This window comes from Amblyomma maculatum, unplaced genomic scaffold (assembly GCF_055883805.1).
Source record: "Amblyomma maculatum isolate TAMU_Amacu unplaced genomic scaffold, ASM5588380v1 scaffold_27, whole genome shotgun sequence".
Classification (NCBI taxonomy): domain Eukaryota; kingdom Metazoa; phylum Arthropoda; class Arachnida; order Ixodida; family Ixodidae; genus Amblyomma; species Amblyomma maculatum.
Window position 1 is genome coordinate 1518354 of NW_028146752.1, and position 144179 is coordinate 1662532.

Below are 144179 nucleotides of genomic sequence, written 5' to 3' on the forward strand. Positions count from 1 at the left end.
TCGCGTGTATGATTATGGATCTGATGACTCGGTTATAGAAATATTTGAGTTTGCATACGCCCAGGTAGCACAGAATGTTAGGCCCCAGTAGGTCGAATGTAGGCAAGTGGGGCTGGGGCAACCACCATAAAACCTGTATCGGTCCCCGATGGGGCAGATGTGGGCAAGCCCCATTTGGGCTTGCCCATGTTCCTTCTGCATGAGTCCCATAGCGGTGTTGGTCGGGCTAATGCAGAGCACATTCCTGCATCCAGACCGCAAGGGTCCTTTCTCGGTTATTTAAGGGCAATCCAACCTAAATGTGGGCTCTTTATGGGAAAGCCCTCATAGATCCGAAATGAGGCCACCCTCATAAAATCTTTGTGGGACCTACATCGGCCGTAGGGGGGCAAAAGAAACGGACATGCCCACATGCTGCCCCAATCGGACCCTTGTAGGTTACTTGAGGGTATGTGAAATATGAATAAGAGCTCAATTTGGGCAAGCCCTCGTGAAGCCCAAATGAGGCAGCACTAGCTAAACCGCTGTAGGTCCCACGTAGGCTATAATGGGGCTGGAAGGCTGGTGTGCCCGCATGGTAACAATATTGGACCCTTGTGGGACCAATATTTTCTCTGCTTTAAATAATAATGTCCGGTTTCTACTTAACAAGTTTGATGACTTTTCATATTTTGTCTGTAGCACAATTTTGATGCAACTCTGCTAACTGAAACGTGGGCCGTATGCGATGCTGACCTTGTGAAACTGCCCAGATATGGTCCTTGTTTCCTGAATCACCCTTCTTGGGGAGGTGGTGTTGCCGTTTACGTAAAAAACAGTGGCCTTCATAGCGAAGTATTAACTAAGTTGCCTATAATGACCCATGACTGTGAAATTCTCGCGCTGAAGACTGCGGTCAAAATGGTTTCTGTTGTTTACAGGTCGCCGTCAGGTGACCCAGATAAGTTCTTAACACATCTCGACAAATTTCTTGATTTTGCCTCTGAAGTTCAATCCTCTACTATTATTGTTGGTGACCTCAACATCAATACACTTGAACCTTCTAGTACAAATCGCCAGCTGAATTACACAATTGCTTCCAATGGTTTCACAAATTTTATAACTACACCCACAAGGATAACACCGACGTCATTCAGTACAATTGACCTTTTTATCGTAGACATTGCCTCCCCCGTTATTTCTGCTGGCAATATTGCTTCTGACCTTAGTGTCCACTAGGTCATTTTCGTGTCCGTGCCACGTGGCTGCCCACCAAGGTTCGCACAACCAAATAGTTTTGCTTATCAAAGTATAACTGATGTGACACTTGCCCGATTTCGCGAATCTGTACGCGTTGCAGATTGGAACTGTGTTCTTGCTTATTCTTCTATTGGTGAATCTTATGAGCTCTTTTTAAGTACTTTGAAAGACATGTACAATAAGTATTTTCCCTGGAAAACAAAGAAAAATAGGTGACTCCAATGCACGTCAGAATGATGAATCATACGTGTGGACGTTTTATGTCCACTAGGAACCCTGAGCACCTAACAGCTTAGAAAAAATACCACAACAAGTTAACTAACGAAGTGCGAAGATCTAAATCTGCTTGTCCTCACGAGCTGGAAAGGTCTGAACGTATTTTGGAAACCTATGAATGAATCGTTTCTAAACAAGAATAAAAATATGCACTTGGGTCAGCTTGTCATCGATGGCTCGCCCTATTCCCGCTCTTTGATGCAGAAAAATTCAATGACCTCTTTACAAACTTTTGATTGAATGCTTCCACGGTCGAAGATCTTTCGTTTCTCCCAAATACAGGTTTAGAGACTTTTGCTTTTCATTTACCGATCAGTGAGGAAGTTTTTAGAGTTAACCTAAAATCTACAAGACGAGTTTGATGGCTTGCAAATTAAACCAGTTAAATATTTTGCGGATCTCTTAGCACCATGCTTAAGCTGCATCTTTATCTTGCCGCTCACGTCAGGAATATTTCCTGCACGAATTAAATATGGCAACGTGACTGTTATTTTCAAAGGAGGTGATAGAAACAAGATGACAAACTATAGGCCAATTTCTATTCTTCCTGTTTTTTAAAATGTTCTTGAAAAAGTAATGACCAAGAGAATCGAGGGATTCTTTTCTAAACATGCCTTAATAAAGGCCAGTCAGTTTGAATTTCGAAAGGGCAAGTCCGCGGAATTTGCTTCACTCTTGCAAAAGGAAATTATTTTAAATAATGTTTAAGCTAAAAGTTTGCCTCTTGGTATTTTCATCGACTTCACAAAATCTTTCGACCTTCTTAATCATGAAATACTACTCTGTAAACTTTAAATCTATGGTGTCCGTGGTCTTCCCCTCCTACTCTTTCGTTCTTATTTAAACATGCGCCAGCAGGTCTTTTCGGTCGATAATCACAAGTCTAGCTCCCTTTTCATTGAATGTGGTGTACCGCAATGTAGCCTTCTCGGTCCGTTCCTCTTTAATGTCTATTCTAACGACCTTGCGAGCAGCCTATCATGCAAGTGGTATTCAGTACGCTGACGGCACGTTTTTTCTTAGGGGCTCTTTTGCCGATAAACTAATCAATAGTGCAAATCTGGTTCTCTGGCCTCTCCACAAATGGTCCACAGCTAATGGTTTGGTAGTTAACTCTAACAAGACCAAAGCCGTCTTTTTTCGACCCCTTCGCCTGGATATTACTGTAAACAATACTGCGCATCTAGAAAATAACATTATTGAAATTGTACACATGTTCAAATCAATCGGTGTTGTATTCGACTCTCGCATAGGTGGTCTGGCCATATAATGTATATTGAAAGCAAGCTTACTAGATATGTTGGCTTCCTCTCGAGACTTCGAAACGAGTTTTCCCCAAAGCATATGCTCCTTATTTACCATGCTATAATTCAATCACACATAAACTAATGTCACCTCGTTTGAGGTACAACATCCAAAACAAATCTTAACACCGTAATCGGTCTCCAAAAGACTGATCGCCGGTGCATGTTACACTGCCCACACGGAAACATTATTTTCTTAATATAGAATTCATCGTGTACATACCATGTTTGAATATCGTCTACTTCACTGCCTTAAATAGTGACCTCAATGCTTAACCGACTTCTTGAAGAATATTGCTGCACTTAAGCCTTAAGAAAAGCCTTTCACACCAGAAGTAAACAAATATGGGACGTCCCTCGAACGAGGACGTTATACGATAACCAGAGCTTTCGTTTTACTTTACCATGCATACTAAATCATTATAGCATACACAACCGAAACTTGTTTACCGTCTCAATCAAGGATTTTAAGCTATATTTCATCAATTCCGCACTGTCTCTCTGTACTTTCCGTTCCTTGTCGTTAACATTATTATAAGAATAGTCACTTCTTGTTCATTATGTTTTGTCACGTTGCGTGCATACCAAGTGCATACTGTTAGATGATTGTTGGCCGTTAATGTACTGCGCTAGTTTTTAATTTGCTGTTTAGTTTGTATATATATACGCTCACTCTGTGCTTCATAATTTTCATCATATATATGTATATCTTCGCCTTAATGTCACACGTCTTGTTGCTCTGCCTTTACTGGGCCTCGGGCATCTCTCAAGCTATCGTTGTAGCTTTTCGCCCGAGGCCCATTTCCTGTATATTACTGGAAATAATTTTTTTTTTCAATTTTCAATCTTCAACTTACAAAGCGTGTCAGGCTATGAGAGACAGTGCAGTGTAGGGCTTCGGAAATCTCAGCCACCTGGGATTCTGTAACGTGCACTAACATCGCACAGCCCAAAGGCGCTGAGCATTTCGCCTCCATTGAGAAGCGGCCGCCGTGGCCGGGATCCTGGCATCCTTGGGAACAGTAGCCGAACGCCCTAACCACTGCACCTCCACGGCGGGTGCTCACTGAGATGTAGAAACAGGAAGAAAGAGCGGAAGGGAAATTAACCAAATCATTGAAAAAGAGTGCTTTAAAAGGCACCGCTTCAGTTTATTTATTAATTGGGTTCATTTATTCTGGTTGTATTTAATTTATTCTGTTAGAGTTTTATTTTTAAACACACTATTTTTATTTTATTCGTTTTTAATTTCGATTTAGGTAAAGTGAACTTGTTCGGATCTTTGAGGCTACTTATTTAAAAAGTAAGCCGTTGTTGAATTATGTTCCCAAAGAGAAATGTTGTTCTCGCGGCAGATGATTCAAACTCAGGAAATAAAACATGCCCTCGATAAAGGTACTGCGTGAGCGGAAATGTGATCGAGTCTCTCAGCTATGCGCTTCCAAAAAGGATATGACGTAATAGCTGTTTGCTCTCAGCATCGCTTAAAACGCGTCGCGGATGCCAAGGCTGCAGCAGATTCCTTGAACCGTGGAAGTACAACCGCTATGTGCAGTCATGTGTGTGTGCGTGTGTGTGTGTGTGTGCGCATGTGTGTGTGATCCCGTCTTTGTGTATTTTATGGTGCGCTGCTCCTCAATTATGGTAAGCAAAGTAATGTAGAACGCACTGGAAGATCACCCTCGGGCGCAGCCAATGCCTGCTCCGAAAAATAACTTTGAGAATCTCCTAGATGCAGATTTTATTTCCACGCAATTGAAAACGTAGTCTGAGGCGTGAGTGGAAAGTCATTGTGGCCGCTTCCCGACTCCGATCGAACATTCCTGAGTCCTGTGGCATAGCCCGCTGCAGTGGGTCCAGATGAGAACTGCTTCTACCCGTTTGTCATCTGGTGCAATTCAGAGCACGCAGGGTGTGTCCGGTACAGCTGACGGATTCAGCGCTACAACATCAGCGCAAGGCCCCATTGTGCTTCGGGATTGCGCTTTGCAGGCTTCGGGACTTTCGGCGGCTGCGCTCTGCAAGCCCAGAATAGACCGACCTCCGGACCCGAGCGGCGCCCGCTGGGCTGCAGAGGTGCCGAGGAAGAGAGCACTTTTCCCTCCCCGTCAAGGACCCGTAGTGACGCGAGCAGCGCATCTGCGCAGAGCAGTTCACACCTACACCGTGCTACTCCGCGAAGTACACCTCTTCTCTGGCGAACAGCCATTTTCTGTCCAGGCTGTGTGGCAGAGTTTGCCTCCGTTTCGAAGTGCAGTTGGGAGAATGAGCACGTTGTTATTCCGGTTGTTTGAAACATCTTAGGGCTCATAGGGCCAAAAGAAGCATTGGCACAGTTTTGCAGGAGCAGTATGCACACTCGTACGTGCGTTGCTGAATTATTTGCTCAGATATCCCTGAAGGCTCTTTGGAAGAGGTTCTTACATTGAGGAGAGAGAGACGCGCTACACCACTGCATATAACAATTCGCGAGGATGATAAAATCAGCTAAAAGGCAAAAGACTGCACAAAATAGGCAGCTGTAATAATAGTTCAATAAGGTCGCAGTTGAAACTTGGAAGAAAAACATAATACCTGAGAAAGTCTCATAAGAGAAATTTAAAGCTTCTTGGAAATATCTAAAACCTTCGTCTCGCCCTGTACATTCTTCCTCGTGTTTTTTGTATCTGGAATTTGGCAGCTTGAGCACTTGAGCCCACAGACCTCGCACTGTAGGCACGGAATATTTCCGGAAATGTGTCGTCGGGCAAACCACTACGAGCCGGTAAGCTGTGGTGCAAAGGATGAGTGAAGAGTTGAGTGACATGATGGTCGCTTGAATTTGTATGCGTGACCTTGGCGAGCGAACATTTAAAAGGTTATTGAACTTCTCGTGCGAATCAATACGATGATAAAGTTAATGACAAGGGATAGGTGAGCGTGTTTCCGTTGACGTTACAGAGGAACCGATTAGGCGTAACTTTTAAAGCTGTAACTCTAAAGCACACACAAATACTAATAAAAAATGAAATGAGCAACATGCGACTAGGAAATCAATATTACGTCCCAAAAGATTTTGGATAGGGTCCTAATAGCACATGCATAAATAATTTTGAGTCTGATTATGTGATGTTCGCGAGCACTTTATGAGCATGTGGTCTAATTGGTTTTGTGGATGTTTGAGGATCTTTGATGTGGGCTGAGGAGATGCAAGAGCAATGTCAGTGTTAGGATGTGATTTAGGGTTGAACTGGACATTGACTTCTATATACTTTTTCGTAAATTGTAGCGATCTCAACGATATTGATATTATAAAGTATCAGGTTGGAATACACGTGTTTGATGTTTTGTTATCCTCGCCTTCAGGCCATGCAAGGGCTCCAGTAGATTGCTACTGCATAAAATGAATAAACCACAACACACTCGCAGGCAGACTCCGTGATCAGAATCAGCGTGACTGCCACAGTACGAATTATGCCCACTTCACAGATAGAGAATCTCTCCTATCCTGGGTATACTGCCATTATTTTTAGGTGGTAGAAAAGGTAGCAGTGACCAGCTACTAGCTACCAGTTACGACAAGCTACAAGCTACCAGCTACCAAAGACCATTGAGCGAAGTCTGAAAAGAAACACGTAAGTTGCGAACTCACACTGTAAAAGGTATGCAGCACGCAACAAATGAGGAGCCATTAAGAAGCGAATGCATATATGTTAACTCAATGTAGATTGTGCTGTACTGATGTTCTTCGTTTTAACTCGATTTACGAGCTTCTTGCTTCTCTTTTGCTGCCAACTATCAATTAGCCCAGCCATTATTTTGTTGTAATGTAACGAATAAAATATTTTATGCCTTATACAGTAAGCAAAACCATTTTTTATGAACTCGGCTTTTTGAAACAAAAATAATCCCGAAAGCAGGCAGTCATAAAAATTGATTTCAGATTTCGCGCCGATCGTTTTCGGTGCTCAGTAAACATAAATATATAAAAGGCTAGGAATTGCTGCCAACATAAAAGAAAGGATTGAGAGACATTTGCAGCTAAAGGAATAGATAAAGCAGAAACTATATCCTGCGAAACTTTGTCAGAAGAAATCCCTTTCCCGCAGAAATTGAATTTGTTTGTTGCCGCATATTTTTCACAGTGCTTTGTTTCTTCAGAACTTCCGACTATACCTTGCATCGGACAGTCAAGGCAGGCAGCTTCGCCTAATATAAGCTATGGACACTCTGCTCTGACGTCGTTCGAAGCTTGGGCCAGTCAGGGCATTCCGCAGCGTCGTAGCGGCACCGACACCGAAGGCGCGTTGGCTCCCTACTAGGCTGCGGAAACTGCTACTCCTCGGCCGGGACTGGCCCACCTGGCATTTAAAACGCCGCTGCACTCTTCTACACCTCTAGTACTGTATGCTGGGCAGTGACTGCATTAGCCGTGCTTGTCTGCAGCCATCAGGCAGCGCAGCTGTGCGCAGCGAGCGAACGACAGCAGTGCCGCGGCAGCAGCTGTCGTCCTTCCGGCCGTCCCTATCAGCGGCGGTTCGCGTGATCGGCCCGTATCGCTGCCTGGGCGACTCGAGCGGCAGATTCACCTTGGCTCCCATGAGTGCGGCGTTCCACCTAGCGGCGGAAGAGCGGCGCCCTCGCACCGACCACCGGCTCGGACCACACGCCGGCCCCAGGCTTCGGAACGCACGGTAGGCACCTTGTGGCTCTCTCGTGCTTTACTCGACGTGAATGGGCGCCATCTTCTCTTCGGGGCTTTCCTATGCTGAAGAAATTATTTGGCAGCGATGCGAGCTAACGCAGAACCGGTATGCATCGCACATTGTGCACACTCTGTTGTTACGTTGCTGGCCGCAGACAGGCTGGGCGTTCCTGATGGCATAACAATGCTGTGTGTGGGTTGTTGGCTGCCTTTGGTGTTTTCGCTTCCTTTTTTCAGGCGAATAAAGAGATCTGAATGAATTAACACATCAAGCGTCCGAAAGTACGTAAGCGCAGAGGGCCTTTCTTGCTTGTGTACCCAGCCGAGATGCAAGACTTTCTTGCATCCTTGTAACGTACAATGAGCTGCTGTTTGAGGTAGCAATATTTTAGGCAATAATTCGTCTTGGTGGTTCAAATCTGCCGCTGGTGTCCAGGAGAAACTCTGCCCGCAACCAGTATAAAACTAAGAGTATTTAACCAATTCTCCGTGTTGCTGTTAGATGACCGCATTATCCAAAAGCGAGAAGCCACATACTCTGGGTGAAACGAATAAGTACAGCCTTTGTCAAAAGGCGGTTTACTTCTGATCCGTGTAGTCACGCTGATTTAGCATTAGTGGAGGTCATTCCTATTGGATAAAGTAGGATAAAAAATCTTCTTACCATAAAAATATTCGGAACGCTGGAAATGCATTGCAAGCTGCAAGAAGTGGCTCAGAAGCAGACCCCCCCCGGGCTCTACGCTACTTTTGACAAAGATTGTACGTATCTGTTATGCAGTGGTATCACAGTTTCGGTGGTGTTTAGGAAAGCTTTTGGGGACATTTAAGCGCCCGCAACCAAATTATTGGACCTCATTCGGCTCCCTCAGAGAATCTTTGCGCGCTCGGTTCCTGGCTGATTTAATTTGGGGCTGTGTTATGTCGCAAACACTCATTCGCATACATTACTCAGCTATTGCATAATACATGGGTACAAAACCCCTCTTCAATCGAGGCGTACGAACGAACTTCTGTGGCCTATGGGTATCGATTCTGGTTCGGGATGCCTTGGGTATATGATTCTCATCTAAAGCGAGTTATCCTAGTTATCAGCCAGCTGCACTGTGTGACGCGATTTTGTGACGTCATGCAAGCTGTCAACCACTCAGTGCCACCTGCACGCTCACAATGCCAACAACGCCGATGCACGAATTTCGAGGAAGCCTTTAGGACTATCCAACACCCACTTCCTTGTCTTTCTGCACATTCAGAGTGGAGACATAGGGCAGTGAGAGTCGTTGGAGACTGGTTGTGGTAAGTAAGACCTCTTCCGTGGACGTTGAAGGGCCGCCAAACTCCCTTAGAGACCGACAAGTGGACTTGCAGGAAACCCGTTTTTTTAAATATAAAAAGATGGCTGTCAAACGTGGTCGATCCCGCAAACGCCGTAAAGTACTTAGCAGGCTTTCTAATTTTCGTGATCGCTGCATTTACAGCGCATCAACCCCTAATTGGAGCGTCCGCAGGAAATAAAGATGCACTAGACAGTTTATCATCATTGTCAGATGTGCGCTGATCGCTCCCAAATAAAAGCATCAACGCTGACATGGGACGTGTTTTGAAACCAGGTAGTTCAGAGAAAAACAGCGAAACAGCCGTGGCTTCGTTCTTCTTAAGAATAAAACAACGACATCAAAGGTGAAAGTGCAAATAATTCACGACACGTCAACTTCCTCACGACAATGACAACGGTTTAACACCACAAAACACTTGCTTTGAGGACTACGATGTCCCTGTTGCTGTGTAATTCAAACAATTCCTAGCGGGACCATAATATATCAAGGGCACAAATGAGCCGTCTTAAAACAGCACGTCATAGAAAGACAGATTCAGTCTCGGATAAATATAATCTGATAGATTCATCTTTCGATCCTCTCTAAGTTGAATACCATCTTTGCTTTTTAAATTCAGCAAATCCGGAAAGTCGACACCGTACTATAGGTTTACCATGATTTACGCCACGCAGCACTTAATTCCATATGCCTTGTTTACGGGCTCTTCTTTATAAAGAAGAGCCAATCCGCTCACATCAAAATTGCTTTCAATTTGGTCAATATGCACGGAATTCTAAATTTCGCTACTTAATAAGAAATGTAATTCTCCTTGCCAACCTGTTCATGGCTAGTCGTCATTGCTTCCTTTGCTGACATTCATTTTATTCCTGGCCTTGCAAGTGACACGTGCGCGGCTTCAAATGTTCACAGCAGGTTGCTTTCGAGCCACGGGGAATTCTATTCTCTTATCGTTCAGAGCGATAGAAGGCAAACTTGCGAATTCCAAGCTACTTATCTCCATAGTCTGTGTGCTTCAGCAACTTTCCATTCTGCCCTATCTTGTGCTTTGCCTGCTGGGCCTGCAGACCACGGAGGCATTGTCATAAGTCAGCTGTGTCTCCTCCGTAGGACGAAGTCCTCTCCGAATGGTCTTCAGCCGTCCTTGAAATCCACTATGTGATCCTAACGACCTATCCATTATCTATTCTTCGCCTGCTGATCTCCCCCCCCCCCCTCCCCCCAGCTGTATCAGTAAAAATAACATTTTCTTTTTGCAATCAGCTTCTTCCCAGCCTGTACATATTACGCGTATTGTTTTGTCTCCTTCTATAGTTGTGCAGTGCTTGTTTTAATTGAAAATGTCTTCGTCGAGCTCGGAATACAAGTCCAAAGTTGCGCATATCTTGATGTATGTTTCTCATACTTTTCCCTTTGCGCGTATTCCTGGAAACATGCTAAACATGACCTGGTATTGTTCGCCATATGCGCTCCAGCCTAATGCTTTTCTTCTTTTGATTTCTTTCTCATTATACCGGCCTACAGTTCCTAAACAGCGATGACAGGACTTTCTTTTACTTCGAAAAAAAAAGCACTACCTATTATTAACTGCTGCCCTCCAAACGTATCCCACCACCCCGCCGGGGTGGCGCAGTGGTTACGGCGCTCGACTACTGTTCCCAAGGACGCGGGATCGAATCCCGGCCTCGGCGGCAGCCTTTCGGTGGAGGCGAAAAGCAAGGCGTCCGTGTGCTGTGCGATGTCAGTGCACGTCAAAGTACCCCAGGTGGTCGAAATTTCCGGAGTCCTCCACTACGGCGTCTCTCATAGCCTGAGTTACGTGGACCCAACCAAACGTATCCCACCCCTCCCGTTCGACTCTTGAGCGGTGTTTAAATTGCTGCCATTAATTGTTAGTCAAACTGCCGGCGGAGTAGCCAGAAAGAACTTTCGGCTGTGTTACATGCCGCCGGTCAAAAACCAAAATCAGCTAACATAAGGCCGAAAAGAGGGGGATACAACACAGAAAATTTCCGCGGATGTTCTGACCCCCGAACACCTCCCCTGGCTATGCCGCCTTCAAACCCGCCCCGGCGTTCCTCCTCTAAATTAATTCACATGGCAATGTGATCAGCAAACCCTAGTAAATCAGGCTTCCATCTTTAATTATTACACGTAATATTTTTCTAGCATCCTGAATATATTTAGTTCGAAACATGTGAACCGTAGTTCAAAGCGTAGCAAAATTGTCTAACGCTGCCCATTTGTAGTTCATTTGACACGATAAAACCGAAGCCTTGAAAGTGGAGTCAATTGAAACACAGGAGCGTCTCTTGAGAAGCGAGTACCGGAAGTTTCAGCTTATGCCACAGCCGATCGCTGCGCGAATTTGCGTTTCATTGGCCGCCGTCATCTCCATCAACTTCCATCTGAGAGACAAGCTTTCCTCCCGTACTACTTTGCTAACGGCGTTAAAACTACCAGTTTATTCAATTATGCGTGCATAAATTGGTATGTGTCCAACATGTGTATATTGTAAATAACTTCTTTTTCTCGAGTTCGTTTTTTTTTGTAATTCAGCTGTAGTTTTATCTGGACGGTGTTTCGGCTTCTCTTCTCTAGGCCATGGTCTTGAAGCTTTCTGACACTGTGACAATATTAAGTGGGTCGCGCTACATACTATAGCTGTATAATCGGTTAACTAGCCATCACAGGTTTTGATAATAAGGCATAACAATTGTTGCTAGAATTAGTGCATTTTTCGGCATGTGTATTCCAACGCGTACCCGATTCCGTGGCCTAGACTTGGGCCTAAAGATTCCTTGTCATATCGTTCTCAGTGAAAATGCAGAATCTCCCTCGAAGGGCACAGCACCACGTTTCACATGGAGAGCTCACCAATGCTACTGTTACAAGTTACCTTTTATTGCGCAAGCAATACTATGCAAGGTTTCAGCCCATCGCGTAAACTCGGCCGGTAGCCACGTTTGACCTTTAGAGCAACCGCAGATGGGGCCCCTCTTCAAGCCGTCGGGTAAACCCGGTCGGTAGCCACGTTTGACCTTTAGAGCAACCGCAGATGGGGCCCCTCTTCAAGCCGTCGGGTAAACCCGGTCGGTAGCCACGTTTGACCTTTAGAGCAACCGCAGATGGGGCCCCTCTTCAAGCCGTCGGGTAAACCCGGTCGGTAGCCACGCCGCGCCGCAGAAGAAGAAGAAGAAAAAGAAGAAGGAGAAGGAAAAGAAGAAGCAGCAGCTACGTCGGCTTTGCTTACGGAGCCTACCAGGTTTACCTAAAGCTAAACCCCAGCTAATTTTCTTTGTTATTTGTTGAGCGCATCACATGACGCACCGCCCACGGAACCCTGGCCGGACCCCACCTGGACCGACAAGCTCTAAAATTCGACGCCCATATGCCACACCTAGAATGTCGCCGCCACCTCTGCTGGCAACCGGGGGGTCAACACGGGACTGCGGTACCCCTAGAGGAAGGCGCCTATATCCTCAACACCCTCTGCTGGGGCACAGCACCACGTATACCATCGGGAGCCCACCGATATTAATGTTGTGGGTTAGTTACCTTGACCGCTATTATTGGCGCGTAAAAATTGACAATCTTTTTATTGTTGTGGTGTTGTGCCCAGTGAGTGGTCTGTTCCCTGCAAAAGCTGCAGCACGTTAGTAAAAGAAATAGTTTGTAGTATGCTGTTGCTTCTGTCTAGAGACGATGAGTCAAACCCTAGGCCTGGAAGTGAAGAAGTCCTGGAATCTGTATTGACTACCGTCCAAAGAACTTAGTCTGGACAAAATGACATTAGCAATGAACTTCGCGCCTTAAAGAATTAGCAGGCGCCCGTTGACGTTGAGCTTAGATAGCTGTCGGCTCGAATTTGGGTACTAGAGGTTGACACTGCACGCTGGCCTGAAACAAAGCAGTGCTTCGCCAGTCGAGGCGGGGCTTGATATCTCTGATAATTTAAGTCCACTGAATCGCGCGGCCGAAAACCGACTCTGCCGCTATAATCTACTTTGCTTCGACTTACCTGACACCTCCATTGAAACGTGGACATCCGCAGAGGAAAAGCTAATAAAGCTATGCGGCGAAATCCTCGGGGTAGAAGTCGTACCGTCTCAAATAATAACGGGTTACATCATCTTGGAAAATACCCAACAGAGAAAAGCCGACCAATTATTCTAAAATTTGCGTTCTTTAAGGACAAACAAGGTGCTTTGGAAAAAGGGCATAACATCAAGGATACAGACTATGCTTCAAGAGAAGATTCCTCTTTTTGAACTCGGCTTGCTAGAAAATGCCTTGTTGAATATGCTAAGTCACAGCCCGCATCACAGACTAAACGTAGACAAACTGCGCATAGGCGATGCAACCTACCCATTTTATACCCTATATGGGACTGTGGTCCGATCAACCAGCTCACACGAAAAGCTGCAGCGGTACGACTAATCATTCCAAACCTTCTCATCGTGCACGTGTGCGATCAAGATTTTATTTCGTCACATACTAGTATGGGTAGTTTATTCCCCAAACACGTCTAAATAAGTTCGTGTCTTGAAAACAGCGACTAGGACGTCTTGGCGTTGTACAGAAAGGTGGCTTAGCACCGTTATTTCCGACACAAAGGTCCTGCCCTACACTAACGACTGCGTCATTTACAGTGTGTCCTTATATCCGTCAGAAACATCTCACCTCGTTAACCTACTTAGTTCTTTAGAGATTATCTGGATCTGCATCAGTCTTCAGTTATTTCAATTACAGGTGCCTGTTTCAGACCACCAGAAGAATCCGAGGTCTTTTCATTTGCACGATAAGCTCAGTGCTATCAGATCGAAACTTTCAAAGCCAACATGTATCTTACAGGTGCTTTTAACTATCCAGATATTGAGCAGCCGAACTTAACTTTTAGCTTTCGCTCCACCAAGGAATTAATTGACTTAAGTTTGAATTTTTCCCTCGTGCAGTTAATTTACCAACTAACCGGTACAACTAATATCCTCGACCTCATTATGAAGACATGTCCCAAAACCTTAAGCACCATTACCACTAGTGAAAGATTCAGTGACCATCAACCTCTAAACTTCCCTCTTAAACAACCCACTGCATGAACAACATCTGATGCCCAAATTTATTTTCACCTACAAAAAAAAAGCAGATTCCAATGCAATTAACCTTGGTCTCCAGAAATTCTCTTAATTCATTCCCTCTCTTCCTTCGAGACCTGGAAATGAAAACTGGAGCTTGTTTAAAGAAAAGCGGCCGGAACTAATGCATGCTCACATACCTCAAATTTCATTTCGCATGAACCTATCGAAGGCATATGGTGTGATTGGTCACTCCAATCACTAAAAATAAAAATAAACGGTTGTTTAATGTAATGCAAAAATCTAATTCTTCGTCTTTGAAACTAAAGCCGAAATTCTGCGAAAAATAACACTCTAGGGCCGTCCGAACAGGAAAGAATAAATGTCTTTTCGATGACCTTCAATGTCTTGTACATAATAACCCTAATAGGTTCTGGCGTACGTTTTATCCACATAACATGCAGTGAGTATAGTTCTACAGGATGATGCCGGAAATATCATTACCGGCGAAAAAAATGCTTCAAATTATAACAACTTTTTCACATCTATATTTACCGTCTAAGATCCTTCTAACATTCCCGCAACCGCTGACTATAGATATATGACCCTAATCGAACTAATCGTTGAGGGGGCCATGCCAGTAATAAAAAAATCTTAAAATGTCGACTACATATTGCCACCTGGTGTCCCTGATATTTTTAGGTGGCGCCTAGAAGAAAAGGAAGCCGAAGCTGGCTCGCGTGCTGTGCACGGAACTTTTCACTGCAGTCGTGGCCGAGTAGTTTGGGCGCCCGTCTCGGCTGCGGGAAGTGGTCAGTTCGAAACCCGCCGCCGGACACCCACCGGTAAAATGGGTACAAGCGTCCCCCGGCCTGGCACCCGGCTCTCTCAGGGGTGTCCGTTTGGAAGAGGCTCTGCTAACCTTGCTGTGCTCCTTCGAGGGCTTAAAGTTTCGAACGAACTAATGGCCTGCATGTCGGGTTGACAGAAAAAAAGCAGAGAAAAGGCCACCGAAGCGGTAGCCTTGTGGTGGAGCTTCCGCCTCGCATTCGGGAGGTACCCGGTTTGATCCCTGGTGCCGCTGGGCAGCCACCAGTTTTCAATGGGTACAAGCTTTCCCCCGGCCTGATGCTCGGCTCTTCTGGGGTGAAATGCTTCGGAAAAGGGGTCAAGGCTCAAATAGTTGCGCCGATGTGGCAGTGATCCGTTCCGCCATCGGACAGCAATAAGTCCGCCTCGCGCGGCAAAAGCCCATTATGTGACTGACTGTGACGGCTGTCTGGCTTTGCGAGAGAAAAAGAAGCGCCACATAATGGGCTTTTGCCACACAAGGCGGACTTATTGCTATCCGATGGCGGAACTGATCACTGCCAACTCGGAGCAACTATTAGATGGTCATGGGGGAGTAGATCACAAGCCAGGCTAATGGAGAACTGGTCCACGGGGGCAGCGCTGTGGCTGCGCTCTTCTTCGGCACCCCCACCGCTGACCAATATCCAACCGCCGGCTGAGGAGTCAATCGCATCTTTTGTACAATCATCTTGGCAGAAACTGGGTACACGAGCAGCATCACCATTGACTGACTGGTGCTGGTACAGCTCACTGAAGTGTAACCACGGTCAAGAAGGCCTTCCTGGCGTCCCTGAACACCCCGTGACAGCTTGCTGTCTGATCGGGCACCCACTGGCATAGAAGTGCTGTCAGCCACGGAATTCATAGAGCGGTGGAAAACTGGAGGCCGGGGAAGTGCATGAGCTGGCTGGGGCGTGAGACCCGCACCAGCGCACGCCATCAGCACGAACAGGGTGGCCCAGTCTGAGGGAGTCTGCACACATGTTGCACTCGTGCGCAGCAACTGGTATAGACGGAAGTAACGCCATGACTCTTAAACTCAGTATAACTTCAAGTAGCTTAATCCTTTGTCACATTTCTCAGCAGTCTCTGTCTACAAGGGAACTTCCGTTCAATTGGAAAAATAGCAAAATCATCCCCGTGCTTAACTCCGCTGACAGAAGCAATATCAGCAACAACCGGCCCATAACTTTAACAAGTGTTCCATGCAAGCTCTTGAAACATATCATTGCATCTAACGCTGAGCAGCATCTTGACCAAAAACGGCTTCTTTATGCTCCCCAACATGGTGTTTCGAAAGGGCTGTCGTAGGATACTCAGCCCATAGAATTTCCTGAGAAAGTTCAATGTGACATGAACGATAGCTAACAGACGGGTTGTGTATACATTGACGTTTCCAAGGCATTTACCGTATAGCTGATAGTAGTTTAATTTTGAAGGTTTCTGCGTCAATCGTCGATTCTTTAACACTATCATCGATTTGAAACTTTTGTCTTTTCGCAAACAATTCACCTGCATAAATGATTGCTCATCTTCATTTTCCCCGGGGCAGTTTCTACTCTACCTACGGAAATTACCTGTACTGTACGGTTGTTTGCTGATGACTGCATTATATAACCTGACACTTGTAATCCCACTGACCATCTGGCTCTACGGACGATCGGGGCCATGTAGTAAAACTGGTCTGGTATTTGGCTAATGACAGTTAATAGGGACAAATCAAACTAATGAAATTCAGCCGCAAGCTATCAAATTCTATTTTCACCGATTCGCTCAATAATGAACGAGTTTCTGCCCTGCGCCGTCATACAAATATCTTGACATTAAATTCACCGCTACACTTTCCTGGTCGACACACACAAACAAATTCGCAGCTAAGCAGAATTCTGGTTCAGGCCAGTTGGTTAGATGCGTAATGATAAGAGGCAGCTCTAACAAAGGCCAACACAAGACAACAGGACCAGTCTCTTGTTGTCTTAGTCTTCGCCCGTTAGCGCTACCTATTATTATTGCACGTACTCTCGGATACCTAAAACGTAATCTTCACGCTACGCCTTCTACCACTCTAAAACTAGCTGATCAGACATTTCTCTGTCCACAACTTGAAATTCCCATTTTGTCGCCTCATGAAGCTTACATTGTCTTGATTCTGCACAGAACCGCGCCTTACGCTTCATCTCTCGCGATTATAACCGTCATTCCACTGTGAGTATAGATCAAATTATCGCTATCTATTCGATCTTTAGAACCACGTAGAACCGTCGCTCTTCTCTGTTTATTTCTAAAAATGGTATTTAGTCCTCCCGGAAATACGTTGTCTTTGTCGCAGCCATGTCCTACATCTCATCGCCTTCACAATCGAAATAACTTCAGGCACATTTTCGGTCCTATCAAAGCATTTCACTTGTCTGCTCTCCAATGCATCATGAGCAATTGGAATAACCTTCCTGACGACGATGCTATTATTAGTGGCACCGCAGCGTTCAGCGATAAATAACCGCCATAATTGTTTATTCTCATTGATATATACGCTCTTAGAAAAAAATAATTTTTGACATTGTATAAGATCCACATAATTGCTCTCTTGTTAGCTTCATCTCATATTTGTGTTCTGTTCCATGTAGCTTTATTTTAAACTTTGTATAGCTGTTTCCTTGCCTTTAGCGTTTTGTGCAGAATACTTTTTGTTAACCACAGTGTAATGTTTCGCTTTATTTGTATATTTTCTCTTAAATTGAGATATTTCATTTGTATGTTCCCTTCAGAAAATACTCCTATGCAAAAGGAGCCTGTGAGTTATTTGAATGAACAAAAAAAAACAAAGAACCTGGCAGATTTTGTGTTCGCCCTTGTGTTCAGCACATTTCACTTGAACAGGAATGGCGTTACATTAATTAAATGTCGAAAAAAAAAATAACGAGAAAAATGAACGAAACCCAGGCGATGATTAGGAAGAAATTCAATTCATTGGTTTCCTTAAAGTATGTATATCTGTGTGAAGATAATTACGTCGCTTTTTGAAAAGACGGTGCACTTCTTTTCGGTAAAACAATCTTCGGGAAGGAAACCGCCTTATTAATTCACATGGGCAACCTCTTTTCTGATTTCTGCAGAAACCGGTGCTGCAGTATACCTCAAACTACTTCCAAGTTTTCTGGTTCACCGTCGTTAAAACAGCCGGCTTTGTTCAGATGTACAAAACGTGCCGTGATGGTGGGAATAATCTTGCTTGCCGGAAAAGTTTTCCGGCCGGAAACTCCATTCGTCACGGTGCTTTCCGCAGAATATTAACCGAGCGTACCTGTGTGCGGGCACTCTGCAGAGTTCTCTACGAGCGTGTATTGACCTGGTGCGTAAATTTCGCCCGTTTCCTCTTTCCAGATGCAGGTGGAAACGACTCTAAGTGTTATGACATTCGGTTTGCAAGTAACTCAGAAGTCGACTTGCAAATAATGAATAATGCTCCATACAGGCAACGCACAAAGGTAGTCTTAAATGAATATGCACAACACTGAGGAAATGTTCTACAGCCTCGGAAAGGAAAAGTTTGTAGGCTGCCTGCAATGAAGTTTGCTGTGCCGTTCGCCGCGGCGTAACACATATGCGAGCGCGAGGATCACATATTTCTGACGCGCTTTCGTAGGCGGTTTCGCGCCAACTTGCAGGGATCAGATTGTATGCTCTTTCGAAGCGTTGCATTTATTTATTTATTTATTACACAGTACTGCAGCGCCCGAAGACATTAATGCAGGGTGGGGGGGGGGGGGGGGGGGGGTGATGACAAATAACATTGCTAGAAAGGCCAGAAGTGCAATAAAGACACATAAAAATAAAGAAAATAACACGACACAAGTGATAATGCAGAATGAACAACATGCATCGAAAGGGGCAACTGCGCGAAGAATAAAATGATGAAAACACTGACGTGTGTCAGATAACTGGGCTACATCAAGAGCGCCAGGGCAAGGACGTGATATGTCCCAAGCGTATGTATAATGCTGCTGAATATGCTCGGTCGTTTATCGCGAACCAAGCGGCCAACATCAGAATTCTTGAGGCACGCTGCGGAGCAATTTCAGCGCCACCTAGGCAGTGCAGGTTGCCTAAATAGGCAGCAAGGCATTGGAAGCGGTATTCTTGCGAGATAGGTTTTCTTCCGTCATGCACCTATCCCTCCATTATCTTTATCAGCCAAGAGCAGCAGGAAAAAGAGCTTTGCAAACATGGGATTATGGATACGGCTAAGGGGCAAATGTTGCGCTCTGGCGACTAAACTCCGCGAAGTTGAGCAATCGCGTGCACAGAAGATACGTGGCCCAAGGGTGCATCAGAGAAGTCGAAACTCTCGGCAAGGATACCCTGGGCAAATTTCATGGGTTGTGTGTGGGCCCACAGCCAAAGTAGCTGAGCATCTTTCGCAAGCAGGCTTGTCAACTCGTACACGGCTCCGACGCGCTGTTTGTCTTTATCAGCCCTTCGGGTCCGAGGCGCAACAACGTAGTGTATCGCGGCACGTGAGCCCGCCGACCAATCACTCGCCGAGAGCGCACCCTTTGAGCGTCAATCAACGCCGACGGCGACAGCGCTTCGCAACCTCCCGGCGACTCGACCCTCCGCTCCCCGCTGTTAAGACGCGTTCCACTTTTCCGAACGGTGCATTGCCAAGGGAACAGACATCCGTCTTAGCTGCGTTAGAGGAAAAGTGATGCGGCTTCTTTTCACCGCAGGAATCCGGGGGGCTGAACGAGACGGGAGCACGCAGGCTGCTGATATGAATGCCGATATCCGGAACGGTACCTTCGTCAAGCCGGACTGCAAACTCGAACCTCGGAGGTTGTCGCACGAATTGGACATGGTTCGCTGCCACAACTCTGGCGAGAACAGCAGAGCGCCACGCCCCGAGGCGACTCAGAACGGCCACGTCTTCAGCAATGGTTGTGCCCTGCCATGTAGGGACTGCGAGCATACCCCCGACGGCCGTGTGTCGCCGAAAAGCAGCGTCGGTTGCTGCAACGACTGCTTCGTGCAGGCGGCAGAAGGCGTCCACGCAGGCCGCCCTTCCAGGAAAGGCAGTGTCGTCTTCTGCAAAGACAACGCAGAGTTCAGGAAAGGAAGCAACGTGCGCTACTCGGATAATGGCACCGCTGTCACTGACGAGAACCTGAACGAGGCGGTGGAAGCGCGTTTGAAACCAGATATCTCCGACGATGAGTCCTCCCACGGATCCATCAGGAGGAAGCTGTCTTCAGCGTCCAGCGAGCAGTCGCTGCTGAGTATTTTCAAGCAGGCGGTGGTACCGTTCTTCTTGGGTGGACTGGGCACGGTGTTTGCGGGCCTCATTCTTGACACCGTCCAGTTCTGGCCTCCATTCGAGCATGTGACCGAACTGTTCATCGTCGTGCCTCCGCTTCTGGGCCTAAAAGGGAACCTGGAGATGACGCTGGCGGCACGGCTTTCGACGCAAGCCAATCTGGGTAACATGGACACACTACGACAGGTGTGGGACATCGCAGTTGGCAACATGGCACTTGTACAGGTGAGTGTATGTCTGCGCAGCAACGCAACGAGTGACGGAAACTAGTCTTCTACTCGGTCAGTTTCATAAATGAGCAGAGTATGCAGTCTCAGGAAGATCGCTCGTTGAATCTAGCCCTGTAAATACCGCGTTGCAGTGCCTAGATTCACTATTCTTTCACATAAGAGTAAGGGCCTACTAGAGTTCAGTTTCCCAAGTAGAAAACATGCGCATTTTTTACCATGGTGTGTGTGGTGTGTGTTCTCTCCCGTTGTCCGTCGTCCCGTTTTTGCGCTCTCTTAAATTAAACGCATGCTTCGAATTAAGATAGAAAGTAAAAGGGGACCGCGCGCCAGCATTCACTAATCTGATATTAGAACTGCCACGTAGGGGCCTTCCTTGTCTGGATTTTTGTCTTACCACTGTATTTTATACATTTTGTGAGGGAGAAACAAATTTGCCAGTCGCTTGTTTTGTGGAAGACCTCAAAAGTTTAGGTTCGAATAAAACACGTTAACACACGGTACGTGCGTTACGTTCACTTTCACCGTCTGATCGTTCACCCTTGTAATGGTGCTATTTACACCCTCCTACTTTTTTAACCTGGACGCACGAGCGTCGACCGCCGAGTCGATGCGTGCATTACGACGGAACTCAGCGGCGAAATGAGCGAGAATACGCGCGTGCGCCAATGACCACTCCGATGCAACTATCCTCTGCCAGGCGGTTACGGAAACCAGATCGAACCCCACCTGCTCTTTTGTGCGTTATCGCATTTGTTTCTGTTTTCTGCATGCCGCTAGGAAAAGATGACAAAAGGCCAAAATGCTTAGAAAATCGTTAGAAAAGGCAAAAAAGGAAACAAAAGGCTGACACGCATGTAGTATAATCAGCGGGCGTATATCACATTCCATCCGGCCTTACTACATGACCGCTTATTTATAATTCGAATGAAGTGTTCAAAAAAGAAAAAAGGTGATGATAACGGTGCTCAAAAGAAGCAGGGGTGAGGTCCTGTTCCCAGAACAGCCTGGCAGAGGACAGCTGCACCGGAGTGCTCATTGCGCGCACCCGCGTATTCTCGCTCATTTCGCCGCTGTGCTCCGCCATACGGCGCTTATCGACTCGACGATTGACGCTCGTGCATTCAGGTTACAAAAGTTGGAGGGTGTACTGTCCAGGGCCATGGATGCCCCTAACCGCGGAAGTTAGAACATCCAACTGTTCATTAATATGAACTATTATTATGAACTAGCCATCCTTTAGTAAATCTTCCTCAGCATAAAGGCCGTGCAGCGATTAACGATCTTGGCGCCTATACCAGTTTTCACTCTGGCAGTGTTGTCAAGAGCATATGACGGATGGCACTCGCTGTGCTCGTTGGACATGCATTTACACGAAAAACGCTGTAGCATGTAAATTGACTCGCCTTCGCAATGACCAGCTGGCGGCGCCAGAAGATAACAACTGCCAATAAGCCCGAATTGTGCTTCGATAATTTGTATCCTGTCACGCAGCAACGAAACCTTGACGCGAATCAAACACTGCTGAACGTGCTACGAACGGCCAGGGCGCAGCTTCACGTGGTCTCGGATACACATTGCGTGTTAAGACCGCATCTTGTGCTGAAAGTGCCAGTGTCTGCTTGCTAGCTTTGAGGGGAATAGTTAGAAAACATTAGCATTTCATCAAGTCCAAGTACAGAGTTGCGCTATTTCATTGCCACCCGACACTTTCAAAAACGAACTTTAAACCGTGTTGTAAATGATCTCCTAAAATAATTTCGAAAACGAGCAGCGAAAGCGGTAGCTCATCTGTAATGTGCCACTTCTTGTCATCCGTGGATATACCTTGAATATAAGGCCATTTGACATGCATGCTATGGTCGTAAGCGGTTGACTTCAATTTTGTACAATGGCGAAGGGAGAAAACCTCATCAGTGTTTATCGGTGTTTGTCTTTTATAGGAAAATCGTACCAGCAGACGCTGAACGGAGTCTACTGACTAAGGACATTCTTAACGCTTAATGTAATGCGTTAAATAAGGTTGTTTCCTCCTCCTCCTCCATTCGCTTATGTATCTCCGCGCGCGATCTACTGACAAAGTAACGCTTTAAAATCACATCTTGGTTAAGCATTATCTACATCTCTCTGGGGTGGTTTGGTAAAAGAAACGTAGTCCAGGCTTTAAAAAAGGTAAGAGCACTGTAGAGAGGAATGTTCCAGAGCTGAAATTTTCAAAGACTGCGCTAGCTGCTAAGTGGTTCTTTATGAGAATATCCTTCGGTGAAAGCCTGGCCGCAATCAGCAATCAATGAGTATCCGCTGTGCGCAGTGCCAGGCGTGTGTGCTGTCGCTGCTGTCGTCTGTATTCGCCATCGTGATGGGCTTGGCTTCCGACGACGCCTTCCGACTGGACCAGGCGCTCTTCGTGGCCGCGTCTAGTGTGACCACCGCGGCCGTGGCCAGCTTCCTGCTCGGTACGCCCCCCAACTAGACGCGACCAGGGCTGGTGGCATTCATTGTTCGGCCCTTGAAGCCAGCATGGCGTCGACGGAATAGCGGATTGTATATCCCTCAGATGGTTTCATCTAACTTTGCAGCCCTCCACTATAGCGTCCCTGATATCCAGTGTGTCGCTTTAATACATCCCCTCACCCTGCACGCACACGCACATACACCAATGCCAACTGTAGGCGGGCTAAGTGCGACTGCGGTCCATTAGTGCTTCACCGGGATTTTAACCTGCATGAAGGATGAGGCTGCCTACTGAACGTGAAGAATGCTTAGGCTTTCTATTTTCTCTCGTCATTTCATGCTTTCCCGCATGCTAACGCTGTGTATGTGAAGAAAAGAATTAACGCTTACAAATTTGCAGCTTGTGCTATTAAGGACAAAAAAAAAAAACGACTCATCAGTCCATCAGCGGCGACTGATATGGTACTGAAATCAGCTAAACATCCAGCCATACAGTAATTTGATCAGTTGATAAATAGCCACCGAGAAATACTCTTAAAATGGCAGACCACATATTCAGGAAACAATCAATCAATTAGGTGCTGGATGAACTTGTCCCGTCTAAAAATAGCATACGCAACGTCGTTGGGTTCCGTAAAATATGCGCGTTTGTTGGAGCTAGTAAACAAAGTAGATTCTCCTCATAGCCAATATACTACTCCTGTTTCGTTAGGCTTATTGAACTTCGCGTTCCACAGCCAACAGGAACCTAGTACTGGAAGTCTACCTCCATGGGCTCTGGTCTGTAACCAGATTGCTGTGGGTAAGCGGATAAAGACCTGACAGTGCTATAATTAAGCAAAAAGGAAAGTAATGTCTTCTAACGTTACACTTGCGCAGTCCCCGAGCGAGGAAAGTGCTATCACTTTCACTGTGTTTTGAAGTATTCATGTATATTAGTACCAGCTGTGGTCAAGATGAAGCCGAAAACTAAGAAAAAAAAATCCACCAGTATGGCGAAAGTTTATGTGCGTTTGGCCTTGGTCGCCTTAGTGCCTTCAGTCAGAAGTTAACGCCTGTGTTGTGCACCCTTTCTGCGTCCTTTTGCGCTACACAGTGAAACCATGGATCAGCGTTAAAGAAGTTTTGCAGCTCTAGATTCGCACAGGGTCATCTGTGTTTCCCACAGCTCCGGGACAACGTCAACGAATCCTGCAAATGTCCCAGTCTCTGAGCGAAAACAAAAAGAAAAACAAGATCACTCGATACGAGTCCCTAATGTGAAATTTGAGCACTACGTTGCGCGGAGGGAAGTGGAGTTCAGAAAAGGGGGTTTATAATTTCAGCAAATTGTCAATGCATGCGTGTTTGATGTCGTTGGCTAATTATCTCGAGGTTCCGTTTTTAAGTTTCGAGGGCAGCGTACGTACACATCCAAGAAGCAGCTGTGTCACTGTTTATTGTTTTCTGGACTTCGCCGTATTTAAACGTAGTTTTGTATTCTTTCTGGCACTTTCGTGAAGCTGGCGGAAGCGTGGATAGATGATGATTGGTTGAGGCCCACTTCCGCTCAATCTATGTGCCGGGGCTCACTACTGCCTCGCTTTCATTGGCTGATTTTACGAAACTTTAGGGACAAGTTGGGAATATTCTGAAGGTGGATGGCAGTCTGTGTATCATTAGACGGCATATGATTTTAAGCCGGGCTATGATCCTTTATCGCAGTGGCTAGGGCGCTAAACTGCTGAGCCGAGGGTTCCGGGTTATATCCCGGCCTGGGCGGCTAGACGTTAATCAATGCGGAACGCTTCGTGTCCGTGTACTGTGCGATGAAAAACAAGTGATCAAAATATCGGGAACCTTCCACTACGCCGTCCTTCACAGCTCGAGTCGGTGTTGCACCTTTAAACCCCATAGACAAAGTCAATCCTGGAGCCATGCGAAAAATAAGAAACTAAACGAAACGTAGGGTGACACTTGTTGCACTTATTTTGTGTTGGTCATTGTTTTGGTTCTTGCAAGAGTTGTTGAACGTGGCTTCAGCCGATTGGATAATGTGCAAGAAGGTAGGGAGAAGGAGGGAGGGAAGTTCACGATCGTAAAAACAGTGCATTTCCTGGGATCCATCCAAGGCACTGTGCGCGTGCAGAATGCCTGACATCAGTGCGCAGCTGCTTTGTTACAACGTTCGCGCAGCTGCTGCTGCATGTGAACAGCGACTTCTACTGGCAGGCATGTGTGGCGGCAAGGACAGGACTTGAAAGGAGCCACGCACTATGAGCTGAAAAGGGATAACATAGGGAGTGATGAGCCGCTGATTCAACCTTTTGAGTTAGTTTGCAAGATATGAAGGTTTCTCATTTATGGGCTAAGGTTTGCTTTAGGGGAGTTCAAAGGAGTCACTCCAAGACTTGAAAGTTTTGTACTTCTCTACTTTGGAGCATTGCCTCCTCACGTCATAGGCTGCAGAGACCGGTACCTTATTCGCTTCGCTCCTCCGAACGAATAATGCAGCAATTTTTACCAATGTCGTTTCCTTTTTGGCCTTCTATTGTTACCTTGATTGACATATCAGAAGATATAAGGCTTCCAGTCAATGCGGTGGAGGATGGGATAAAAGTTGGAAATTGTAGTATAAGCACCCATATTGATTTCCGCTTATCAATAGCAGACGAAAAAGGTGCTGTGTGACGGAGTGCATCGTATGACTTTGTCTGTTTTCTGAGCGCGACGAGGCATGGCAGTCGATTGCTCTCTATCTTTTAAAAAGCTCAATATGCTGACACAATGTCTTGATAAAAATTAAGAAACTTCGCTCTGCGCTGAATCGGTTAAAACGAGGGTCAGCGCGACGGCCAGCGCATTTACCGCTCACCTCTTCTACTCTGCTGACTTAGTTCAGGGTAGAAATATGTTGACTCAATCAAATCAGAATATTCCCACATACCGAGCTTGTTAGGGGCGTAGATTAAAAAGCCACAAAAAGGGAAAAAAATGCACTGCATAGTGCAATACACTGAAACATTTCGACAACGCCCCTGCTCACAAAGAAAGTTTCAGGCTGAAAACATAATGCTAATAACAAAAAGAATTTCCCCACCGATACGCATCTGGTTGGCCTATTTTTATTATTTTGCAAACTTCTCTGTTCATCGCCGTCGTCAGGCTGCTCCCGGCAAACATGGTGACTTGAGCGTGACATCAAAATTAGCTAGATTTACACTCGTGCTTTTAAACGCAAGACTGAAACACATGCAGACGTCCTCGTATAGCCAAGTGCGTTCGTTGCCATATGGCCTGATAAATATTGTAGGCGATGCTTCGCGCACCGGCGCGCAAAGCGTGTTTTCACATCGGAGCGAGAGAAATGAATAAAGCGTCTTCCCAAATATTTATCCACGTCCCACCAAAACTCGTTCTCAACACCCGTTCTTCCACGTTACCGCCGTCCAGAATTTCAAAAACAACGCGGAAGCGGGGACTGCCCGACTTCGCTCTGACCAAAAACGCAGGAAAGCAGAAATAATTGCGAAGGCATGCCCATAATTCCTGCTACTGGAGGCAGCGTTGTCTGATAATTGTTTCACACGGTACACGTAGTGCGGAAGATAGCGAAAAGAGAGTAAAGTTTCGGTAAAAAGTCCCACATGTCCGAAAACTCACTTTAAATTGTTGCTTGCGAAAAACTAATCCTAGAGGAACCTCGGTGTGATCGCATGTATGTAGCTATGAGAGTAATTACTTTTTTACACCCACCCCAGCCTTGACTTGGGGCTACAAAGTAAAGCTATATAACTCTCACAGAAGCTTCACAGTTGTTGTACATGAAAGAAAATATACTCTGATGTAGAATTAGAACCCGGGACTATAGCTTTTTCTGTAGTAATTGCTCCACCAGCTTAGTTAATCCACATCACTACGATAGCAAAATGACCGAGAAATCGACGCTCGTGCAATATTCGACGCCGGATATACCGAATGCGGATACAAGAATTATTGCTTATTTCTAACTCTCAGAATATCCCCTTGGAAGTCCTTCCATGCAAAGTGTAGAAGTGATATTCATGTTTCGCGAACTCACGTTCCGCGGAACATTCGATATATCTAACTGCCCTACAAGGTGCGCTTCTGCCTCTGGCCCCTCGACTACCATTCGTGCGCAGAGCAGCACACGCGGCGAGAGGTGGGCTGATGGTATGTCGGCGCAGAAAACGTTCTGCTAGCGTGGCTACACCGTAGTCACGGTTCTGAGTTACAGAGGAGCTCATTTGTTGGCTCCTCTGCTCCCGTACTTTCCGGTGTACCGCAAGGTTCAGTACTTGGACCCCTTCTCTTTTTAATTTATCTAAATGATTTGACCTTTGATTCCCCGGTACGATGCCGGTTCTTCGCAGATGATTGCATTGTGTATCATAACATTCAATCACTGCACGATCAGACTGCCATACATGATTACCTAACTGCAATCAATAATTGGTGTCAGTCCTGGCGCATGAACTTAAACGCGTCAAAATGCACACACATGGTCATTACAAGGAAGAAAACACCATTAATTTGTACATATAAAATCAACAATGTAGCAATTAAGCCGGTTGACAAATTTAAATACCTGGGTGTAGTAATTGACTCGAAGCTAACCTGGAATGCTCATGTTGAATATGTCGTTTCGGCGTCGCTAAGGAGACTATGGCTACTTAAACACCGGCTGAAGCATTGCACTAGTAGGACTAAACTCGCTGCCTATACGACACTCATTAGACCATTGCTCGATTACGCCGATGTTGTGTGGGATCCCCACACAAAAACTGCCATCAATAACATTGAAAACGTGCAAAAGAAAGCCCTTAGATTTATTTATAATACTTACAGTAGAAGAGCCTCGGTCACTGAACTCAGAACACGGTCCGGCCTCCCAACATTAGAATTTCGGCGTAGACTACATCGCCTACAAACGTTGTTTAATATAGTTAATAAACAAACAAAAATGGATTCCGACATCTACATCAATTTTAATAAGAGAAGAGAAACAAGAGGCAAGCATAGCAAAACAATTGTGATGCCACAGGCTAAGACTAGCGCTTATCGCTTCTCGTTCTTCCCTCGAACTATAGCAGAGTGGAATGCCCTACCGCAAGAAGTCGCCAATATGACCTCGGTCGAATCCTTTGCGTCTGCTGTGCACTCTTTGCAATGAAGTATGTTAATTTTAGAGTGTCCAGTCTCCTGTTTTTGCAGTTTGCAGATGTGTGTGTGTGTTTTTTTTTTTTTTTGTTCTTTTTAATGTTCTTTTTTGTAATTTTGTATAAGCTGCTTTTGCCCGCGCAATAATCTGTATTGCAAGTCATTTCCTTATGTTTTCTTGTCACTCACATTCTTGTTTACCCTGATTTGTAGTGCCGACTGTACTTACTCACTCCTGCTTGGACTGCCAAGAGGCAGTTGGCAGTATCAAATAAATAAATAAATAAATAAATATAGAATTATCGACATGTATTCCCGTGACGAGAATGCTATCGGCAAAACTAGTGTATTGCGGTCAGTGTGTTTGTTTCAAACCTTATTTGTGAAAAGGAGCTTAGCGGTGCCTATAACTGGAGTGAATCAAATACTCATCTTTAAAGAGACACTGCGGACAAATTCATGTCAGTATTATCACGCTCTAATAAGTGCTGGTCACTAAGCTAGAAAAAGAAAGAGGGCCGAATGGAATATAGGCGCAGCTACCACCGGGCGCTTATGCAAGTACGATATGGTTACGAAATGTGAGATCTCTTGCTGCAAAAGATTGCAGAGTGCTTAGTTATTATGCACTGACAAAGCTCTTCTAGCTTATAATTGCGTTCAGGTATGAAAAGTAAGAAAGGAAATTTCCTTCTTGGAAGAGGTACACTATGCTGAACGTCGGCTTGTTTATTTATTTATTTTGCGATGGGCTTCCATGAGCCACTTTAGGTTTTCTTTCCTCTCCCTTGGAAATTGGGATTTCCCTCACGTCTTCTGCTTTTCTTCGCGTTGATATTTAAAATTCTCACACATTTGTAAGACAGAACATCTGGGATACCTTGTTGTGACAGTAACTTTTTTGTCGTCACCGCTGCTGCCCGTTTACCTTGCAAAGGAGAAACAACATCAGGTAAATGGAAAAGATCGAGCCATAAAACCCATGAAGTTTCGGCGTCGTCATCAACGCCGCCATTATGAAACGAATATGCTGATTTCAAAGGCAATATTTTCAGCGGTGAAAGCGTTTTTTCTTTTCAAATAAAAGCCAGCAGGGGTCGCTAAAAACTCAAACGCACCTGTTAAATTATGCCTATAATAAAATGCCCGGAGGACGAACTATGATCCCTTTTTCACGCAACGCAGGTACAGTGATGGTGCTGGTGGTGGCGTACTCCGGCCGTTGCCGCATCAACCCGGACAACGTGGCCACATCTGTGGTGGACGCCCTGGGAGACATGACCACGCTGGCCATCTTGGCCGGATTCTCCACTCTCCTCTATGGACAGATAGGTGGGTACAAGGGCAGGGTAGCGTCTCGCTTAAACTAAGAGGATCTTGCTGGTGCGAAGCTGTGCATGTCACCGATTAGTGACAACCGTCACTGAGAAATTGAGAAACACGGGAAGTGAGCGAGTTGTCTGAAAAGAGGACGGCTTTTGCTAACGTAGAGCGGGAGGAGGAAATAACGTCAGGAAAGGCGTCGTATAAACATATCTAGGCCTACGTCAGGAGAAGAGCCTCTTTCATAGCCCTCCCAATTAAATCTGTTCTGTGGCAGCTGCGGCCAAGTTAACACAGCAAATTTTTTAATCTTACCAGTCTACCTGAGAGCTTTCTTCCTCTCTAAATGGGCGACGTTTGAATGAGAAGAGGCGCTTGTTTCGCCTTGCAAAACGTGCAAACACTGCGGAACGTTAGTCCGCATACGGCGGTGATGTAATCTGAACTGACCGACTAGCTATCAAAGAAACCAAGCACGTATTCCTAAATAACACACTGCCATCACTTCGTTCTACTAATCCATCTAAGTTCTGGAACATTATCAGGCCCAAAGAAGTCATTCAACTTTCTGATAGTGCTGCGAATGCAGTGACAAGTGTAGAATGTTTTACGGTCTTAAACCTTGCTTTTGCAAAATTGTTTACGATTGTTCCTTCCATGTTGCTCCGGAAGCACTTAAGTACTATTTCTTTCCGATGGACCTCATTGTCACGTATTTTGCTGGCATTGTAACCTTATTCCAGAGCCTCATCATCCAGTTGCAGTGTTGAAAACATTATTTCTAAGTCTTTGAAGAACACTTCTGCTTATTCCAGCATATATTTAGCGCACCTTTTCACCCTGTGTGTCGAACACGCCACAATGCCAGCTGACTGGAAGAGGGTGGTTCCACTCTCCAAACAAGGTAATCCGAATCCTCCTCTTAACTACAGACCAATTTCATAAATAAGCATTCCTTGTACACAATTCTAGAGCACAATATATATTATAACCTCGCTTCGTTTTTGGAAAGTAACTCTTTCTTAAGCTCCTGTTAGCACGCGTTCCAAAAAACATTATTCTTGCGTGACTCAACTATTATCTTTCTCTAATATCATAGCGCCGTCTTTATATAGTGATTTACTAACCGAGTACATCTTTCTTGACTTTGCTAAGGCTTTCGATAAGGTATCGCATCACTTACTTCTTCTTAAAATGTGTTCAAGAACTTTTTGCTAGGCTAGTTGGTGAAACATTTCAAAAATGAACGAAGCGCTAACAAGACATTCACAAACAAAAGGACACAGACAAGCGCTTACTGATAACTGGTCTTTTATTGAAGGGAAAAACAACATATATAGAGACACCGCGGCGGCGCTAATCAGAGGGAGCAAACGTCAAAATGTGAAAAGATTATAAAACCGATAAAAAAAAACAGACAAAAAAAAGTTATCTTATGAATAGGCTAAAAACAATGGTTTGTAAAACAAACTGATATACGGCACGTGGTGTATAGGGTCAGATGAAATTATTACAATGACAAAAAAAAGTTTATAAAAAAACCTGACAATCACAGAAAAACTTATCAGACAAACGACTAAATACTTAAAACACCTTAGCAAAAAAGAGATAGTGGTTCTCAACTCATTAGGCATGCGAATCTTTTTTTTTTTCGGTTCTCTAAAAAAGAGAATTCACTCTGATGTAGCACTTTGGACGGTTCAGTAACACAATCCAGACCTTTCCTTCTTATGAAGGCTTTTTTAACTCACTAGCTACATTGTCCCGACTCCGATCCAGTACTGTAGTTTCTTTTAGGCAAGACCTGCATTTACACTTCTTTCAATGAATCGGCAGAATTGATCCAGTGCCTTTCTAAAGCGATCGCTCGTGTTCTCTCAAACGCTCCACAGTATTTCTTGCTGGGCTAGTTGGTGTCACATTGTCTTTAACCAAAGAAAAAACAGTGCTAAATTTTTGACGGAACACAGAAAATACGAACGGGAAATTGGCCAAGATGTGCTCGGAGGTTACCAGCAGTGGTAAAGCAACATCGGGGTGTGCAAAGAAACACTCGAAGCCCTACGTAAGGTGTGCCACGGGAGTGGTCTACGAGATCCCCCTTACGTGTGAAAAAGGTTATGTCGGTCAGACCGGGCGCTGCGTTAACGAGCGTGCTGGTGAACATTACAGGTCTTTAAGGAACGTATCAGATTCGTTCCAAAACCTACCCACCTATTACCGCTCCTGCTTTGATAAAAATAAAAGCTGTGAACCACGATTTGTAGAGATTAAAATTCTAACCAGAAGTAACGACAGATTAGCTCAGGAGCTCGAAGAAGCCTTTTTTTATCAAGGAGAGGGGGGGGGGGCAGGCGTGTCAGCAGCACTTCTACATCTCTGCATGAAAGCGAGCATAGACTGTTGAAAGATGCGAGGTTATCACAAGTTTTACCTGAGGCCGTTTTGTCAGTTTCTTTTGGGTTTTTATTTTTTTTTAATTTTTTTTTTTCGTCCTACCTTAGAGCACATGCGCAGACGTTCACCGTCTTCGACCTATATATGTACAGATGTATCTTTCAATAAACTTAGTTGGTGTCAGCATCGTCTTTCTGTGAGTTTCGTCAAAAATTTAGCGCTGCTTTTTCCCTTGGTTAAACACAATCTCAAACGCCCATTAAACAATCTTCCAGTCAGGCCGACGTATACTCTACCGCATGAGAGCGGGATCCGATATACGTCTTCTTTGCACCTGACATAGGTTGGGCATGGCGTGTTCCACATGTTTCCTTTCCTGGTTTCTGATTATTAATCCAAGGGCACGAGGAAGCCAGCTTGAAAGGGGCAGAAAATAGTACGGGATCTTTAAAATCATTTGCGGCCTTCTTCCAGTTTTGCGCCATGCGATGAAAGAAGGGCACGACAGGTTTAACCCTCTCAGAATCCTCTTGAGTGCTTCTACCTCTTGTACCTTTTATTTTTTGAATCAACCGCTGTAGATATAATGGTCTGTGGGAAGGCTGCCTTATGTGTCCTTTCAATCGATATTCAAAGCCAATTAGCATGCAACGCTCACACGATTTTTTTAAAGAGGATGCCAACACTGATGTGGCTATGGCTCTTTTCAGTGTCTTCGAGTGGGCTGACTCGCAACATAAACGCGCTTTTTGAACTCCTTCTTGTGCAAAGGAGAGTTCTAGGTCCAAAATCTTCAGCTGATTGTTTTCTGGTAGTTCAAAACCGTACTCCAAGACATAGCTACACTCTCTAAAAACATCTATAAATACATTTATAGTGCCATGGTAAGTCGATTCCCGTCTGTTTAACACTATTAGAAAATCATCTACATGCCTGAACAGCTTTAGAACCTTGCCTTTGTTAAAACTGCTATCAAGAAATGTGTCAATGGCTGAGAGAAAAATGTTACCTAAAACAGAAGCAACACAAGAACCTATGCAAATGCCCTTTTTCTGTATTTAAACCTGATCCTCAAATTGAACCATCGTGGCGATAAGATAGAATTCCAACAAGGTAAATAACCTATCTACTTACATGCCCACTGCATTCTGGAAACGCACAACACCTCTCTTTTCAACACAAGACCTAACAGCTAGCAATAGCTCTTTGTGTGGAGTAGAAAAAAGAAAGACCTTCAAAATCTACTGAGAAAAAACTGCTTACAGTTCCACAGCGCTGTAAAACACCTATTACATCAGTGGAGTTTTTTGTAGCAAATGCATTCTCTACTTCATGAAGTTCAGATGTTTCAAGAGAAATTGGCTTACATGTCTTTACCAAGACTGGCGCTAACTAACAATGCAACAAAACGGAATTTCTTTGCGAGTCTTGGCTGTTAAAAAGAAGCTGTGTGTCTTTTCCTTGCACTTGCTTATAGCATTCGCTATCTTTTCCAGTTCCAGGTTTGTACAGACGGAGACTGCCCGAGACTTTACTTTTTCCTGGCTTGAGACTTGTGGGAGCGAAATTCTTTTCAACAGCACGGCAGGTCTTTTCTTTGTAGATTCCTGGCGGGATCACCACAAAGCCTCCTTCCTTATCGGCTTGCATAGCCGTAGACCGCTTTCCTTGAAAAAAAAAAAAGTGATGACGGTGTTGATCTTAGACCGGCTGCCTGAGGCTCTCTTCGGAACTGTTCTTGACAGAGCACCTACTCCGTCCAGCAGGCCTCTCCCACGGTCTTCAGGCGACACCTTCCCCTCAACACTCCTATTCAATGCGAGAAGCTCATGGGCCACATTCGCAGGTTCGATGCTGAACTTCGGTCCCTTCGAAAGAACCCTGCTGACTTCGTTAGGGACTTTAGCTTGTCAAAAAACTTTCACCTCACCGCTGCGTTACTGCATTTTGGGGGCCTTAGATGTGTTGTTCAACATGTGGAGCCACCATAACTCCACAGCCTGAGCTGCAAGCTTCCCGTATGCTCGGAATTTCCATTCAGGGTCTTGGTTGTGACCTGCGACACGGAAACACTTGACCGTACAATTCTACAGACTCGCTTAACGTGGCCGTAGGAAGGCCGAACAGAGCGATGGCCTCACCTGGGATCAGTCCCTTCTTGAGGCAGAACGAGATGTGTGTGGCTCGGCACGTTGACCATTCGCAGGTTGGCCATAGACAGGTTAGCCAGGAATCTACAAAGAAAAGGCCTGCCGTACTGTTGAAAAGAATTTCGCTCCAACAAGTCCCAAGACAGCAAAAGTAAAGTCTCGGGCAGTCTCCCTCTGTACAAACCTGGAACTGGAAAAGATAGCGAATGCTATAAGCAAGTTCAAGGAAAAGACACTAAGCATGTTTTTCACAGCCAAGACTTACAAAGAAGGTCCGTTTCGTTGCATTGTTGGTGAGCGCGAGTCTTGGCAACGACATATAAACCTGTTTCTCTTGAAACATCTGAACTCACTTGAAGTAGAGGATACATTTGCTACAAAACCTGCACTGATGTAGTAGGTCTTTTACAGTGCTGTGGAACTGTAAGCAGTTTTTCTCGGTAGACGTTGAAGATCGTTTCCATTCTACTCCACACAAAGAGCTGTTTAGCTGTTAGGTCTTGTGTTGAAAAGAGAGGTGTTGTGTGTTTCCAGAATACAGTGGGCATGTCAGTAGATAGGTTATTTACCTTGTTGGAATTCTATCTTAGAGCCACGGTGGTTCAATTTGAGGATCAGGTTTAAATACAGAATAAGGGCATTTGCATAGGTTCGAGTGTCACTCCGGTTTTAGGTAACATTTTTCCCTCAGCCATTGACACAGTTCTTGACAGTAGCTTTGACAAGAGGAAGGTTCTAAACGTGTTCAGGTATGTAGATGTTAAGCAGAAGGACCCGCCGACTTACCAAGGCACTATAAATGAAATTCTGGATGTTTTTAGAGAGTGTAGCCATGGCTTGGACTACACTTTTGAACTACCAGAAAGCAATAAGCTGCAGTTTTTGTATCTAGAACTCTCTTTTGCACAAGGAGGAGTTTGCTGGATGTACTACTTCTGAGCACAAAAAGCGCTTTTATCTTACGAGCCACCCACTACAAAATAGTGAAAAGACCCATAACCATATCAGTGTTGGAATTCTCTTTTAAAAAATCGTCTGAGCACTGCATTCAAATTGTCTTTTAACTTCAGATTGAAAGGCTACACATACACCGTTAGGCTACCTTTATATCTGCAGCAGTTGAGTCCTTGATTCAAAACATCAAATCTACAAGAGGTAGAGGATTCTGGGAGGGTTAAACCTGCTGTGCCCTTTTTTCATCGCATGGCGCATCGCACGGTCGCAAATAAATTCAAAGTTCCCGTACTACTTTCTGCCCCTTTCAAGCTGACTTCCTCGTGCCCTTGGATTAATAATCAGAAACCAGGAAAGGAAACATGTGGAACACGCCATGCCCAACCTATGTCGGGTGCAAGGAAGACGTTGTATATCGGATCCCGCTCTCATGCGGTAGAGTATACGTCGGCCTCACTGGAAGATGTTTGAATGAGCGTTTGAGAGAACACGAGCGATCGCTTGAGAAAGGCACTGGATAAAATCTGCTGATTCACTGCAAGAACTGTGAACGCATGCCTTGTCTAAAAGAAACTACTGTACTGGATAGCAGTAGAGACAATGTAGTTCGTGAGTTAAAAAAAGCCTTCTTCATAAAAAGGAAAGGTCTAGACTGCGTTAGCGAACCGTCCAAAGTGCTATATCAGAGTGAGTCCTGTTTTATAAAAGGGCGCAGCTTAATTTTTTGCATGAATTTAGAACCGAAAAAAAAAAGATTTGCATGCCTGATGAGTTGAAAACCACTTTTTTTTTTCAGGTGAGTTTTTTTTGTGACTTTCAGTTGTTTGATCAATGTTTGTTTTGTGATTGTCTTCATGGCCCTATACACCACGTGCCATAGATCAGTTTGTTTTCCAAGCCATCGCTTTTAAACTATTAATCCGATCATAACGTTTTTTTTTAATCAGTTTTATGCTTTTTTTTTTCTTTTATCGGTTATATGTTCTTTTCACCTTGACGTTACTGGCTCTGATTAGCGCCGCCATGATGTGCCAATATATTGTGCGTTTCCCTTCAAAGAAGGATCAGTGGTCAGTGAGCGCTTGTCCCTGTCCCCTTTCTTGTGGGTGTCTTTAGCGCATCGTCCATTTTTTTTAATGTGTTCCCTGAATATTGACTCAAATCTTATTCAACTTATTCAATGTTTCTTGACTAACCCCACCAAGTTTGTATCAGCTAACGACTATCTATCATACACATGTGCCATAACAACTGGTGTTCCCCAAGACTCTGTTGTGGGTTCTTTACTCTTTTTGATATATATTATTGACCTTGCGATTTGCTATAACTCTTCCCTTAAAATGTTTGGGGATGACTGTGTTCGTTTTCGTGCTATGCATAACGTTAACCACAGTTCCCTCCTTCAGTCCGATCTTGATAACGTCTTATTTTTAAGCCAGCGATGTTCTATGGCTCTCAATCCATCAAAGTACAAAATTATGTCTATCTCCCGCCAATCTAACGAATCTAAAACGTTCAAGATTAATGAAGCTTCATTAGAGAACGTTTTATATTATAAATATCTTGGTGTTCACAACACGAACGGCTTATCCTGGCGCATTCACATAGAATATGTTAACAATGCAAACCATGCCCTTGATTCAATATGCAGAAACTTCTCTCAGGCTCCATCCCATTTCAAGGTACTTTTATATCAAACACTAATACGGCCAAAGCTACAATAGAATATGGGACCGCGCGCAACTCACTTCAATCGATGCTATAGATTCTGTTCAATTCTATCTCTTCAAATCGGTCAGTTCGCTTCATCCTTTCTAGTTTGACACGGCTAGTGTTTCTTTATAGAAATTTAAACTTGCTTTGACTAACCTCGCAGTTCGTAGAAATATCTCACACCTGTCTTTGCACGTTTTTTCTTTCAAAACGAGACACTAAAAAAGAAGAATTGTTTTTCTTCTATACCAACCTACGTGTCACCACGTGTTGATAATCCGTATAAAGTTGCAATCCAACTTGCAAAACGAACGTGCTTTTTAATTCTTTCTTACCAAAGACTAGCACTGAGTGGAACCACCTTCTACTCAATATCGCCTGCATTGAAGACGCGCCATCTTTCAAGCCTTTTAACACCAAGTATGTCATCGAACAAGCGTCTCCATCATGATTTTTGCCTTTTGCCTGTACTTTTTAAAGTGTATCGTTTTTGTTGTTTTTGCGCCCACCCCCTATATAATGCACTCTGGGCACTGCGGGTATTGTAATAAATATTTAAATAAATAAATATGAATGCCAGTTTACCTGGCATTGTCGGTTGGAAATAAACCCTCGGGCATATGTAAACAGATATCGATGTAGCGCACAAAAGCTGTCGAAGCTCCATATAGTAGCGCTTGTCGCATTTCGCTCTAGCAACTTGTGGGACCTGAATATGAAGAGCATTGTCAGACAGAATTTAAGACTCAGCCCGAAGCTCGAAGAGTAAAACTCACTGTGACTTTTAAACCTTAAATGGTTTGGGTGAAATTTTTTATGTGCAGGTGATAATAAATGGCGTAAGATAAACACCATCAACATCCTGCCTGTGCGATACTCTAGCCTTAAAAGAAGTGTTCACTATAGGAAAAGTCGCCAAATTAGGCACGACCGCTGCAGTGATGTTTAATACTGGAAAGAACGGCAGCTTAATACTTCTTTTCCTTCTTTTGCTTAATTATTTACATGGTACTTGCTGAAATGAAAGCAGCAGACGTCCACCCTAGCACAGTCTGACCTTTGCATAAGGAGCTGTAACGCGATCAGGCTTCAGCAATAGTAAACTTGACGACGGGAGCCAGTGCTTCCCGTTCTCCTTGGCGGCTCCTGTCTGGGCGCCAATCGCACCTTGTTGACCGAATGAAGGCCCTCCTCGACCTTGACGCCGTCGTCTTGGCGCCCCGGGCGAGCACTGCGCAACATCCCGTTCAGGCAGTGCCGCCGCGTCCTAGCCTGCCCATTTGTCCGACGCCGGATGCCTCGGAGCTGCCGCGCCGCCACCAGTGATAGGGTCCAGACGCGGCTCGCCCCTCTGCGAAGCCAAATCGGGCTTCGGGGGCAACTGATGTCTCTGCAACAGATACGTTCTCACGTGGTGTGCGCGCGAATGGATGAGGTCATTCATCTCCGCATTTTCTATATGGCCTTTAGCGGACGTGGCTAGACCTTTCTACATTTTCAGCGTAGTACGAAGAAGCGTCGAGCAATCCTGTTCATCCTGGTCATCCGGACGGGCTGTGGAGCTCGATCTGATATTTAGGTTTAGGAATTGTACATAGCAAGAGCATCCAGACGCTTTGCGAGATGTCAAAAGCGGAGTAACAAACGTGGGGGATAAGTGGAAAGTTTGTCATTCCAGTGAATTGCAATCATGTTTTCAGCCTATTGTGCATCTGCTGCCCAATTCGTGAAGCAAGTATCTTTCAAGTCCGTCTCGAATTATGTGGTTCCAGCCTAGAGCAGATGTGCGTCCTTGACGGTTCCCTGTTGATAAGAGGGCCTCACACCTACAGATGAATGGCTCCCTCTGTGTGGCTATCTTCCAGAACATAAACGAAGGTGCCTTTCGAAGCACAAATAAGCGTAGAAGCGGAGAGGTGCCAGAGAGCCGCGAGCTGCAAAGGAGCAATATACGGCTCACGATTCGCCGGTCGGCCACCTATGGCCAAACTGCTGTTCTATAAGCCAACAGAAAAGGCGCATCTGTCAAAGTCGGGTGGTCACCTCTACATAGACCGGAGACTCTGAATTTTGCACCATGTGTAAAGAAAATGAAGAAGAAACAACGCTGCGGCATCGCCATCACCATCGCTGGTCTCTGGCGCCCATCTCTCTCGCTGAAGCTGTGCCCTGCGACTGGTATTCCGATCCTGCTGTGCCCGAATTACTGCCAGCGCTATACGTTCCAACCAACCATTAAATCCACATTTCACTTGGTGGAGGTCAATCTGAGGTTCCCTGTACCCATCTCGCCCTGGAACTTCGCAGCAGAACATTGACTACCCCAATGACCGAGCCGACTTCATTGCACCTGCCTCCGCCCGTCACCTGCACAGGTGCGCTTCGTCAAAGGGACCCGGCTACCTTCAGTGGAAGCAGCGATGACGACGTCGACGATTGGCTGACCACTTACGAACGGGTCAGCCGTCACAATAACTGGGACGACTATCGTAAGCTCAATAATGTCATCTTTTACTTGAGCGACGTCGCTAATCTGTGGTTTAGAAACCACGAGTCGGACTTTGCCACCTGGGCGAATTTCAAGACGAAATTTTCTGATGTCTTTGGCCGCCCCGCCGTAGGAAAACTCCGCGCGGAACAGCGTCTTCGGTCCTGACTGCAGCTGCCTGGTGAAACGCTCACCAGTTACATTGAGGACATTGTTGATATGTGTCATCGCGTTGACCCGACCATGACCGAAGCCGTTAAAATACGTCATGTCCTCACAGGAATTGATGACGGCGCTTTCCACATGCTCATCGCGAAAGGCCCCACTACGGTCAAGGAAGTCTATGACCTCTGTCAAAGCTACGACGAGCTCCGGAAGGAGCGTGTTTTGATTCGCCAGCCTCATACATCACTTGCTGGACTAGCCGCGGAGAGGGAGTCATCTAGCCTCTCTGATGACATCAAGGCTTTTGTACGCCAGGAAGTCGCACGACAACTGTCCCTGCAGCCATATGCTAAGTAGTCGTCAACAACTGGCCTTGTTCCGGAGCTTCGCCATGCAATCCAGCAGCATGTATCTGAAGTCCTCCCTAATCCTGTTCCTCAATCAGCTCCGGTCGCACCTTCAATGCCGTTCCCCACGCCCACAGTTTCATCGTCCGGCGTTGCGCCACTGAGCTACGCTCCAGCATTCGCGCCGGCTCCTCCTCAAGTATTGCGTCGCACGTATGCCGAAGTCACTTGAAGTCCACCGCCTGAGCCAGCATATGCCTATGCTTCGCCCCCCATGCGGTCCGCACCAACAGCTTTTGCTCCCCTCTTGCTTCCGACACGATCTCCATGGCGCACTTCAGACAACAGGCCTATTTGCTACCACTGCGGCATCCCTGGGCACACTACACGCTACGGCAGGTGCCGAATAAATATGGCCTCTGCTGCATGGCCTGCGCCACCTTATTTGGCCCCCCAGTTCCCAGTCCCATCGGGTCCTCCAACAGCACCCCCTGATCCTCCGGACTTCCTCCCTCGTCGTTCGCCATCACCACGTCGCCACTCCATTTCGCCAATGCGCCGACGACCCGCCCAGCCGGAAAACTAACCGCCGCAGTTCGCGAGGCATGAACTCCGTATTCGACAGAATTTCAAAGTCCTCGTCTTAATCCCGCGAATGTTATTCCTGTCATCGTTGAAGGTGTTCATACTCTTGCGCTCGTCGACACCGGTGCCGCTGTATCAGTTATCAGCCAAAAACTCTGCCGCTCCATCCGAAAGGTGATTACGCCTCTCGAGGGACTATCGCTTCGTACCGCATCCGCTCACAGTATACAGCCGACAGCTATCTGCACTGCTCGCGTCGTCATTGCTGCAGCCTTGTATATCATCGAATTCGTCGTTCTCCCCACATGTTCTCATGACGTCACTCTCGGCTGGGATTTCCTGTCCCAGCATCATGCTATCATTGACTGCGCCAGTCCTCAAGTAGAGCTCATTGAATCGGGTGATGCACCGTCTGATGCCCTGCTCCGCAAGCCGTGTCCTCGTTTTGCGACCAAACTCCTCGTAGCACATGACACAACCATCCCACCCGTTAGCGCTGTTCTGTTTCCCCTCACTGCCTCTTTTACCACCGCCGCGACAGTCCTCTTTGTGCCCTCTAACTTTGTCTGCCGCCGCCGCCACTTACCACTGCCGTTTGCCGTCCTTGACATGAAAAACGGCGCTAGCACACTTCTGGTAGCCAATCCTCTTCCGTCTCCCGCTATGTTGATCGAAGGGGAGTGCCTCGGCCGCGTCGAGCCCGTGGATCTTCTGTTCGCCTTTGATGATGTGTCATTCCCTGTTTGCCAAGTTGACGCCTTGACTCCAACTCGTGTGGCTTCAGATCCGCTACAGCGGGACCTTTCTGACCATTCTGTGGACAGCGCTCTAGAATCGCGCCACCGCGAGCAACTTCTTGACCTTCTACACCAATTCCGCGCTTCCTTCGACATTCCGCAATCTTCCGTGGGCCGCACGACTACCGTTTCCCACCTCATCGACACTGGCGCTCACCCACCTCTCCATCAGCGGCCGTATCGGGTGTCCCCGACTGAGCGCCGTGGTATTGCCCAACAAGTCGATGACATGCTGCAACGCGGAGTAATTAGAGAATCCTGTAGCCCATGGTCGTCTCCTGCGGTCCTAGTTAAAAAGAAGGATGGCTCCATACGATTTTGTGTTGATTATCGCCGCCTCAACAAAATCACTCGTCGTGATGTATACCCCCTCCCACGAATCGACGATGCCCTAGACTGCTTGCAAGGCGCAGAATTTTTTTCCTCACTCGATTTACGCTCCGGGTATTGGCAGGTGCCCATGGCTGAGGCGGATTGTCCTAAGACCGCCTTTATTTCTCCAGACGGATTATAAAAATTTAATGTTATGCCATTCGGACTCTAACGCCCCAGCCACAATTGAAAGAATGATGGACACTGCACTGCGCGGCCTGAAATGGAACATCTGTTTATGCTACCTCGATGATATCGTCGTCTTTTCAACAGACTTCCCGACCCACCTGACTCGACATCGCCAGGTCTTCACCTGCCTAACCCGCGCCAGTCTTCAACTGAACCTCAAAAGGTGCCGCTTCGGTGCCCGCCAGCTCACAATACTCGGACATGTGTGCAAAGATGCAGTTCTGCCTGATCCTGACAAGCTCCGCGCTGTTGCTGACTTTCCAAAACCGACCACTTTCGTTTTGTTCGCAATTTTGCGACCATCATAGCCCCCCTTACACAGCTCTTGAAAGGCGCCCCTAACCTCCCCTCTTGGTCGCCAGCCTGCAATGATGCATTCGCGACGCTGCGCAATGTTCTGACGTCACCGCCAATCCTTCGCCATTACGACCCTACTGCACCTACAGAACTTCACACCGATGCCAGTGGTGTCGGCCTCGGTGCCGTCCTCGCCCAGCGCAAGCCTGGCTTCTCCGAATACGTTGTCGTCTACGCAAGCCGTGCTCTTACCAGAGCCGAGACCAACTACTCCGTTACCGAAAAGGAGTGCTTAGCAATCGTGTGGGCTATAACGAAGTTCCGCCCTCCTTCGAGGTAGTTACAGATCATCACGCTCTCTGCTGGCTCGCGTCTCTCAAGGATCCGTCTGGCCGTCTCGGGCGCTGGGCTCTCAGGCTTCAGGAATACGACATCCGTGTAGTGTACCGCTCTGGCCGCAAGCACTCTGACGCCGACGCTCTTTCTCGGTCACCGGTGCGCTCGCCTAACTCATCATCCCCTCCTCAAGCCTCTTTGTCAGCACTCACCATTGAGGATATGCCTTTCGAGCAACGACAAGATCCTTGGGTTTCTAACCTGCTAGATGTCCTTGGCACTACTTCTGCGGCTCTGCATCCCGGGCACTCCGCCGACAGGCCTCCCATTTTACCATTCGGGACGGCCTGCTCTACCGAAAGAACTACAACTCAGATGGCAGAAAATGGCTTATTGTCATTCCGCGCCACCTCCGCTCCGAGGTTTGTGCCCACCATCACACTGAGCCGCAAAACGCTTATGCCGGCGTCCTGAAAACCTATGATCGAATTCGTCAGAGGTATTACTGGCGGGGAATGTACAATTTCGTACGTCGTTACATTCGCTCTTGTACCGCCTGTCAACAACGCAAGATTTCTCGCCACCCCGCTGGCCCTCTCCAGTCTTTACCGTGTCCAGCTCGCCCGTTTGATCGCGTGGGAATCTACCTCTATGATCCGCTACCATGCAGTGCCGCCGGTAATCGATGGATCATCGCCGCCGTCGACCACCTGACCCGTTATGCGGAGACTGCCGCACTTCCCGCGGCGACAGCCCGAGAGGTAGCCCATTTTCTCCTGCACCACTTCCTTCTTCGACACGGCGCCCCTCGCGAACTACTGAGCGATAGAGGTCGTGTCTTTCTTTCCGAAGTAGTCCAAGAGCTCCACTCGTCTTGCAAATCAATACATCGGGCTACAACCGCGTATCACCCGCAAACCAACGGCCTCACGGAGCGTTTCAACCGTACGCTTGGGGACATGCTCGCAATTATGTTACATCTGAATCTGGGAGCTCCAACTGGGGCCAGGTACTGCCATTCGTAACATTCGCGTACAACACTGCCACCCAAGCAACAACTGGTTTTTCGCCCTTCTTTCTCTTATACGGCCGTGAACCATCTTGTACCCTGGACACAATTTTGCCATACCATCCAGATGCTTCTGAGTACAGTGCTTTGTCCGATATTGTACAGAAGGCTGAGGAATGCCGTCAGCTAGCTCGCACGTGTACCTCCAACACCCAAGACTATCGCAAAGATCAGCATGATAGCGATACCCCTACTCCAACGTTCCTGGCCGACAGCTTCGTTTGGCTATGCGTTCCTGCCACCAGCAAACTAGAAACGAAATACCACGGACCTTATCGCGTCTTGGAACGCACATCCCCTGTAAACTACATCATTGAGCCAGTCACCCCTTCTTCCGACCACCGCCGCCGCGGCCGTGAGGTTGTCCATGTTAGCCGCCTCAAGCCGTATTACAACCCTGTGGTTGTCTCTTCTCCGCGAGTCGCCAGGATGGCGACTTCTTCACGCGGGGGAAATGTAAAGAAGATGAAGAAGAAACAACGCTGCGCCATCGCCATCACCATCGCTGGTCTCCGGCGCCCATCTCTCTCGCGCTGAAGCTGTGCCCTGCGGCTGGTATTCCGATCCTGCTGTGCCCGAATTACTGCCAGCGCTATACGTTCCAACCAACCATTCAATCCACATTTTACGTGAGCTACATTCTTTAAGGAGGCTCAGCCGCCGGATGCCCCAAAACATTAGCTGGTGTGTGATTTTGTGTTCTGTGGTTTCGCGACGGTGTTGTGCATCAACTACGGCTCTCTCCTCCAGATTGGCTCTCAGGCTTGGCTCAAAACGATACTCGGATAAAACCTAATCTGGAGCAACGGATGTATTTATTGTGCCCTTTTTGTTCGCACAAATATCCTCGTATTTGCGAGTATTCGCAGCGCTAAAGATCGCATGCCGGCAAATATATAGTATCCTGAGGCACTGAAGTGATCGGCACAGAAAAGTGGCTTTAAATAACGCGTGATTGGCTTAATTGATCAAATAATATACATATAATTGCAACCTTTTTATATTCTATTTGTGCAGACCAGATAGCTTCTGCTGCGAACATTAGAACCTACAAAGCAACCCTCAGGCCAGCTTCCGTACCAGGCAACTAAGCCATCCTCGTAGCCTGACATCGCACGTGAAACTTTGTTGCCCTGTATGTACGTTGACGCCTTCTATTCGCATGCGACTCGGTCCAAAAGCAAGGCGTTTATTGCTTGGAAAGGAAAAGGGGTCAGCCGGAAAGTGTAATACCTGGCGTGCTACACTGCGAAAAGGGAAAGGAAGAGAAGAAAACATATCTTCGTCGCCATGCGGAGTGCGGTAACTTGACTCGCTGAGAAGCGGCACAAGCCCACATTGCCTGTAGAGATTCCCTCTCCAAGCGCCCAGTTGAATGGCCTGTTAGCGAAGCATATTGTCGAAACGTTTTCAGGAAGCAGCCTTGGCCTTTTTTGCGCATATAATGTGTGCAACACTAATACATGGGTAATTCGAGCAAAACGCCCCAGGCCCGAAAAATGACCACCTGAAATTGGATGGAAAAAAAAAAGACATTTTGGCGATTACCCCAAAGAGCTTTCGTCGAAGTTGTTTTGCCGAGAAAATTTATTTTCCTGACGTAAACGTTATTGCCATTTTTCACAGAAAACAAATGTCTTTCTGAGAAAAAAAGATTGCATATCATATTCTTCAATATATAGTTCACTTGCATTATTCTTTCATCAGTGTTCAGTATTGGTAGAAAAAAAGCATTATGTAAGAGCCACACAGCATGACCCACGACGAAGAACGAGCACACACAAGAGTTCGTTCTTGGGCGTACGTCTTGTTGTTTGCGCTGGTATACATAAGTAATATATCACTTACTAGCCCGCACTCTAAGAAGGTTTCTCAGCTTTTGTTGGGGGACTAAAATAGAAAACAGTGCGGCGTTTTAGGATCTTTTTTACATTAACCTCGATTATGTTTCAGCCGAAAGAATGTTTTACTGTCTTTGAAGTCCAACTTAGAATCTGTCAAGGTTTGAGTAGTTGATTCATAAAAAAACATAATTTCAAAACATATTTTCCGTCAAACATGTTTTAATTTATTTATACAAAATACACCTAAGGGCATTCATGGCTGATTGTATTACATAGGGGGTGGAGGGGATGCGGAAGTTACAGGATTATCATCAAATATACGCAAAGCCACCAGGAGAAAAAAAAACGTTATATACGACATTGGAAGCAAAATAATAGTTAGATATAAGAAAATCTAGAGTATGAGTAGAGAAAAGAAAAACAAAATAAACAGAATTCGAACAGAAAAGCAGACAGGGAAAAAATTAATAAGAAATATCCAACTTTACGGAAACAAGAGCAGAAAAAATACAACATATATCCATAAAAAATACAAAGCAAGAAGACTCAATAAACTAACAACAATGAACGCAAGTTAAGAAGTAGTTGTGTCATGCATCAATGGCAATAACGACATGTAATGGCACAGCGTTTCAGTCAGTTACAGTACGTGGTATGAATGAATGTGCGTAGTTAGATAAACGCTTAACTTTGAAAGGATGATCGCGTCGGTCAAATACTCGCTTAAGATCGAAGCTAAGTTGTGGATAATGAGCCATATTAAGTGTTTTCATTTGGATGGTCCCAATACAGCACTGAATACTAAGGAAGTGACTTTCCCACGTTTTGAACAATATGTGTTAATAATTCTTTTTTGTCAACGCGTTCACATTTGTTCAATGTTAATTACAGCAACCACGGAAACCGCAAATATTGTTTCGGCGTACACATTATCGAGGTTAATGTAAAAGATTTTTTTAAAGCATCACATTTTTTGCATTTAAGTGACTGTAGAAAAAGCGAACAATACTTATATGGCCTCAGTTGTGACCACACATGAAAGAACAACACAAGTGAAATATTCTAAGATAATATTGGTCACGACATGTTTTACGAATATTTTTTTTTCCTTCGACCATCTTTTGCTTCTTCAAAGAAGCTTCAAATAGCGTTTACATCCCCACAAAAAAATTACCTCATGAGGAAAGTCCGTCCGCTCAATTTACAGTAAGACCATTTCTTTAATAAATAATTGGCGGTGGACAAGGTTAGATTGCATGAGCAGCACTTTGAAGGCGTAGCGTGGCTGCATCAGCTTGGAGGTATAGGGAGCAAAACCTGCGATTTGAACTCTCGTCGTACATCAGGGCATGTTTAACACTCCACACAATTGGGTGGCAAGTTCCAATCAGGTGACGCTGATTGATGTGCCAGGTCGATAGGCTTCGTTCTGCTAAAGTTTTAAAAATTGTTTTCTCACTTGGAGTTCCAGTTTTATCACAGAGCACAAAATAGGAGCCCTTTATTTCCGGAGCAAGCGTTGTTGCTAGCCGCCATGGGGCCGCATTATTATCACCCACTCGCTGGTGGGAGCAGGCCTATTAACCCATGCTCCTGTGCTAGCGGCATCTGCAAACTTCTTAACCTCATCCGCCCGCCTCACGTTCTTGTCTTCCCTTGGAATCCAGTGTGTCAGGCCTAGGGACTATCGCACTGCAAGACGTGGCCCATTCCTTGTTCTTGATTGCAACTAGAATTCAGTGACTGGAGTTAGTTCCCTGACCCACTCGGCACGCTTCCTATCTTGTATCGTTACACCTATCATTTTACCTTCCATACCTCTCTCTGTTATTCTGAATTTAGTAGAACAACCCCCCTTTTTTTTTTGCCTCAACGCTTCTTTCCCTTAGGAAAGTACCGGTAAGAAACATAATAAACTTAGAGCGCAAAAAAAAAAAAAACCACGCACAGATAGAGTAACGACACACAGCATAAGCACTGGTTGCTCTCTCTATGTGTGTTTTTTTCGTGCGCTATCTTTATTGTGTGATATATGCACCAACTCGCCATGAAGTTTTACGGTAAGATACAGCTACATGGTTACCGCACGGGCAGCTATGCTAACACGTTTCTAAGATGAAAATAGAACGCTCAATTTCTGAGGTTGGTGCCATGAAAGTTGGTGTGACAGCCCAACACCACCTAGACTAAAAAGCCTGTGCACGCTTATGTGACGTCATCGTAGTGAGATCATACTGAAAGTCAACTGCACCCTACGCGCTTGCGTTTTTTTTATTCAACGCTGCTCTGGAGCTACTTTTTGAAATGTTTAGTGCTAGCGATGAGGAGGGTTATACTTGTGTTACCTGTGTTATCTAATATTGCCAGTCTTTTGAAGTATATGAGAAGTTTGACACAATCTACTTGTTTCAATGGCAGAAATGAAGTCGAGATGAAATTTTCACCTTCATTCAGAGTTGCTTGAATAAACGTTAAGACAGGCACAAAATTTATCTGAGAGCACATTTATTGTTAGATGGATAGATAAAGATGAGGACGGTGGACAGAGATATTACTCAGAACGGTGACCTTGACGACACTCGGTGTAGCTTGTCGTGAATACGAGGTCGCTTTCACGGAAGTGCTGGTTACAAAGCTGTACCAAGGTCAATTCGCTGTACCGTAAATATAAAAAAGCTGCTTAAGCTGGGAGCAGCGATTGCCATGAGTGTATAAACGCAGCGAGCAGCTAACTTGGCTTTAAACCAGTCATTTATTACGGCAACTGTGATCACGTGGCCAATAGCGAAATAAAATTGTTTCCATAAGAAAATAATTTAGGTTCCAAAACACTTTTGTTCCGCACTCAAAAGGGCGAATGCTACTCGATTATTAGTAGCTGTGCTGTCCAAATTGTGTGCCCGATATGGGCACGCCTACGCTTTAATACACTGTGCTAAATCAAATAGTGGTGAATAGCAGCACTAGTATTAGGAAGCAAACAAGAACGCTTTCTTATCACAGTGCATGCACTTCATCGGTAATAAGTTTTTGCACGGCACAGCATTTGTCCAAGCTGCATTTTGAGCGGAGTCCGACGGAAACTTGTACACCTGCGCTTTGGATTCATTGGCATAGTTAAAGCGACAGTTTAGCACACAACAGCACCCAGACGTTGTAGATACCTTGCTCGCAAGCGCCTATGCAGCACGGATTAGGAACACAGCAAACACAGGCGGGAAACACGCACTCAGGCCGAGTCGTTCCAGATCGCCTTGCTGCGTGCGCTTGCGCTAGGCGCCGCCGATCTATCCACTGCCGTGACGTAGGACTAGTGGAAAGGGGGACTTGCGCTGGCCTTCGCTTAGTCTAGGTGGTGTGCCTTGTCGTTACGTAGCGCGGCCCTGGATACCCAGTCTGTTTGCTGCGGCAGTGGTGGTGCTGTGTCCCGCCTGGGTGTTCCTGGCACGGCGCCACCCGACCTCGAAGAAGGTGCTCGCCGTCGGCTGGTGGCCCATAATCGTCGCCATGATCGTCTCCAGGTAAGGCCTCGACAAAAGAATTGCGGAGAAGACACAGCCCTAAGCTTGCCTGAAGTGAAGAGGCTGCATCGTTCGTGGCTCTTCTCTTCAATTGGAAAGGAACTGGAATAAACTTACATTGTCAACAATGGAGGACACTTAAAATATTTTCCGGTCGCATGAATGGTTAAATCCCGTATCCATAACCTGAGTGGTGGGACAAGAGTATCTCTTGCTGGGCTAGTTGGTGAGACATTGCGTTAAACCAAAGAAAATACAGGTTACGCCAAAGGTTACGCCTTCTCCGTAGATGTCGTAGACCTTTTTTACTCGGTGCCCCATAGCGACCTGTTCACTTCTGTTCGACAATGCATTGAAGCTAGCGGTACCATTGCATTTCAAAATAAAGCAGGGGTTAGGGTTGACAATTTCATGTCTCTTTTAGAGTTTTATACTAAGTCTACTTTCATCCAGTTTGACAACCGGCGGTTCCTACAACGCCAGGGCATTTGCATCGGTTCATGTGTAGCGCCAGTCTTATGTAACATCTTTCTCGCATCTATTGACAACATTTTGGCATCACTAACTGACGACGGAACAGTCCTAAAGATTTTCAGATATGTAGATGATTTTTTAGTGATTTTAAACAGACATGACACAGGCCGCTATGAGGAGACTGCCATGAGAATATTAGAAATGTTCAAGCAACATGGGAAGGGGCTCTCAATCACATTTGAGCTTCCCGAACAGGACTGCCTCCAGTTTTTAGACCTGAACATTAAGCTGGGGGACAGAAGTGCGTGCTGGCGCTACCTTCCTAGGGCTAAGAAAGATTTCTTGCCATTCGATTAGGCCCAGTCAAAAACTGTAAAGAGGGCTATTGCCGCCCTCTCTATGGAATCTGCACTCCTCAAGTCGTGCTCTCACATGATGAAAGCGAGCTTCCAGGGTGAGGTGAGCAGACTGCGCAAAGCAGGGTTTCCAGACCATGTTTTGGCTAGCGCGACCGAGGCATTGCTACAAAACCTCAAGGGCAAGCCAAAGGGGCAACGTCGAAAACAATCCTTTCGTGGAGCCAAGCCAGTGGTGATACCGTATATACACAAAGTATCCCACAATTTAAAACGAGTTGGCAACAAGTACGGAGTCACCATGGTATTCTCCGCCCCCTGCAAATTGGCCAAGATGAGCCCCAAGGTTACCAGTAGGGCTCAAATAACATCTGGGTGTGGAAAGAAACTCTCGAAGCCCTACGTAAAGTGGGCCACGGGAGTGGTCTACGAGATCCCCCTTACGTGTGGCAAGGTGTACGTCGGTCAGACCGGACGCTGCGTTAACGAGCGTGCCGGCGAGCATAACAGGTCTTTAGGGAACGCATCAGACGCATCCAAAACCTACCCGCCCATTGCCGCTCTTGCCTTGATAAAAATAAAAAAATCTGTGAACCACGATTTAGAGAGATTAAAATTCTAACCAGAAGTAAAGACAGATTAGCTCGCGAGCTCGCAGAAGCCTTTTTTATCAAAGAGAGGGGGGGGGGTAAGTGTGTCAGCACGACTTCTGTATCTTTACGCGAAAGTGAACACAGATTGTTAAAAAATACGAGATTATGAGAAGGTTTTTTACCTTAGGGTGTTTTTTCTGAATGGTTTTTTTCCTTCTTGCTTTAGGGACATGCGCAAGCGTTCACTGTCTTCGGGTTATATATGTGCACATGAATCTTTCAATAAACTTAGTTGGAGTTAGCGCCTGTCCTGTCCGTCTTTCTGTGTGGTTCGTCTAAAACTTAGCGCTGTATTTCCTTTGGTTTAACGCAACTGAGTGGTGGGACAACCCCGCGTACGATACTAAACAAGGTTGTTTGCTGGGCTAGTTGGTATCGTATCATAACTTTTGGAAGCATTGAGACAGACATACTTGAGAAGTGGACGGGACTTCTCTCGTCCACTTCTGCCTCAGCGCTTCGAAAAGTTATACGATACTAAATATGCCGTCCGATCCTGCATCTTCCTTTCATGCGGCGCAGTGCCATCTTTTACCTGCACCCGTTTGGTGATTGCGTCACGCGGTCTCTAGTGCATGTGGCCTTAGCCCCGATATGCCTAGCCTTGCGTGCCATCCTATTTTGCTTGGGAGAATGGTATCGTCATGGCTTAAGCGATGCCATGCGCGTAAGCCTTTAACCACTCCGCATTGGACAGCATTTTTCTGTGTGAATTGCTCATAAACGTCTACAGAAAGAAGATTAGTGTGGTTTGCCATGCAGAACATCAAAAGTAATCGTTTTATAGGCGTGCACAAGAAATTTGGGCGAAGTGTCTCATTGATGCTGAGACTGGAAAATTCAAGCAGAGGCATTGGTGCAAGAAATACTCGAAGGATGAAGGGATGTATGTTTATTTAGAAGATGTATACGGTGCTTTTAATGCAGGAGCGATGATAATATTACGGGAAACAAAACCAACTGCATGAAAATGATTGGAGGTGTGCCACCAGACTTATTGGTTTCAGAAACGCCATCTGGTGGGTCGCTTATTCGACATAATAAGCGCGTTTGGTAATGCACAATTGATGCTCATATCCGTCTGAATGGTAAAAATTGCTTACAACTGCTGCATGGTCGAGAAAAATGCTATCTGCAATGTATAAAATCGCGTACTTTCTCGCACAATTTCTGATATCCCATAACTTTTGCTTATGCTTTCTTCCCTCTGTGTAGTGCTATGTCTTCTTGTTGGGACTGCTTTAGATTATATAAGGAAGAACCCAACAGCCGCTTACACCAAGGTAATCATAGGACTTTTTTCGTAGTTATTGGTCAACGATAAATGATAATGCAGTTGTGGTAGTAAGAGTCCTGCAGTAGTTGAAAACGCAGTCTTGGGCTTGGACTGTTCGGTCTGTGGGACTTGACAATACCCTTTGACGAAGTCCGGAGAAGTATTTCTTCTCACCCACTGTAGTGAATACCGGGTCAGCTCTGGGCATGGATTCCTAGTTTGCAACCAGGATGTCGTTTAGGCGTTGGAAGTCGGAGCAAAGTTGGTTCGTGCCGTTCGGTTTCTTCATCAAAAGCATTGGATAATTGCAAGGGACTGTGATTTCTCAATTATTCCCAGTTGCTCCATCTGCTGCACTTCAATTTCGACACCTTGTCTCGTCGAAAAAGGAATGGAATATTGCTTCGCGTGCATACTTGTAGTTGTAGTGAGGTCTAGCCGACATCCTGCCCAGTCAGTCTTGCCCAGAACGTGGGAAAAATTCAAAAATTCAACTTTGAAGCTGCCTCTGCTCATCAGCCGTCAAACTATCAGAAATCTTGTCCTCTTTTATGCTGTCTCTCTGCTGCATGCCGGAACAGGAATAGCCTCACCGCTGTCCGATTCAGTCGCACTGCAGATCGCTTTGCATACCTATTCGCTTGCCTGCCTTTCTTGTTCTTAATACTTTTTCAGCAGGTTGGCGCGAAAAATCTTTCTTCCTGCTAATGTTTTGAAAATGTTGTCCACTTCACTTTTCTTCTCCCTGATCTTGAATGGCCCCTTGTACTCAAGCAGTTGCTTGTTGCCTATTGGTAGCAAAATCAGAACGTTGTCTCCGGGATCGAACAACCTTCCTTTTGTTTTCCGGTTGGAAATTACTTAGCGTCCACCGGCGTTTGCGAGCTCCTTGTGCGCTAGCTTGCAAGTTTCTTCTAGACAATTTTGGAGGTTGAAAACATGTTGATACGTTGTCTTCGCCTCCTCGTCGAGCTGCCGTTTAGCCCACAGCTAAACCTCCAGGGGTCCTCTGACCTGTCATCCATACAACAACTAACCGGGCGAAAAGCTCCGACTTTCCTACGACACTTCCCTGTATGCGAAGAGCAACGGCGCTAGGTAGCAGTCCCAATCTCTAGGCTTTTCGGCGTAAATTCTCTTCAACATTAAATTAAGCCTGTCATTAAAGCTTTCTATCATTCCGTTCGCCATGGGGTAGTACGGTGTTGTGTGAAGGTGGTGTATGAAGAGAAGTCTGGCCACCTCCTTCATCACGTGGGAAGTGAGTTTGGTGCTTTGGTCACTTAGGACTTCGTTAGGGACGCCAAATAGCGAAAATATTACTACCAGTGCCTCAGCGACTGTTTCCACGCGCGGCAGCGCTACGGCTTCTGGGTATCATGTTACATATTCCATTAGGGTCAGAATATGCCGATTGCCGTGCTTGGAAAGAGGCTAAATGGGGTTTTCTTGAATGAGGTTTCAATGAGTGGTGTCTTCCCCAACTGCGCACGGGGTACCCTTCCCTTGAGAGTGTTCGCTGGCAGATGTCACAGGAAGCAACTAATCTTTCCACGTCGGCGCTGATGCCATGCCAGAACAATTCTTCCAATATTCGGCCCTTAGTATTTTGCGCGCCCAAATACCGGGCCATTATTCCGTCTGGTGCGTTTTTTCATACCGCCTCGCGGTGGTATTTTGCAACAACGAGCTCACGCCGCGTCTGCCCAGTTTTCTCTGTTTAGCATCTGTACAATAGGTCTTCTTTCCATCTGAATTCTATCTTGCCCTCTGAATCTCGCCACCTGAGTTTCTTGCCAATTTGGGAAAAACATGGCTCGAGCTACTTGTCCTCTTGTAGATCCGCGTACCTCTGCCATCGGCTCCTCCGTGACATCGGGCGGTTTGAGCGTTTGGAATTCTTTGGTTTGCGCCCTGGTTTGTGCACGTGTTACGACTGCTGCTACAGCTTCCTCCTAGACGGGCTCGCTACAAACTGGTTGATAAACCACCTCCGTCGGGCCATCAGGTGCCGTTGCTCCGTCATCATTTCCCAGAACTAGGCATACAGAGATTCCTCCATACAGACAGCTATGACGATCCCAATAAAATAAGGGGTGTCGACCTCAACCCGCGCCTCGGCCGCATTTTGGCTGTTCCATCAGTTAAGCAAACCTGCTTGCTCTTTCTTGAGCTCATCATTGTGAATGAGCTCTTTCCTCAAGATTGCTCGATTGCATCCGGTACCCCTAATATGGTGATTTATTTGCGTTCATACACATGCCCGCCACCACGGCAGTCCTTCGACCGGAAACATTGGTCGATTGATCTGACTGCATTCACAACGGGAATCTTTCCCCTTTTTGAGCTCCAAATAGCCATCCTGAATACTTTCTCGATTACCATCATGGGTGGGCGAGTAAACGCATGTCGCCTGTGTCCTATCGTTTGGCTGTGCACGGCACGAGTCCGCCTTGTGACTCTTTCGTTCGCACTTGAACCAGGTGAGGCTTTGGTGCACGTTAGTGGCATGAGTCCGGCAATGCGACGTTGATGGGTAAAATTTAGCCCGAGTCCATGCATTTAAAAAAAGTTTCAGTACCTTTTAAAAAGCATGGACTCGGGCTAAATTTTACCCATCAACTACCTGACTCATCTGCTGTACAGTTTTTAGCTCTTAAACTAACCTTCTGTGAAAGATACGTTTGCTGGGGTTACTGGCCTCGAGCGAAAAATGATCTGCTGCCATATGACTCGGCACATTCTAAGACTTTGAAGAGAGGTTTGCGTTGTAATGCATAGAATCAGCTCTCACAAATTTGCGCCCGCATCAAATTCAAAATAGCTTCCACAACAAGATAAGCCAACTTTTAGCGGCAGGGTTACTTAACTGCTGTTTGTGAGACCCTCCTTCAGAAGCTGAACCATGAGACATGCAAGACTGACGGTATTCTTGAAAACGCCGAAAAACATTTGGTTGTGCTATAAAAAAGACCACACACAACCTAAAAAAATGTGGCCAGCCGGCATAGCGTGCCGGTTGTTTTTTCGGCACCCAATAAGCGAGGAGGGTTATGCCCCCGCATCTGTGGCTCAAAAAAGCGTGAGTGCCTTATAAGACAAACACTTCGGTTTGTGAACTGTTCCACAGAAGTGGTCGACGCTATTCCCTTGACGCGCGGAAAGGTATATGTCGGCCAAACCGGCCGATGCATCAATAAGCGATTAGGGGAACATTCAAGAAATATTAACAATTTTAAAGACAATTACGCACATTTGGTTGCGCACATTAGTAACTGCAGTGGTTCCGTGACCCTATTAAGTGAGAAAAATATTCTCGGCAAGAGCACTGATAAGACGGCACGTCTCAGCCTGTAAGCTTTTCATATCACGAAATATGGCAGCAGATGCGTTAGTAAGCCTTCTTTATCGCTCTTCAAATAATGAAGTCTGCTTTTTAGATGCGGCATAAAGTTTTCTCCCTTTAAATGTCTTGGTTTTTGTATATTTATAACGTCTCTAGCTAACGCGTGCGTATCTGGTTATCTTCACGATCGATGGCTCCTTTCCACTAACTCTTGTGTATATAAGGTGATGCATTTCTTCAATAAAAATCAGTTGACAGTGAGCACTTGTGCCTCGTCTATCTTTGTTGTGGTGTTAGCGCTGTTTCAAATTTCCTTTTAGAATGCCTGAGCCTCTAAAGCCAGCATCTCGATTTCGCCTTTCCTTAAGTGCCATGTGGGAATGACATATCCATCCATGGCACCCCTTATCAGGAGCTATCGCAGCTCCTTCAATTCCGCCTTACTACCTGACAGCTCGATCCAGCGATAAAATTAATGGCGGCGGCGTGGTAAGAGCTCGACTGCTGTTTCTCCATTTGCCGGTTCTCCAGGATTGAATTTGTCTTGGAACCTTTTCAACAGGTCTTTTTAACCGTGGTGTAATCGGCTGCATCGCTGGTGGCAAATGCCCTTTAAACGCCGAGTGCTTCCCCGCTCAAACATGTAGCAAGAATCGTCGACCGTTAGTTCTCTTGCCACTCCTGGGTTTGCGAAAGGCTTTCAAAGCGTGTTATGTACGCGCCTATATCATCCTTTACTTTATTAAAGAGAATAAAGAGTTTACTTGCGTTTAGGTTTAGTTAGTACTTTGCCCGTTTCCTTTACTTTTCTCTGGTTTCCTTCACCAGTAGCTGGCACTATATTTTGAAGCGCATAATCTCCATCTGCCGTTCGTCGGCTGCCTTCGCGGCCGCGTGCTCGTCCTCTGCTGCCTGTCTAGTAAACACTCGCTCTTTACGCTTCTTATCCTTCACCCATTTCCTAATCTCAACGTTGGTCAGGACAAGCTGGCTGCCCATCGCGATCAACTTTTCGAAATCCATGCTTCTGGCTTCGGCAACACTTTGCCTGACTCAAAGAGAACCTCGCAAACAAAAGATCTCGTTCACGCACAACACTACTGAAAACTATGGTGGCACATTTCAAGACTCAACCCGTCTGTGTCTCCGATGACCACGTTTCATTTGCATTGATAATATCGTGTCGCGGACGCCATTTAATTGTCACGCATTTCGTAATTACACACAACCAAAATAACCCGACGTGAGCTACAACTTCGTTTCTGCTGGGGGACAGCTTGCCAGGGAAGCAAAGTAACTTTAGACGTAGTAGGCGTGACATTGAAGGGAAAAAAAGTAGCAAATGAACAAAACAAGCAGCACGTGCACCCCGGATCTGGTAAAGGGAGAGTAATATGGAGTCAGCGTGCACGTCCGTGGTTCGGCATGCCCGGCCGTTCAACATACATACAGACTCCGTGTACATGTTTACGAAAACGAGAATAACGCTTAATATATACTGAAAAATAAATTGAGGGATCCGCCAATTTCGTGACAGCAAGGAACCAGGTGCCATCAGTGGACCCAAGGAGGCATGCATTTGTGTTTTTTCTAGTTCATTTCGTAGATTATATTACTATTTCGCATTTTCAATAATACGAAAACTAACCGTATGCTTTCCTTGGTGTTACTTGCTGTTGACTCCGTTTGCATGTATCTCACATCCAATGCCTCATTTTCCGATCGGCTTGATATATGTATATCAATATGATATCAACATGATATCATATTGGCTACAACAGTGCTGCACAAATCGCGTGATGGGAGCTCCTCATTACTTTAAATATTCGACCATAGTAAAATAGGATGTCCTTATGGAAGCTTTTAACGATTTTGAAAATTCAGACGCATTAGTCAGTTATCACTGCGACGAAGCTGGATAAATCAGCAACCACACCTTCAGCGTTTATGGTAGCGAAACTTCTAAAACGTTCCAGTGCCACAGACTGTAAAGCTATTCGGCGCGTTCATTAGAGGCGACTGTGTTCAGTGTGATGAGAGTAGACCAAAATTAGCTGCAAATCAATATATTCTTAGTTTTTTCTTTCCGAAACGAAATGGAACTCTAATGTACTGCTGAAAACTCTTATTGTCTTAACATGAGTAGAAAGAAGCCATTAGGCATTGTTTCAATGTCATACCTAACTTCCTGTCTGATATAAAGTAGTTCCGCAGCATGTCATCCTTCAAGCTTTCACAAATGCTGACAAAATTTGAAGTGTTACCTTCATTGTCAATGCGACCTACCATGTGGATGGTCTGTGCAATCTTACAACCGTATGATCAGAACAAAGCAGGTGAAGCGACTCCTTTGAAATAAGACCGACAAGGTTCACGTACCCAAGTGCCTGATTCTTGTCGCCATGGGTAGCCTAGAATAATCCAGAGCCAGCCAATGGCTGGGGACGGTAATCTTCAACGCCGGAGCCGCAATGGTTTGGAACGTAAACATTGATTTACCTTTTTATGTGAACACACCCAGTCGGAAAAAACTACAGAAACTTTTCTGATGTTAAGAAAAAATTTCTGTGCGGTTTTTGACCGGGAACCTGTTGTGACAACACAACATTCTTTAGTAACATCAGAAATGTTTGTAGTTAAAACAGCAGAGTGCTACAGAACAACAGACAACAGAAATATACTACAGAAAAACTACAGAACTACAAAAAAATTTTATGGTTACGACAGAACTACAGAATATTTAGTTGTATTTTTGACAAAGTTCTGTAGTTTTTTTCGACTGGGCGCGTTTAAAAGAGCGTTCAGGTGAAGATAGTGTCACGTGAAGTGTCTCGCGCAGCATATTTTCGCACCGATAGGAAAACTTTTCATGTACGTGAAATGGAGCCTGTATAAATGCGCTATATAAAAAAGGAGCAGTAAAAGAAAGGATATAAAGAAGCCGGCTATCTACCTCACAAGCATTGTGTGAGCCATCGAGTAAGATATATAGCAGTCAAATAGGCGCCACAGCACTGTGGTGTTTATTGCGCTGAGAAAATCAAAACGTATATGAAGAGTAATGAAAGGAGCGATTAGTATTAGTAACTTGGCCCTGCTTTGTTTCGTGCGCGTTCGTAGAGTGCTATCCACAAGGAATTTGTGCAGTGCGTACCATCAGTCGCTTACTTCACGTTTTTATGTTGCTGGTGTCCAAAAGAAAGTCCATGGCTATTACTGTAGACCATAGCGCGCGTGCTATGGTCTTTCCAGTTGTGATGTATGGATGCGAGAGTTGTACTGTGAAAAAGGCTGACCGCCGAAGAATTGACGCGTTTGAATTGTGGTGCTGGCGAAGACTCTTAAGAGTTCCTTGGACTGCCAGAAGATCAAATCAGTCGATATTGTCGACCATAAACCCTGACTGCTCATTGGAGGGTCAAATTCTAAAGTTAAAGCTCAGCTACTTTGGTCATCTGATGAGAAGATAGGAGTCGCTGGAGAAAGATTTGATGTTGGGAAAGGTTGAGGGTCGCCGGAGAAGGGGTAGGCAGCGAACGCGATGGTTAGATGGCATTCTCGAGGCATTGCAGATGAAGCTATGTGATGTTAAGAAGATAGTGAGAGACCGGAAAGCGTGGCGTGACATGGTCCATAGGGTCACGAAGAGTCGGACACGACTGAACGCCTGAACTGAACTGATTACTATTATCTGCATTATTGACTGCATCTATGGGTATGGGATAGCAGCTGATTGCGGGAGGCGCACTTGAAATCTAATCTGTGCACACGCTAGCTAATCAACAGATAGGAGAAGATATGTGATAGGAAATGTGCACTCTTTAGGCAAAAGATATGTGCATCGGCGTCTCATCAATCGGACTAAAATATGTTAATTTAAGCAATGATATTTTGAAAAATAATCCTTTCCGCTCTTATCCGTGAGATAAACGTCTTCGTGAAAATGAAAAAGAAAAAAGAATGCGTACTGAGCTAAACAAGCTGTTGGTAACGCTTCGAATGCGGCCATCGATCGCGTGGTGCTTTTAACGAATGTGAACGCGCTGATCCGAATGCATACGAAGTCAGGTCCATTTTCTTCAAGTGAGATCTTCATTGTCGAGGTCCATCTGTGTGACCACAGATTATATCTGCACACTTAAAAAGTGCGAAAAAGTCGCCAAACTCTTTGCGCACAACGCGTACACAGTATGAGTTAACTTGTGTTCCTTGTGTGTCAACGTACTGTTGAGATGCGCTGAAACCCATTTGCGAAGCTCTTAGTAGCACCCATGTATCAAGTGTGCCATCATTTGTCAACGTGTCGCGGTTACCCGACAGTCACATCACTGTGGCAATAATTGTGTTACGGAAAATCAAGGGACTGCAATGAAGAACCTGCTAGCGCGCCATCCTCAGCGGGACTTTTTGGGCAACCTGCAAATGGGCCCCTGTTCGAAACAAAAATCTATACGGCCAAACCGTTTGCTGCCAAATGCGTAATATTAAACGTTGCCTCGCCTATACTCGTATCTCCTTTCCTTGCAGTGTGGGCGGCTATATTCTCGACTTGGCTGTCACCCACTTCAGCGGGCTGGCCGTCTTCCAACCCGTTATCAACGGTGAGCCTTCAAGACGCTATAGTCGCGTCCTCGAGCTTCGAGCGCGGAGAACAGCAATATAAGCTCGGAAGAAAGTGCTTCGTGCGTCTGTAGGTATAGACGGCGCATCAACATATGTATCTTTGTATCTATACATGAGGGGATATCTCTCAACGAACTAGATCCTGACTGAAGCTCATCATACTGGTGAAACCTTCTGCGGGGAGTACTAAGTGGCCACAATGGTGTACAGCCGAGCCGAAAGAGAATACAGAATCGCGTTAAAATACAACGTATTGTCTACTATAGTCCTTCACACTTTTCTGTAGTTCGTAGCATATTTTGCGGTCATGTAGTTGTTTATGTGGTACATTTAAACAGTGTGTAGTTCAGTAATACCTGTATAACTAGCTAAACAAAGTTACGTTACTTTATTTGTTATCACAATAAGTTCACTTTCAAAAAACGCTCATTGCTTTGTACCCCTCCCCCCCCCAAAAAAAAAAAGAAAAAAAAATAATAAAAAATATACTGTAGTATTTTTCGACTGGTAGCAACCGAAGTACAGCAATGGAGCTCGGTGGTTTAATATGCCACGTCCACTCAATAGAGGTGCGCTTCCATTCTGCGGCTGTGAGTATACAGGCTAGTCGCCTGAGCGAGAACAATTATAAGAAATTTGTTTTATTATGACAAGCATCTCGATTTAGTCAGTTGAAATGAATATTAAGATTTTCGGCATGAGTTAGTGCTGAGTGCAACTATTGTATTTGATAATTTTGTTTCTTGAATTGTGCTCTAGCTAGAATGCACGTTTATTCTTGCTATTTACACTCTACTTCTGAAACACACGCTGTAAACGCGGACAGTGTGCAACAAGCAAAACTCTCCGCCCTCTCTCTGAAGGCGTCAACGGCAACCTGGCGGCAATCCACGCGAGCCGGCTGTCGACGTTGTTCGCGCAACGCTCTGAGCTGGGCCGCCACCCGGATCACGACAAGCGTCAATGCGTCGACCCCTTCACTGGTCTCTGCAGCAGCAGTGAGTGCTTCATGGGTCGCCGAACATCAGGTTGCAATGTGCAATGATGCTCGACGGGGCTAAACGCAGCGGTAAAACCAGGTTGCGCTGCCGCTCTCGCATCAGCGACTGGGGCTAGCTGGGGATATATAGGTTGTCAGCCCGCTACTCTGTAAACTGGAAGACAGTTACAGGAAACAGAACTTCACTTTTCCCACCCTTGTGTTGTGCCTTGGTGGTCTTCGTTTTGCCCACAGTAACCACCTGGGAGTTCACTATCGAGTTAATGAAGCAGTAAAGGTCTGCATGCCCAACGCCCCGAAGGTAGCCAGGTGGTGGAAATGTTTCGTTCGCTGTTCACGCTTCTTCGCTGCCACGAGTGATATCGAGCAGATCTTACGGGGCATAGCTTACGGAGTACCATGAACATTCATGGATAATCTTCATGCTGTTACACCTGCTGCCGACCACGTGCTACTTGCGTCTTCTTCCAAGCCCTTCTGAATAATATGTAAAACTTGAATACCTACCCACGCGGCCAGACAAGCAGTATTCCCGGTGTTTTTTTAGAAGGTCCGAAATTTTGTACAAAGTGTATATGACGATACAGTAATTTTAGCCTTAGAGCTTTATTGAGTGCTACAGCGGACACCAACTGGATTTAGAAAGACTAAATTAGTTCGGTAATTAAAAACATGCGTAAGTGAACTTTTTATAGATCATTTTATGGGGCATGTTGTATAGGCAGAATTCGAGCTCGTCCTCTATATAGTACAGCTGAGAAAAAAGGTTTTTTAAAAAAAAAAACGTTTCAGCGCCCGTTACAAGGCCTACAAGTGTCACCCTAATAGCCGGTTTCACTTAATAACGCAGCGGTAGCGTCGCGGCGCCTTAGATCGCTTGGCCAATGCGCGCCTTGTGCTTGGACCGCAGCACAATGACATCGCGCATAGGTGCTGACGCAGCGGCTGTCGCCATGGCCACGGCAGAAGCGAACTTGACAGCGAACCACCATGCGCCTACCTGGCTTGACAGTCGGTGCCGGCAGAGTGACGAAATCTCTAGGTGAAGTTATATACATCACAGGCGCTGTGCTGCTGTGTGAAACTGCATATTACCTGTGACGGGGCCTGGTAGCGCGCGCTAGTGTTGTTTTTTTCGATAAAATGTGCTTTCGCGGCTACTCTATTCGTAGAACGAGCTCCAATTCTGCGATACAACGAATCACTTAACGTTAAATAAAAATATAATTAACTTATTTATTTCATTACCAAAGCAGTTTGCCTCCTGCCTGGTGTCCGGCGTAGCTCCCAGTGTAGCTATAGGGCTAAAATAGAGCCAAAGCACTACCTTCGTCTTAAAATTTCGTACCTTCTAAAAAACACCCGGTATGCGTTTACGCAAGCCTGATGCGCTTAACCAACCGAACTCTACAGCTATCCACAAGTGGAGGCTGCCCGCGTCCACAGCATGTGGCCAAGGGAAAGTGAAATTGCATGTGTATAGCGGCATTAATTGCTGCATTCGAATAGGAATGCATGCTTGTGAGGCAGAGTGGCTGATTAACCGAGCGTCGCTTTCCTGCGCAGACCGACAGGCCCGGGTGTCCCAGCTTCTGCTGCTGCTGTCCGTGCCGGGTCACGTGCTCTTCGTGCTGCTCATATTCCTCATCAGCGACGCCCACGTCAGGCTTACCGCGGGGCTGATGCTGTCGTACCTGGTTGCCTCCGTCGTCCTGGTGAGCACCTTGCGAAGCATATCGATTTGCTCCAGTAGATCAATTGGGGTTGGCAGCTACTGTACGCCTGTAGGTTGGTCATTGCGCGATTTTCATAAGGCGAAAGCCCATTACGATAAAAGCCGTCAGCGCTGTTTTACCCGGGAGATGGCCCTAAGAATAAATCATCAAGGTGTCAATGATGCGAAGCTAGGACACGCGGCAGACCTCTGCGTGGACGAAGGCGCCCCACCCACCAGGTAATGTCATGCATACCATTCGTCTGCATATATTCACCGCTGGCAGACCTCCATGTGGCCGCATTTTTGCGACATTCGTATCAGTATTATGATGCAACTGTTAGCTGCAGACTATTTCGGTTGGCTTCATACCAATTATCGTGGCATATAACATGCATCTGTTAGTGATGTTTGAAGCTCTCTCGCGACAGGTGTTAGAACCAACTACATGTGCTGGTCCAGTAGTATGGTTTGAAACTGACCTTACAATTAGTACGGTCTGAAGCATGGCTGTCTACGTCCAAACTGGGTAATTAGGAACCGTTGTCGAGCAGATCGGGAAGTAGATTTTTTTTATCATTTTATTTATTTCCGGCCGCAGCGGCCGCTTTTCGAGGAAGGTGGAAAGCCAGGCGGCCGGGTGTCAATGCACGTTATAGCCCTCCCCTGCGGCGTCTCTCATAGCCTGAGTCGCTTTGGGGCGTAAAACCCGACGAACCAAACCAAACCAAACCAAACCAAACCTTTCATTTATTTCTGTACAGAAGAAAATAATATTAAATTTATTCAATTATTAAATTTCAATTTTTTATTGAAATTTCACTCGTTCTCTGTCTAGGACAGTATCGAGTGACTTGTTCCACAGAGGCAAATTTGAAGCTTTTTTAAATGTACGTATTATCGATTTCGGAGCCAAGTTTAAATAACTGTACGTCACAGATCTTTGCTCACTGGATCCGTGGATGAAAATAATTATTATATTTCTCTCAATATCTGCCCTTAACTAGTCAATCTAACACCCCTTGTATGGCATGATCGTCTACACTACTAACACTGCAAGGCAATCACCAGGGCAGGCACCAAACAGTGTACACACAATGTATCGCCAATGTTGTGTATGAGACACTCTTGACTTGCGGTGAAGTGCATGTAAAGTATTGAGCGTGCCCATAAGCACAACGTCACACTGAAGAGCAACACTGTAGGTAACCTGCCACTACCCTGTAGCCAATGCAAAAACTGCGTTCCCTTGTTTCATCAAACTTTGTTTATTACCAAAGAATAAGACGCAGAAAGAGATAATCGAGGCAATTTTCATTGAATAAAGAAGTAACAACAGCCTTCTATTCACGAATCTGAAAATGAGTTGTCATTTTAGATGCATCTCTTATAGAGGCCAGTGCGTTTTGCTTCAGAACGCTTTATACTTTTTACGTGGCTATAGGTTGCTTTGCCATTCTTTCACTGCTCTTAATTTTAGTATGTATTCATGGTTTCTGCTTTAAATTTATTCTCACTTGCCATAAATAATTTTTCATGTTGTTTTCCATATCTTTGTCCATGCTATTTACATATTTTCCTGCAAATGTTAATATGCCCGAATCGATGTTCGACACGTGTTGATATCTCTTGGTTCACGCACTGACATGCAGTTTTCTCCCCGACATCAGCGGATATATAAACCCGCCTTCTTCTACCATTTTCTGCTATTAAAGTTAGAATTTGCTCTTCTGTCTTTTACCACTAACATGCCTTTGGTTCCTTGGCTCCCAACACCGCTTCGCTATATCCGTTTAAGGCTTCTATGGCCCGAGTTGCCACTAAGCCATTATACCTGAAACACTAAGATAAGAAAAATGCAGAAGTTGCGACTGTTGCTTTTTCCACGCAGCTGACTGTGTTGCTGTATTTCGCCCGCTGTGGAGCGTACTGGATGTGGCGGCGCAAGATCGACCCGGACAACGCCCTGATTCCGCTGCTCACGGGTTTCGGAGACCTGTGCGGCACAGGCCTGCTGCTGCTCGCTTTCCTCTTCCTGGAGCGTGTCGAGGATCCGAGCGTTGCCGGCTTTGTGAATCACCACGCCACTAACGGCACCGCCACTTGAGGCAACAGCAGTGACGGAGTCGTTCACCTGCGGAAGCTTGCTGCGAGTCAGCATCTGCTCTCTCAATGGCCGTCCCAACGGACCATCTGCTGAATGCTGCGTGGACAAACGTAAAAACGTTGCTCCCCTGATACATTCGGGATATGATTCGCGCCTCAAGAAGAAAACGAAATCCTGAAAGAGGAGGGGGTTGCTATATTATATTGACTAAAGCAATTTCTGGTGGCATTTTGTTCCTATCATCATTACGGGACCTCTGAATTAGAATCCACAAGACTGGAGGAGAAACCACGCGGATCCTGTTCTCTCACACGCGGACACTTCCGGAATTGCATTCCAAACCGATTGCAGTTGTTCCACCCGCGTCTCCTGAACTGCTGACCAGCCTGTGTGTGTGTACACCTCAAAATCGCGAGGACCGGAGCCTTTTCCGTTGAGGGCACATAACTCCGCAACCAGTCCGCACATCACCGTGCTCTGAACCTCATGACATATCGATATCTTTTAATCGCGTACTCACAATGTCGTGTGAAAGGACGTTTAAATAAATGTCACATTGACTTGCCACCGTTTGTAATTGTTTCATTCGCAATGATTACACAGATATCTTCGCACTAAGAACACACCCACACGCACAGCAAGTGGAGAAGCGCCACGCCTTTACGTCTGCAAAATGTCGAAAGAAGAGTGCATTTGGTTGAAAGTAAGTCCTCTTATATAAACAGCTTGAAAAGTTCCCGAAAAAGATGTTCATGATCCATCGTCCTTTCGCATTCTACGCATAGCGCAACAGTATTGAATAGCTCTTCGCAGCTCCATCAATAGTGAGATGATTTTGCGGGGCCCTACTGCAGCAGTCTTCCTGCGGTGTAGTTTTGCGTTAAAGGTAGTGCCAACGGGCGACAAAGCCGACACATGTTGTTACACTGAAGGCCTTCTCGAAAAACGAGATATCCAAGGCACCGTGTCAGCAGTCAGCCGTCTGTGGCTCTGCGCTCGCCACTCACTCTGTCTTCATCCATAGCGCATAGTACTTCATCATCTTGAGGGCCTGCTGCAATATGGGGCAAAAAATCATGATATTGGTATAGGCTTATGGACAATTGTTCGCTAATCCGAGATTCGCGATGACATTGCGTTACTAAGTAACCCGACGGCGGAACTGCAGATTATAAATGACCTAGAGAGGAATGAGGAACGTAATGGCAAGCTTAAATACTAGTGTGCACAATACTACAGTATTCAGAAGGTAAAGTGTCCGGGAAAAGAACAGCATTTTACTATAGGTAGTAGGGCGTTGGAAATGTGTGTGTGTGTGGGGGGGGGGGGGATACTTCTGATTAGAGCAGGTGGGCACCTTTAGAGCTGAACAACTAAAGGAATAACACTGCGATGAAGTGCGTTTGGCAAGCATTAAGTGTGGTGCTTACATGGATCAGTGAGAAGGATAATGGACAGGATCCTAACGTAAATTGAGGACGATGGAGGGAACTGTGGAACAGAATAGGATAGGTGTAACGTCAAGACAGAGCATGAAGAGTTACGTGTTATTCTTTATTCTTTATTGAAGAGTTACCCCGCATTGCCCGAAGGCGTTATAGCAGGGGGGTTACAGATTGGCAAAAAATGCATCTTCACTTGTAGAACACACTTGCATTTCGGAAAGCCGGTTTCACTGTTGCACTGTTTCAACGATGAATTTGCAAAGAGGTTCGTCCTGGTACGGTACTCTCTAATTTTGAGAGAGGGGTCATGTCGTTTAGAAATGTAAAACGGCTGTGTTAAATAACTTTCAAATTAAATCCCCGTTTTTCCGTGAATTATTAAGTACAGCAATTTTAGCCTCAACTTTCTTCAACGGAAAGCGAGTGGTTCCCACTGTAATTCTTCTTTCATTGCTGTACAACTATCCCTTCGCCCGTACCTCCCCAAGACGAACCTTGCTGCTCTATTATGAATTTTCTCGAGTTTGTCAATTATAACCTGATGTGCGGAGTCCCATACAATACGCCATGCGCAGCGCCTATAGGGGCGCCACTGAAAGCCGCGTAGCGGCGGCCGTCGGAACCCGAGGCGGGCCTCATGCGGCAAGTACGGCAAGCGTGGCCGTGGTGCGCGCGTGCGATGTGCCGTCTGTGCGCGTCTCGCGGGCACTCCCGCGGTGACAGTGCACAAGGGGATCGCACTTTATAATGGTGGACATGTGTTCGTTATCAAGGCCGTCTGAAACTACATCGCCTCCATATATGCATCAAGGGTCTCCTGCAGGCTGGCGTCAACAAGATTGCGTACGAAGTGGAGCTCATTTTGAGTGCCCCACTTTCCTTACAACGCCACGTTAATTCGTTCATTCCTTGACCTATGAACCAATGTTCTTTCTTTGCTTCATCGTACACGCTTGCTTCGTTTACATGCAATAAATTGCTACAACAAACTAGGCAGCGTCGAAACTGCGAGCGGTTTCGTACCGGTGCGAGCACAGGAAAAGCCAGCGAGCTTGCAAACCAGCATTCTGAGCATCAGAAAAATAGCGCATATTGGGCTCCTGTAGCAAGAGTTCAAATTTTTCATGGTTGCGCTTTATCGCTGCCTGTACACGATGGATTTCATCTATTCCGTCGTCAAAAAGGCAGATCGGGTAGATAATTTCATGGGTGAGTGAGATATCAGCAGAGGCAATATCTGAAAAGCTGAATCACAGGTTAGCCAAGAGCATATTAGATTTAAAGTTCATATCCTATGTTATTATTGTAGTATCATCTTCATTTCATTTGTATCACCATCACGCCCAACTGCAGAATTACAGCGCGCTTTATAACAAGCTCTAGAACCTTTGGACTGAATATCAAGTGCAGCGACATGTTATGTTTTCGTAATCTTGCCAGCCAACAGGAACTCTGGCTCTGTTCTTCAGTGTAATTGCATGGCAAGTTTCAAAACGCATATTGGAAAATGTCTGTTCAATAACCTGCCGCAGCGGCTCTGGCTACTGAGGAAGATCGAGTTATCGGTACGGAAGTTGACCACGCCGCCCGCGTTTAAGTGGAGGCGAAACGCAAAATGCAACCGTGTGCTGTGCGATGTCAATGTATGCTAAAGATTGTCTGGCTAAGCATTTCATAAATCTAATGCGTATTGTATATTCCCAGCAGCGGAGGCAACCAAGTTTAAACAAGAAGTGTTCACGGAAGGTGCAGTGACAAGCAGAAAACACTCAAAAATAGTATCACTGATCAGGCCTTCTACACGGCACATTTAATGCCTTTTCCATCGAATGACGCTCGTTCAAATTATATTTGTTTGCTGCTACATGAGAAAATATAATGACATTCGATGAAAACGACATTAGGCATCGAATGAGTTTGAGGTCTACTCATCCGAATGCGATCAACGAGGAAATGTGTTATGTCGACACCAGGCACTCGGGGAGAGGATACACCCAAAATAAACTACAAACGTGCCACCTGCATTAAATATTACTGTGCTCCTATAATTGTGCAGCTAGTCATATGTGAAATATGCCAAATATCATCGTAAAAAAAAAAGAAAAAAAAAACTGGCACCCATCGCTGCCAGCCAACTCGTATCCACCGCACCCAGCGCGGGCGGAACAGGTCGCTCCTGCATGCTGCCACGGTCCGTCGGCGCCGAGTCATCGACACGGCGAACTTCTTTCGCCACCTTCAGAAAAGCATGCTCTGTTGATCTTGAATAATAAGCGCTTAATCTGAAGAAGGAATAAAAATATTATCTTTACTGACGATCGCTGTTATGTAACGAAATTTTGGAAGAAGGGAGAACTGCAATAAAAGTAATTTTCTGCTCATCCGATTTCGTTCTCAAGCTCCGCTGCTAAGGCGTCGCCGAAGTTACACCTTCCGTTTACTGTAAGAAAATTTGGGAGACAATTGAACTGATACTATAAGGCAGTTTTATGAATAATAAATTTACTATTTCCAAAGCGCTTCCAGCTACGGCTTTGATGCGAAATCGTTTAGGCATAGCGACGACTAGGGCCCAGCACATGGCCTATCGCCGTCGTCGGCCGCTTTTGCGGGCAGCGTCGTTGCGATAAGCTCGCCGTATACGATGTGGCAAGCGTTAAGAATTTGTCATATGCTTTCTTGATGAGGCCAAGCTCGGGCATTTTTCGACGAGCCTTAATACGCCGAGCGAACAATCTGGCGAAAACGTGCGGCAGTCAACAGGGCTGTCGTATGGCGATACTCGAAGGTTCTATAAAAGCGCCCTAGGACAGTACACTAGATACCGCTTATTTTACGTGTTGCTCTGGACACTTGCTTCAGTGCGCAAAGTGTACGCGTTGTTGAAACTCGTACGCTTTTCGCAGTCGAGCGCAGACGTGTGCACCTTCAGTGCCCTTTCGTAAACAGACGCCGCCGACACTGCCGCTAACTTCGTAATTGATAGTCCTAATCAACAGGCTGGTTACAAGGCATGCCAGACATGAATGTCAATTTAAAGGCTGCTTTCGTTTACAGCGCAGTCACCTATCGCAACATATTGAAGGCGCCCCAACATTTGCATGTCAATTGCAGTTACCATACTTTTGAAATGGCATTATCTTTGGTCGTGTAGCAGCGCGTCGAAAAAATGACATTAACCTGAACAAATGTCATTCGGTGCGATAGCTTGCTTTCTGCGTCGAAAAACCACGATTCACGGCCGCCGTCGTTCTCGTGAAGCATCACTGGAAACTGATACAAACGTGTTCCTGGCAAGGTTCTATGTCTGCTCGTAAAACAAACTGCGCAGCAATTCTTCCCGGGCATTGCTAAAGGTTGATTAAGCCACGACCAAAGAGGAAAACACGACGCGCGCGCATAGACGCTGACATGAACAGCGCCCGACTGAGCCCGCCTACGATTTGCGGCTTTGGCGACAGGCGGCGTTGTCGGCGTTTTGCGCATCGCGTATACACGCATATTCCATGATGGGTCGACCACAGGAAAGAAAAGCAGTTTTTTTGAGGTTTGGCTGCGAACACCTTAAACTTCGCTGTATAAAATTTAGTGCCCTACCGGCTTTGGTTACCACATGGTCTACATGAGCATTCCAGGAACAGTCATTTGTCAGTATAACACCTAAGTATCTGTATGTACATTTCTGGCTGATTGCTTATGTGATACTGAGCTCGAACTTTGATTTTTGTCCGTGAAAAACAAAGATGAGCGCATTTTTTCGTATTCAAAGACATTTTCCATTTAAGACACCAATCGTGGATAAGTGCTAAGTAAGTTTGCAGTTGAGCAACATCACTGGCATTGTTAACTTTTCTGTACAAAACACAGTCGTCTGCAAACTGACGTTTACTTGAGGAGATACTGAGTGAAATATCATTTATATAAATTAAGAACAGGAGCCAGGACCCTCGATGTCACATTAACATAATCTGAGCATTTACAGTTCAGGACTACACGTTGCAGTGATCACAGGAAGGTGAGGTCCCGAATTAGCCTAAATCTGAAGAAGGAACGCAGCAGATTAGTAAGAAAGAAACCCATCAACGAATAGGCGGTGTGGGGGAGGGTAGAAGAGTTCAGGATCTCACCACAGAATAGATATTCAGCTCTAACCGAGGATGGCGACATTAACCTAGAAGCAATGAACAATAATTTCAGAGATATTATTACTGAGTGTGCGGTAGGATAGTTAGAGAGGATACCGGTAAGCTGTCTAAGGAGACGAAAGACTTGATTAAAAAACGCCAGAGTATGACAGCTTCCAATCCAACAGACCAGATCGAATTGGCCGAGATATCAAAGCTAATCAATAAGCGCAAGGTGGCCGATATAAGGAAGTATAACATGGAGAAAATTGAGCATGCTGTAAAGAACGGGGAAGCCTTAAAACGGTAAAGAAATTGGGCATAGACAAAAACTAGATGTATGCGATAAGGAACAAGGCGGGCAACGTCATCACGAATATGGACAAGATAGTCAAAGTAGCCGAGGACCTCTACAGCAGACCTCTACAGCAGCCATAGTCAGGACCGTAATGAGATTGGCGGTAGGGACAGCAGTCAGACAATCCACCAGTCACCAAGGACGAGGTCAAGAATGCATTAGAAACTATGAAAAGGGGGAAATCAGCTGGAGAAGATCAGATAACTACAGATCTGTTGAAGAACGGGGGGGGGGGGGGGGGGGGGTTATCGTGCTAGAAAAACTGGCCACTCTGTATACGAGCAGTGCCTGGTGTCATCGAAGGTACCGGAACCATGGAAGAATGCGAACATATCCTCATTCATAAGAAAGGGGACTCTAAGGAACTTAAAAATTACAGACCAATCAGCTTACTGTCTGTTACGTATAAGGTATTTACTAAGGTAATCGCTAATAGAATCAGGACAACAACAATAATAATAATAATAATAATAATAATAATAATAATAATAATAATAATAATAATAATAATAATAATAATAATAATAATAATAATAATAATAATAATAATAATAATAATAATTGTTTCACAGGAAGGAAAAGGCGCAGTATCTGTCACACTTGTGTCTGTGGACACCTGAACCGCGCCGTTAAGCAAGGGAAGAAGGTGGGAGTTAAAGTGGAGAGAGAGAAAGAGGAGCCGTAGTCAAGGGCTACGGAGTAATTTCGACCACTTGTGATCTTTAACGTGCGCTCACATCGCACAGCCACGGCTGCTCAATGGAGGCGCACTTAGGTGCGGCCGTCGCGTTGCCCGGAAGAGCCGTATTGCGCCTAGTTCTCATCGCCACTGCCGCGGCGCCACCGCTCCGTGACGAGTGACATAAACGGGGCGTACGACAAAGTAAGCAGCGAACTTCTGTGGAACATATTAAAAGAAGACGGTATCAGTAATGAGACAATAGAGTTCCTACAGGAAATATACCGGGATAACAAAGTAGAAATTACGTGGGAAGGGATAAGAAGTACGGAAGGTGTGAAAATATGCAACGGATTAAGACAAGGCTGACCTCTAATAACGCTGCTGTTCATGTTTCATATGATATACCTGGAACGGAGAATACAAGACAGTAACCTAGGTTTTAACCTGTTATATAGATTAGGTGGAAAGGCGGTAGAGCAGCGCCTCCCCGGTTTGAAGGCATCATCATCCTCATCAGCCTGACTTACCCACTGTAGGGCAAACACCTCTCCAATATTTCTCCAGTTAACCCGGTTCTGTGCTAGCTGCATCCACTTGACCCCTGCGAACTTCCTAATCTCCTCTGCCCACCTAACTTTCTGCAGCCCCCTGCTATGATTTCCTTCCCTTGGAATCTAGTTTGTTACCCTCAGCGACCATCGGTTATCCTCTCTTCGCACTAAATGTCCTGCCCATGTCCATTTCTTCTTAATTTCCACTAGAATGTCGGTAACGTGAGTTATTTTTCTGACCCACTCTGCACGCTTCCTATCTCTTAATGTTACCCCTACTATTTTTCGTTCCATAGCCCTATGGGTTGTCCTCAACTTAATTAGAACTCTCTTGATTAGCCTCCATGTCTCAGCCCCATAGGGGAGTACAGGTAAGATGCAACTGTTGTATACTTTCCTCTTGAGCGATACAGGTAAGCTGCTAGCCATAATCTGCGAGTGCTTGCCAAATGCGCTCCATCCCAATCTTATTCTTCTTGTTATTTCCTTTCCATGGTCCGGATCTGCGGTTAATACCTGTCCTAAGTAGACATATTCTCCTACTACTTCCAGTACTTCGCTACCTAATGTAAACAGCGGTTCCCGGGGCTGTTGAGCATTACCTTAGTCTTCTGCATATTGATTTTCAAGCCTACCTTTCTACTTTTCCTGTCTAGGTCATCAATCATTATTTGCAGTTCACCCCCCCGAGTTGCTTAGCAAGACAATGTCAGCAGCAAATCGCAGATTACTGAGGTATTCTCCATCTACCCTTATCCCTAACTGCTCCCATTTCAAGTCTCTGAATACATCCTCTAAGCAAGCTGTGAATAGTACTGGGGAGATTGTGTCTCCTTGCCTAACACCTTTCTTTATGGCAATTTTGTTACTTTCTTTATGCAGAACTATGGTTGCTGTGCAGCCACTATATATATTTTCCAGCACTTTCACGTATGGCTCGTCTACCCCCTGATTTCGCAATGTCTGCATCACCGCCGGTGTTTCAACTGTCAAATGCTTTTTCGTAATTAATGAATAATATGTATAAGGGCTGGTTATATTTCGAGCATTTTTCTATCACTTGACTGATGGTATGGATATGATCGATAGTAGAGTACTGTTTCCGAAACCCTGCTTGATCCTTTACTTGACTGCAGTCTAAGGTTGTCCTAATTCTATTGGCGATTACCTTAGTAAATACCTTATACGTAACAGACAGTAAGCTGATTGGTCTGTAATTTTTAAGGTCCTTAGTGTCCCCTTTCTTATGAATGAGGATAATGTTTGAATTCTTCCATGGTTCCGGTGCCGTCGATGACACCAGGCACTGCGTATACAGGGTGGCCAGTTTTTCTAGCACGATATCCCCCCCCGTCCTTCAGCAAATCTATGGTTATCTGATCCTCTCCAGCTGATTTCCTCCTTTTCATAGTTTCTAGTGCTTTCTTTACCTCGTCCTACGTCACTGGTGGAACGTCTGACTGTTTTTGTCTACCGCCAATCTCATTACGGTCCTGACTACTTTTGCTACTGTAGAGATCTGTATAGAACTCCTCGGCTACTTCGACTATCTTGTCAATATTCGTGATGACGTTGCCCGCTTTGTCCTTTGTCGCATACATCTTGTTTTTGCCTATGCCCGATTTCTTTTTTACCGCTTTAAGGCTGCTGCTAGCTGAGAGTCTGGAAGAATTGCAAACTCTATTTAAGTATTGCGGAGACGAAGAAGACGCTCTAGGCTTCAGTTTTAGCGCAGTTAAGTCTGGTCTGATGATTTTCAATGGCTCAAATGATCAGGGTCTTAAAATACAAGGCCATGAAATACCTACAGTAGCAGAATATAAATATCTGGGGGTATGGGTAAACGAAGGATTGGCATACACTGGAAAGCATGAGCAATCACTTAAGGCCAAAGGACGAAGGAATTCCGGCATAATGAAGCATAAGGCATTGTGGGGATACAATAGGTATGAGGTTTTGAGGGGTATTTAGAAAGGAATTATGGTGCCCGGACTTACTTTCGGAAATGCAGTTTTGTGCCTAAAATCAGAGGTACAGTTGACATTAGAAATAAATCAGAGATCTGTTGGACGATTAGCACTAGGTGCCCAGGGCAAAACTACAAATTAGGCGGTACAGGGAGATATGGGCTGGGCATCTTTCGAAGTAGGGGAAGCTCAGAGTAAAATATTATATGAGGAACGCCTGAGGAAATTGGACACTACCAGATGGGCAGCTAAAGTATTTAAATACCTGCACTTAAAAAGCGTTGATTCGCAATGGAGGACAAAAACTAGGAAACTAACTAGTAAGTATGTTAGTCACAAGGACGGAGAAATAAAGAGCTTTAAGCAAGAGGTGACAAACACAGAAGGTAAAAATTGGATAAATTCAATGGAAAAGAAACAGAGTGTGAAATTATGCCGAAAGTGGAAAATGCAGATCAGGAAGAAAGATTTCTTTGATAACTCAAGAGGCAGTGCCCTACTTTTTGAAGCTAGATCAGGGTGCCTTAGAACGCGCAGCTACAAAAAGAAATTTAACAATGGAGATGACGCACGTGCTGTATGTGGTAACTCCAGTGAGACAATTGACCATATTATACTCGAATGTAATGGTATCCATCCGGAAGTTGATGCAGGCGCAATCACTGTTCTTGAAACTCTGGGGTTTAGAGATACCAGTGGCCGGGCGAATAAACCGGCGTGGAAAACTACCAAAAAACGACTGGAAGATTGGTGGTTTAAAAGCAGAGAAGTGACATAATGTTAGTAATGGTAGAAACAAAAATTTAATCGATAGAATGATGGTTTAGCTAACCAATATAAATCAATAATTAAGATATAGGGAGAAAAATGAGCATGATAGCTACTGCTACCACCACGTTTCAAAGGGGACGCTTCTATATTTCATCCACTTCCGAGTCCGGGCGGAGAGCTGTGCTTTCGTTGCGGCGTCCGCGCGGTCGGCGCTTGCTGAATTTAGGATTTATGAGCGGCGTTTCACACATTATGTGATGCTACGTGCAAGTTTGCTATTGATGATGTGATAGCGGCATGTCATCATCACTGGGCTTTTCCAAGTCATTCGTGGTCTTCTGTTTACAACGAGAATCGAGGCAGTCGTGTGCTTCGCTGAGTGGGCACCCATTTAGTTGCGTTTCAACCACTGTAATAACGTATTAGATATTACAATCTTGAAATCGGGACAAGGTTTGGGGCCATTTATTCTGCGTGCATTTTTCTGGAAACTTACAATTGAGGATCTAGCGTTCAACATTATTGTTCAGCCTGTTCCTCCGTTTTCACTGGAAATAATGTTCAAGTGGGTACCACCATCTAAACATACTAGCTAACACAAACTGTTGCGAAAGAAACAACAAAAGATAGCGAGTTCAACGACATGCCCGCAGGCTCAGACAATTTTTTTCCGTTTGATTATGAAGCCGCGTGATGCACAGAAGACACGCAAGCTTATTTTACAAGCGAAGAACTTTTCTCGAAAGAGGTTTATGTACAAGCGTGGTTTTTTACACTGTCAGATTAATGTTGCCTGCCCAGTTGGTCAGCAATGGTCGCATTAGTTTGGTTAAGTCCTTAGTGCGACTGCGGTCTTCCCTCTCGCAAATCAACTCCGGACATTGCACAAAATAGAGAAGGGATGAAACCAACATGTTGCACAGCTTGCTGCTTCTTCTGACCTCCGGGCACTTCATCACCTTGCTAACAAAGGTGCATGGTGATTTTCAGATGCCTTAGGCGTCCATCATTAGGAATACTGATAAGTCCAGCATTTTTCAGGAATCACAGGGCAAATAATTAATGCAAGGGTGGGGTCTAATAAAATAAAACTAATGACACTCTAAAGTAAGCACTGGAAGATATTTAAACTTTGGTAATATATAAATAATGAAAACAAGGGCAGACACTGAAAACAGAATAAATAAAAACGTTTCATGAGATTAAAAATATAATTTCTCTTAGCCAAGAATTCAATTGGTGCTAACCCTATGTAAGCTGCTGGTTCACACTACACATGAATGAATCCAAGCTGACTCGAAAACTCTTTCGCAGCAGACATGATGGCAGTGGGCAAGGTACAACTTTCATAGTTACGGATGGCAAGTTTTATAGCTGCCTAATTGTTGACAGGTGCATTTGCCGACTTTGATGCTTGTAAGATGTCAACCTGTGCAAATCATGGCAAAATGTGTGTAATCTCAGTCGATACTCTTTTTTCGCTAGTGGTACCTTCAATATTTTCTCCGAGGTGAAAACTGCAGCACTTGCGTCAACACTGTCGTTCCCGCCATTGAATTGCCTTTGGCTGCTAAAAAGGGATACTACAGACTCGCTGTTGTGGGCCTGCTTTAGGGCGTACCGGAAGCTGAAAATAAGATTCGGTTAAATGCAGTGCACTAGTAAGGACACAGAAAGACATTGTTGTAAGATACTTGATGTGATCAAGAAGGTACTTAATTAGCGCCACTGTTGATCTGGCTGTCATGATTGTTGCTTCGTACGTTTGCTTGGTTAGCCTTTGCGTTGACGTGCCTCCTTGGACCTGAATGTCTTCGATATGGCAAAGTCCAACTCTAACCAAGATAGTCGCTCGTCATCTGACAAATAGAGCGGCTCCATGGCTTCACTGATGCGATGTTGTGCAAGGCATACCGTTTTTATATCATTGTCATAAAAGTGATCGCGGCGGAGCTATCTTTAAACTCACATGCTTCAGGATGACACTGGGGGTTTTCCAGAAGGAAATTAAGTGTAGCTATAACAAGTGGGGAAAATATATCTATTGGCCTGCGCACATTCATTTTTTTAAGTTTTTTTGGCTCAGCATGAGCCCGCGTGAGTTACTTAACTGTTAAGGTGGGAACGTCGGGAACACGGAGGCGATGGCTCGAGGAAGCCGGATCTTCAGTTTTATGTTCTTCCTGTAATCGTCACCTGTGAAGTACAGTGAGCATACCAGTGACTTGTCACTCGGCTCCCACCGGCTTCCTTTTCCGTCCTAGCCCTCCCGAGATATGTTTTTCAGTCATGCTGCTCGACGTTCTGAATCGCACGGGAACCCATGGTAACCGATCTTCAGATCTTTTCTTGCATTCGTGGTGCACAGCGGCACACAGCAGTTGCCTGGCATGGTACTGCATACGCTTAGGACGCTGTTGACACAGGCACCGATGACACGCATGCAGAACTATCAGACCCACTGGTTATGCTGCGTAGTCAAAACGAAAACACGCACCAACACAGCCAGCGCGCTCCTTCCGCGTCGTCTGCTCGGCCGTGCCGGCGGCGCCTCGGCATGGAGTGGTGGCGCCCCCGTGGAGAATGATGGCGGAAACTGTAACTTCTCCCAATACGCGCCTCCCCAGCCATTGAGGCGCGACGCGACGTGCCGCACCAAGTGCGCCTCCACTGAGCGGCCGTGGCACAGCACACGGACGCCTCTTCGTTTCGCCTCCATCGAAACGAAGAGGCGTCCGTGTGCTGTGCGATGTCAGCGCACGTTAAAGATTCCAGGTGGTCGAAATTACTCCGTAGCCCTCCACTACGGCTCCTCTTTCTCTCTTTCCATTTTAACTCCCACCTTCTTCCCTTCCCTTACGGCGCGGTTCAGGTGTCCACAGACACAAGTGAACCCTTCCTGTGAACCAATTATTATTATTATTATTATTATTATTATTATTATTATTATTATTATTATTATTATTATTATTATTATTGTTATTGTCCTGATTCTATTAGCGATTACCTTAGTAGATACCTCATACGTAACAGACAGTAAGCTGATTGACCTGTAATTTTTAAGGTCCTTAGAATCCCCTTTTTTATGAATGAGGATAATCAGGACAACCTTAGACTTCAATGAAGCAAAGGATCAAGAAGGTTTTCGGACGCGGTACTCTACTGTCGATCATATCCATACCATTAACCAGGTGATAGAAAAATGCTCAGAATATAACCAGCCCTTATACATAGCATTCATTGATTACGAAAAAGCATATGACTCAGTTGAAACTTCGGCGGTGATGCAGGCATTGAGAAATCGGGGGGTAGACGAGCCTTACGTGAAGTGCTGGAAGACATATATAGTGGCTGCACAGCAACCACAGTTCTGCATAAATTTTTATTTGCAATTTACAAAAAGTATCTGAACATCAACTCACAAAATTATATTCAGCCCTTTTTAGCGCGCTCAGCAAGAAACATACATGCCCAAAATTTGCTCCCTTATACCGCGCGCACCAATTTGTTTAAATACTCCTTTTTCCACGAACAATAATAGAGTGGAACGATCTGCCCGCAGCCGTTTTTTCTTTGGAAAGTTTTGAGTGTGGTGGTAGCAAACGCATTACAGTTGTGATGTTTTCTTACTTTTCTGCTGTTTTTACCCTTATTTACATGTTCTATTGTTGTGCAATGGTATATTTTGTGCTCTTGTACGGCATTCATTTACTGGTCTGGACTTGCTGCTGTGTGATCCCTTTTATTTTTTCTTCGGTTAAATCAAGCGCTCGTTTCAAGTATGTTTTTTTTTTTTTTGAAACGTTGACTTGCTTTGTTTCTGTATATTCCCACCTGCTTGGTCTTGCAAGACTGCAGTATTTTCAAATAAATAAATAAATAAAGTAACAAAATTCCCATAAAGAAAGGTTTTAGGCAAGGAGACACGATCTCCCCAGTACTATTCACAGCTTGCTTAGAGGAAGTATTCAGAGACTTGGAATGGGAGCATTTAGGGATAAGGGTAGATGGAGAATACCTCAGTAATCTGCAATCTTCTGATGACATTGCCTTGCTAAGTAACTCGGGGGAGGAACTGCAAAATATTAATGATTGATGACCTAGACAGGAAAAGTAGAAATGTAGGCTTAAAAATCAATATGCAGAAGACTAAGGTAATGTTCAACAGCCTCGGGAAGGAACAGCAGTTTACGTTAGGTAGCGAAGCACTGGAAGTAGTAGGCGAATATGTCTACTTAGGACAGGTAGTAACCGCAGATCCGGACCATGAAAAGAAAATAAGACGAATAAGATTGGGATGGAGCGCATTTGGCAAGCACGCACAGATTATGGCTAGCAGCTTACCGGTATCGTTCAAGAGGAAAGAATACAACATTTGCACTTACCTGTACTCTCCTATGGGACAGAAACGTGGAGGCTAACCAGGAGGGTTTCACTTAAGATGAGGGGACAACACAGAGGGCTATGGAACGAAATATGGTAGGGGTAACATTAAGAGATAGGAAGCGTGCAGAGTGGGTCAGAGAAATAGCTCAAGTTACTGACATTCCTGTGGAAATTAAGAAGAAATGGGCATGGGCAGGACATGTAGTGCGAAGAGAGGATAACCGACGGTCGCTGAGGGTAACAAACTGGATTCCAAGGGAAGAAAAGCGTAGCAGGGGCGGCAGAAAGTTAGGTGGGCGGATGAGGTTAAGAAGTTCGCAAGGGTCAAGTGGGCGCAGCTAGCACAGAACCGGGTTAATTGGAGAAATATGGGAGAGGCCTTCGCCCTGTAGTGGGTATAGTCAGCCTGATGATGATGATGACTACACGTTGGCGGCGGTCGAGCAAATAATTCTGAATCCATTTTGTTACAGCTCTATTCAGATTTATCATTTTTGGTTTGTAGAGAAGGAGTGGGTGTGACACAGTGTCAAACGGTTTCCGAAAATCCAGAAATATGCAGTCTGTTCGGCCCCCGCGGTCAACTTCAGATACAAGTTCATGGTAAAATTCGACAAGTTGAGTAATACATGATAAGCCTTTGCGGAACTCATGTTGTTCCTCTATTAGCAAATTAGTCTTTACTAGGTGGTTCATTATTTCTGTGTATAAGATGTGCTCCAAGATTTTGCATGAAACTGATGTTAGATAAATAGGCCTGTAATATGACACATCCTTTCTTACTCCGCTTTTGTGAACTGGGATCACGTAGGCTATGTTCCAGTCGTCTGGTAAAGGACACTTTGTATCGAAAGATTTTTTATAAATAAGAAATATATACTGTGAGATAGGATGAGCACAGTTATTTAGCAAACTGGGTGATATGCCGTCTGGACCACCGGTCTTTGAATCATGTATATCCTCTAAGAGCGTTTTAATCCGTCTTGCACTTATTTCAAGTGGCTGCATTGTTGGCTCATAACTTGTGCATTTTTGGGGACTGAGGATATTCTTAGGTAGGAAAACGGATTTGAAGTGAGCATTAAAACACGTTGCCTTTTCTACATCACCTGAAATGACCTGTTGATTATAAACGATATCACCTACACCGAATGAATCTGTTCCACACTCCCTTAAGTAATGCCAAAAGAATTTAGGGTTTTTCTTCATTTTAACATGCAGTGTTTTAAAGTACTCCTCTTTCGCAGTCTTAAGTTTTGGCTTGTGCTCACGCGTTAGCTCAAATAATCTGCCAAGGTATTCTTCACGTTTTGTTCTTTTAAACTTGAGGTACGCACGCCTTCTTTTCCTTATCATCTTTAGCAGAAATGAAGTGGGCAGAACATGCAATCCGAAGATTACCGGACTGTCCCTAAAGGTAGTTTCCAGGGAAAGTCAAGAGGGATCTGCAGCACATTAGGTGGGAAACTGGAACTTTGCGAGAGCCGAGCAGACGCAGCTAGTACTTGAACGGAGTTTAGGAGGGATGTGAGAGAGGCTTTTGCTCATACCTTTTTTTGGTGGTCACAGATTGTGGCGGCGGCCGCCGCTCTTAATAAAACATTGAGAGTGTTGATAAACGCAGACCACATGGCAGAAAATTCCTTGAATACATGCAGTAGCAAGAACTGCTTGACGAAATAGCCGTACAGACAAGAAGAAAGACAGAAAAGGAAGCGCTTTTTCCGGAGGCAACTGCAACTTTGGTAAAATTTCTTTAGTGGCCGTTTCTAAATGGGGCTGCAATTCGTAAGCGACCAAATAGTATACAGTGAAACTTAGCTACTGTTTAGCTGAAGTAAAATCAACTAGCTAATAGGAAAGGAAAACCACAGCAGTTATACCTCTTAGCGGGCATCCATACGCACCGTAAGCGGAGGAAGGAAGGTGGATATAAAATAAGTAAGAGCGAATGAGGTATCGTACAGAACCCTCCGGAATAATATTGCTACGGGGGTAGTTCAGCTTGAGGTTGCAGAGAGCGGAGACGAGAGACAAGGCTTTCTCACAACAGGCCTTTCCTGCAAGCACCAGCCGCCACTGCTCGAAGGTCGTCGTCGTCTTCGCCCAAACAACCGAGATTCTTCTTTTTCCTTCTTATGCGCATATCAGCGCGTGCATCGCCTAACGTAACACTACCCCGCCGGCTGAAAAGCACCGTTCCGGTGCGTACTAGCGTCCAAACTAGGCAACTGGCCAGACCTGTAGACCACTGAAAAAATGTACTCATGGAGGCGCAAGGCCCAACGTCCAAGGCGGCCAGTAAGGTCTTTGAGTGTAGAAAGCCAACACAATGCGTGGTGGTCAATGATTACTGTGAATGGCCGTCCAAACAAGTAAGGGCGGAACCTCGTAATGGCCCAAACTAGGGCTAAGCACTCACGTTAGTTATGGAATAATTCTGCTAGGCCCCAGAGAGGAGTCGGCTGGCATAGGCGATGACGCGAGGGAAACCGAGCTGACCTTGTGCGAGAACGGCACCCATTCCATGACCACTTGCGTCGGTGCGTACTTCTGTGGGCGCTGACGGATTGACGTGAGCCAACACTGACGGACCGGTGAGGTGACCAATAAGAGCGGCGAAGGCGGCCGATTGTTCGTGGCCCCAGGAAAAGGAGACCTCGTTTTTCAGAAGTTGCGTAAGTGGACGGGCGATTTCCGCGAAGTTTGGAACAAATCGCCGGAAATATGAGCAAAGTCCGAGGAAGCTACACACGTCGCTGCGAGATTTCGGTATAGGGAAACCACTTACAGCGCAAGTTTTGTCGGGGTCCAGCTAGATGTCATGGGTGTTGACCACATGTCCTAGGACCTTGAGTTCCCGGCGACCAAAGCAACACTTCTTGTTGTTAAACGGAAGGCCAGCTCTTCGGAAGACGCCAAGGATAGCCCAAACACAATGGAGGTGGCCTTTAAAGGTTGATGAAAATACGATGACGGCTTTGAGGTAGCACAGACATGTGGTCCATTTCAACCCGCGTAGTAAGGAGTCCATCATGCTTTCGAAGGTTGCAGGGGCAGTACACAGCTGGAAAGCATCACCTTGAATTGGTAGAGGTCATCCAGGGTGACAAAAGCCGTCTCTACATGGTCTCTTTCGTCAACAGAGATCTGCCAATATCCTGAACGGAGATCGATGGAGGAGAAGTATTTGGCACCATGCAGGCAGTCGTGGGCGTCATCGATCCTTGGAAGAGGGTACACGTCTTTCTTTTTTATCTTGTTTAGGAGTCGATAATCTGCGCAAAATCTCCAGCTGTTGTCTTTCTTTTTGACAAGTACTACCGGAGACACCCAGGGGCTGCTCGATGGCTCAATTACGTTGCTGGCCAACGTTTCATCCACTTCTTCCTGAATTATCCCGCGTTCGGAAAGAGCACGTCTGTAAGGCCGTCGGTGAATAGGGCGGGCATCTCCAGTATCGATGCGACGTGTGGCGACGGACGTTTGGCCCAGGGATCCGTGACCGACATAAAAAATGTCGCTCTATGACCGCAAAAGGCAGGCAAGGGCAGTGGCATATTCGGGACGCAGGTAAGAGGCAACCATGGCTGAGATGCAGTCTTCCGAACTACGTGACGGGACAGGTTGTGCACGTACCTCGGCGTGACGGTCGGACGGCACTGCAGATATTGTAAAGCTGGACAAAGGTGACAGCTCGGCAAGAAAAATTCCCTCCGGGAGAATTTGCGAAGACATGCTGAAGTTCAGTACGGAAAAGTAGGTGAGGTAATTCGCGACGTGTACAATCTTATGATGTAGGATGATGTTGCACTGTAGAGTGACAGCGGTGATGGGGATGACAACGTAGTCGCCGTCATGAAGGGAAGGAAAAGGTGACATGGGTAAGTATACGGCCGCCTCGGGAGGTAGGCGAGTAAATGTACTGGAGCGGAGGCGAGGCTGGGAATGGTCAGCACTAGGGTCGTGAACACAATGGGGCAGGACTAAGCGCAGAAGTCCGAAAGAATCGTAAATAAAAGCGGAATGGGCTGTTAAAAAGTCGAGGCATAAATTGACGTCTTGAGGAAAAGTAGTAAGGACGGCGAAGAACACAGGGACGTGGTGGCCGGAGATGCTAACGCGCGCAGTGCACATTCCGATGATGGTAGCAGTGTTGCCGTCAGCAACACGAACTGTAGAGGTGTTACCGGGCGTAATAACGTTTTTGAGGCCTTGGTGGAATGAAAAACTAAGGAATGAAATATGGGCTCCAGTGTCAATGAGAGCGGGCATAGGGACGAGGACATTGATCAGGTTGCAGCGTGGTGCGATGGTCGAAACAGTTGGCTGTCCGAGTTGGTACCGCAGCGTTGCGTCCGGGCGCTGCGTTGCCTAGTTTCCCGAGTAGGGGCCTTGGTACGTTGGGGACAAGCTGCGGCTAGGAGTAGGCGATCGGGAACGGTGGGCTTGAGGCGATGGCGAACGGCTAGAACGACGGGCTTGCTCAATATTCTCGATAAGAAGCTGTGCTGGAGTGACAGAAACGCGCCGTGGTTCATAGTAGTCATGGCGGACAAGGCTGTAATAGGGGTGAGAGGCGGAAGCCGGGCGGCTGCGGCAATAGCGGGACGTATGGCCAGCCCGACAGCAGACGAAGGAAATAGGTCTATCGTCAGATGTGTGCCACTCCGCAGGATATTGCGGGTAGGCTAGAGCGGTTTGTAGGGCGGTCTTGTGGCAGCAGCAGCAGCCACTGGTATTGGCTGTGGTGCAGAGGGTGGTGTGGTAGGATTGGAGACGAGGCCTACATTCGCGAATTCTTGGCGGACGACAGCCTGCATCATAGATATTGATGGCTCTGGAGGAGATGATGTAAGTGTAACAGGAGTCGAGGCCTCGATTTTCCTGCGGACGATAGTAGTGAGGTTGTTCTGACCTGAAGGCTGCTACAAAGTGGGCAGATCGTCACATGAAGATGTAGTCGCAGTGTTGAGAAGGCGCTCAAACCGATGGACGATGCGGCGCTGCTTGGCCTGTTCGTAACGGCGACAGACGTGCAGGACTGAGTCCACCGTAGAGTCTCTGCAGAGAAGTATGTTGAATGCGTCATCAAGTATATGGCCCACTTTAACTTCTTCGGTCATGGAGGTGTTCACCTTTCGACACGGGGCGAGGCCCGTACTGTATGTAGGCGAGGTATGATTCGGTTGACGATTGAGCACGAGTAGCCATGTCTTTTTTGTCTGCTAGAGCTGGCCCAATCGGCTTGATCAACAAGTCCTGAAGTTTTTGTTTGCAGATGTCCCAAGTAGGCATCTCCTGTTCGTGGTTGGCAAAGCAGGTCTTCACCGTTCCCGCTAGATAGATTATGATGTAGGCAAGCAATATGCTAGCATCCCACTGGTTGTTCTTGCTGCACCTTTCGTATTCATCGAGCCAATCTTCAACATCCGTCTTGTCTTCGCCGTTAAAAATAAGCGGACGGCGGATTTTGGGGGCAGGTGGAGTTTTGCGTAGCTGGTGATGCGTCCTAAGATGCCATGCCTACTGTGGCAGTCGGTGGGACGAGCTCGGGGAGATTGCGTCCACTGCGTAAATCCAGGTTTCTGGCGCGGAAATATGAGGAGCTGTGGCAAGGGGATCGAAAGCGCCTCCACCAAGATATTACGGGGTAGTTCAGCTTAAGGCTGCAGAGAGCGGAGATGGGCGACAAGGCTTTCTCACAACAGGCCTTTCCTGCAGGCACCAGCCGACACTGCTCGAACGTCGTCGTTGTCTTCGCCAAAACTACCGAGATTATTCTTTTTTCTTCTGTTATAGGGCGTTTATTGACGCTCAGATGGAGAGCCGTGAGGAGAGGACCTTGCAACGGCGAGCCCAGCGTACTTCTTCTTTGTCTTCGTCGCACAACGCACTGGTGCATGTCGATGGCTGAAGTGCTGACTATCACAGTGCATTTTCCCCCCCGGGTAAAAAAAAGGAGCCATCCTGGCGACTTATGGCGCGGAAAGCACAGCGGGGTCATAGAATGGCTTCAATCGGTTCACGTGAACTGTTTCACGACCACGGCGACGCAAGTCCGCAGAGGGCGTGACGGGCTCAACTACGTAGTTGACTGCAGATGTTTGCTGGAGGACCCTATATGGCCCGTGGTAGCGAGCAAGAAACTTCTTTGAAAGTCCAGGGGTTGTGGAGGGCACCCAGAGCTACACCAGAGAGTTCGGGAGATATGAAGAAGCTTCGCCGGTATCACGGAGGTATTTTTGTTGCCACTGATTTTCTGTTGTGAGAGAGCGGGCGAGCTGACGGCATTCTGCGTACGTGACGGCATCGGATAGCGGGGAAGATTCGGAAACGTCAGGGCGGTAGGGAAAAAGTGTGTCCATAGTACAGGGTGGCTCGCGCCCGTAAAGGAGCAAGAATGGAGAGAATCCAGTAGTGGCCTGTGTCGCGGTGTTATATGCGTAAGTAACAAACGGTAGAACTTGGTGCCAATTGGAATGGTCGGTGTTCACGTACATAGCCAGCATGTCACCGAGAGTGCGGTTGAAACGTTCTGTCAGTCCATTTGTCTGAGGGTGGTACGAGGTAGCGGTGCGGTGTATGATGCGGCACTCTTTCAGGAGAGCCTCAAGAGCGTTTGATAAGAAAACGCGTCCGCGGTCACTGAGCAGTTCGCGAGGGGCACCATGGCGAAGAACCAGGTTTTTCAGAATAAAGGCAGCCACGTCGCGTGCGGAAGCAGAGGGCAATGATGATGTCTCAGTGTAGCGGGTCAGATGATCCACTGCCACGATAATCCAGCGGTTGCCAGCTGAAGTTGTAGGAAGGGGACCTTATAGATCTATGCCGACACGATCAAACTGACGGGCAGGACAGGACAACGGCTGCAACGAAGCAGGAGACTTGAGAGGAGTTTTTCGGCGTTGGCAAAACTGGCAAGAGCGGACAAAATGGCGGTAAAAGCGGTACATTCCACGCCAGAAGAACCGTAGACGCAAGCGCGTGTAGGTTTTCAACACTCCGCCGTGGGCGCACTGGGGATCAGTATGGAAAGCAGCACAAATTTCGGCGCGGAGATGACGGGGGATGACTAAAAGCCACTTCCTTTCGTCGTGAAGATAATTGCGGCGATAGAGCAGCCCGTCACGAATTGAAAAATGGTGAGCTTGGCGGGCAAGCGCCCTAGACAAACGACCTGGAGAGTGACTTGAAAGAAAGTCCAGAAGTGTAGATATCCATGGGTCGCGCCGCTGTTCCATGGCCATGTCGATAGTGGCAAGCGAAGACAAATCGTAGGCGCAGATCTCATCAGACAACGAAGAAGGAGGCAGCGGTGAGCGCGAAAGAGCGTCCGCGTCAGTATGCTTGAGGCCTGAGCGATATATGACACGGATGTCATACTCTTGGAGGCGAAGAGCCCAGCGAGCAAGGCGGCCGGACGGGTCCTTGAGGAACGCCAGCCAGCACAGAGCGTGATGATCAGTGACCACATAGAATGGTCGGCCATAGACATACGGACGGAATTTGCCGATGGCCCAAATAATGGCCAAGCATTCTCTTTCCGTAACAGAATAATTGGACTCTGCCTTGGTCAGGGTGCGGCTTGCGTACGTCACCACATAGTCTCGGATACCAGGTTTGCGTTGGGTGAGAATGGCGCCTATTCCTACCGCTAGCGTCAGTGTGAATCTCAGTTGGCGCATTCGGGTCGAAGTGGCGGAGGATGGGAGGCGAAACACAAAAGACGGCGTAAAGTGTTGAAGGCGTCATCACAAGCAGGTGTCAATGCGGAGAGGTCGGAGCTACCGGAGAGGAGCTGGATGAGAGGAGCAATAATAGAGGCGAAATTTAAGATGAAGCGGCGAAAGTAGGAGCACAGGCCGATGAAACTTCGTAGCTGCTTCAGTGATTTTGGGCGTGGGAATTCGTCAACTGCACGAAGTTTGGTGGGATCGGGAAGAATGCCATCCTTAGAAACGACATGACCTAGAATAGTTAGTCGGCGAGCAGCAAAGCGGCACTCCTTCAGATTCAGTTGGAGGCCGGCGGTTGCGAGACAAGTGAGAACGTCCTTCAGTCGGAGCAGATGGGATTGAAAATCGGTAGAAAAGACTACGATATCATAGAGATAGCAAAGACAGGTTCGCCACTTGAATCCACGAAGCACAGTGTCCATGAGGCGTTCAAATGTGGCCGGGGCGTTGCAAAGCCCAAAGGGCATGACGTTGAATTCATATAATCCATCTGGTGTCATGAAGGCAGTTTTAGAGCGGTCAGCGCCATCCATTGGCACCTGCCAGTAGCCAGATCGTAAATCCAACGAGGAGAAAAACTCGGCACCCTGCAAGCAGTCCAGTGCGTCATCGATGCGTGGCAGATAGACGTCCTTGCGCGTGATCTTGTTGAGCCGGCGGTAGTCGACACAAAACCGGAAGGAGCCATCTTTCTTAGGTACCAACACAACTGGAGACGCCCAGGGACTATGGGATGGCCGAATGACACCACGACGGAGCATGTCGTCTACATGATCAGCAATTACTTGGCGCTCCGAAGCCGACACGCGATAGAGGCGCTGGCGCAAAGGTGCGGTTTAACCGGTGTCGATGGTGTGTTCTACGACAGACGTGCGGCCCAAGTGAGTTTGAGGAAGGCCGAATGAAGAAGCGAAGTTCTGCAAGAGGGCGACAAGTTGATCACGTTGCGCAAGTGGAAGATCGGCATCAATAGCATGTTGGAAAACGTCGGAGGGCGTCGAAGCGGTCGCAACATCGTAAGAGCACAGACTAACGTCGAAGGAGGGGGTTGAGTCAGCAAGAGTGGTGATATGACCGGGATCAAGCTCTTCAAGGCGTCCAATGCATTCGCCACGGAGCAGGACTGCTGGGCAAGAAAATGGGTTCGAGGCGTAAAGTGCACTCTTGCAGTCTTGAATTTCGAGAACTGCGAACGGAAAAAGGAGGCAGGGATGACGGGAGGCGGCTTCGGAAGGTGTAAAAATCGCAGTCAAAGAAGTTACCCACTCACAAGACAGTGGTACGAGGGCAGCAGAAAACGGAGGAATGTCGGTGTCATGGGCGACGAGAAGTTTTGCAGTGCGGGGAGGGGTATCACAGAAGGGGGCATCACAGAGGGGGGCCAAGGCAATTTGCGCACGAGCACAGTCAATAACGGCCTGTTTAGTCAATAGAAAATCGTATCCGAGGATATCATGCGAGCAGTTCGGCAGAACAATAAACTCGATGGGGTACAAGACGTCTTGAATGAGCACACGGGCTGTGCAAGATGCGGGGGGGTGAATGTGCTGTGATGAGGCGGTGCGGAGCGAAATTCGGAAATCGGAGTGGTCACTTTGCGAATTCGATGGCAGAGCGCTTCACTGATGACGGAGACGGCTGCACCGGTATCGACGAGAGCGAGAACTGTGGCGCCTTCTACAGAAACTTTGATAACATTAGCGGGACGACGCGGAGGACTTGAGGAATTCGAAATAAGCGCAGTTCTTGCCCCCGGAACTGCGACTGTCAGTTTCCCTCAACGGTGCTGGTAGGACGTCGCAGCATTGGAGAAAGCGATCGGCGCCGAGGAGAATGTGATCGACGAGTGGCATAGGTTTGGCGATCTTGTGAGACAAATTGAGAACCGGGCGCAATCATTTGCGAGCGTGAGTCGGTATCGTACGGGTAAAGTCGAATGTCAGGCTGTGAAGGTTGGAGGTGCTGGCGACAAAGGCGTGCAACATGGCCCGGCCGACCGCAGGCATAGCAAATTGGAAGTTTGTCCGTAGTACGCCAAGGTTTCATAGGATGTGGGCGGAACCTTGAGGGTGGGGCTTGGAACGAAGGTTCAGCATGCGGCGGTGAACGGTAGGCAGGGACCTGCACATAGGAGCCAGACGTGGGCGGAGGTGGTGGCCTAGCCGTTACTTGGGCATACGTGAGAGGTGCCGTCACAGGCGGCAGCACGGGGTTGGACGGCAAGACATCAGCGACGTGTTCTTGCACGGCACGGCGTATAGTAGGGGCCAAAGATGGAGCCAGTTCCGGAACGAGGCGGCCCGAGTCTTGAAAATGGGGAAGGAGTGAGAGTTGACGTGCGACCTCTTCACGAATAAAATCATTGATCTGTTGATTCAGCGGGCTCCCTTCAGAAGTTGGCGAACCACCCAGGGCTAATGCGGATACGCCTTCGTCGCACACACTGGAGCGGCGCCTAGAAGCGCGCCGCTTGCGGAGCTCGTCGTAGCTCTGGCAAAGCTTGACGATTTCACTAACGCTGGTGGGATCTTTCGCTACCAGCATCTGGAAGGCGTCCTCAGTAATGCCCTCGAGGATGTAGCGGATTTTGTTCGCTTCCGGCATGGCCGGGTCGACTCGTTTGCAGAGATGAACGATGTCTTCTATGTAGCTGGTAAAGGTCTCATCAGCGCGCTGAACACGATTGTGTAAACGTTGTTCGGCACGAAGCTTACGCATGTCCGGGCGGCCGAACAATTCCGCGAAATTCTTTTTAAATGTCGACCAAGATGACAGGTCAGCCTCATGGTTGCGAAACCAGAGGTTCACCACGTCCGTGAGATAGAATATGACGTTACTGAGCTTGTGTGAGTCATCCCACTTGTTGTAGCTGCTTACTCTTTCATACGATGACAGCCAGTCGTCGACATCTTGATCGGCCGTGCCACTGAAGAGGCAAGGGTCACGCTGGCGCACGACGCCAGAACACATGATCGTGGGTGGAACGGCCGGCAGCGTCGAAGTGGACTCGTCTTGCATGGCGGTCGTAGAGGGCAGTGTACGGCTTCGCAGTTCCAGTTTGGATGGGATCGTTTCCGGCACCTCCGCCAATTGTAATAGGGCGTTTATTGACGCTCAGATGGAGAGATGTGAGGAGAGGACCTTGCAACGGCGAGCCCAGCGTACTTCTTCTTTGTCTTCGTCGCACAACGCACTGGTGCATGTCGATGGCTGAAGTGCTGACTATCACAGTACACTTCTTATGTGCATATCAGCGCATGCATCGCTTAACGTAACACTATAATTCACTTGACCATCTGTAACGGCTGTGCTTGTTTCTTTGTTTTGCGGTATTTAACGTCCCAAGCGACTCAGGCTGCTAGAGACGCCGTAGTGGAGAACTCACAAAATTTTGACCACCTTCGGTTCTTTAAATGGGGTAGGAAACGACTGGAAAGGTCACTGATAAATGTTTTAAATGTGTAGAACAAATACTTCCGAGCATTTGTCCAAAGTGAAACTCCCCAAAAATAATCCTGTGATTCATTATTATTTTTTTAAAACACCATTTTTTTCAATTTCGCGGGCTGCGGCATTTCCGCGTGCCTGCGAGATTTGGAACTATTCTGTCGTGATTACCTACGTCACAAGTGCCGAGAGTGACAGGCCACCACAGGCTGCCATTGGCTGCAGCAGCGACGGCCACTACGTCACGGACACACTTCCGGAAGCTGCGAAAGTCGCCTGCTCGAGTGCTGCAATGCATGCGTGGACCCGAGCTTGGCGCTTCGGTTCGCGACGTAAACTGAAAAGATGGTGTCGTCTTACTAAAAGTGCGCCTCTTTGCAGGAGCGCGAAAAGAGCACCAGCTGGTCCGATTCAACACCGCACCGATTAAATAGGCAGCATCAACCTTCATGAATTAACCGACGGCGCAGCAGTGTACTGTAGCCTCGTGTGCCGTCTCGTATTTGCCGCACCGACCATTTGTTCGGCGTGTTAATAATTAAATGGAAAGTGCGTCAAAAAATATCTGCCCTCAGCTTCATCGCGAAAGTACACAAATTCGCCCCGCTTAGGTGCAGCACCGGATGCCGTCAGGTTACCGCAGAGATGCCGTCCGCGGGCGCTGCGGCCGACGGCACTCCGATCGTGCGCTGCTCCCTGGTCGTCGCTATAGGCCTTGGTTATTTGCGGCGTTTTGGAATCGCTCGCTTCGCTGCGTCTCTAGCGTAGCCGCTCGCATGCTCCTGTGCGCGATTCTTGCGTGTAGCTGGCGTAGCTGCAAAAATCAGTGTCGACCTGCGCTGCCAAACTGAATGTGCCGAGCTGCTTTGCTGATGTTTTGCGCCATTGTTTCTGGCTCGGACGATGCGTACACATGAGATAAAACACGCGTGCACGTCACGCATTGGCACTTTGTGAACGATGTGCGAAATGACTTCAAAAAAAAAAAAACGTTACGCTATCCTTTCTGTTAATCTCAATTCTTAAGATTTGCGGACGAATAATTCGTGCTCACCTGTCATATCCGAAATCCAAACTCTGTAGCGATCATCAGACCGTGCTCTAGTCGGTGATACGTGTATTCATTGCATTCGTTATGCACAAGAGATGCCTCTCGCCGATCATAATGAAAGCGCTCCTGGTTAAAAACGACGACGACATGTTTGCACGCTGGCAACTCGCATGCTCGATCGTCCGCCAGCATCCATGCAGAGTCGACGCTATCGCGCCAACTCCGCGAGGAGTCACTGGCCGCCTTTGTTTAAACCGCAGAAGACGGTACCACAGTTATTGACACCGGAGACTGACCCCAGCAGCGCGAGAGAACTTGTAGTAAGCCGTGCTCGGCAGCAGTGCACGCTAATTTGCACTGAATGGGACAGGGATATGAAGGAAAGTGCTCCTCCGCGGCGGCGGCGGTTTGTGTGGGCAGTGGCTCCGCCGAATCCACAAAAGAGTTCGCTTTGGAACGCGTTCGCTTTCTCTCGCCGCCTCGCTCCATGGTCGCGTGTCGCCACCGCTGGCGGGGACGCTATTTCACGAAGGCGGGACCACGGATTTCGTTGACTTCACGAGACATGTCAATCAAATGAAACCGAACGCGTTCGGTCGCTGTGTGTGGAACTCGGTAAGTGGCGTTCGCTTCAGCGCGAGAATCATGCCGTACGTGCTCCCCGTCGCCTCGCTGTTGTTCGCAGTGCTCAGCGAATGTGATCGGTGCTTCGGCGGTCGCGCGCACATGACGATCCTTTCGACATGCCTGAAGATGCATTCCGAAGGCACTTCAAACTGTCGAAGGGGCTTGTACGTCGGCTACGCGAACAGCTAAAAACCCCACCTTGGCCCAACGAGGAAAAGCACGCTCACAACAGAGCGGAAAGTACTCGGCGCGCTGCGGTTCTTCGCTACCGGAGGCTTCCAGGCGGTAGTCGACAGCGAGGCAACTATACGGCTCCCGCAGTCGTCGTCTAGCCGGACAAATTTGGCCGTCGCTCAGGCAATTGTGCGTGTCGGCACGGAGAAAAAATTAGCAGTGGCTTAGCTCTGGTTAAGCCTAAGTGATTGCGAAGCAATACTTACCTGGCTGCGCTTGGCTCTGCTGGTGGTTTGGCATGACTTCGCCTTTTGTGCAACTAAAGCATTTACTCTGGACACAACATGGTTTCTACTGTTTGTTTAGTCCAATAAACACGCTTTGGTGGTCCGTAAAGTAGTGACTCTTGGTCTGAACACTGGCTCGCTCACTCAACTTGTAGAATGCCACCGGCCTCGCCATTCTGCGGCATAGGCATGTTGCTTAGCCAACCGCTGTTGCCTTTCTTCATCTGTCTCCTCGGCATGGCGCCGGCGTTTGCACGCAGCACGTCGCTCCAGCGACGCCTTGTACAACTCCTCAGACATGACCATGGTCATAGCCTCCTTTATACACTCTGTGCCTGGCAACTCCGCGGCCGTCGCTGCCGCTCCTCCTCCGTTGTCAAGTTACGCCGCTGGCTGCCGAGAGATGGCGACAGAGATGTAGGGTCACCCTCGCCAGGCGAGTGCCGGGTGCGCCGTGTTGCAAAGCGGTACGGATAGCCACGCGCTGCCGCTTTCTCGCTGTTTCGTGGACTATTTTGCTGTGTGCGAGGTCATGATTCTACTTTTCTCTGCCTTCGGGTGCTGCAGGAATACAGCATTGTGTCAACTGGTAAGTGCCAGCTTTGCTTTGTCCTTCCGACGATCGCTGCGAAGTGTTCAGCTGCTTTGAGGCTTGTAAAACATAGTGACAGCACCAAACACTGTGTTCATTAAGCGTCAATGCTGCAATAGTAATGTTAGATGTGCACGTATGCTTTCTGGATTGCAATGCTAATTGCTTCCCTGCCTAGCTCGCCTGCAGCACACCAACATCGCACCGACCCCGGTCCAACGTCGACAAAAAGTTTTGAGAAATTACTACGTTTTTATATATTGGTCCGGCTTATATGCCAACATTGCACCTGTCTTGGCACTGCCAACATAGGCTATCAGCTGGCCGTGCCCCTAGTGTCACGTATTGTCATGCCACTAGTATTCATTGGCACATGTGACATTGGCAATAAACCGGCCGTGCCGCTAGTATCACATATTGGTATTAATTGGCATGCTACAAGTATTGATCGGCACACGTGGCGCTGGCACTTCCACTGTTAAGCCACCATTAGCCATGCAGTTATTGCATCCTTGCCATTACTGCTGCCATTTGCTTAACTCAGTCTGGCAATTGTGGTTTTCTTATGCAGTCATTTCCCAATACCATCTTGCATGTCATCTCCCTAAGAAGCCATAAAAACCATGCAATTAAATGAGACAAGCAAAACATTTTCCGAAAACCTTTTATTGAGAGCTCATATACATGCACACGCCACAAGGACATCAGAGGGCCAAAATGCAGTGCAGGAGGCATTGCATACAGGGATAATATGGGAGGGGCTAGTAGGTGGAATTGGGAACAGGGCACTAAGCAGCACATGACCAGGTAGTGCAGGGAGAGGTGATGGGGTGCAGTGTGCATTTGATCATGATGGAAGGGGCTGGACATGGGGATCAGGGGTGATGCACGATAGCCTTTTAGTGCTAGAGGTGTTGCAGGAATAGGAGGCTGACCATGGGTGCACTCCAGGGCAGTGTCCATCATGGAGGGAAAATGGCAGTGGACTGTGTTGAGCATGGTAGTGCAGTGAAGGGTCGATGGATCAAGTGGTGAGGTTGAGGGGGCGGGGTAAGCGCATGGCCCAGGCAGTAAGCTGGGCACCCCACAGGAAACAACCATTCAGGAACAGTTTGTTGAGGAGATTGGCCCGTGGGTCTTACAAATGACATCTGCACATATAACAAGCATTTATCACCATAAGATTCAAACTCACCTTCTCAAAACGTATCCAAACACATATTTGAAGTCTGGGTGCCCTATACGATTGTGTACAATATACAGAACCCCGCTATAGTAAAAACTCTGATATAGTAAAGTCAAACTAAAATCCCAGTTCATCTTCCATAGGCAAATGTACGTTTTTCCCCCTTTATAGTAAATATATTTTTGGTAAAAATTGGTTAAAGTGCTTCTGGTCACGGCGACGACTCCCACAATGATATCGCCATCCGCGCACTACCTAGAATCGCGAGGCCAAGACTTTTTGTATTTGAAAACAAAAATAACTCCGAGTGTTCGTTTAGGTGGCTTTACCACTTCACTTAGCAACAGTCAGGCAAAGCCTACTTTACAAAAACCTTGGAGCCGTGAGGAAAAGCGCGCAGCGCAAAGAAAAAAAAAGTAAAGCTGTCTACAAACATAGCAAGGAGGCGGCGTGGTCCATTCAGAAAGTAAAAGAGAGTAAAAGTGCAGGCAGCAAGAAATAGGGAAGGGGAAGAAATAGGTTAATATTCACTGCAATGTGCAGCACAAAGCATGAGGCAGCGGAGGCAGAAAGTGATGGTGCAGCGAGTACGCTCTTACAGCAATTGAGTGCCACGTGCATTTATAATTAATTGCCTTTTAAAAGAGAGAAAGAGCAAAAAGGGACACCATGTTCAGGCAGAGCTTTGGTTTTCACATGAAATCGAACTTGGTTGCATTCGTAATCACGTTGTCCTCATGCTTAACAGGCACTTCCACAAGATGTAGAGAAATTTTATAATGAAAAAATCACACAAAGCGATGATAAAAATGAGGTGGAAGGTATTTCAGCTTTTTTTCATTGAGCAACAAGACATGTTCACTATGTGCCTATTAACCTACTAGACAGCATTTTCCTGACCATGTCATCACAGACCACTGATATAGTAAAGACCCTGATATAGTAAATATTTTGCTGGCTCTAGTGGCTTTACTATAAAGGGGTTCTACTCTACATATTGAAGTCCTTTTGCGACACATTCTTCATTTAGAGCATTTTGCGACATGTCTCTGGGCCTGTCGCAAAATAAGGACATGCAGCCTCTTATGACATGGGGATGATAAAAATAGATGCAAAGTAATATGCATCCCACATACAAAAGAAAGATATTTGGAAGGAAAAACCTGCTTTCGGCAAACCAATAACTTCAGGTGGATGGATGCTTAGTCTTCATATAGAATTACTGTTCCTGAAAATATGGCGGTTCAGGCTCCAGAACGTATCAATTTTTAAAAAATCCTTAAAAACTCCTGCAATAAGCAATATGGATTACTAAGCATGCAAAACCAGTTATATTAAAGAACACATTGAAGAATATTTTTCGGCAGTACGCCAGTTGCAGGCACACATACATTACTGCTTGCCAGAATAAAGAAAATATTGCCCTGCCAGAATCAAACCACCTTCAATCAGCTAACTGAGGAAGATGTGTACATTGCAGATATTCTCAAGGCTGTGTATGCATATTATATTCTCAAGATCAGTGATGAATGAGACACACCTGTTGGGTTTACAGTTCAAGTTCCAGCTTTTTAGTTTTCACAGCTTTTATTGCATGCTGCATTCTAATATAAACAAAATACTTTGTTGGGGGAGTTTGTCAGCGCTTGTACTGCGGCTTCTTTTATCATGTCCTGTGTCTTCCTGTTCGCGCTGTTTAAATTAACTACTATAAACAATTGCCTCACTTTTAATGTACCAAGGAATAGTTTTCATACCGTGCTCATTATAATTCAAAGGCACCAGAACAAGCACACACACAAGAAAAGAAGAACGGGACAGAGCGGCACTCACAACTGATTTATTGTGGAGAAAAAGTACATATATATCTCATTGCGGGCGCATGCGCAAGGAAAACATTCGTTGTTTAAGATAAGATATGTTCAAGAAACGCTTCCTCAGCATTATACAGATTGATTGACGTGTCACTGACTCACAAATTACCTTTCTTTCCGATATAAAACGCTTAAGTTAGCTCTCTGGACATCGTATTACCACTCTTTGCAAGAATGCGCACATCAGAAAAACATGGTTCACAAGTGCCTGAAGAGCAGGATCTGATACGCTTCGGAATATTGGGGCAATCTTTATTTTGCTCTATGTTACGTTCACGTTCCCAGATTCGCTCATTAACACATCGGCCGGTTTCCCCGATGTAGGAGCAACCACAAGAGAGGGGAACTTCATATACAATGCCTTCGGCACATTTTATGAATTGTCGCCCATGCCTCATACCACAGCCTCTTTCTCCGAGAAAGCGTTTCTTGAACATAGGTTATCTTAAACTACATGATGCTGAATGTGTTCCTTGCGCATGTGCCGGCAGTGAGATATATATGTACTTTGTTCTGCACAATAAACTGGTTGTGAGTGGCACTCTGTCCCGTTCTTCTTTTCTTGTGCGTGTCCGTGTTGTTTTGGCGCCTTTAATTTATAATGAATAAACACCAACTAGCCGAAAATGAAGTTCTCTTAATCATACAGTGCTGCTTGTTCAACTAAAATTATTACAATCAGCCGGCAATGAGCAATTGAGCAAATACTAGAAATTTACTTTGCATAGGCAGGAAAATATACTAGATCTGAGCATAATAATGTCATACTTCCTTATCAGCTAGCAGCCTACCAGGTATGCATTTCCCTCATCACAGCTAATCATATGGCCATACCATCGGCAAACTTCCATGCGCAAGATTATTTTCGGTTAGGCATAAATGGGTCATTTTATATCCAGGTGCCAGGTGCAGTGCTCGGGAATCTGATTTCTTCAAACCAATTCATTGTAGTTGTTGGTATAAGGAACAGTAATCTGTCTGAATATCTGAGGTGAAATATCATTTTCCCAAGCATATGCAAAAACAAACAGAATGTTCTCTAAAATTTACAAAACTTGAGCGAGTACTTCATGATGATCTCCTTTCTGTAAATTTCTTGCTCTAGGTATACAGAATAAATTCATTGCAGCTGCGAATAAAGCGAGTTAGGAGCTAATGGCGAATCTCAATGGCTTGGGGAGAGAACTATTTATAATTGTCGCTGTGAGCAAAGTAAATAGCCTGGTTGAGGTGAAAATAATATTTCACATACATGGCTGAAGCCGGTGTAAGCAACCAGCAATGTACAAGCAATCTGTAACAGCACATCTGTATGAACAAATACATATAGTGCAGGCAGCAGTAATGAAGGGAGAGTAGAAGGCAAATAACCTGAGCAATACTGAACTGCTTTCTTCTCTGCGACCTCCATACATACTTTCAGCGAATTCTTGTGATGCAAACATAATCAAGTACGCTAAATATTCCATCGCTTAAAGCGCTTGCACCTCCCAAGTCGAGTGTTACGCAAATGACAACTACTTCGTCATTTCAATAAGCTATGTCTGTTAATGTGCTATTGCACCACAGATTCACTCAATCTTGCCTCAACTTCAAAATAGTCACATGCTGCTCAAATAAAGCAGCGAAATACAGCACTGGCCAATTAAGCACTGCCAAAGACAGTTCCGTTCAGTCGTGTCCGACTCGTCGTGACCCTATGGACCATGTCACGCCACGCTTTCCGGTCTCTCACTATCTTCCTAACATCGCATAACTTCATCTGCAGTGCCTCGAGGATGCCATCTAACCATCGCGTTCGCTGCGTACCCCTACTCCGGCGACCCTCAACCTTTCCCAACATCAAATCTTTCTCCAGCGACTCCTCCCTTCTCATCAGATGACCAAAGTAGCTGAGCTTTAACTTTAGAATTTGACCCTCCAATGAGCAGTCAGGGTTTATGGTGGACAATATCGACTGATTTGATCTTCTGGCAGTCCAAGGAACTCTCAAGAGTCTTCGGCAGCACCACAATTCAAACGCGTCAATTATTCGGCGGTCAGCCTTTTTCACAGTCCAACTCTCGCATCCATACATCACAACTGGAAAGACCATAGCACGAGTTATACGGATCTTGGTTGGCAGACTAATGTATCTGCTCTTTACTGGGCGGTCAAGGCTAACCATTGCTCTCTTTCGCAGAAGCAGGCGTCTCCTAATTTCATGGCTGCAGTCTCCTTCCGAGGTAATCTTGGAGCCCAAAAAGAGAAAATCTGTCACAGCTTCCACTTCTTGTCCATTGATGCTCCAGGACTTGATAGGGCAAGATGCCATGATCTTTGTCTTTTTAATGTTCAGTTTAAGCCCAAACTTCTCACTCCCTTCTTGTACGCGCATCAGAAGTCTCTTGAGTTCCACTTCAATTTCTGCCAATAAATTGGTATCATCCGCATATCTAAGGTTGTTTATACGTTTTCCAGCAATCTTCACTCCAGCTGAAGACTCGTCCAGACCGGCCTTCCTCATGATGCACTCTGCATATAGATTAAATAGGCAGGGCGACAGTATGCAGCCTTGCCTCAATCCTTTCTCAATCGGAAACCAATCAGTAAGACCATGCCCAGTTCTGACTGTGGCCTCTTGTCCTTCATATAGGTTCCTGATGATACAGATGAGGTGAATTGGAACTCCCATCTCTTGGAGAGCTTGCAACAATCTGCTGTGATCTACGCAGTCAAACGCTTTCGCATAATCAATAAAGCAGAAGTAGATGGGTTTCTGGAACTCTCTTGCTTTTTCCATGATCCAGCGAAGGTTGCCAATTTGGTCTCTAGTTCCTCTGCCCTTGCGAAACCCAGCTAGCACGTCCGGAAGCTCCCGATCCACATACTGCTGCAGCCTTCCTTGGAGGATTTTCATCATCACCTTGCTAGCATGCAAAATAAGCGCGATCGTGCGGTAGTTGGAACAATCTTTGGCACTGCCTTTCTTTGGAATGGGGACGTAAACTGACCTCCTCCAATCCTGTGGCCACTGCAGGGTTGTCCAAATCTTCTGACATAATGTATGTAGAATGTTTACAGCGTCATGGTTGAGGTTTTGAAGTAACTCAGCTGGAATGCCATCAATTCCGCTAGATTTGTTCTTAGCAAGGCTGGCTAAGGCCCATTCAACTTCACTCTTCAGGATGCCCGCTAGAGATCAGTGATCACAACCGTGTTATGTTGGGTTTGCACATTCGGGTCCTTCTTGTACAGTTCTTCTGTGTATTCCTGCCACCTCTTCTTTATCTCTGAGGCTTCAGTGAGGTCCTTGCCTCGTTTGTCCTTTATCACGCCCAGCTTAGCACAGAAGCTTCCTTTGATATCTTTGATTGTCTTATACAGAGCTCTTGTGTTCCTTAATTATCTGTTGTCCTCAACTGCTTGGCACTGTATGTTCAGGAAGGCATTCTTATCTCTCCTTGCTATTTTCTGAAAATCCGCATTGAGAACCTTGTATCTTTCTCTTTCCCCCATAACTTTTACCATCATCCTTTCCTCAGCTATTTGCAAAGCCTCTTCAGATAACCAGTTTGCTTTCTTGCATTTCTTATGCTTTGGAACTACCTTAGTAGCAACTTCTTGTATTATATCACGAACATCAGTCCACATTTCTTCGGGCTCTCTGTCTTCTAGATCTAATTCTTGAAATCGATTCCTCACTTCCACAGCATATTCTAATGGAATTTGATCAAGATCATACCTGAAAGGCCTTCTAGTTTTCTGCGTTTTCCTCAATCGAAGCTTAATTTTGGCAACAAGAAGCTGATGATCGGTGCCACAATCGGCCCCAGGCCTTGTTTTTACCGCTTGTATAGCACTTGTCCATCTCTGCCGGCAAAGAATATAATCGATCTGATTCCTGTACAGACCGTCCGGTGAAGTCCATGTGTACAGGTGCCTCTTGTGCTGTTGAAAATGAGTATTCGCTATGGTCAGGTTGTTTTCTCGACAAAACTCTACTAGCCTCTGCCTAGCTTCATTTGACTCGCCAAGACCGAACTTGCCTATAATTCCGGATATTTCTTCACTCCCGACCTTAGCATTCCAGTCTCCTATGAGAAAAACGACGTCTGATGATGGGGTGCGGTCTAAAAGGCATTGTAGGTCCGCATAAAATCTCTCAACGTCAGCTTCTTCAGCAGTAGTGGTCGGTGCATAGACTTGGATAACAGTTATGTTGAAAGGGTGACCTTGGATCTGAAGTGAAATCATTCGGTTGTTTTTGGGGTTGTACCCTAGCACTGCTTTCCCATTCTTCTGTTTACTATGAGAGCGACCCCATTCCTTCTCCTGGATTCGTGCCCACAATAAAAGACATAATGGCCGCCGGAGTTAAATTCTCCCATTCCGGTCCACTTGAGCTCGCTGATACCCAAGATATCAATGTTCAATCTGTCCAGTTCTCGCTTGACGACATCCAGTTTACCCTGCGTCATAGATCTTACATTCCATCATTCCATGTTGCTATGTGATATATCTCCTTGCAACATCGGACTTTCCGGTCGCTTCCCGACACATCCACAACTGAGCGTCATTTTGGCTTTAGCCCAGCCGCTTCATTCGTCCTGGAGCTACTAGGAATCGCCCTTTGTTCATCCCCAGTAACAAGTGGGATGCCTTCCAACCTGGGGGGGCTCATCTTCCGGCGCCATACCATTAATGCTATTGTGACTGACCATAGAGTTTTCTTGGCAGGAGATACTGGAGTGGGTTGCCACAACCTTCTCCAGTGAATCAGATTTTGTCAGAACTCTCTACCGTGACCTGTCTATCTTGGGTGGCCCTATACAGCAGAGCTCACGACTTCATCGAGTTTCGCAAGCCCCTCCGCCACGACAAGGCAGTGATCCATGAAGCCAAAGACACGAAGGACATTATTTTCTGCATACTATGGGCAAGACTTCTGAACAAGTAAGTCTTGAGCTAAAAAGCCAGAAAACGTCATATAGCACGCACTCATATAGCAAAACACCATTTTAAGTTAATATATGAATGCAAAACAAAGGCAACATGTCATACCTACCGTGACAATGTTTCCTTACACACAGCATGTTTCATGGCAAGGCTCCCATAGTTGTTGACAGGTTATGCAGCACCAAAATGCTGATGATGTTGTCTGCCTCACATTCAGGCAGCACCCCTTTGATGGCAGATGATTGCTGGTGCAAACGCAGTGCGATGATACAAGTGGAGCAGCTGGACTGTGGGCGTTATAGAGCAAAGAGCCCTAAATGCAAGTTAAGAAAGTCTCCATTAAATCGATGCCTCTAAAGCATGATAACAGCATACCACGGCTCTTCTCTGTTTAGTTAATCTATAATTTCAATTGAAAGCTGTCTCAAAAAATGGACTAATTGCAACTCGATGTTACTCATGGAATAACATACCTGTGCCAGGGCGGTGGGGCGATCAGTTAGCATAACGACCGGAAAATGCATACGGATGTTCCATGCAGTCTTGACGCTGGAGCAGTGTCACGGTGCGAAGAACAAAAATAAAAGCCGGCACGGGCGCCAAACGTGCGACACAGAATCGACGCGCACTAGAGGTGTGCACGGGCATAAATTTTGAGCCCGACCCTGGCCTCATGCTACAAACCCGAGCCCGGCTTGGACTGAAATTTCCTGAGCCCACCCGGCGCTCACACTTAAGGCTCCGGGTCTGCTCGACATGCTATAATAGACCAGTTGCAAAACCTACAAACCTGCGTCATTAAGAAGGAATACTACAGTTATTTCTTCTTGCCATATGTAGCGCAAGCAATGTATTGCAGTGAACAACGACGGCATCGCGGAATTGGGTGGGTGAAGAAAAGCGGAGAAAAGTAACACTTCTTTTTTTGGCACTTGTGCAAAAAAAAAAGAAACCAGAAATCCTAAAATTATGCTATCCATGCACTTGGCGTGCCATCGAATCAAATGTTGTGCGGAGCTGCCGTTCTTGTACTGGCTGCTACACGAAGCTATTTTGTGTTCATATGAAATTCATTGTGACAAAGCCCTACTCGGCTATATTTCGCGTTTCAAGTTCTTGTGAAATGTGGAAGCCGGCCCGCCGCCGCGGCGCGGGCGACTCTAGCTGGCTGGGCGATCATTTTTGCCTCTGTAGTGATTTGAATATTCGTGGCTTGTTTAGCAAATAGCTGGCGTACTCGTTTGCCAAATGAGTGTTTCAAGATAATCATAGAGCATTTACCAGTACCGTATGTGTGCGATATTCCATCAGCAATTCTTGCGCCGCGGTCATTGCAGTCTTACTTTAGATTATACACGTATGCGATGGTCTACTCGTTTGCAAAGCCTACAACGTAAGTTACGCGAGCTCTACTTATGTCAAATCGGTATATGAAAGAAATAGCGCCTTAAAGTATAGCGACTGACCCACTGCGTCGGAAATTCCCGCCGGGGCGACGGCCTTGTGCACCTTGAAACACACGAGGAGCGTCAGGGTGTGCGTCTTGGATTGCATCGCGCAACATGTAAACCGACAACCCCACCTGCAGAGCGCATCCACTCGGGCAAGTCGGCGCCGCTGTTGCTGGCTCCCTGCCGTTCATGTTTGTTTTCCTTTGTTTGTACTGTTTTCAATGGATCTAGTAAGCAGCGAACAGAGCGTCCCTGTTTCGGCGCGAGTGAGTGCGATCAAAGGACTGGAGCAGAAGTGCGCGGTGTGTCGTCTACAAGAGCCGACGCTTGAGAAAAAAAAATGTGCGAATGAGTGCGATGAAGAAAAGTGAAACTGTAATGCAGTTAATTTTTTTCAGCATAACCTTAGATTATTCATATTGTGATTGTACCTGAAGTGTTTTCTCTCCATTTTTTTTTCTACTACTTCTCAGAGCGACAATGAAGCAGGAAGCGTCGATACGATTTGCCATATGTGGGAACATCCATGCATGTGCGGACCGACGTTTAATTTACCGCTCAATATCGCAGCTTTAATTTAGATCATCAATGTTAAATCGTTTAAGCGAGAGTATGAGCTTCGACGCTTCGTATTCGCATAGCTTAAATGGCCGAGTTTATTTTTGAAGTGTATTTCGATGGAAGCGCGCTAGCCATAATCGATCTGAGTCACGTACGAGTATTATTAGGCCGACGCTGATCGCTCATTAATTGCATCGCACTGCATGCGCGTCCTGGAGTAATCGTCTGTTTGAAGATACTTTGTTAAAACTAATACACTCGGCGGCAAACAAATTCGCTAAAACTTTTGGAATTCTCTTCACCTAGAGCAGCAAGAACCGCCACGGAAGCAGCCACGGAAGAACCTGGACCATTGTCGAGTAGAGTACAAGATATAGCAACCATTGCCTATGCACAATTTATAACATGTCGTTTTGATTATTTCTAATCTCTCGGTCGGCGTGGAGTTAGCGCCACCGCCGCACTGGCGAACCGGCGAATGGTGGTGAACTTATTGATATTAGACGCCATCGACCGATCGTCGGTCTCATCCAAATTCTTCACAGTATACATGTGGATTGATTACAGTGCCAGCTTAAGTCAATGAAGATCTAGTGTAAAACAACACGGTGTAATCGCAAGCAACATCAACAACAGGTAGGTGGGATTAAACCAAACACGACGGAAGCCGGCACCGCGGAACTATAATTAATTAGACACAGGATTTCCGAAGCATTTAAAATTGCAAAAGTAACTTGAAAACAACGATTATAACAACACAGTTAATGAATCCAAATATTAAACGAGCCTGCCAACCGCAAAAGCACGCTAATACGGTTTCCCACAAAATATTTTCAGCCACATGCTAATTTGCGTCTAATATTGACCAGTAGCCTTAAGAGAGAAGACAATGTTGATTTAAGTGTGTGTCAATGCATCTGTCTTTGGCGGGACTTGGTAAAAGAACTGACAGTATTGTCCAGCGTATGCCGTATATTGCCCAACGTCAGTAGAGTAACGGCTAAGCCTGTTCGATATAGCCATCCTTATGAAATGGCAATGCCAATACCGGTGCTGAGTAAGGTATGCCAGTGCATATCTGACATTGGCGGGCCATTGTAACAGAGTTGACAATATTGTCCAGCATATGTCATATATTGGCCAACATCAGTGGACTGACGGCTGATGATGTCCGTTATAGCCATGCTTATATCTTGACCGAAGATAAAGCGCACGGGAAGACACACACAAGAGAAGAAAACACAGGACAGGCGCTTTGTCTTTATCTTTCTTTATCTTCGGTCAAGTTACAATGCACCATCTAGCCCAACTTCAAGTTTTGTTAAACTACCATGCCTTTATGTGTACCTGATGTGTTGAACGACCTGCCAGATAATGTTTTATCTTCCAGCACGCGGAAAGAAGTAAAATCATATCTTTGATCTGTATGTGTAATTTTGTTTCTTTTCTTTCTTTCCCCGTCATTTCTTACTGCCTTTCTTTAGTTTTATTTTGGTCTTGTGCCGCTCCCTGGCTTGCTCCATTCTGCGCAGCGCTGCCCCACAAGCCCATTGTTGGCTTGGGCAGGCTTGTATTTGTATGTCATTTTTGACGTAAATAAATATATATATTGTGAAGAGGAAGAAGTGCACAAGGTACATGCCAGTCAGTGGCATCGTGATCGCTGCGCGTGCTGGATCTGACTGTGTTCGCTGCCGCTGTGTTCGCCACTGATCTGCTCAGTCCTGCTGATCAAGTCCTGTTGATCTGCTGAATAAACCCCCCATTCTTACATTTGGTGGAGCTGCCGGTCAAGATCTGTCCTCTCGCCCTGGAACTCCGCAGCCGTACATTACCACCTCCTGCGATGCCTGAGGACGTCAACCACCAAGCTGTACAAGTTGGCTCGGCCATCATCTGTGCCGTCTCCCTCCGCCAGCGAGACCCCGCCATCTTCAGCGGCACTGACGACCACGATGTCGAGGACTGGCTCACATCCTATGAACGAGTGAGCGTTTACAACAAATAGGACGGGGAAACAAAGTTAAGCAACGTCATTTTCTATCTCACCGGCGTAGCAAACCTATGGTTTCGAAACCATGAAGCGGACATTCCATCATGGTCCGTGTTTAAAGCAAGCTTCTCTGAAGTTTTCGGCCGACCAGCTGTGAGGAAACTCCGCGCTGAACAGCGCTTGCGTACGCGGTCTCAGCAAGTTGGCGAAAATTTCACGAGCTATATCGAGGACATCGTCGACTTGTGCAAGCGCGTTAACCCACACATGTCAGAGGCCGAGAAGATCAAGCACAATCTGCAAGGCATCGATGACGACGCCTTTCAGATGCTGTCGGCTCGAGATATCCACACCGTCGCGGAAGTGGTCACACTGTGCCAAAGTTATGATGAACTGCGGAAACAAAGGGCCATAACGCGCGCGAACACCATGCACTCTGAGTCCTTTGCTGGCCTGGCAGATGCAGGCGAACATTCTGCGCTCCTGCCACAAATTAACACCTTCATTCGGGAAGAAGTTGCTCGACAGCTCTCCCTTATATCTTGCCATCAAGAGCCTTCCTCACACCTAGCTCCCAGTTTACGCCACATTATTCAAGAACAGGTAGCTGAATCTCTTCCTCCAGCCCCTCAACCCATGCCTGTTACAGCGCCGTTAACATATGCGGCTGTTGCGGCCCGACCGCCACCTACATATGCTCCACCGCCACCTGCCTACGTTCAGCCGCCTCCTGCGCCTGCGTGAGAACCTGCGCAGTTTATGCGACCGGCTCCAAGGCCACGTAATCCCTGGCGCACGACGGATAACCGGCCAATTTGTTACACTTGCGGGCTTGCTGAACACATTTCTCGTTATTGCCGCAACCGTCTCCCGGTGTCGGCACCACCTACTCATGGTTCTGCATACTGGTCTCCGACGCCTCAGTATTCTGCGCCTACTGAGCCTCCAGCCCGCCCTCAGTTCTCCCCAGACCGCTCAGCCACATCCGACCACCGTTCACCGTCGCCGCGACGCCGCTCTATCTCTCCGATGCGACGTCGACAGAATGCTTCACATGAGGAAAACTAGAGGCCGCAGTTCCTGAGGCGAGAACTGCGACCCAGTCGAACTTCCCAAGTCCTCATCTGTCGCCGACAAACCTAATTGAAGTTTTCGTCGAGGGTGTTGCTGTCATGGCTCTAATTGACACTGGTGCTGCGATTTCGGTTATGGACGCAAAACTATGTCGCACTTTAAAGTAAGTGAAGACGCCAATTGCGGGACTTTCGTTGCGAACGGCCAGCGCTCAGCATATCAAGCCTTTAGCAGCGTGCACCGCTCGAGTAGTTATCCAGAATTCCCTTTATACGATTGAGTTCGTCGTGCTGCCAAGTTGCTCGCACGTTGTAATTTTATGCTGGGATTTCCTGTCGCGTCATGCTGCTATTATCGATTGTGCTCGAGCTGAAGTGGGGTTCTCGACTGTGCCCGATGCCTTACTAGACGCTGATCAATCAAATTCCGGTGCTAAAGCCCTCGTCGCCGAAGATATCGACCTTCCTCCCTGCTCTTCAGTGCTTGTTCGTGTCGCTTGTGCATCTATTAGCGGTCACACCGTTCTCTTCACACTAGCCCATACTTTCCTGCGCCGCAAGTGCCTTCCATTGCCCTACGCAGTGCTCGCTATTTCCGCTGGCCTTTCCATGTTATGGGTCTCTCTAACCAATTTTTCTCCCCTACTGCTTTGTGCCATGGTGAATGCCTCGGAAGTATCCAGCCAATCGCATCTCTTCTGATCTCTGAAGAACCTGACGACGCGCCGCACTGTGCCGTGACTGCGCTCAGCCCCCCTTCAGCTGCGCCCGCTCCCCCCTCTACAGACTTGTTCCTCCGTTCCATCGATGCCGATCTTCCTCCAGAGCAGCGCACTCAGCTTTTGAACCTACTACATCACTTTCGCTCCTCCTTCGACTGTCATCAAAGTTCTTTGAGTCAAACTTCTACAGTCCCTCATCGCATCGACACCGGCACCCACGCACCACTACGACAGCGCCCCTATCGTGTGTCTGCAACCGAACGCCAGGCTATTGAAGAGCAAGTCGACCTAATGATCCAGAATGACGTGATTCAGCCCTCAAGCAGCCCTTGGGCCTCAACTGTTGTCCTTGTAAAAAAGAAAGATGGTTCTATCCGCTTCTGTGTCTATTATCGCCGCCTTAATAAGATTACGGGAAAGGACGTCTATCCTCTCCCACGCATCGACGACGCTCTCGGTTGTTTGCAAGGCGCCGAACTCTTTTCTTCCCTAGATTTACGTTCCGGGTACTGGCAAGTCCCCTTGGAAGCGGCTGATCGCCCCAAAACTGCCTTTGTAACTCCTGACGGCTTGTACGAATTCACAGTTATGCCGTTTGGCCTTTGTAATGCTCCGGCAACATTTGAGCGGATGATGGTCTCCATTTTGCGTGGCCTAAAGTGGAAGACATGCCTCTGCTACCTCGATGACATTGTCGTCTTTTCTCGTGACTTTGACACACACCTCTACCGTCTGAAGCACGTTTTGACCTGCCTATCTTATGCCGGACTGCAGCTGAATTTGAAAAAATGTTGTTTTGCCGCCCGTCAGCTCACCATTCTCGGTCATGTTGTTTCCAAAGAAGGTGTATCTCCAGACCCTGCCAAACTTCGTGGCGTAACAGCCTTTCCCAAACAGACTTCAATCAAAGATCTACGTACCTTCCTCGGGCTGTGCTCTTACTTTCGCCGCTTTATTAGGAATTTTGCTTCCATTGCTGCTCCCTTGACAGAACTTCTGTCCGGCAGTTCCGACCTTTCGTCGTGGTCACCAGCGTGCGACGATGCCTTCAGTGCTTTACGACACATCCTCACGGCAGCGCCTGTCCTACGTCACTTCGATCCCACAGCGCCTACTGAGGTTCACACAGACGCCAGTGGTACTGGTCTCGGCGCTGTGCTCGCTCAGCGCAAAGCAGGTTATACTGAATACGTGGTCGCCTATGCTAGCCGTACACTCACGAAGGCTGAATCCAATTACTCTGTTACTGAAAAAGAATGCTTAGCGATTATGTGGGCTCTCACTAAATTCCGCCCTTACATCTATGGTCGCCCTTTTGACGTAGTGACGGACCACCATGCGCTTTGCTGGCTTTCCTCACTGAAAGACCTGTCCGGCAGACTGGCAAGATGGGCTCTTCGCCTTCAGGAATATGATGTCCGCGTTGTTTACCGCTCTGGCCGCAAACATCACTACGCCGATGCACTTTTCCGCTGCCCCCTTACAGCTGAGGTCGCGAACCTTTCCCCTTCCGACGATTCCCCGCCATCGCTTCACATCAATGACATGCCATCAGCGCAGCGTCAAGATCCCTGCATAAACTCTATCATCGATTTTATCTCCAATCCTACAACTGCTTCTCCATCGCGTGCTCTCCGCCGCCATGCTTCCCACTTCGCCATTCGTGATAACCTCCTCTACCGCCGCAACTACTGCGCAGATGGCCGCAAGTGGTTGCTAATTATTCCCCGGCAGCTACGTTCGCAAATTTGTGACTATTTCCACGCTGACCCACAATCCGGTCACGCGGGCGTCTTCAAGACATACACTCGTCTCCGGCTGCGTTATTACTGGCGGGGTATGTACACCTTTGTACTCAAGTAAGTTCGCTCATGCCTCACCTGTCAACGTCGCAAGCCATCTCCTCAACGTTCTGCTGGAGAGTTGCTGCCGTTACCCAGCCCACCACGTCCTTTCGACCGCGTTGGCATTGATTTGTACGGGCCGCTTCCCTGCACTGCGGCCGGCAACCGCTGGGCTATCGTAGCCATTGATCATCTTACGAGGTATGCAGGAACCGCCGCACTTCCATCTGCCACAGCGTCAGAAGTAGCTTCCTTCATTTTGCAGCGATTTGTTCTTCGCCATGGCGCACCTCGAGTGCTGCTCAGCGACAGAGGACGCGTTTTCCTGAGTGACGTTGTGAAAGCCTTGCTCACCAAGTGCAACATTATTCATAGACCACTTCCGCCTATCATCCTCAGACTAATGGACTCACTGAGCGTTTCAATCGTACCCTTGGCGACATGCTCTCTATGTACGTCTCCTCCAACCACTCAAACTGGGACCTCGTCCTTCCGTATGTCACGTACGCATACAATACCGCAACGCAGTCTACTACTGGCTTCTCTCCTTTTTTTCTCCTCTACGGCCGTCACCCCTCTGCAACAATCGACACCATACTCCCGTATCAGCCAGACATATCAGTGTATACACCTGCGTCTCAAGCAGCCCAGCATGCGGAAGACTGTCGACAAATCGCCCGCGCATTCACGACTAACACCCAGTACCGCCATAAATCCAACCATGACAGCCAACACTCGACACCGCACTTCTCGTCTGGCGCTCTTGTGTGGCTATGGATACCTTCCAATGCCCCTGGACTGTCTTCAAAATTTCTTGCTAAGTACCATGGCCCATACCGTGTTCTGGAGCGCACCTCTCCGGTTAATTATGTGGTGGAACCTGTTACGCCGTCCCATGATCTACGCCGGCGCGGACGCGAGATTGTTCACGTCCAGCGCCTCAAACCCTATTACGACCCTGCCGTCTTGCTCACGCCGTAAGTCGCCAGGATGTCTCCTCTTCGTCCCGCGGGTAATTGTGAAGAGGAAGAAGTGCACAAGGTACATGCCAGTCAGTGGCATCGTGATCGCTGCGCGTGCTGGATCTGACTGTTCGCTGCCGCTGTGTTCGCCGCTGATCTGCTCAGTCCTGCTGATCAAGTCCTGTTGATCTGCTGAATAAACCCCCCATTCTTACAATATATATATTACCAAATGGCAGCGCCAACACCGGTGATACGCCGGATATCCAGGCCCAACATATCCATCCTTGTATAATGAAACCACCGATATTGTGAAAGCATCGGATATCACGGGCCAGTGTTATTATCATTATAAATAGGTACGACCAATATTGGTTACCAATGGAATCATCAGGGTCAGTGTTGGAGGTGTTATAGAACGGCACAACCAATACCAGCTATACCAGCGCTGGGCCTACATAGGGCTGATCTCTGCCAGCTCACTGACAATATTGGCCCAGGCTTTTGTGTTGCCTGGGTAGGAGCTCCTCCGCAGTCGGGAAAAATCTCGATCGGCTAGTGGTCGCAATCACTTGCCGAAGAGAGATGAGCTTGTGTTCGCTCTGGTGGCCTGTCTTGAAGAGATCGTCTTTCCTGGCAACAACACCCAAAGCCAACCAACAAAGAAAAGCATAGGTGAAACGTTCCACACAACACAGCAGTGCCACACGCGCATGCGCTCGGAATCCACTTAAACTGCACCTGGCTTTCTGCAGAAAAGTGGGCTACCGGGAAGACGTCTGTCCCGCAACCAGAAAGCGACTGTGCCGTCGATGCGGCATTGATCACCCACCACCTAGTGAGGAAGAGGATCACACCTGTACCTCTTCGTGTATCATATGCGGAGGGAAACACTTCAACGGAAGTGGGAACTGCGAGTTCCGATTTCAATATCAGCTCCGGGAAGCGTACGAACAAAAAGAAAGGAAGCGAGAGACAGTCGAGACCTCATAACAAGTACGACTCCAGAGCGAATGCCTTCCCACAGCGCGTCTGACACCTCATCCAGGAGCGACAGCCACTCTCCCAGCCGAGGACGAAGCGAGAGCCCGGGAGCCAAGCGTGTCTCGTTTAACCACGACACCAAAATCGAAGACTTCAAGAATCTGGTGAGGGAGCTTCTTAAAGCCAATGAGATCCTTGAAGCAGAACTTGCTGCACTTAAAGATTCCCAAACTCAGGCGAAAACACATACTATACTCCTTCAAAATCCTACACAGCTGATGTCCAGGTACACTCAGAAAACAGGAACGAACAACCGAAACCTAAACTGACTAATCTTAGACCCTCGATACCTACTGATAATGCTATTGAAGTAGACCCCAACCAGAGACCTAAACGTACACTGAATCAGCGATCGAGCCTCCTACTCCCCTCAAAATGAAAACAGAAACAAAAACTAGCGACTGCCCGTGATGAATGACAAATCAGGAACTGATTACAAATCTGACCTAGATAAACTAGAGAAAAGGTTGGAAGCAAAATTTGATAGCAAGTTTCAAGACTTGTTGCAAATACTCAAACTCGAAATGAAAATTTGGGCAACAAAGATCACTACCTACGTATACTTCAGAACATTGAAGAGCAGCATGGCCGCCTGCCAGCAAGAAATTAATTTATGGCAGTGGAACTGCCGAGGCTTTAGATCCAAAAAGTACCTACTGCAGATTTTATCACAACTTAAACCTGACATCACTGCTCCCAAGGAGAATAAAGGACATACCAGCCTGGCTGGATATAAAACTTTCATTCAGAAAGACGCGGGTACCAACAAGAAACAGCTCACAGATACCTTAATACAGAGAAACATTACAGCCATACAGCACAACTTCGATAGCGTGTAGGCCAATTATACGTTATTGGAAATAGTACCCAAGAAACGTGGAGATAAAAACCTCTTCATCCTAAATATCTATAGCCCGCCACGGGACAAAGGCACCAGCCTATCTGATCTTTTAAAGAAAGAAATTACGCAAGCCAAAGGGCGCAACTCCTCGTGGTAGGGGACTTCAACGCTCCCCACGGGGGATGGGGATACATATAATCTAACAGAAACGGAAATGGGAAGCCACGAGAGACTTAGGACTCTCTCTTCTCCACGACCCTAAGCATTTACGCGCATAGGAAACAGCATAAGCAGAGATAAAATGCCGGACCTAGCCTTCACTAAAAACATAACAGCAACGAAATGGCTGAACAAAGGAAACCCAGCAGGCAGCGATTGTTGCATCACAGAAATCACCTTCCACACTACATCACACAAATCAACACCAGCCAAATCCAGAACTACGGACTGGGACAGCTTTCAAAAATTAAGAGGGGACACAGTCTCCAACAATATAGGAGATGTGGAAGCATGGGTTATACAACTCAAAAAAGACGCTACTATTGCCACCCAGGATATAGACTGTTTTACCGAAAGCAAGCAGGAGAGGAGGAAAATACTCTCTAACCAGATTCCGTGCGCCGACCCATTGTTGCCAGCACCGAGTGGGCTGTGCATTCGCACGCTTCATGCATAGCAGAGCGGCCTTGCACCTCGTTATATTGTCGTTTGAGAGACTTAAATACCTTTATTAGCGCCCATTTTAGTGGTAATGTCATCGGGACAGCAATGCGTGATCCTGGAATGCACAAACAATGAAAAAAATTGCAAGATGATTGCCGAGAGCGTATATATGCGGGTGATACAGTCCGAGTTTGGCTGTGATATGTTTCTGCATCACAGTTTTCCAGTCTATCCTGATCCATTTCGCCTATGAACGTTTTATATAAGCCAGATAGACTTAGTACCAATGACGGACTCACGAATATGATGTCAATTTGACTTCCTACGCCGTAGTAACCACGCACGTCGGGCAGGCCGTGCCTCCCCCAAGGAGGTTCTATAACCTCCTTGGCCTCTCCCAAGCTCTCCGCGACAATGATACGGTGGATCTCTTCCGCCAGCGCAAGAAGAGCATGCTAAGTTCTGTTCTTCACTTAAACAATAAGCCAACAGCAGAAAAAAATCTTTCTTGCGGATTTCTGACCCACACCGTGTTACTGATAATTGTAGTACAAATAAATCACGCAACATTGCCGCTGGTGTAGTGCGAGGTTCATCGTCTGCACACTGGCTCCGCTGCTAAGGCGTCACCGAAATTTACATATTTCTTTTACTTATACTAATGGATCGGCAGTAAGGCAGTTAGATGACAGACCATTTACGCTAGCGCTGATAAATTACAAAGCGCTGTCGGATGTGCCTTCGATGCGAAACAATTTAAGCCTAGCGACGACTACGGAGTAGTGCTTGACGAGAGTGCCGGAGTCCGCCGCACCAGCGGGCGGCGCCGCTTTCGTAAGCGCTGCTGTATGTGCTGCGATATTGTCGCCTTCGTTCATGGTGCAGCTGAGAGTGCAAGTTTTTCAATATTTTGCTCAACAATACGTCGCGCAAACGATGCTGCTACGACGTACGGGTCGGGGGTATACGATGTTGCGCTGCGGGATGAAAACTAAGCCTGCATAAAAACGCCAACGAATTTAGACACTACTTCTTTTTTGTGCTAGTCTTGAACCGTGGTTTAACTTGAAAGTATACATTGTTGAAGCACGACAGCTCGATCGTATATCGAAATGGGTCGCACTTCACGTTAAATCAATGCGACGATAACTGGAAAGCGTCTTTCGTAATATCTGCATTCCGCGTTCGGTAGCTGCCCGTACGGTTCATTCGCTGTGTGTTTTTATGTATAGTTACCATTGCGATTATAAAATATAATTGAAAATACATGTATCGTGAAAGATACAACGGATACGCCCTCACTGCGCAAGTGAAGCACAGTCCTTATCGCAGTCACTCCGGCCGCTAGTGCTGTTTCCAATAGCTGCCGCCATACCAAACGTATGGCACACGGTTTGCTCACGCGCTCAAATAAAGCACAAATAGCACCAAGGTGTCGGATAGCTTTCACGAGCACCGCGAAACAGCACTTTTACACTGCCGCACCGCAGCATCAACACGAACAGCACAGCCCAAGATGGCGTCAGGAGGAGTCGGCGCGCGCTTTCCCAGTTTGGCTCATACGGGGCGCCACCATCAAACTAAGATGGCTGCACCCAGGCATCGAAACTAAAGAGGTCTATAGAAACACCAGAGGAACAGTCCCTCGCTGATTCTAAACTCTTGCATATCTGGGAGGCACACAGAATCATCATAAACAGATGGAGGGAACAGAGGTGTAACAAAACATTAAGGTCCAAGCCAGCATCACTTGAACGACAGATCAAATCCCACGCACAGGAACTAGGCAAACAACAATGGGGACAGATCTGCGATGGGCTGAATGGCCAACTTGGGAACAAAGGAGCCTGGCTTCTGCTTAGACACATCTTAGATGCCACGCTCACTAAAACAGCAAGTAGACATCACATGAATCAAATGATACACGAATACCCAAGTATATATGCAGATCTGCTAAAGGAACTCCGAAGTAGATATCTCAATACCGGTAGCAACCCCAGTGCCAACTACGAGTACAAAGAAGTTCGTAATGAAGACAGACAGAGAGATCGCGGAAGCGGAAATTTGGGCCGGTATTGGCCATTTACGTACTACCTCGGCGCCATGGCCAGTTGGCGTAACCAATAAAATGAAGAAACAGACCTAAAGTAACTCATAGCATTTAAGGACTTATTAAATGAATATTGGAACAAAGGTGAACTTCCGCAGATGTGGAAACACGCGAAGGCTGCCTTTATTCCTAAAGCCAAAAAGAAACTAAGCATAGAGAACTTAAGGCCCATTTCTCTTGCGTCGTGCTTAGGTAAACTTATGGAAGATGTTATTCTAAATAGGCTTCACAACTACGCAGAAGAGATTGACCTTCTGCCCAACTCAATGATTGGCTTCAGAAGTCAACTCTTTACTCAGGACGTAATGCTTCAGTTGCATCCAGAAGTGATAGATCCTCCTAACAAAACCGGAATCAAAGCGATTCTTGCCTTGGATCTGGAAAAAGCCTTCGACAATGTCTCTCACTAAGCCATTCTCCAAACCCTCTCCAACATAAACGCGGGGAATAAAACCTTTATTACATTCGTTCCATTCTCGCGGGAAGGACTGCGGAGCTAGGTATCGCAGGACTTAGATCGGACAAAATTGCAATAGGAGACAGAGGAACCCCGCAAGAATCAATCCTGTCTCCCCTCTTATTCAACCTAGCAGGGCTAAGTCTGCCTCCCAAACTTGAAAGAATCCAAGGTCTTCAACACTCCCATTATGCTCGCGATGTCACCTTCTGGGTAACAAAAGTTTCGGACGCTCACATAGAGGAAACGCTTCAAGAAGCAGTGAATGTAGCCCAGTCATATGCTAACCAGATTGGGTTGAAATGCTCGAGATAAAAGTGTGCCTGCATGGACTACACATACCTAAAGTCGATACTGTTACAGTAGTCGGGCTCTACATCCAGGGCAATAGGAAGAGCACTGTTACTATCAACAGGCTGGAAATGATTGTGCAACAAATTACTAGACTGACACACAGAGTAACGGCGAGAAAGAGAGGAACGAGAGAGACTGACATTTGTCGCCTTATCCATGCCTTTGTACTAAGTCGATTCGCATACTCAGTTCCTTATCTCCGCCTCATTCAATTTGACAAGGAGAAATTACACAGACTCATTAGAGGCACCTACAAGGCTAGGCTAGGTCTGCCCAGAAACACTTCAACCGAAAAACTGAAACTTGGGATACACAACACTGTAGAGGCGCTGATCACAGCACATAAGAATGCACAGCTACAAAGACTAACAAACTCTAAAGCAGGCAGACAAATTCTCAACCGCATGGGAATCAATGCCGGACCACTAGCCAACCACCCAGGATCACTACCAAGAGGAGTGCGCGACAAAATTATCTCCAAACCTTTGCCCAAAAACATGCATCCCTCCTTTCATGAAGGTAGGAGTAAAGCTAGAGCTAAGGCCCTAAACAAAAAGTACCGAAATTACGATGAGGTGGTGTATACCGACGCCTCGGACTACAATATGACTGAAGGTGCCTTTCACCATCTGTGTAATCAAGCAGTACAGTAACGTCAGTAATGCGTATCAGCCGCTTCGGTCAAAGTTCGCTACTCTGACCAGGCGGAACAAGCTGCAATCGCTTTAGTCATTGCTACAACAGATGCGGACATAATTGTCACTGATTTTAAAACTGCCATACGTAACTCCTCGCGTGGCAGCATATCAAATACTGCCAGAAACATCCTCGCGGATATCAGACTTGACACAGAGATAAAACTCGTACGGACACCTGCCCACTGAGGTAACCGAGGCAATGAGGCTGCACATCAACACGCTCGAGGTCTTGTCGGCCGAGCGGTGAGACCTAATGCCGAGGAACTTGAAATGGAAGAATTTCTCACATACAGCGCCCTTACACAACACTTCGAACTCTCTAGGAGAATAGTGACACGTGTATTACAGCTAAAAGAAGAAGGAGCCAAATGGGACGAAGTAGAGGACATTAAAGTGCCCGCCCGTTCCTGTGTTGCCCGCGTTCCTTATTCGACTCTCTCGGTGCCCTCGTTCAGCGGTTGCAGCAATTCTTTAGTGTAACAACCGTCACACATCTGGTGGAGTCGAGCTGGGTACGCTTCCCGACCTGCGTACGCCTACAAGATAGAAACACGGATCTCACACCGGTCCACCAGCGCCCAAGCCGCCGCCTACACGGCCAGTCACCTGAATTCCGGCCTCTTACCACCTCGACGAAGACGACGCAGCCTCGAGCGCCTATTGCACCAGAAATGGCCACAGACAGCAGGTCTCCAGCGCCCATCCTCTACCACACGCCGCGAACACCGCCATCTTTCCACGGCGACGTGTACGAGGATGCGGAAGACTGGCTTTACACTTTCGAGCGGGTCGCCCGCTAAAACGGTTGGAGCGACGACCATAAGCTCCATAACGTGTATTTTGCACTCGAGGACTCCGCAAGGGCATGGTACGAGAACCATGAAAGCAACCTGTCCACCTGGGATACATTTCGCCAAAATATCTTAGCTACATTCCCCAGTGCCGACCGCCGGGAGAAAGCTGAAGCTGCACTTCACCGCCGTAACCATACGGACTAACGAAAGCGTCCGCTTGTATGTGGAGGACATGACGCGCGTCTTTAAGCGTACTGACCCCTCCATGGCCGAGGAGACGAAGCTTCGCCACTTCATGCGCGGGGTCAAGGAGAAGCTTTTTGCCGGTCTGGTGCGCAGTCCATCGCGTACTGTTGCCGAATTCGTCACTGAAGCGACCACCATGAAGGCGACGCTCCTTCAACGATCCCGGCAATACAATCGAGATGTAAGCATACTTTAGCCCGCTAATTCTTCGATGCCGCTAGGGAGTGACGCAGCCGTTTTACGTGACCTATTCAGGTCGATCATCAGGGAGGAATTACAAACCTTCCAGCTGTCTCCTAGCGCGCCATCTGGTACATCGGTGTCTGAAGTCGTCCGGGACGAGGTGCGCCTAGCATCGCAGCAGCAGCAAGTCTCTGAGATTTTTGGACAGACTGAGGTCAGACCTAGATATGCAGCTGTCCTCTGTCGGGCGCCAGCACCAGTCTACGACTTGAATACCGCCACTCAATCAGTGCAGCAGCCTGGTCTTTCCCGTGTGCTTGCTCGACCAGTCTATCAGCGGCCACGGAAATGTATGTGTGGCGCACACCAGACGCCGGCTGCCCCTCTGCTACCACTGTGGTGAGGCGGGTCATCTTTACAGGGCCTGCCCATATTGCCGAGTGGACCTGCGTGGTTTCGCGCTCGACGATCCTTGCCCACGGAACGGCCAACGACCATTTGAAATCGAAGCTCACCTGTTGGCTTGTCAGAGACCTGGAACATATGGCCGTTATGACTCTAGATCATCGTCTCCTCGGCGTTATCGTTCCTCAAGTCCTCGCCGAGACACCGGCTATCTTGAGAGGCGTTCTCCCAGTCCACGTCGGGAAAACTAATTCCAGCGGTCTCCGGAGGCAAGGCGGATGCTGTGGGTAAAACCAAAGATCCTCCGTCGCCGATACGCCGAAATGCTGATTTTTCACATAGGCAGGGTAGCGACAGCATCCGTCGTGCTACCTCTGATTTGTGTGTGACAATTGACGGTACTGACTCTCTCGCTTTGCATGATACTGGTGCAGATTATTCGGTGATGAGCCATGCCCTCGCCCAGGACTTGAGCAAAGTTTTGACGTCGTGGTTGGGCCCTAGCATTCGCACGGCTGGAGGTGACCTCATTAGCATGGCCGGAAGGTGCACAGCCCGAATCAGCATCCGCGGTTTCGTCTATGCTGGTGAATTTGTGGTCTTGCGCGAGTGTTCGAGGGATTTGATCCTAGGCCTTGACTTTCTACAGGCAAATGGTGCTTTAATCGACCTACATGAGGCGCGAGTCACATTTTCAAAAATGCAAGCCTTGGCGCAAGTGACGCAGAAGACCCAGGAGTCAACGCTCGGTGTATTGTCGAAGACATCGTAATGCTCCCACCGCGGTCCAGTGTGCTGGTGTTAGTTAGGAACGATAGGTTTCACGACTACGAAGGTATTGCGGACAGTAACCATTCGCTGTTGCTCGAGAAGGGAGTGGCTATTACGCGCGGTCGTGTAGACCTGAATGACGGCTGTGCGACAGTTTTCCTGACGAATGTCACCAATCATATTTAGCACTTTGCGAAAAGTACGGCGGCCGACTTCCTCCACGATGTAGATGGGTTGACGAATCTGTACCGCATGGAGATGAATCTTCATGACGATGCCGCAGCACAAAACGCCTTTCAAAAGGTTAAAGTCAACCCAGGTTTGTCACCTCATCGAAAAAACCTTCTGTGGTCTCTGCTACTTAATTTTAAATATTGCTTCGCGACGAGCTCTAAGGTCGGATGTACGCTGGTAGCCAAGCATCGCATCGTCATCGATTCAGCCACGCCACCAGTTTGTCAGCGTTTCGCCTAAACAGCGGGAGGCTATTAGAGAGCAAGTCGATGAAATGCTTGCAGACGATGTTATACAGCCGTCAACAAGTCCGTGGGCGTCGCCCATCGTCCTGGGGAAAAATAAAGACAGCACGTTACGATTCTGCGTTCATTACAGGAAACTGAATCAGGTTACTAAAAAGGACGTGTGCCTACTACCCAGGATCAATGATGCGCTTCACAGACTCCGAGACGCCAGGTTCTTCTCTTCCTTAGATCTGAAAAGCGGATATTTGCAGAACGAGGTCGACGAGCTAGAGCGCGAGAAAACAGCTTTCGTGACCCCCGATGCTCTGTACGAATTTATGGTGCTCCCGTTTAGTTCTGCTCTGCGCAGGCCACGTTTCAACGCATGATGGGCACGGTTTTAGCTGGTCTGAAGTAGCAGTCATGCCTTGTGTACCTGGACGACGTGGTCATCTTTTCGTCTAGTTTCAAAGAACACTTGCAGTGATTGCGCATTGTCCTTCAAGCTCTCCAGTCTGCACAATTAAATATCAAGCGCGAGAAATGTCATTTTGCCTTCGAGAAGCTCCGTCTCTTGGGACATGTGGTCAACGCACAAGGCGTTCTCCCAGATCCCGACAAGACTTTCGGCGTCTCCAGTTTCCCACGCCTAACGGACAAGAAGGCCCTCCGATGTTTTCTGGGCCTCTGCTCCTATTACCGCCGATTTGTTAAAGCTTTTTCTCGCCTAAATGAGCCATTGACAGCCTTGACTTGAGGTGAGACACCCTTTTTTTATGGGGAAGTGCCCAAGACGAAGCCTTCAAGGAACTCCGTCGCCGCCTGCAAAGTCCACCGATACAAGCTCATTTTCACGAGAATGCAGACACAGATACCCACACTGACGCCAGCAATGTCGGCCTCGGAGCAATCCTCATACAGTGGCAGGATGGTGCAGAACAAGTCGTCGCCTACGCGAGCCGTACACTTTATTGCTCGGAAAGGAACTATTCGACGACAGAAAAAGAGTGTATTGCCGTCATCTGGGCTCTGAGTAAGTTCCGACCATACATCTACAGGCGACCGTTTCGTGTTGTCAGTGATCATCGCTCGCTATGCTGGCTTGCCAGCATTAAAGATACTTCTGGGCGGTTGGCCAGGTGCGGCCTCCGGTTACAGGAGTACGACATGACAGTCGTCTATAAGTAGAGCCGGCAGCACCAAGACGCAGACTGTTTATCACGAGCACCCGTGGAACCGGCTACGCAAGGCATCCGAAGCAGCACACCGTCAATGGACCGCCAGTGGTCCAATATTGGGATATATTAGTCCCAATATTGGTCAATATTGGCGCCTGATCGGGGCGCACAAACATCCAAAATATATGCCAACCAATTTGATTGGCTCTCCTATAAAAACCAGTATTGGCATACTACCTTGTTTAGTGGCATTCAACGGCACTCAACGGCTACTCGATATCTTCCACTCAAGCTCACTCATTGGTTGTTTTGTCACGGCCATCCCGCCAAGCTCACTGGCCATCCAATATCTTGTATCCCTGCTTATTCACTGGAGATTCACAACTGGCATCCAGCCAGATTTATCGGCTTCCCAATATTTCCAATTCAATCTTGCCCACTGGTTTTGCATTATTGGCATCCAGCCAGAGCAACTGGCAATCCGGCACCACGGCTAGTTGCTTTTTCGTGCTATGACTAATAGGCAACTACGAAGTCATCCCCAACTTATGCAGTGCAGATATATTTCATGCACCTTTTTATTTAAATAAAGAATGCTGAGGATATCCATGCACAGAAAATAATACAGCTGAAGCGTTCACTGCATGGTGACTTACTAGGTGTGCATGTGTTACAGGGCATGCAAATATTTAGGCAGAACTCTTAGACTTCAGTGCTCTTCCTGTTTTTGCGTCCCTTGGAAAGTTGTTCTCAGGTCCCAGGTTGGAGGAAGGCGCTGAGTTCATCGCAGCTTCTTTTGTGGTCGGTTGTAGGGGCAGCAGCTCCCAGCAGCCTTTAAAGATATGGACTTGAGCAGCGTGCATAACAATGTATTTCCTTTCACAGATGGCACCTGGAAATAAAAGCAACATTCATAAATCCCATTAAGACAGAAAACTTAAGACAGAATTTTGCTACATTTTTTTTTCTTTATGCAAAATACGTTTTACCACAGTGTCTCAAATAAGAATCACATACATAAACAATCTTCAGTTTTCACGGAATCGTTCTCGGTTCGAACAAATGGACATATGTTTTTACTAAACATGCCACGCAGGTCGCTGTTCATGATGGAGTGCTCTTGAAACGTCATCACGCGCAACTGAGCGATGCAACAGTCCGCATACTTGCTGTATTCCTATTAAGGAAAAGAAAAGCGAAAACGACCTTAACTACGGGTACTTCAAGGTTAAAAATTCCCATGTTATTATTTTTCTAATTTGTTTTTCAAATCAGGTCGACATATAGAACAAGAAAAAATCTGCATAAAACAAAGCGTTTGCATATAAAGCAGCAAGAAATACGAAATACTCGACGAGCTAAGATCTGAAAAACTAAATTGGCGGCAAATAAAAAATCGAAAGATAGTAAGGGTCAACATTGAAACTATATCTACGAACATGGGACAAGGTATAGTCCTCAGAAAGAAGCACGGCATAATCATCTTTCAGCCCGCGGTAGCAGCGCTGGTGAAAACGGCAAAATATTTCACAAAGGAAACCTAATTCTCAATCATGTGTTAAATTATTCGAGAGTGATGCTTCTCTAAAAATGCCCCAAAACTTCTAAAGTAACGCACTCAAATTACTTTTAATATATATGAATTGCTATTAGCTTTTTAATTAGCTATTAACAAGAAAAGAAATCTGAACTGTATACGTCCTGGTATGGCTCGTATTCTAATGCGACGTAAATCGCACACTGCCAAAACGTTCTGTGCATGTGGAAGATAATAAAAAGAATCAACAGCACTACATGGAGCAAGGCAAACGAAAAAAAAACTTAATTACCTACTGTGCAATGAATGCGCGCTCATGTGTCACCTGCATATATGGTAACAAAATTGAAATTGTATAATAACGATGCCCTTTCCGGAAGTTATTTTTGTTCTAAAGCGGCAATGCATGGCTCATAATGATTCATCTACAGCGCTTGACAGCGTTCTCCTAAGCACTGTTCAAAAACTACTCTTCAGGCATTCATTGCCTTATTATCCAACCATATAATCACCGCACCTAAGGCGCTTCCCTCCCGAGAACTAAACAATTCTATCCCATCGCATCAACCAGGCAGCTAATGGCAATTCATATGCATAAAAAGTAATGCAAGTGCATTATTTAAGCAGTTTTGGAGCATTTTTAGAGAACACCACTCTCGAAGAATTTAACAAATGATTGAGAATTAGGTTTCCTCTCTGAAATATTCTGCCGCTTTCACAAGCGCAGCTTCTGCGGGCTGAAAGGTTATTATACCGCGCGGCTTTCTGAGGACTACACCTTGTCCCAAGTTCGTAGATATAGCTTCAATGTTGACCCTTGCTTTCTTTCTATTCCTTCTTTACTGCCAATTTAGTTCTTCAGATCGTAGCTCATCGAGTATTTTGTATTTCTATCTGCGTTACATGCCCACCCTTAGTTCTATGCAGCTTTTTTCTTGCTCGAAACGTCGACCAGATTTGAAAACAAAATTGATAACATGGGAATTTTTAACCTTGATGTACCCGTAGTTATGGTCGTTTTCGCTTTTCTTGTCCTTAATAGGAATACAGCAAGTATACGGGCTGCTGCATCGCTCAGTTGCGCGTGATGACGTTACAAGAGCACTCCGTCATGAACCTGTGTGCCATCTTTAGTAAAACAAATATGTCCATTTGTTTGAACCAAGAACGATTCCGTGAAAACTGAGGATTGTTTTACGTATGTGACTAATATTGAGACACTGAGGTCAAACGCATTTTGCATTAACAAACAAATATGTAGCGAAATTATCATGGCACTAAAAACGTTACCGAGCCAACAGTCGAGGCGACCTAAGAGCCTCCGAACGCACTCCTCGTTGTTTTAGCCATGCCAAGGGCAAAACTCTGCGCATTCCTCCTCAGCTTGGCGCAAAGAACATCTGGTTTCTATTCTCTCGTCCTTTCGTCGCCTCTTCGCCCGAGGGCCTTGGCTAAAGCGTTTTTCTAAACCGCTTTCAACTTCCCGTCTTGTAGCCTTTTCTCCCCGTGAAGCAGTCATCGCGCAAGGGCAGCGACCTTCACTGCCCTCTCGTTCCTCACGGCTAGGCATGCGTTGCTCACAATGCCCCCACTCTATTCTCCCGCAGCGCCTGTCCCGTTCGTCTTTTTGTGTGTTCTGTCTAATGTTTAGCGCTATTTTTTCCTTTGGTTAAACACAATGTGAGAGCAACTAGCCCAGCAAGAGATTCCCGCCAACTTTCCTGGCCGGCAGCCTCTTGGGCTCGCACGGTCATGGGCTCGCTCTTTCACCCCCTTTCTAGCTTTATGCCTGCTCTTTTGACAGATCTCAAGCAAAAAACGAGAGAGAGAGAGAAAACACAACGCCCATTCTGCCCCCTTCCAACCGTGCCTCGAAACTCGACACAAGCGGCTGAATCAGAGGCGTCCGGCAGGCCACACAATCCCCAACCCCTCGAGCTGCGCGAGCTTCCGCAGCTTTGGACAGCAGAACCAAAAAACCAAGCCTCTTAAAAGTTCCGATTCGTTTTAATGGCCATGCCTGAAAGAGGATATCTGTGAGTACCACCAGCATTTAAGCAGTTTGCTCATAACTGAGCTTTCTGAGATTATTTCTGGCTTTGTCTCGGTGTAAGATCGCTACTTTTTCTTACCAGGTGTAATAAATGATCAGATCACTGGGATGTACCTTGCGTGGCAACATTCATTTTGGATTGTTGCAACTGGGGGCTGCGAATCTGCGCTAGCCGTACGGTAACATACCTTTTTGTTGCATGATTTGGTGCGAAATGTTGTCAGCCTTGATAATCATGTCAATAACCGATATGCTTGTGAGAACGGAAAGTCATTTATTTCGACCGCTCCACGCCAGTCAGTTCTGAACTGTATGTTCAGCGCACTATTTTGCATGCATAAACTCTGATCATAATGACAAAATTTACGGCGCTGAGGTGGCCAATTTGTATTGCGAAAGGAAAATGTGGCCCTATAACATGATGCGTGTTTTATGTGATTTTCAGGTTACAACTTCATCGCACGTGTGTTGTGTTTCTGAAGTGATCAGTTTCTTTTACATACTATGTTCAAAACTCAGTGTTATGTTGAGCTTTCTGGGACATGATTTTTTGTTGCGAGCGAATATTTAATACTGTATTTTGCCGTTATGAATGCGCTATTGGAATGGTCTAAACAACGCGTAGCTTATTCACGTGTTTGACATTTCTCCTGCGCTAATCCCGAATAGTAGAAGTGTCATAAAATAACCAATGGGGGAAGTCTGACTATCAATTGCAGAAAACTAAAAGCACCCGGAAAGATCTGCCGACGCAGTTATTCTTACTCCTAAATTTATTATTCGCGGAAATATTAAAAAAACTTTTCGTTCAAATATGTACTTATCCGCAATTATAGATTGTTATATCGCGCAGAGAAAAGGAACTTGCCTGAAACATGAAACTTTAACCTCTTCGTGTAAGAACTTCTACTGTCCGCGCGAAGAACTGTATGAAAAACAAATTCTGAAAAGGGGATTCTTAGAGTTGCTACCATAGTTCTGATATTTTACCACACGTACAAACTTGTTCCCACAACAAACGTGATGCTAAGATACGGATTTCTTTATTTTTTCCATCTGAGTGTATCATAAAAATACCAAAGCAACTGTGTCGTACGTTGTTTGGCTGCAACTTTGACAACTTTTAAATTATTCTGTTTGCAGTAATGATGCGATGTACACTAACTTTAGCAGCCGCTGTCGGAGTGCGACTGGCATTGATTGCGTCTCTTTTTTTCCTTTGTAGTTTCTTTTTAGTTCTTGCGGCAATCTATCCTAACGAAAAATATTCAAAGGAAAGCTACTGATTTGAAGATTGCAGTTATGACGACGTCTTTCTTCTACAGGTGTTAGACCACAAAGGGACTACAAGTAAAAGGGGGCAAGCATTGACTACCGTTTAACGAATAAATAACCGAAATATCATTTTGTTTTATGTTTCAAGCGTCAACAACACATCCACATCGGAAGTCGTGAATACTCAAACGCTGCTGGTAGCTGCTGCCCCTACAACCGACCAAAAAAAGAAGCTGCGATGAACTAAGCGCCTTCCTCCAACCTGGAACCTGAGAACACATTGCCAAGTGACGCAAAAACAGGAGGAGCACGGAAGTCTAAGAGTTCTGTCTACATTTTTTCACGCCCTGTAGCACATGCACACCTAATAAATCACCATGCAATGAACCTTTCAGATGTATTTATTTTCTGTGCATGAATATTCTCAGCATGCTTTATTTAAATAAAAAGCTACATGAAAAATATCTGCACTGCATAGGTAGGGGATGACTTTGTAGTTGCCTATTAGCCATAGCACGAAAAAGCCACTAGCCATAGTACTGGTTATTGAAACAGACAGCACTATAATGTGCTGGATTGCTAATTGCTCTGGCTGGATGCCAATAATGCAAGACCAGCAGGCAAGATTGAATTGGAAATATTGGGTAGCCGATAAATCTGGCTGGATTCCAGTTGTGAATATACTGTGAATAAGCATGGATATAAGATATTGAATGGCCAGTGAGCTTGGCCGGATGGCCGTGATATAACAACCAGTGATTGAGCTTGGGTGGAAGATATTGAGTAACTATTGAGTGCTGTTGAATGCCAGTAAACAAGGTAGTATGCCAATACTGGTTTTGATAGGAGAGCCAATCAAATTGGTTGGCATATAACTTGGATCTTTGTGCGCCCCAATCAGACGCCAATATTGACTGTTATTGGGACCAATATATCCCAATATTGGGCCAGCGGTGGTCCATTGACGGCGTGCTGCTTTGCGGGAGTGCGTGCTTGAAGTGCTAGTGCAATCGATCTCTCCCACCTCTGCTATCGCTTTAACATGTTGGGTTTCTTTCCTTCCCGTAATAAAGGCGGAAATATTCATGCTACGCGTGCGTATTTCCAATCATGGACAAACATTTACAGGATATGGATTTACCAGATATATTCGATCGTTTCGCGTTTACTATCCAAACCTAACCCCTGGTAATTGCTCAAGCGACAAACACGTTCTGTTGCGTTCTTTGCATTTGAGTACCTTGCGTTTCTTGACTGCGCAGGATGTTTTTCGCGGACACGCACCTGTTAAACTTTTGCTTGTCAGATGAGATGCGTACTCGAGCGTGTGCGTATGCTAGTGCACTCGTATGCGCATAAATAGGCCAATGCCACGAAATCCCGTGCGCGAGAGTTGTGCGCGAGATGTGTTCGGGATCTGTGCATGGATATATCTTTGCATCGGATCTCTGCATTGATGTGTCAATCACTTTCAATCATCCTTATTTGACGAGACCAGAAAAACAAATCGTCTCCACCGGGAATCGAATTCCTAGCCTAGTTAATGCTTTAACCAACTGCGCTAATTCCTGGATCGCGAACGCAGCACCATATATAATTCTCCTTGTCTCCGTGAGGAGAGCGACGAGAATGATGCTGCAATTAATGATAATGACAAAGATGACAGTATCAATGGCAATGACGCTGCGTTTAGTTGATAACGATAATGATATGTGATGCACCGTATGCAGTAGCATTAATCTCGCCTTCGCTAATTTCTGCAGTGTAGATTCCACGTGCTGTCAGAATTTTTTCAACACTTGGCTGAAGTTTGGAACACTATCTGTGTTAGCTACTTGCACGCGCGATCGACATCCGTGCCTCTAGTCTGCAGGAATTGTCTCGAAGATATTAGATGCAGAATTTTACATAGCGATTAATCGTGCCTAAAATCGTAAATAAAAGAGTTCTCTACCAAAATTGTCAAGTATAATCGCTGTTCAGTCATTCAGTCGTGTCCGACTCTTCGTGACCCTATGGACCATGTCATGCCACGCTTTCCGGTCTCTCACTATCTTCCTAATATCCCATAACTTCGTCTGCAGTGCCTCGAGGATGCCATCAAACCATCGCGTTCGCTGCCTACCCCTTCTCCGGCGCCCCTCAACCTTTCCCAACATCAAATCTTTCTCCAGCGACTCCTCTCTTCTCATCAAATGACCGAAGTAGCTGAGCTTTAACTTTAGAATTTGACCCTTAATGAGCAGTCAGGGTTTATGGTCGACAATATCGACTGATTTGATCTTCTGGCAGTCCAAGGAACTCTCAAGAGTCTTCGCCAGCACCACAATTCAAACGCGTCAATTCTTCGGCGGTCAGCCTTTTTCACAGTCCAACTCTCGCATCCATACATCACAACTGGAAAGACCATAGCACGAGTTATACCGATCTTGGTTGGCAGACTAATGTCTCTGCTCTTTACTAGGCGGTCAAGGCTAACCATTGCTCTCTTTCCCAGAAGCAGGCGTCTCCTAACTTCATGGCTGCAGTCTCCTTCCGAGGTATTCTTGGAGCCCAAGAAGAGAAAATCTGTCACAGCTTCCACTTCTTGTCCCTTGATGCTCCAGGACTTGATAGGGGAAGACGCCATGATAATTGTCTTTCTAATGTTCAGTTTAAAGCCAAACTTCTCACTCTCTTCTTGTACGCGCATCAGGAGTCTCTTGAGTTCCACTTCATTTTCTGCCATTAAAGTGGTATCATCCGCATATCTGAGGTTGTTGATACGTGTTCCAGCAATCGTCATTCCAGCTGGAGACTTGTCCAGACCGGCCTTCCTCATGATGCACTCTGCATATAGGTTAAATAAGCATTGCGAGAGTATGCAGCCTTGCCGCACTCCTTTCTCAATCGGAAACCAATCAGTAAACCATGCCCAGTTTAGACTGTGGCCTCTTGCTCTTCATACAGGTTCCTGTGGAGACAGATTAGGTGAATTGGAACTCCCATCTCTTGGAGAGCTTGCCACAATCTGCTGTGTTCTACGCAGTCAAACGCTTTCGCATAATCAATAAAGCAGAAGTAGATGGGTTTCTGGAACTCTCTTGCTTTTTCCATGATCCAGCGAAGGTTGGCAATTTGGTCTCTAGTTCCTAAGCCCTTGCGAAACCCAGCTTGCACGTCCGGAAGCTCCCGATCATATACTGATTCAGCCTCCCTTGGAGGATTTTCAACATCACCTTGCTAGCATGCGAAATAAGCGCGATCATGCGGTAGTTGGAACAATCTTTGGTACTGCCTTTCTTTGGAATGGGGATGTAAACTGACCTCCTCCAATCCTGTGCCCATTGCACGGTTGTCCAAATCTTCTGACATAGTGTATGCAGAATGTTAACAGCGTCATGGTTGAGGTAGTATAATCGCAGTCATCCACAATTAGCGAATCACGGAAAATGTATTCAGAAAAATATATTCTACATTTTCCGCGATGGGCACTTCTGTGCATTTTGTGTGGTCAGCTCAGTCAAACAATTTTAGGACAATCTATACATTAATCCCAATAAACATTATATATATGGTGGCCCAACTTACGTATGGCATGTGAATATCTTCTACAGTTGAATGTAAACTGATACCCGGGCCAGCGAAAACTTTAGTCCGCACGAAATTAGCCCAAAAGCACTGTCGTTTTGGGATACATACACATTGAAAAACGTCTGTGTCGGTCAGAGCTGCTTCTGCTGTTTTTTTAGCACCGCCGCAGCCTGAAATGTGCAATGGTGGCCAGCCGTCAAAGCTCATTAGAGAATATCGAACCCTAGAAACCATGATATATAAATGTTGGGATGCCATCAAAGCTGATGGGATCATATTGACCAATATATGTCAAGATATATTCAATGTTGACAAGCCATTCGTATTGGCAGAACATTATTGCCCAACCTATGTCATTAGGGTGCAATGCTGGCCAGCCATCACAGTCCATTGAACAATATGGAACAGTATATTACAATATGTTGTTGGCACTCCGCCATGACAGGCGGGTCACTATTGACCAATATATGCCGTGATTTATTTATTGCTGACAAGACAACCATAATGGCCGGACAATATAACCTATTTATGCCATTATATGTGCAATTAGGCAATATTGACCACATTAGCCAATATTGACTGCTGTAATCCAATATATATACATTGTTAGTATGCCACCAAAGCTGGTGGGGCCACATTGACCAATGTATGCCAAGATATATTCAATGTTGACAACACATCCATAATGACCCGACAATATTATCGAAGCTATGCCATGATATGTGCAATGCTGGCCAGCCATCAAGGCTCATTAGCCAATATCGACCACTAGAAACCAAGATATTACAATTTTAGGGAGCCGCCAAAGTTGGTTGGCATTATTGACCACTGTATGCCTAGATATACTCAAAATTGAGAAGCCGTTGTTATTGACCAGACAATATATACTAGGTTATACCATGGTGTGGAATATATTGGCAAACCATTGCAGCTGGTTGGCCAATAATGACCAGGTTGCCTCATTGTGTATACAATAATGGCAATCTGTTCAATATGCATGGGCATTATTGACAGCAGTTAGCCTGTTGAATGCCAATAACGGATATGGGTGAAGTTAACTGGGTCAATAATGGTTATGGTATAGTGTGGCTGCACATTATTGGTAGCTCAATGGCACCATTGGGCCACTTGTAGGCCAGTACTCTCCAATCAATCCCCATTATTGTGCCGATAGAATGCGCTGCCTGGGATCACTGAAGATTGTCATATCGTTTGCGCCGTCAGCATCTCTCGTATGGCGCAACTTCAAGCGACTGACTCTGAGTTGTCGCCACTCATTGTGTACCTGGAGGGTGTTAATGCGAGTGTACCCCGTTTGTTTCGTCGTGGGCTGCGGGCCCTCACTCTATGGCGTGGAGTGCTCTACAAGCGCAACTTTGACAGCACCAGGGAGACACTTCTACTTGTACTATCCCAGTTACGGCCCAAAACTCGAGCGCTTGTCATGATAAACCATCCGCCGGTCACTTGGGGATCAGTTGCACACTGGCAAAGATTCGGCTGAAGTACTACTGGCCCAATGTGCTACCATCACTGCGTAAATACGTAGCAACATTCCGTGATTTCTAACGGCGCAAATCTTCTTCTCTGAGACCAGCTGGCTTTCTGCTGCCTATAGCACCCCCAAAGACCCCTTTTCAGCTAATTGGCACAGACCTCCTCGGCCCTTTTCCGAAGTCGTCCGCTGGAAAACGGTGGATTGTGGTCGCGACGATTACTTGACGCGGTACGCTGAAACTGCGTCACTTGCAAGTGGTACTGCTGCTGAAGTCGCCGAATTCTTTGTCCACGACATAGTCCTGCATCATGGGGCTCCTGCAGCTATCGTTACGACCGTGGAGCTGCATTTACGGCTCGCTTGACTCAGGCTTTACTAAAGCTCACGCACACCAGCCATAGATGTACAACAGCCTACCAACCACGGACAAATGGCTTGGTGGAACGCCTCAACAGGACCTTGACCAACATGCTTTCCATGTATGTTGATGTCGAGCACAAAACATGGGACCATATTCTTCTATACGCAACATTCGCGTATAATATCGCGCCACAAGAAACGACGCTGTTCACTCCGTTCGAATTAGTCTTCGGTCGCCACATAACCACGCTCCTGGATGCTATGCTACCCGTGGACCTCCCTAAGAGTGAGACTGAACTTGACGTCGATGTCGCCACTTATGTTCAGCTCGCGGAAGAAGCGCGGCAACTGGCCAGACAGCATATTCACCTCCAGCAGCAGATCAATGCTGCCCGCTAAAACCTTGGGCGCCGCTACGTTACCTACAACCCGGGCGACTATGTGTGGATGTGGACACCCGTTCGTAGCCGCGGGCTGTCCGAAATGTTACTGCGCCGCTACTTCGGCGCTTACCTTGTTGTCCGCCGCCTCAGCGACGTAATATATGAAGCACCAGCCTCGCCGGCTCATTCATCGCACAACGGCAAGCGCAGTGACGTTGTGCATGTTGGGCGAATGAAGCCCTACTAGGAGCGAACCCCCGACTGACTTTCAGGCTACATGTAGTCTATCCCGTGATGCCAGACTATTGGTGTAACTCTTGAACGATTTTTATCCCGCTCTTTTGTCTGACGGTAAAACCGCATTGGGGCGATGCTCCAGAGGAGGGGGCAGGTACACGTGCATTAGAGCTAGAAGGAGGAGCAAAATGGGACGAAGTAGAGGACGTTGAAGTGCGCGACCGGTCCTGTTGCCCGCGTTCTTGATTCAGCTCTCTCGGTGCCCTCGTGCAGCGGTTTCAGCAATTCTTTAGTGTACCAACCATTACAATATACCCACCACCACACAAATCACTAACAAGACAACAAGAAATTGTTTGGAGGAAACTACAAACGACCTCCTTCCCCAACCCTGCGGTTTATTCACATATTTTCGGACAGCATAAGCGCATCATGCACTAAGTGTGGAGAGAAAGCCGACCTTAATCATATCCTGTGGGAATGCTCAGAGGACCCGCCTCCCAAGGCTCTCATAAAAGCTCCCTCACTTGAATCCTAGGAGGATGTGCTGCGTAACGCGAGTCCCGATATTCAATTGGGCGCCGTAAAACGCATTGAAGAAGTCGCCGCAAGCCACCAGCTAACGGCCACTTGGCTTTTCCACTAAGGCTTCTCCCGAAAAAAAGTTTTCTCTCTCTCTTTCTCTCTTGGATTCTGATTCCCACAATTTTGCCCGAATTTTGAGTCAGAGCAAGCTTCCATGTCCCTTATGAGGTAGCCAAAGACAAATCCTGCAGGCTGTATGGAAAAAGGTGGGCGGGTGTTCCACAGAGCTAGAAAATCAAAACTATAATTTTCATCAGCACCACTCCCATCCTGTTCCAGTAAGTATAAACGAAACGGCTTTCCTACTTTTTTTTGGTTTGAACACTTAGGCTGACTTTGGAGCGCTCACCGAAGCAGCAAAAATATTCAAAATTGAGATGACTCGAAAACGGCAGTCTCCGATCGGCTAGCTTGTTACTCTAACGTTGCGCTTGCAAAAGTCGAGAAAAACAATCCTGCAGTTCCCAGCTGTCTGTGCACCTGAGGATTACGATTACCGAAAAATGTAACTAGCATTGGACTACCCAAACCAACTTTAACCTTCTCAATGCTTCTCTCGTCTATGTGAGACTTCACACGCTCTTATAAGTGCCTCTTTTTCCCTTCTTGGTAGCGGTTTCATTACGGATCTTTTGCATTTGCACCTGAAAGTCACATACCTTCTGAAATTCTGCGGTGAACCTCACAGGCCTGAACAACTTCGAAGCAATAGCGCTAAGCAAAGTAGCATTTGCTTCCACAAATCCGCATGCTAAAGAAAAAACACTACTGGGAAACGGTGATTAGACCTGCCCCGTCGAAAGGATCTCTTTCAGGCACGCCCTGCGGGGTCGCGGCCTGTCTCTTTCTATCTCTGATGAGGCGTGACAAAAGGCATCGCAACAAGTCCCCACTTGACCGCCGTCTCTGTGCATACTTACGTCGCCATGCATACTTTTGCCTTGGGAATGTAGTCGGAAAGCAGTGCTGAACAATGAGGCGCAAGTCGAACGGGTCTCTTGCCTCACTCGTCGTGTCAGGCCTTTGCAAGGGTTCTTCCCTGCCTGCTTTCGACGAAGCGCTTTCGCACGCGTTACCGGCGATTCATTCGCTTGGTGAACTTGCATATGTCCTTTCTCTCTTGAACTGCGTGCCAGTTCAAGAGGGAAAGGGAGGGTTTTTAGTTCCGCGCCGCCTATTCCCTCTAGATATTTCAGACTGTTTTCTCTTCGATCCTGGTGTCTTTGTTTCTAGATGGCGCAATTTAGCTCTTCTTGAAGACCGACGCATTTTCAGAAGAAACGGTGACGACAAGACGCCACTTGGAGTGGCCATCACAAGAGAAAGCCGGAAAGGAAAGCGGGGTTGTTCCGCCGGTCAGCGACACCGGTCAACTACCGGCCATCGGGAACAAAAGGTTAGATGTCTCCCGGTGTCTCTAGCATGTGTCGATACCCTCAAAGCGGCCCCGCGGACATCTCTTCTGAGAAGTCGAGCGGAGTGACAGATGGTGTCTTCTCTGGATACGCTTCTTCAATTCGTCTTGCCGTCGGCGGGCGTCGGCCCGTTCGACGCAGGTGTGTCCAAGACGATCAGACCCCGGCAGATACCGAGCTCCTCGTGTGCTGCCATCTACACCGTCGCAACAGCTTCCTTCTCACCCTCAAGTTTAAGCTTTCGAGGGGGCATTTCAGCGGGATTGGAAGTGGGTTACTTTCAGTGACATTAAAATGATAAGGACACTCGCTCAACGAAGAGCCCGCCCTTCATCTAGGGAACCTGGGGAACACGAACCCTTCAAAAACAGTGTGTGTGTTCGGGCATCGTCAGTTCTCCAGAGTGCTTATCTACTCCTCCTAAACATTTAAATAAACAGTCTTCGTCCTACTCCCAACTACTTCGCTCAGCGGCACTTTTTCCGGAGGTGGAGCGGGCGTCGATCACGCTGAGGATCCGTCCAGCGGCACCCGAGTCCCACCTCTAACAACTGGATGGCAGCGGTTGGATCGAGCGTGCGACCTGGTACTGCTTCTGCGATTGAGTGTTTGGACTTCGCTTTAGATTCGCCAGGCTTCAAAGTTTTGGTTACTTAATTTGAACTGCTGGCAATCAAGGGAAGTTGTTAAGTGAGTCACGTGTGATAAGTTCACGACAACGGCCAAGCAGCAGCCGTGGATCTTTTGATATGGCCGCAGGCGGATTTGCTAGCGATGTGCAAGGCGATGGATAAATCTGATATTTGTAAAGCTCTCTTAACTGGGGATGAAAAGTTATTAATCTTAACATGGAAACTCCTCAAAGCTTATCGTGAGAAAGAGGAAGAGGAGAAAAAGCAGGAGGAAGAATTGCGGAAAGAGCAAAAAGAATGCGAAGCAGAAATGACGGAGCAGCAGAAAGAAATAGAAAGGCTAGACGCAGAACTGGAGATACTGGAACTCAGACTTGAGATGAAGCGAAGGGCATTCCACAAAGGCAAAGCTATAACCTCGGAGGACGGAAAAGGCGAGAAATTAGAGCTCCAGGAAACAGGGAGACGAGAAGTTTATCGTGGTCAATTCGATGAGAGGATGAACGGCCACTCAATAAGGAATACTTCTCAGCTGCAGAGCTTCAAAGTTAAAACCGAGCACTAAAATTGCCGGACGCACTTAGATGCTAGAGGTAAATGCTATTCGACCCTTTTAAGCTGGGACCCGGTCCGCTTCAGACTGTCGCCGAGTTGCCAAATTGCGAAGCTGCAATTAGGAAAAAAGCGTTTAATTGGAACCGATGAGAAAGAAAAACGAAAACTCCTAAGAGAGAGGCCGTTGGGGTGAAAGATACCGTGGTTCAGCCGCGTAGGCGCGTAGATTGGATAGAGGACCTCATGCAAGTGGTCAGCGCCGAGAAAGTTGTAAAATGGAAAAGTGTCACTCCTGTCCGAAGAAAAGCGGCATGCGAGACCGAGTTGGATAAGCGCGAAAACGTGAGAAGTTTTTGCGAGCATCCAACTGGCACGGTCAAAGAAAAGAGCGAGTAGAGGTGCCCAAAGGCACAGGTCTCGAACCTGAAGTTGATGTTGCTGTTGGAAAGGGTATACAGGTCAGTGTGGAGCAGGGCCAGCACATGATTTTGTGACACAAGAGCACCAGGCGAGCTAAGCGCCAGCCAGGAATATGTGCAAAGGGCCCAACGCAACCCCCAGGAATGTGAGCTTGAGGTAGGAATCCGTTGTTGGGTAGATGCCCTAGAGTATGCCCTTAGCTGCGAGGCCAGTGAAAACGTTCATGGACCGGGAGAGGAATGTACCCGCAGTGGCTGTGAGAATCCCGGGAATTTGTTAATGCACACGATGTACACGTGGAAGGCACGCTGCCGCGAGAAGGGAAAGAGCATTACTGCCGGAGGTGCAAGAGAACAAAAGCCCCAATCTTGAGTTAGCAATAATAACGAATACCGATGAAGAGAAGGGTGAGGTTCTCTATGTGAAGCCGAAAGGTAACATCCGTACTTCGTATCAGAAACAAGAGATAGTAAGTTCTGAGCGTGCGACGTGTGCGGATAGTTCAGACGCGAAGCCCAGAAAGAGTGAGGAGCAACTGTCGTCTAATGGCATTAGCTTGGCAGACTTAACTCCTTACTAGAGTGAGACAGTCGAGGGATTAGGCAGCGAGAGCGCGCCTATTTTGGGCCACACTGATGCAGAAAGCGAGAGGCCATTAGTAGATGAGTCACACAGGCCAGAACAGCTCAGTGTGGAGGACTGTCAGGTAGGAGTAGCGCCGTATATGGACTAGCGAAATGTGCAAATAGCATCGTTAGTGCACGAAGTACAGCCTGTCGATTCAGGAGTGATGACGCTGCGCTGCGAGGGCCGAAAGGCCATTTTGGAAAAGGAGGAAGATGGTTCACGCCGTGGCGGGATACTGTGCCGATCTCCAGACCTCAATTGCCTGAAGGATCTGCTTAAATGCAATTCATTTGGATCGCTTCAGGTGAACAGCTTTATCCCAACTCATCTTGAATGCACAAAGGGATTAGTCCGAGGAGTAGACTCTTCTTTAACTCCAGCTGAGACCCTCGACCTTCTTTCGGCGGCTGGTGTGGTAGCGGTGTATCGGTGCAGCCGGGAGGTTAATAATACGCGGGTACCAACGAGTCGGTGATTGCCACATTTGCGGGAACTTCATGCCCGTCAGAGATAAAAGCATGGCCATTGATCTTCCGTGTGGATCCTCTTGAATCTAAGCCACTGCAGTGCACTAATTGCTGGCGATATGGTCACAGTGCTCGTGGTTGTAAGTCCTCCGTGCGGTGTTCCAAATGTGGCGATGGTCATCATTCGTCATCATGTTCCCAACAACACGACAAATGCTGCCTTTGCGGTGGAGCCCACGCTGCAAACTCCTTGGAGTGTCCATCTCGAAAACAGGAGCTGCAAATTCTAGAGGTAATAGATAGAAAACGCTGTTCGCGTCGTGACGCTGTAACAGAAGTTAAGGAACGATTACACGGTTATGCAGGCGTGTCAGCCCGATAAGGTGTGCCACTGGATGCATCAATCTCAAAGGCGATAATGACTGCAGTGGAAGCATCAATGACTAAAATGGTCGACCGAATAGTAGCTACTGTCACAGAGTGTTTTTCTAACGTTCTGGCAGTTCAGCTGGCGCAGGTCCTGCAATCAGGAACGGCCCCTTTCATAGCAGATATGCCCTCTGAAGGCTCTCAACTGCTTGAAGGCACTACTGTTGCTTCACCTGGCAGGGCTGCTCCCTCGGATGACGATGAAGACATTGATGACGCGGAGATGGTGGAGTCGGATGTGGGAGTTCTGGAGCGGTGTGGGTCTCCCATGTCCAATCGTTCTTCTCCGCGGTCCCAACCGGGATCAAGGAAACAGCAGCATACATTGGAGCCAAAGGATGATATTTTGGGGCAGGCGGTTGCGGCTGCCAGGATTTCGCAATCATGGGGGCACTGGGAGTTGTCCAGTGGAACTGTCGTTCAGTTCTGGCAGCTTCAACAGATTTGGTTTGCATTTCTTCTCAATATGGACCGCACATAGTTGTTTTGCAAGAAACTTGGCTAGCAGCCGAAAGGCGTTTCTATTTGCAAAATTGTCATTCATTCCGACAAGATCGCCAATCGGGGGGACGAGGTTTAATTATGTTTGTCTGTACAAAGTTGTGTCGTAGGGCTGGGATTTCTTTCCAGTTGTCTTCTGTAGATTGTGAGTTGTTGGCCCTAGACTTTGAAATTCCGGGGCACTGTCTGTTTTCCTTGGTGAATGCTTGTTTCCCTGGCGGTGTGCAGGATGCAGGGCCTCTGGATCTGCTATTGGTTGATTGTTGAAACTCGGTTCTTCTGGCTGGTGATTTTGATTCGCATCATGTGTCGTGGGGCTGCGGGACAGATGGTTGTGGCGGGCGTCTTTGGGATTGGATAGCAAGTGGTAACTTTCCCTGTAGAAGTTCGGGTTCGGCCACTTTTGTGGGAAGACACAGTCGGTCTGTGTTAGATTTGACTTTTGCCTCTCCCAGTCTCTTCGTTAATGGTTGGTCGACCCTTGGTTGTGGCACCTCTAGTGACCGCATGCCGATTGCGTTTAAGGTTGGTCACCCTGTAACTCCGGCGACTTCTCGGTTGAAGTCATTTGTCAACTGTAGTAGCTTTCAGTCAGCGTTACGCTCTAGTCTTGAGTCATTGACTGGCACGGATGAGGAACAAAAATCAAGGCGCTTGTGCTCGGTGATTGGGGGTTGCCGTGGGGGGTCTGAGATCTTGGTACAGGGCTCGGAGGGGAGTGCTTCAGCTGTTTGGTGGAATGCTGGTTGTTCCCGGGATTGCGGACGTGGAGAGGCGGCATGGAGGGGGCTTCACAACCAGTGACCGGGGGACTGGCAGGATTGCAGGTTCATTGCAGCTACATTTGGGCGTACAGTTGCGGGGGCGAAGGACGAGTGTGATGCTGGGCATTTTGGTTTGCTCTCTGAATTTGGCAATCGAGCTGCTCTTTTTGGTTTTTTACGCTCGTGGAAGGGGATTCCGCAGGCACGGGGTCTGCATTCCTTCATTTTGACTCCACATGAAGCGGTGGACACAATTGAAGCAATTGCCGGGGGACTGGAGAAGCGTTTCTCGTCTGCACTTCCTTCGGGCTCGATGTCTGTGGTGCCAATGGAACCAGTTGATTGTGATCCTCAAATTTCCGTTTCTGAGCTTTCTCCTGTAGTTGTGAGATTGCCAGCGGCTGCTCCCGGTCCTGATAGGGTGGCTACAAAAATGTTAGAAATTCTTTTTGACGAGTCACCTCGGACGTTGTTAGGGCTAGTGAATTGTTCCATCGAACATGCTTGGATGCGCCCAGAATGGGGGCTTGCCAAAGTGGTTCCTTTACTTGGAAATGAAGGCGGTGCCTTGTTCATTGATAATGTTGGACCAATTGCATTGACATCAAACATTGTAAAATTGGTTGAAGGAGTCGTGCTTGTACGTGTTTCGGAATTCATGAATGAAGAGGGGATCCTCAGCCCTTGCCAAATTGGTTTCCGTCAGGACTGTTCCGTCTGGGGTGCGCATGCTGGTTCAGAGAGTCGAGTTCTTTTAGCGCGGCGCCAGGGAATGCGCGCTGCCTTGATAGCGCTGGATGTGGCCGTGGTCTATGATAGCGTTGAGCATGGCATTCTGTTGCAAAAATTAAAATCTTTTCAGTTTCCACATTGTTTGGTGGCCTGGATATCTGAATTCCTCGAAGACCGAGAGTTTTGCTGTGCATTGGATGGCGTCCATTCTGGCAAATGCGGGCAAGCCGGGGGAGTGCCGCAAGGAGCAGTCCTTTCACCGGTCCTTTTCAGCATGCTGCTCAGCTCAGTGCCGGTTGGTCATGACGTTCGCACTTGCGTGTATGCGGATGATGTTGCGTTTTTTGCAGCTGCATCGGATATTCAGTCCCTTTACCTCCACTTGCAAACGTACCTGGGCTCTATTGAGAATTGGTTGTGTGGCTTGCGTCTCACATTAAATGTCAACAGGGGTGCAGTCCTCTTATTTGGTATAAGGGATTCTGTGGGTCTGTCTGTGGTGTATCAGCGGCAAGTGGTACCACAGGTTGAATCATTAAAGTGTTTGGGGGTCGCTTGTGATGATAGTCTTTCATGGCGGCCCCACATTGGCCATATTGCTGCGAGGGGGGCTCGGGCCGTGGGCATGTTGCGCCGAATTGGTCGTCCCAGGTCTGGAAAGCGGAGAGATGTCCTTTTAATGATTTATGTTATGTATGTGCGTCCAATTTTGGAGTTCGGTTCGGTCTTGTTTTCTGGATCGGCAACTTATGGAATTCGACCGCTTGTTCTGTTGGAGCGGGAGGCGCTTCGGTTGTGTTTGGGACTTCCAAGATTTGTTGCCAACGGTGTGCTCTATCTTGAGGCCCGGATTCCACCCTTGATATATGGATTGCGGGTTCTAGCTGTTCGGACGTGCTTGGGGATGTGTGAATCAGAGTTTCGCCGATCTATGTCTGTTTTTTGCTGTCGACCGACCTCCTTTTTCGGTGTCCATTGGTCTGGGTTTCACACTCCGCAGGTTGTTGTGGTCAAGGGTTTGCTGGACCCTTTAAATGTTTCCCTTCCTAGTGTTCTGCCCATACGGGCCATCGGTTCATGTGTTAGGGTTGTCTTTGACGACGTATTCCCGAATGGTGCTAGGGACTTGTCATCCGTTGTTCTAGACGGATTGTTGGAGGATCATTTAAGAAGTCTTTCTGCTGGTCTAGTTGTGGCCGCTGATGCGTCTCAAAGTGGTGAGGGGGCGGGTGTGGGTATATATTGTCCACATTTGGACTGGTCTTTTTCTGTCCGGCTTCCGGACTTCGCCCCGATTTTTGGGGCGGAGTTTCTGGCGGTGGTGCTCGCTTTACGGAAATTGGACTCCTCTTTTTCTGGAGTGGCAGTAATTTCCGACTCTCTGTCCTTGTGTTCGTCTCTCTCTTCGTCGGTGGATTCTGCAATAGTGGGGGCCTTTGTCTCCCTGATCCCTGGACATTTGAGAGTTGTGCATGTGGTATGGGTGCCGGGCCGCAGCGGTGTGACTTTGAATGAGTGTGCTGAAAATTTGGCGGGGGAGTCCCTTAACGGCCCCGTGTTGTCTATCCTTCCGGCGACCGCGTGCATCGCCGCAGCGAGGTTTCGAAGAGGCGTCTTGTTGAATGTGAAAGATGGACATCTTTTAGGATCTGATGACTGCCTGCATCTGGATTGTTCTTGGAATGGAGAATTGTGTCATTCACGGCAACTTGGGGTTTCACTAACAAGGCTGCGATGACGTGTCCCACCTTTAAATGTCTATCTTTGCAGGTCTGGTTTGGCGCTGTCTCCCGTCTGCGCATTTTGCGGTGGACGGGAAGCATTGGGTCGATTTTTGTTGTTTTGCTGCCGCTTTGCTGCGCTTAGAGGGCAGTTGATGGAAGGGCCATTGCAGCGGCTTGGCCTTGGTTTGAGCAGCCCGACATTGTTGTCATTTGGCGCCACCGTCCTTGGGTACAGTCACAGGTCTGTGTTTGCCGCCATTCAGGGTTTTTTGCTGGACTCCGATCGTTTGCCTTGCTAAATGTTTGAACATCGCTTGTTCTACAATTGTAGTGTCGGTCTCCCGTGGGTGTTGCCACTTTTCATTTTGTATTTCACTTGTTTCACGTTTTGTTTCCTTTACTCTACCCCTCAAATCATTTTTTTTAATGCAAGTATATTAAAAAAAATTCCTTGTTACCCAATTCTTGGCCGATCCCCCTCTGTGGGTATGTGCCATAAGTTATTTGGACAACAACAACAACAACATCAAAAACCGCAGTAAGCTGTTTTTGTTCGCGACACGGGCACGGAACTGGCTAAGCGTGCAAGAATTAGAGCAAAGGCTAAACAGAGACAGGCCAAATATGGAGTTCTAGTTTCGGTAACTCAGACGGCCACCTGCAGCCGTAGTAGCAGGAATGCTATAGGATGCCTCGATGCGCCTGCTGGAGACTCAGCGCAAGGACATTTCCGCGGGGCGCGTCGGAAACGCATTCAGGCTTTTCGCGATGGGGCGACGCCAGCGAGAGGTCCAAGTGCTACCGGGGGAAACAGGAAAAGAAGCGTTCTGTTGCCAACCGCAACAAAAGAGACACCTTTGCAATTGCGTCTGTCTTCAAGAAGAGCTAAATTGCGCCGTCTGGAAACAAAGACACCAGGATCGAAGAGAAAACAGCTGAGATATCTAGAGAGAATAGGCGGCGCGGAACTAAGAGCCCTTCCTTTCCCTCTTGAACTGGCACGCAGTTCAAGAGAGAAAGGACATATGCAAGTTCACCACGCGAAAGAATAGCCGGTAACGCGGGCGAAACCTCTTCGTCGAAAGCAGGCAGGGAAGAACCCTTGCAAAGGCCTGACGCGACGGTGAGGCAAGAGACCCGTTCGACATGCGCCTCATTATTCAGCACTGCTTTCCGACTACATTTCTAGGGCAAAAGTGTGCATGGCGCCGTAAGTATGCACAGAGACGGCGGTCAAGTGGGGACTTGTTGCGATGCCTTTTGTCACGCCTCAGCAAAGATAGAAAGAGACAGGCCGCGACCCCGCAGGGCGCGCCTGAAAGAGATCCTTTCGACGGGGCAGGTATAATCACCGTTTCTCAGTAGCTTTTTTTCTTTAGCATGTGGATTTGTGGAAGCAAATGCTACTTTGCTTAGCGCTATTGCTTCGAAGTTGTTCAGGCCTGTGAGGTTCACCGCTGAATTTCAGAAGGTATGTGACTTTCAGGGGCAAATGTAAAAGATCCGTAATGAAACAGCTACCAAGAAGGGCAAAAAAAGGCACTTATAAGAGCGTGTGAAGTCTCACATAGACGAGAGAAGCAGTGAGAAGGTTAAAGTTGGTTTGAGTAGTCCAGTGCTAGTTACATTTTTCGGTAATCGTAATCCTCAGGTGCACAGACAGCTGGGAACTGCAGAATTGTTTTTCTCGACATTTGCAAGCGCAACGTTAGAGGAACATGCTTGCCGATCGGATACTGCCGTTTTCGAGTCATCTCAATTTTGAGTATTTTTGCTACTTCAGTGAGCGCTCCAAAGTCAGCCTAAACGTTCGAACAAAAAAGTAGGAAAGCTGTTTCGTTTATTGTTATTGGAACAGGATGGGAGTGGTGCTGATGAAAATTATAGTTTTGATTTTCTAGCTCTGTGGAACACCCGCCCACCTTTTTGTATACAGCATGCAGGATTTGTCTTTGGCTACCTGATAAGGGACATGGAAGCTTGCTCTGACTCAAAATTCGGGCAAAATTGTGGGAATCAGAATCCAAGAGAGAAAGAGAGAGAAAACTTTCTTGTCGGGAGAAGTCTTAGTGGAAAGCCAAGTGGCCGTTAGCTGGTGGCTTGCGGCGACTTGTTGAACGCGCTTTACGGCGCCCAATTGAATATCGGCACTCGCGTTACGCAGCACTTCCTCCCAGGATTCAAGTTAAGGAGCTTTTATGAGAGCCTTGGGAGGCGGGTCCTCTGAGCAATCCCACAGGATATGATTAAGGTCGGCTTTCTCTCCACACTTAGTGCATGATGCGCTTATGCTGCCCGGAAATATGTGAGTAAACCGCAGGGATGGGGAAGGAGGTTGTTTGTAGTTTCCTCCAAACAATTTCTTGTTGTCTTAGTGATTTGTGTGGGGGTGGGTATATTGTACCGGTTGGTACACTAAAGAATTGCTGCAACCCCTGCACGAGGGCACCGAGAGAGCTGAATCAGGAACGCGGGCAGCAGGAACGGCCGGGCACTTCAACGTCCTCTACTTCGTCCCATTTTGCTCCTTCTTCTAGCGCTAATGCACGTGTACCTGCCCCCTCCTCCGGAGTATCGCCCCAATGCGGTGTTACCGTCAGACAGAAGAGCGGGATAAAAAAGCATTCAAGAGTTACACCAATAGTCTTTCATCACGAGATAGACTACATGTAGCCTGAAAGTCAGTCGGGGGTTCACTCGTAGTAGCGCCTCATTCGCACCAGATGCACAACGTCACTGCGCTTGCCGTTCTGCGATGAATGAGCCAGCGAGGCTGGTACAACTTCATACATTACGTCGCTGAGGCGGCGGACAACAAGGTAAGGGCCGAAGTAGCGGCGCACTAACTTTTCGGACAGCCCGCGGCTACGAACGGGTGTCCACATCCACACATAGTCGCCCGGGTTGTAGGTAACGCAGCGGCGTCCAAGGTTTTAGCGGTCAGCATCGATCTGCTGCTGGCGGTGAATACGCTGTCTCGCCAGTTGCCGCGCTTCTTCCGCGAGCTCAACATAAGTGGCGACATCGACGTCAAGTTCAGTCTCACTCTCAGGGAGGTCCACGGGTAGCATAGCATCCAGGAGTGTGGTTATGTGGCGACCGAAGACTAATTCGAACGGAGTGAACCACGTCGTTTCTTGTTGGCGCGATATTATACGCGAATGTTGCGTATGGTATGGAAGAATATGGTCCCATGTTTTGTGCTCGACATCAACATATATGGAAAGCATGTCGGTCAAGGTCCTGTTGAGGCGTTCCACCAAGTCATTTGTCTGTGGGTGGTAGGCTGTTGTACGTCTATGGCTGGTGTGCGTGAGCTTTAGTAAAGCCTGAGTGAAGCGAGCCGTAAATGCACCTCCACGGCTGGTAACGATAGCTGCAGGAGCCCCATGATGCAGGACTATGTCGTGGACAAAGAATTCGGCGACTTCAGGAGCAGTACCACTTGCAAATGACGCAGTTTTAGCGTACCGCATCAAGTAATCGTCGCGACCACAATCTACCATTTTCCAGTGGACGACTTCGGAAAAGGGCCGAGTAGGTCTATGCCAATTAGCTGAAAAGGGGTCTTTGGAGGTGCTATAGGCAGCAGAAAGCCAGCTGGTCTCAGAGGAGAAGATTTGCGCCGTTAGCAATCACGGCATGTTGCTGCGCATTTACGCACTGATGGTAGCAAATTGGGCCAGAAGTACTTCAGCCGAATCTTTGCCAGTGTGCAATTGATCCCCAAGTGACCGGCGGATGGTTCATAATGACAAGCGCTCAAGATTTCGGGCCGTAACTGGGATAGTACAAGTAGAAACGTCTCCCTGGTGCTGTCAAAGTTGCGCTTGTAGAGCACTCCATGCCATAGAGTGAGGGACCGCAGCCCACGACGAAACAAACGGGGTACACTGGCATTAACACCCTCCAGGCACGCAATGAGTGGCGAAAACTCAGAGTCGGCCCTTGAAGTTGCGCCATACGAGAGATGCTGATGGCACAAAGGATAGGACAGTCTTTGGTGATGCCAGCCAGCGCTTTCCATCGGCACAATAATGGGGATTGATTGGGGATTACTGGCCCACAAGTGGCCCAATGGTGCCATTGAGCTACCAATAATGTGCAGTCACACTATACCATAACCATTATTGGCCCAGTTAACTTCACCCATATCCGTTATTGGCATTCAACAGGCTAACAGCGGTCAATAATGCCGATGCATATTGAACAGATTGCCATTATTGTATACACCATGAGGCAACCTGGTCATTATTGGCCAACCAGCTGCAATGGATTGCCAATATATTCCACACCATGGTATAACCTGGTAAATATTGTCCGGTCAATAACAACGGCTTCTCAATTTTGAGTATATCTAGGCATACAGTGGTCAATAATGTCCAACCAACTTTGACGGCTTCGTAAAATTGTAATATCTTGGTTTCTAGTGGTCGATATTGTCTAAGGAGCCTTGATGGCTGGCCAGCATTGCCCAACCCGGAAAAGATCCCGGTCTTTTTTCATGCTCGCACGTGCCCTCGTTCAGGCTGTTATTCAAAGAAACAGTAATCCTTTCGTATATATGGAACAATGAGTTCTGCCTCCCGTATGTCCCCGCCAGAACATTACGTCCACGCGACCGCTTTACCTTACCAAGAGTACGGACAAGATACGGCAAACATGTCCATGCCTTCTATGTACCTGATGTGTTGAACGACCTGCCAGATAATCTTCCAGCACATGGAAAGAAGTAAAATCTTATATCTTTGATCTGTATGTGTAATTTCGTTTCTTTGCTTTCTTTCTTTGTTTTTTTTATTTTTTCCCCGTCATTTCTTACTGCCTTTCTTTAGTTTTAGTTCGAGTCTTGTGCAATATTGACTTATTGTGCCACTCCCTGGCTTGCTCCATTCTGCCGAGCGCTTCCCCACAAGCCCAATGTTGGTTTGGGCAGGCTCGTATTTGTATGTCATTTTTGAAATAAATAAATAATATATATATATATATATATATATATATATATATATATATATATATATATATATATATATATATATATATATATATATATATATATATATATATATATATATATATATATATATATATATATATATATATCATGGCATAGCTTCGATAATATTGTTCGGCCATTATGGTTGTTTTGTCAACATTGAATATATCTTGGCAAACATTGGTCAATGTTGCCCCACCAGCTTTGGTGGCATCCTAACAGTGTATATATATTCGATTACAGCAGTCAATATTGCCTAATTGCAGATATAATGGCATAAGGTTAATATTGTCCGGCCATTATGGTTTTCTCATGACATATTTTGGTCAATAGTGACCCGCCTGTCATGGCGGAGTGCCAACAATGTATACATATTGCAATATATTGTTCCATA

General features: G+C 46.8%; 1 protein-coding gene across 2 annotated transcripts; it reads left to right on the plus strand.

The window, feature by feature from the left end:
- The first annotated feature begins 7227 nt into the window (after positions 1 to 7227).
- On the plus strand, positions 7228 to 64579 carry LOC146170935 (solute carrier family 41 member 1-like). 2 transcript variants are annotated; one of them, XM_084586690.1, is made up of 9 exons: positions 7228 to 7492; positions 19492 to 20300; positions 22614 to 22758; positions 29102 to 29248; positions 48319 to 48463; positions 59096 to 59169; positions 60055 to 60189; positions 61758 to 61906; positions 63797 to 64579. In XM_084586690.1, the coding sequence occupies exons 2-9, from the start codon at positions 19536 to 19538 to the stop codon at positions 64010 to 64012; spliced, it is 1776 nt and encodes a 591-aa protein (XP_084442816.1). In that variant the 5' UTR covers positions 7228 to 7492; positions 19492 to 19535; the 3' UTR covers positions 64013 to 64579. The 2 variants fall into 2 exon arrangements, with proteins under 2 accessions (XP_084442816.1, XP_084442815.1); XM_084586689.1 differs by lacking the exon at positions 7228 to 7492 and having other exon boundaries at positions 18897 to 20300.
- Positions 64580 to 144179: the final 79600 nt, after the last annotated feature.

Coding starts and splice junctions, on each gene's coding strand:
- LOC146170935 (XM_084586689.1), top strand. CDS start 19,470: ATGCGGCTTCTTTTCACCGCAGGAATCCGGGGGGCTGAACGAGACGGG. Junction 29,249..48,318: donor TCTCCTCTATGGACAGATAG/GTGGGTACAAGG, acceptor GTCGTTACGTAG/CGCGGCCCTGGATACCCAGT. Junction 61,907..63,796: donor TGGTTGCCTCCGTCGTCCTG/GTGAGCACCTTG, acceptor TTTTCCACGCAG/CTGACTGTGTTGCTGTATTT.